Source organism: Anas acuta, chromosome 21 (assembly GCF_963932015.1).
Source record: "Anas acuta chromosome 21, bAnaAcu1.1, whole genome shotgun sequence".
NCBI lineage: Eukaryota > Metazoa > Chordata > Aves > Anseriformes > Anatidae > Anas > Anas acuta.
In genome coordinates, this window is record NC_088999.1 from 5,722,880 (window position 1) to 5,844,775 (window position 121,896).

The 121,896-nt window shown below is 52.0% G+C and overlaps 1 protein-coding gene across 1 annotated transcript; it reads left to right on the forward strand.

The window, feature by feature from the left end:
- Positions 1-19,102: 19,102 nt before the first annotated feature.
- Positions 19,103-121,669, forward strand: GRIK3 (glutamate ionotropic receptor kainate type subunit 3). The gene is made up of 16 exons (XM_068657884.1): positions 19,103-19,507; positions 75,938-76,114; positions 77,375-77,632; positions 78,931-79,112; positions 82,675-82,728; positions 86,725-86,898; positions 89,226-89,369; positions 91,958-92,065; positions 95,562-95,675; positions 99,202-99,405; positions 106,002-106,225; positions 111,832-111,950; positions 114,594-114,811; positions 120,125-120,347; positions 120,582-120,832; positions 121,308-121,669. Exons 1-16 carry the CDS (start codon positions 19,393-19,395, stop codon positions 121,500-121,502), a joined length of 2,760 nt encoding a protein of 919 aa, XP_068513985.1. The 5' UTR covers positions 19,103-19,392; the 3' UTR covers positions 121,503-121,669.
- The last annotated feature ends 227 nt before the right edge of the window (positions 121,670-121,896 follow it).

Genomic DNA, 121,896 nt, shown 5'->3' on the forward strand with positions numbered 1-121,896 from the left:
GAGAGTCCTCGGCCTCCCCCTGCTGCGGTGCAGCTCCAAGGGCAGCCGTGGGATGGGCAGGAAGGGCTTCAAGACACCAGAACCAGCAAATCCTTTGCATACAGCTGCCATATCAGGCCTTTTAGGTCAATTTTGCATGCAATTGGAGGCAGCTACATTTAAAAAACGTGCCCAGAGCTTGGGCGTTCAAGGAGCAGCAGCGAGGCTCCGTGTGCAGCCAGCTCGAGGAACTGCAGGACTTCTGAGGTTCCTTATCAGGCTTTATTAATTCTTTCTAGAAAGTGCTGCCAAAACAGACGGTGTGCAATTATCCGCAGACGTATCCGCCACCAGGATCCGCCACATCTGCAACGAGACCTAGTAAAAAAGCCCTCCTCCCTTTGGAAACGTTCAGTCCTGAGAATTTACAGCAAACGGGAGGAAAAAAGGAAACCAGTGAGGGGGCTGCAGCAGGACGGGCAGAGGCAGGGCTCTGCATCCCGAGCAAGCTGCTGCTGTTTGTGATGGAGCCCCTCCACCAGCAGGCTCCCACCTCCAGTGGCTGCTCCGTTACGCAGGGGAACAAAGCAAAAGGCGAGACTTACAGTGCCAAAACTATGAAAGCAAACAAACTGCATCTTTTCGTGCTTTCCAGCTGGGATTCCAACGGGCACCTCTCCAAAACAAGGCTGAGGGGGTGTACCAACCTGCTGGCCACTCAGCTGCTCCAGAAACTATTTCGCCCTGGATGTTTTCTACCAGGCAACGCAAGCTGTGACTCAGCTTTATGCCTGGTGCACAGGCTGATGAGAGGGACAGGTTCAGTATCCAGAAGCAGAAGGTGACTTGGCCGGCCTGACCCATGGGACCTGGCTGTGGGGCAGCAGTGCCCAGCGGACCCCGTCCCTTCCTCGCTGCAGCCGCACACCCCAATTCTGCTGCTGGAAACCTGGCTACAGGCAGCAGGGATGCTGAGGGCTGGAAATCCTCCTTCAGGGGCTGCAACCCTGCCCCATCCCAACCCCAGAAGCAGCAGCCTCATCTTACCTAGGGGAATGTTTCTGTTTGTGCAAGCCTGGGAAATAAAACAGCTCCGTCCCCCCCCCAACGGGCATTATTCACTGCTTAGCACAGGTGCTCCAGTTCTTCCTCCCCCAAATTAATGCCTGGCTCCTTGGATCTTGTTCAAGGTGTCTCACCCTGCCTCCCTTTGCTCCTCGCGGTGTCTCTGCTCCAGAATATAGCAGCTGAACGTTTTTGCCTTAGGTCTTTAATAAGAGGAGTTTTGCCATAGCTTATTATCGCTAAAATTAAATGTCACCTTGGGTTTTCCTCGCTCACTTTAGCACACTTTGCTGCTGCCTGCTCCATCTATAAAAGGAAATTTTATGGCTCTTTGCTCTCCGCTTCTTAAAAACTGCATGCAAAGAGGAAAATATCACCTTTCTTTCTTTTTTTTTTTTTTAAGATACGCAGAAATTGTTTGTGAAGTTGCGTGTTCATCACACGGTGACCTTCTGGGAAAAGCTGCGCGACCGCGCGCAAGTGATGCAAATGAGGCTCTACAGCAGCAAGGGGAAAACGGGGAGGAAGTAAAGATTCTTCACCGATTTTTCAGGCCTCTGGGACTCCACTAGCTCATAAATGCAGGTAGCATTAACCTATAAAGCACTTCATCCTGACCTGCTTTTACTGCTTTAACCCCGAACTGAAGGAAGGTTTGCCTGCTCCTGGTGGGACGGGGACCGCAGGGGTGCCTGTAAGGAGAGCTCTGGGGTCATCGCTCCTGTAACAACGGGGATGTTGCCAGACAAGCATTTCAGAATGAGATATTTAAACCCAAATCCCTTTACTGCTATCCAGCAACAAGAGCCTCATCCCACAAGACTGCTGAATTAACCCTGTTCCCTTTTACTAAACCACGCAAGAGAAGCCGCTACATAGCGCTCCTGCCCTTGATTAAATCCAGGGAGGGGATGAGGCTTCCTCAGTCCTTCACCACTGAAGGAAAACAAGAACTGGGGCACCAGTAACCTAACACAGAAGTTCATCTTTTATTCTACTCATTCACTGCTCTTTCAAGCCCAAAGAGAGCTGGGGTTGGATGATGTAGCACAGACTCTCCATGCCAGGATTCTCCATCTCTCATCATTTGCATAATTTCTCCAACTTTACTTAGAAAAAGGACAAAGATTGAGCTAAATCGGAGTCCTAGCACTCTGATTTGCTATACAGGCTGGCACGGATGTATGGAGAGTAAAAGGGCCATGTGCAGAGTGACATTCAGGCAGATATTCGGGAATTTCCTGGCTGGTCGGCTCCTCGATGCTATCAGCCACCCCTGGACCCATCCAACAGACTCACACCCTCTGCACTAGCACAGCATCACATTAAGCATCGCTGCTCCCGTCTCTCCTGCCTCAAAGCAACACTCGGCTCTGTGCGAGCTCCAGGGCTACCCCCAGCAGTTATTTACAGGCTCTCCAAAGCCTACAGACAGATTTTTATTCATTTGTTTTCGGGAGGATCCCTAGGCAGCCTTCCTTTCGCCTGTGACCAATCCTTCCTTTAAACTATTCTCAGATGGATTCTTTCATCCGACGAGAACAGAGCTCCTTCCCCCCCAAAATAACCGGGATACTTTTGAAGTTGTTTTGCCAGCATCCAGATCAAGCTGGGTTCATTTTTAATGATATCCTTATGCTCCTGTTACACAGCTACAAAGATTGTTTTGATACTTCAAGAATATTTGACTCACCCATCAAAATAAAGTACTGGAAACGAAATAAAAAAAACCACCCTCGAATGCAGGAATCACTTATCATTACCACGAACACGTTCCGTGCGACGCGATCCGGCCAGACTTCCCAATTAGCTACCATCCCAGAGTCTTCTCTTGGAACCACCGTGCACCAGAACTCGGGCTACTAATTAACTGCAGCGGCTTTCTGCAGCTTTTGTCAGCTCCCTAATTTGTTTTTCCTTGACGAGAGAGCGCACATGGGTACGACGAGCGGGCAGCTGGGGCAGCGCCGCAGCCTCGTGCCTCCAGGTTTGGAGCTGTAGAGGCTCCTCCAGCCCCCAGGTTTGGAGCTGTAGAGGTTCCTCCAGCCGTGGAGCCCTTGGCGAGGCCACCGAGCCAATTCCCTGCCCAGCAGCCAGCTGGGGAGCTCGCTCTGCCCCCGTTCCCATCTCAGGCATGGACGCAGGACCCCTCCATCCCCCATCCCACCCCATCCGCCTCCCACACCCTTAGCCTCCAGCCTAATCCCTTTATTATTGCTGGAACACACACGAACCAGCCCTCCGGGGACCTTGCAAGTTTTTATGATTTTTTTTTTCTTTAATTTCGCTAAGCTGCACTTCCCTTTGCCAGGAACCTTATTTTGATGTAAATCTTGTAAACAGGGGACCGGCTCATTCAGATGCTGAGAAAAAGCAAAACAAAAGCTCTTCCAAAGAAGTAGATCAGAAGTCTGCAGTTGGCTTAAATAAAGGCAGACTGACAATTAGGTTGGGAAATTCGGCATGGATTGAGGGGGGAGAAAAGTGACAAATTTAAGGGCTTTATTAATAGGAAGGACAGGTGCAAAATAGCAAGAAAGGGTAGGGGGGATGAACACATCTTCAGTTTTATTGCCATAAATACCCTCATGTAAAATGTCCATTGTTCAAGCCGGTACAAAATGGCTGCACAAAAAGCTAAGTGCTGAGGCAAACAGAAAATGTAGACCTTCAGAAAAAAAAATTGTTCAATATTTAAAGTGTTTTCTTTGCAATCAGGTGTACCCATTTGGATTTCTTTTCAAGTTGTGTGCCATTCCTGAAATGACTACCAGGGGATAATTACAGTACTTTTCGCAAATGAAGTATAGACGATGCAAGGAGAGAAGCCAAGCTGTCAATATCATGGCAATAACGCACAGACATTGTCTTGCCTCCACACAGAAAGCATCGATCCTCCCTTCGCCGCGACGAGCAACATAAAAGAGAAAGGAGCAGGGGAGGACCCCGCCGCGGCGAGGCACCCCGCTCACACACCGGGGAATAATGCTCTCAGCTGAGGTCTGAGCATCCCCCAAAGCCGTGGTTTGCATGGCTTTGAACTTGGAAGGGCTCAGTCACTTCTTGTGGAGGGAAAATAAAGCCTACCGGACGCGCTCTGTCATTCTGCTGGATGCCAGCACGGTGCCTGTAAGCTAAATTCATCTCCTTAGGGCTGCCACCACGCCAACGGAGGGCAGGAGGCTGACGGCACGTGGTCAGCAGGGAAGTGATGGACTCCTCGGGTCACCTAACCGAGAAGGACGAGGTTTCTGCGATGTGAACAGGACACAAAAAAAGTCCAACCCAAGCACAACCCAACCAGCCGTCTCTTGAAGCCACCCCACCGAAGCCAGGCAGGGAATTATTGCTGCCCAAAAAATTTTGCTAGGAAATTTCTGCACTTTACACCACGACCTGAAGGAGGTGGCTGCTGCAGCACCCACACCAAGCAGCAACCCCCCAAAAAACGCCCATCCCCAGTGAAATCTAGAGCCAGGAGGAGTGCGTTAAGCACCGAGACCTCATCTCTGGGTAAGGAGAAGGAAAACAGTTAATGCTGGAAAGGAGGGAAATGATCCTGCTGTTATCTGATCTTAGCCGGACACAGCAGATTATGCAGAATACCGAGGAAAGTAGCATAAGCAAGATCCTTTGGAACTTGAAATTATCCACGTTATCTTAAAAATAGATCAGGCCCAGTGCCCCTTTGAAGTTCTGTCACTATTTTTAACCGCGGAGTTGCGACTTGGATTTTTAGGTGAATTCATCAGTAATTTATGCTAATGGATCTCTGTGCTAACGCTCCGTGCCTATCTCCAGATCTGTCTAGATGCCAGCGCCACGATAACCACGGGAACAGCAGCTCAGGCCCCTCGAGCTGGAGCACCCCTGCTCTGCCGCGACCGGGACCGCATCCCTGCCATCCCCTACGCATGGCTCACGTTCACCTGTGCTCTTCCCACTGCATCAACACTTGGAAAAACTTGAGTTTTCTTCTTGGCAGGCCCGCACCTTTCCGTTACGGAGTGCTGGAGACTGAGTGTGCTGGGGGGCAGCCGAGGGACCAGGGGTTTTGCTGCTCTCGCTGCCCCCGCGGCACTCAGCAGCCTCGTGTAACTCCAGCACTAGATTTTATTGACACATCAAAGAGCTCCCTGTAAAACGTATTGAAGTTACGGTGCCGAAAGGAGAACGTTTCAGCAAACTTCTTGTAAAATAAAGCCGTAAGGAAGAGGAAGCCCCCAGCTGGCTGCACGCACCCAGCCCTCGCAGCAGCACACACTCACCCAGCTCAGCGCGCTGGAGCTGGCCCAGGAGCTTCCACGCACCCTCTCCTGAGCCACCCCACCAAAAGGCAGCATTTAAATCCCCACCTTGTGCCTCCTGGGAGGGAAACAGAAGGAGGGCTGGAGCCCACGGCTGCTGGTTGCTGGTCTGGGCAGCATTCAGGTGCAGGAATTTGAGAGGGGCTCCTGTGAGTGCAGGCAGGTAACACCAAGCTGCTGTGAGCCCTCCGGATGGGAGCAACCACTCCAAGGAGCGATTCGTTCTGAACAGAGATGGTTTCTTCTGAACACCAAGGGATGCAGGGCTGCAAACACCACTGCTGGTGGAAATCCCACCCAGCTGCCGCCCTTCGGAGCGCGGGGACCCCAAGCAGCCGGGTTTGCTGCCACCGATCCCCTCTCCTGCTTCCCTAAGAGCTGCCAGGAGAGCTTGCTTGTCCTCTGCTGACTCCTGAAATTAAATCAAAACCACAAGAATCCCTCTGCTTTCCCTTTCTTGGCTCATAACATTAATGTCTTGACTTTTTTTTTTTAAATATCTATAAGAGCAACACCTCCAGGTGTTTTTCTGCTTCCATTGCCACTCGAGTGTCACTGCCAGCAAACAAGGATTTTCCCCTCTCCCGTACTCCAGGGTTGTTTTGTCAGGACTGTAACAAGCTGTCTGTTAGCTTGAATTATTCAGCCACACAACATATGTAAATCTGACCAATTTACAGCAGCTGCAGGCCTCGAACCACCTCCAGAGTTGACCCCACAGGTGTTTAACCATTTTGATAAGGGCCCTGGAGGCAGCACCAGGTATCAGCCACCCCGACCCCAAACAATCCGGGGTCTCACATCTCTACAAAGCACAGGCACGACACCCGCCTTGCACCAGAGAGAAGCGAGGAATCATTTCTGTGGTCCCAGTGCTCAGTGACAGGCACATCCACGAGCACCCCAGCACCCGCAGCGTGCTCGTGCCGAAGCAGTGTGATGTCTCGCCCTTCTCACCCGCCTCCTCCTTTTAATACAGGCACTAAAAGTTTAAAATGAACCAGTTTAATGTAGAATTATGTGAAACGAATCCCCACAGAATATCTCACCCGTGAAGGGTGATTACATCCCTGGTGTAAGAAAGACCTTAAATAACATCGGGGCTTACAGCCCTCGCCTTTGGTTTTGGGGAGGACGAACAGATGCGTGACCTTCATGGGTGAGGGGCTGTGTATTTACTGTCGAGCGGCGCAGGGACAGAAGACCAGACCAGATCTGTTTAGAGGAAGGTTTGTGAAATCATTCAGACAGTTGGCAGCAGGGGGACAGCATTATTTAGCACTGGGGAGGGGAAGAGGAGTGTGCACAGAATCCCACATCCCCAAGCCTAAACCCTCTGAGCCCCCGCTCAGCCCCACGAGCAGAGGGACAGAGCGAAACCCACGTGAGCAGGAATTGGTGATAATTAACACATAACCTGCCCAATGCCAGTAGTATCTGCCCTCTACAACTCAGATCGGACTCAGGATTTTTTTTTTTTTCCTTGGCACTCTGGAGAACCCGTGAAGCATCCAGTGTCACAGCAGCTCGTGCCTTTTGGCATAAACTTTCCCCACGTTTCAGTTCAGCTCCACGCTTCCCAACTTGTTCGGCAGTAGCACAGAAGTGGAAGAGAAAGAAAAAGCATTAATAAAACCTAAATTAAAATCAAATCTCAAATTCTACTGGAATTTGCTCAAAAGGAAGGAGAATCAATTGCAGCCCATTCCCAGTTCTTTAAGGCAGTCTCATATTGTTTCTAACGGAACAGAAATCAATGAGAAATGCTTCTGATGGTTCATTTTTTAAGCTCAATACCAGCTATGCAATTTGGTTGACAATTATGAATGATCTGTTATGTCATCCAGCCCTTTTTCTGCTACCCAGCTTGCCAGATCCTGCAATCATGTGTTATTGCTTGCAGGTACATCTTTAAATATTGGTTTGCTTTCCACTTTTCTACAATGATCACTCAGAAATAAACTGAATTCGCTGATCAATTCCATTGACTTGAAAGCAAAAGTTATTAATGCCTTCAGTTTGATGCTGGCTCCTAAACTTTTCTGATCCATTAGTTATGAGAGCCCATTGATTGAAAGCACACATCCTCCTTTCTTTGTTTTTTCAATGAAAAAACAATGCTCTTTTTAGAGCCCCTCTTCCCCAGGAGGCACAGCTTGGTTTTTCAAACCAGCACGAGACGACAACGTAATTCCACCACAATAACCTCCTTTGTGGGTAAAAGTGACAAAGCTATTTTTGAAGCGCTTCATTACGGATGATTTCATTTTACTTCCAAACCATGCATTCTTCTTTCATCTCCTGCGTGCGTTTTCCTGGATCTCTGCGCTCCAGTCTTTGGGAGGATGGATGTGCAGCTACAAAGGCAGGGTGCTCCCCAGCTCCGCTCTGCAATGCCTGCAGGAATTCGTGTTGGCTTCGCCGTGAGCATCAGAGCAATCACGGTGCAGCAAGTTGGGCTTCAGGCCCTGCTCTGGACCCCGATCGATGCAGACCCGGCAGCACCGGGCTGTGCCCCAAGCTGCCCTCGAGCCCTGCTGCACGTGAGGGGCTCCTCCAAGCCTTCCAGACCCAGAGGAGAGCAAGAGCACGCTCATTTCTGAGCAACGTGTAACCAAATGCTGCCCTCGGCGAGCACAACCCTCCTCCCGTACCTGCTCAGGCAGATTTGGCTGCATCAAACAGAGAAGGCAAGAGAAAAAACCTCTTCCTCCTTACCCAGAGGGAGGCCCCAACTAGAAGCCTGTTGCTATTAAAGATGCTTTTCTTCTGAATTTGCCCCCATTTTAAGTTACTGTATTTTTTTCTTCTTACAGGAGAATTACATATGAGCTGAAGCGTGCCTGTTCTGAAAGCTGCTGCTGATCAGTGCATAGACACGGGATGGACTCACCCCGTCTCTGCTCTGAAGGAGGTCGTAGGAACTGCCACAGCCTTCCCTCCAATGTCCTAACCATCTCATCAACCTGAGGAAAAGAAAAAAAAAACACTGAAATACATCTAATTTGAAAACCACGCTGGCTGGGCTCCATTCTGCAAATCATTAAGCACATCCTTAACTCGAAGCTAATGAATCAACTTACTGAAATCAAAGATACTTAAATGACTTTGAAGCTCCAATCTGAAGCGCTCAGCACCTTACAAGCTCAGAGCCCACCAGAGGTCAACAACAACGCCCTGCTCCAACAAACTTGTTCAAAGCTCACCGCAGGCCAATGCAGAAATAACAATTTCTACATCTCCACGCTACAAACTTAGCCGTTTTCAGTGCAATTTACAAGTGTTTCAAGCGGTCATTATGTCTCATTTGGCGATGAAAAAATCACATTTTAATTTTATCAGTCAGCTTCCCTTAATATATTTAATCATGGCACGGAAATCTTGTGCTTGAGCAAGTCTAATATCAGTTGCCTTTCCTTCCAGCTGAAGATATTCCTGAAAATGTCCTATTGATCCTGAGGAGAGAGCCATTCATTCTCCCCTGAAGGCTGAGCTGGAGCCGATCAACGTGCTGACATGAACGTACAGCATTAAATCAGCATCAAGGGAAAGGCAAACCTATAAAAAGTCAAACCCAAACGCCACGCCAGAAGCCTCCATGAAGGCTCTCAGGATTTTCCCTTATTAATGGCTCATGATCTGGAGCACGCCACGTGTGCATTTGCTGGTGGACCAGAGGGGCAGGAATGAGAAAGGAATGGGAAAGAGAGGAAAAAACCTCCCCGAAGCCCTTTCTGCTGCTTCTTTTTTTTTTTTGCTTTTGGAGCATCCTCAGGGATTGCCCTTCTCATGGAGGAGCATGGTTTGGAGGAGAAAGAGGGCGACACGTTCTCAAGGAGGTTATTTACAAGGGCTCTTTCGCTGGAGATCAATGTGTTGAGTCTGGTGAAGAACGATTTCAATTTTGCCTCTAGAACTTGGATCAAACAATGCTGACGAAGCAAACTTCCCTGCCATCCAGAGATTAAACTTGTTCTGCTGTTTTTAATAGGGGGCTGAGTACATCGCTTGCCAGCGGGCACTCAGCGCCGTGCTGCTTGTCTTTAAGCAGGCTCTGGGAGCAGAAATAACTGATGTGCGGCTGCATCCTGCGCGAGATGCTCCCGAGGCATCAGTGTGGTGGGGGGAGTGCCCCACAGGATGGAAAAAAAAAAACATTCCTGAAACCAGCTGCAAAGATGAGACAAAGTTAGGGCGGCCAACCAGCCTGGATGTCATTCTGGGCTCTTCGTACGACCTTGAACAACTCGCAGTGATTGAGGGCAGGATGACAGCGCGAGGACACAAACGTCCTGTGCAGTGCTGGAGTTTATCAGAGGTCTACATTCAACCATCCAAAGCCATTTATAGCACGAGGTACCCTTGGCATGCGGCATCCCCTGGGAACTGACTGCCTCGCTGAGGCTGATCACCCTTGACTTCACCTAGAGCTGGTTCCTCCCTGAGCCAGGCATTAATCCCACTGCCTCCCCATCCCGGCCTCAGCTGTCAGAGGCGCACAGCCAGTGAGTGATGGGCTCCTGCTGATGTGAACGGCAGCTCCTACCTAGCAGGAGCTGCACCTGCTTCTGCAAGATCCTTCATTCCACCAGAGTAACGCAGAGCAATGCAGAAGCCCCAGGTATGTTTCAGTAACCACAGAACCCAATTCTTCTGTTTGGAAGGGCTCCCCAATACACACAGTTCGTTATCCAGGAAGGACAAGGTCAGAACCCCTGCTTGTCCTGCGAGGCATCTCCTGGCCACATCTCCACGGCACTCGAGCACGAGCCAGGTCTGCCAAAGCCTTCTCTTTCTGAAAATAAAGATGTTCCTGCTGTTCTTCTGTGCCTCAAGGACAGATCGTAATCTTCTGCTAGGATTATGTTACGATATTTCGGTTGGCTATAAAACGATAATAAGCGCTGGATTATGCTTTGAAGCACGTTAATATCAGCTCAGCAGGATCTGCGGGCGCTCCACAAAACCCTGGAGAACCTTCAGCCTTCGCAGCCACCCGCGCTAGCAGCAGCCCTCTCCGTGGAACGCTTCCCAAAGGCTTTGATGACTCATTAGCTGCCTTCAGCTAACTAGCAAACAGCAGCAAACACAATAAGGTGCATTTTGGCTTTTTCCAGAACAGCACCATTCCAAAAACGTACTTAGAATTACCCCTAGGAGCAGACGGCAATGCCTCGCTCCCCGTTACTTGTAACAGCCTCAGCTCTATCCACGCCACTTTGAGAGGGGCATGGACTTAATGCCAAGGATCTCAGCTCTCCTTCCCTATCTGTAGGGCAGGACTGCACAAGAATTTTACCTTTTTATCTTTACCTGCACAAGAATTTTGCCCTTACCTTTACCTGAATTTTAGCACAGCCCCCCAGCAGGGAGGACCAAGCCAGGAGAGCACCGCGAGCGCCTGCACGGAGAGGCTCCAGCCTCCTCTCACCATAACCAGCAGCTGAGGCTCCTGCTCATCCCCCATCCCCTCTCCTGCACTGTTCTGGAGCTGGCAGGCGTGCTACTTTTCCCTTCTCTTCCTGCAGCCTCTGCATTGCAAAGCAATATTAAACTTGTCCTTAGCCCCCTCGGCACGGCAGACGAGGCGGCCACGCTTCACCAGCGGCTGATTAGTCAGTCCTGCAAGACTTTAATCTACTCGGAGGGTTTTTTCCTTCTCCTTTCTAATTCATAAATGGCTATCTTTATATTTAATCTCTAGTCAAACCACTCCTTGCTTGATCTTTAAACTGCTAACACGAGGGGATGTAATTGCATCTCTCCAGGGCCGCCTCGCCCAGCGGTGAGCGGCGCTGGCAGGAGAGCCGCAGCGCGCTGCTCTCGCCCACTCCCGGGCTGCATCTTGCTGAGATGTACTGAGATGTGCCAAAATACTGCCTTAAAATTGGGATCGCTTTTCGGGAAAGATGTATTTTATATTCACTTCCAATCTAAACATCAAGGAGCCCGACACCCGCGTTGCCCCCAGGTATGACAGGCAGACAAGTGTTAACTGATGGATTTGGGGTCATTTCATCCCTAATTGATTAAAAGCAGGCGCCCAGCACGGTGTGCCGCCACGCTGGGATGGAGCAGGCAGCACCAGGCACTGGCACGCCTCTGGGACACAAACAAGGGGATAGATTTTGATTCAACAAAAAAAACATCCAGAATGCTTCGTTTTGCTTTATTCCCATCCGAGTCCCCCTCCCCCATATAGAACAGAAATAGTTATGCAGAATTAATCATTTTTTTTTTTACATTTGAAAAAAGCCGACATGAAGTACTCCTCTATATGACATCTTACTTTAAATATCCAATGTTCACTGGTTTACTGGACACGGTTCCGTTTTTTCCTCTTTGCATTTGAAAAAAACCCAAGAGCTTCCCATAGAAAATTATGAAAATAGGCTGTAAAGAGAGGCTCTTTATTTTCCAGTCGGGTTTCAATATGCTGGTCATGTTCCCCACCATGAAATGGAAGCAGTGAGGAGCACAGATACAAAGCAGGGAAGATTCTGCATACTGGCTAAAATAAAGCCTCATCAGCCCTGTTTTATTTGTACTAAGACCCGCTTATAAATATTATTCTTCTGTCCCACCATCAAGCAGAAAGGGTATGTAGAAATAACAGGGGTCAAGTTTAAGCAAGGGATTTCCAAGCCTAAAGACTCCCTGGTTTTTATCCCAGAGCTCCATCACTCCATCCCTCCAGCTCTCACAGCACGAACACGACTGAGTGATTGGAAATTGGGCGAATTCTGAGCCCTCCGTCTGCTGCACGGCCAAAGGAGGTCTCCAGAAATGGTGCAGAAAGAGACACAAAGTGCACGGCACGAGGCACGCTAGGTTTCAGCTCCTCACTCAGGGTGAAGCTGGCAGTCCCCAGAGGAGCTCAGAAAAGGGGTGCTGTGCCGTGCACGTCACCCCAACACGCATCCATCCCTGGACACGTCCACCCACCCACCCCAGCCCCTGGGCGCCTCGGAAGAAGTGGGGAAACCAGAGCGCATCTTACAAGTCCTATTTCAAAACGCAATGCGTTTCCTATCTTTTTTTTTTTTCATTTTCTGTTTTCTTAACACTTCCAAAATACCAAATAAACATCAGATTTGAAGAAGTAACAGCAGAACATTCCTCCCTTCCTGCGAGGAGGGCCGCGGGGTGCGCAGGAAGCCTCCCACGCTCCCCTTTCACTCCACGCACACCACGAGCTCCCTTCCAGCAGGAGAAAACTGGAGACTTTATTGCTTGCTAAGCTGAAAAGCACCAAAATTAACCCTGTGCCCAGGCACTGACGGGCATGAAAGACAAGCATTTAGCTGGTGCAATGGCTCAGCACCAGCTTTATGAGGAGCCCACCTGAAGCCTTTGCTGCAGGGACCGGCGCTGACATCTCCTCGCAGCTGGTGCGCTGAGTTAGGAGCCAAGTGCTGCTGCCAGCAGCTGCTGGAGGTTTTTTTTCCCTCCCTGACTGCCTCCATCTGAGCCATCACGTCCAGAAGAGCATCTTTCCCCATGGCTGATGTTTCTGGGAAAGTTGTCTTCCCCCAAATATCCCGCCCCATGCCCCACATCGGGTTACGATGAGCAGCGATGCCCAGCCCTGCCTCGTTTTGTTCTGTATAGGTAAGGCCAGATGCAGGCACAGATCCCCTGCCCGACATTTAAACTTCCTCCCTTGTTCCAGCACACCCAGAGAAGTTCAGCACGAATTGGAAGCAGGCCTGAGTTTGTCAAGGGCCTGGGAAACACGGACGGGCTGCAGCTGGCCAAATTAATTCCCTGCGTAATTCCACCGACGTCTGATCTGAACAGGCATCTGAAACAACATGCTCTTTCCTTGCCCTTTGCATGCGTGGTGGGGAAAAAAATTAAAAAAAAAGGTACTAACAACTCGTTCTGCATCTTGGCACGGGTAATTAGGCACGTGGGGAGCACAGAGCCCTGGCCACTGGCAGGTCACAAACCTTCTGCTCTGCCACCGTGCGAGGAAGCGAGGAGATCCTTCCCAGCCTTCAGACAAGGGGACACACCTCGATGTTGACAGGCCAAAAATAAACCGCTGGAGAATTTATCAGAAAGCCAAGGAGCATACCAATGTTTTATTTTTTTTTTCTGTAAACTGGTTCCATGTAAAGATAATTGCAAGCAGAGTCTAATTCTGCAGTCTCTAATTTTCTTGTCTGACTAAGCAGGCATAATTTACACCCATCATTCGCAAATGGCTTCTCCCACCAATCCTAAAGATAGGGATTTTTTTTTTTTAAGGAAAAAAAAAAAAAAGATGATTTCCTACCTCTGCAGAAAGAGGACAAAAAATGCATGCGAAGACCATTTGGCATGGGTGTGCATCTCCGCTCAGCCTAGTCCACAAGATTATACTGTAGCGCAGGAAGGGGAGCGCTTGACAGAGCTGACTGGCCAAAACAGCTCCTCCTGTCAGGTGCTGGGATAAAGATAATAATTTGCGCTGGTCTTACTTACTCATTTGTTCCCCGTTGCCCTTTTCAGCCCGTAAGACACGCTACAATTTCACAACCCCGCCTGCTGCTGCGCGGACCCTGGGGTGCTCGGATGCCCAGGCAGCTCCTCCCTCACCCCCAGCACCTCTGTGGCTCCAGGAACACTGAACCCCGAATTTCCCAAATTTCTGCTGCTTCTGATAACTTTGCTAAAGAAAAATACCTGCTGATGGGGGAGCCGGCTCCGTGCTACGTGGCGCTGTGCTGCAGGGCCACCGACCCCACAGGGCTCCTGCCTGGAGCTTTACGCAGGTAGGAGCCACAAGGGCATCTCCAGATGTGTGATTAAAAAAAAACCAAGATCTCTTCCTGCCCCAGTTATTATTTTCTTATTTAAAGAGTGCCTCTCAGGTGTAATTAAGCCAGCCCCAGGTGACAAAGCCCAGCACACATCCCCAGCATTGTGGTTGCCTCAGTGGCTGCTCGCTGGGCTTCCCAGCACCCCTGGAAAGGGCACAGCGAAGCAGCCAGGACAGGAGCAGCACCAAGCAAAGGACACACACATCCCCACCTCCTGCCCACCCAGGAATGGCTCCACCACGGAGAGGAGCCCCCCGGGACCAGGGCAGCCCCAGCCCCAGCTGTGTCACCGAGCAGCAGTGACAAGGTTTTGATCCCCAGAGATGTGCCGGCCACACACCGGGCTCTTGTCGGCGTTTTCGCTGCAGCATCGGCTCCCCGCGAGCACCCATGTAAAATTAACGGAGCACAGCAGCAGGTGTCAACGCCCTTCTCCTTCTCAGCTTCTGATCTCGGGTTTGACAGGAGCTCACATTCTCCCAGTGTTTGCCTGACTTCCACGATAATATATTCAGCAGAACTGGATACATTTCAAACCAGCTATTACACCACAGTGTGTTCCAACACAAATATATGCAGTGTAGCACAGCAACAATTCTGCTAGGAGCATTATTCACTAACACAGATTGGGGGAAAAAACCATTTCCCTCCATTCCGGCATCCACTCCACCTGCCCAGCGGCTGCACGGAGCGGAGCGTGCCACAAAATGTGCTTTCCTGGCAAACTTGCGTGAAGTTATTTACAGAAAATAGACCTGATAAAAAAATCTAAGAAGTCGGAAATCTGCAGACTTTTAAAGCACCCTGGGTTTGAAGTCTGGTCTGGCTGCTTCTGGCATTTTCCTAAGCCCTCCAGGGCAGGAAGGGCAGAGCAGGGCACCAAGAGCCCACGCCACCTGATGCACAGGGACAGGACAAGCTGCCCCATTATGAGTGAGGATTTGGAGGAATAAAATCAGCGCTGCAATTGGTTTGTGGGGGCCAAAGTGATTTTCCTGCTGTCTGTTTTCACAGGAGCCGCACTGGCATGGGTTCTCCCTGGCCGAGGCACCAACACGAGCTGTCCCAGGCAGCTCCCGACTCTCCCCAGCGTGGTCCTCGGCACCTCGCCGCGCATCTACAGCTCCCCAGGGGAGCACTGCAGAAGGAAACCTCACGTACCTGTGCTCAGCACTCAGCAACAGACGCGTTACAGCACGTACAGAGCTGCAGGAGCCAGAACCAGAACCAGAGAGGTCAAAGAAGAGAAGCGAGCGTATGCTAAGACGAGAGGAAGAGGAGCAATTTTTCCCTGATGGGTGAACTTGCCAAGTGCAGGTTTGGGGCTGGTTCAGCAGCCCGTCCATCACGCCGCGAGGTGTCCGAGCTAAGGGATAGCGGAGAAGGTTTCAGTAGAGGGCACCCAAGCCCCAGAAATGTGCGTCTGCCAGCCCCCGTGTTTACTCGCCGGTGTTTTAGGAGACGACTTCGGCACATGAATCTCGGTAATGCGAGCGCTGGGCCTCATAACTCACATTGATTGTAGTTGTATTACACTGGATGCATATAAATCTGAACAAAATACATGTGGATGCAGCTAATTCAAATGAACCCGTTTAGGTGCCATTAAAGAAAAAGAAGCCTCTTTTTCTTCATTAGTATGGAAAATTGTCAGAGCCATAGAAATGCTTACGTCTCTCTCCAAGGCTCGTACGTCCTCTTAAGCACAGATCTGATTTGGAAAAGTCCTTACTCAACCAGTATTTTCCCCTAGATATCAATGAAATTATTTCCACTTCTTTTCCTACTTCTGCAAGCGGTTCCTTTCATACTGAGCAGTGAGAAGCCTCGCATTAAATTCATCTTCTTTAGAACAACCACAAACCTACAGCTTTATTTAGGGGCGAGAGAACCGAGGCTTTATGCATCTAGGAAGCGTAAAGCACACTTGAGTATCCTACACGTGTGGGAAACAGAGCTTTAAATACCACAGGCAGTCACTGCGAAGAAGGCAGCATGAAAATCCCAACGTATCTCAGCACCTCCCTAACTTGGAGTAACCAAACAGTCCTAGAGCATAAGTGGCACCCTACAAAAGGAAGTTGTATTTATAACAAAGACTTCACACTAACTGGTACCAAACACACTACAAAGTGATGAATCACCGCGGTGAAGCCACTTGCGCATCAGCTGGGAGCTGGACAAACACATCGTATTTTTAGCAGCACGACGGGGAGCCATAAGAGAACACCAGAGCCCTTCTGCTGCGTCTGAATGTCCTTCAGCAGGGCGCCAGCACAGACAGCTGCAAACGGCCCCAACTTTATCCTCTACAAACCCACCCCTTGGTGTCCCCCACTCTCTGTAGGGCCAAGGACCACCCTGACCCCACAGCTCACACAAAACCCCAGCAGCAGCACCAAGCTGGAGCCCGGTCCCCAGGAGCTGCTCCGTTCATTTCCCAGACCCCCTGTCCTTTGGCACATCCATTTCGTCATGCTTTAATTACAGGATAACGATGTAACCCCACCAGAGCTGATGGGAAGATATGGCCTAATTGAGAAAGATCATTACTCACAGGGGGGTGACAAAGAAAAGGGAGGGGGGGGAGAGAACAAAAACCCTAAGGCAATTATGGCACATCACCTGGTAGCTTCAAATCGCCCCTTCTCCATCATTTGAGGAGCAGCCCTGGGATCACCCTGGGGGGCAGCTGGGGGCTGCTGAGGCTGGGGGCAGTGCAGGAGCTCAGCACCACAAAGGGGGCAGGATGGGCAGCGCTGCATCAGTGCTCGGCTTCTTAGGGGAAGAAAGGATGTGCAAGTCCCAGGACGGGGCTGAGCGCACCCCTGCCTCGTGTCTGACGGTGTCTGATCCCATACACCCATCAGATGCTAATTGACTAAAACAATATGAAACATATTTCCTATGTTTGTGCTGTTCCTGCAGCAGATTCCAGAAGCTGAAGCAGAAGTCAGAGCCTTATTAGAGCCTGGTGCCAGCAAGCAGCAGCACCTCGGCGCTAATGAGCGGAATGCATCATCCCAGCAACTTCTTAATTTGAAGTTTACAAAATCAGAACTTCTTGTCCTGAGTTGCTGAAAAGCAAACTGTTGTCGATGTACAGCCTCTAAAAAGAGTACAAGAGTAACAGCCCTCTCTACCCTCTTCCTCCCACTGGATTATTTTTTACCTCCAGGTGCAAAGATTTACCAGATTGTGACATTTAATTTTCTAATAATTCCCCTGCAACAGCTGTCCCTCATGTAAGCAATAAGTAAAGAAAATTCCTTGCATGCACTTTTGCCAAATCTTACCCTTTTTGGCGCCCTGACAGATAAGACTGCCCTTAATGCAAGGCTCCCTTTTTGGTAACTCTGATTCCAGCACGGAGATTTCCTGCTGGCAGTCGGAGCCCGGGCTGCCCCCAGGAAAATCAACCCTGGAGCTCCTCGGAGGCTGGACATTTGCACAGGGCTTTGGAGGCGTTAAGCAGTGCCTTTGCCTCTCTGGCTCGGCTCTTAGGGAGGAGCAAGCAAAATCCCCTCAGTGGAAAAATAAAGCGGAGAGCCAAGGTCACGCTGGGGGGTGCCTTCCCCTGCCCCAAAGGAAGCACGAGCAAAGCCCTGGGGAGGATTTTGGAGATTTTGGGACAGTGGGGCCAGCATCCTCCGGAGGGGCTGGCGCTGCCCTGTGCCTGCAGCTCCCCCCCAGCCCCTCGCAGCCTTTCCTTGGGGCTCGTGGTGGCTGCAGCCGCCCTGCCCAAGCTCCCTCCCCAGCGCATGGACCAGGCACCGCGGTGACGGGCGCACCGGGTGTCCCCGCGGCACGGGCGCCTCCTTGGCGTGCTGCGTCTGCTCCCGTCAAATGCAAACCCCAGGAGCTTTGCTCTGGCTTTCAGACCACAGCGATTCGCACGCATCCCCTCCTCCAGCTCATCTGAGGCGCCCCAGCCGGGGTGAGCCGCCCGCAGACAGGACAGAGCTCTGCTTTCCTCACGGTGCGGAGCGCTCCGAGCTTTGCTGCCGAGGAGCGAGAAAGACAAGGGAAATTAAAAGGATGAACAGATACGGACTAATAGTATGTTTGTAAGAGAATTAAAGATTTGCTCTTCAGATGTTCCAGGCGATGTAGTTAGCAGACAGCTGGCAAATGGGAGCGATTGGAAATGATGGAATAGATCAAATTATTTAAATGAGAAAAAATAAATTCGCCCTAGCCTAGCCCAGCAAGTTGACAAAGCAGCCTACTTACCCGGTGCCTTCGCAGCGCTTTGTCTCCGTCACCGAGGTCATTACACTTGGCAGTGACAGCCCACGGGCACCAAACAAAACGGTCCCCAGGCCCCCTGCACCCCCCAGCTTCAGCCCCACTGGTCCAAGCCCCCAGCCCCACCACCTCACCTCGCCCTGCACCTGCTGTCAGGGACACTGGGGACACCGGGAGCTCTGGGGACACAGCAGAGAGGGGCATTCCCAGGACACAGGGGACAGCGGGGACCTCGGGGGACACCGGCACGGTGGGGTAGCCAGGGCTTGGGGGGAGCTGTTGGGGTGGGTTGGAGCCACCCCTGTGTCCATCCTGTGTCCCCCGTGACCTGTGTCCCCTCTGTGTCCTGTGTCCCCTGCGTTCATCCCACATCCCCTGTGTCCGTCCCGTGTCCTTCCCTGTGTCCTGTGTCCCCTGCGTCCGTCCCATGTCCCGTATCCCCTGTGTGTCCCGTGTCCCGTACCCTACATCCCTTCTCGTGTCCCGCATCCCCCGTGTTTATCCCACATCCCCTCTGCGTCCCGTGTCCCCTGCGCCCCCCTCGTGCCCCGTGCCCCCCTGAGCTGCTGCTGCGGTGCGCGCAGAGCGAGTGCGGGGCGCATCGGTGCGGGTGCGCGCGTGTCCGTGTGTGTGTGCACGCCTGTCTGTGCGCGTGTGCTTGTGCTTGTGCTTGTGCTTGTGTGCGTGTGCGTGTGTGTGTGTGTGTGTGTGTGTGTGTGTGTGTGTGTGCCCGCGTGTGCACGCTCCGCGCCGGGGCTTTGTGCGAGCTGCGCGCAGCAGCGGTAGGAGGGGACAGAGCCGCTCCGCACCGCACCGCCAGCCCCGGCTCCGCAGGTGCCTCCCGACCGCCACCGGCACCGGCCCCGGCCCCGGCGGGACGGGAGCCCTACGATGAGCCCCGGGCCGGAGCCCCCTGCCCCGCTGCCCCTGGGGCCGTAGGGCCAAGCCCCCCCCCCCCCCCCTCCGCCCCAGTGCCCCCCCCGACGATGCCCCGGCTCTGGGCGGCTCTGGGCGGCGTGCTCTGGGAGTACTGCGCTGCGCTCCTGCTCGGCGGCTTCTGGGGCCAGGGCTCGCAGGGGATGCCGCATGTCATCCGGATCGGTAAGGGGGGAGATGGGGGGCTGCGACCCCCGGGAGGGGGGGGGACAGGGAGCCGGGGATGGGACCCCAGGATATGGGGGGGGACTGGGAAGGGATGGGGGGAGATATGGGGACACAGGGGGGACGCGGGGGGCAGCAGCACGGTGGCCGGAGTGGAGCGGGGTGGCCCGGGGGGGGTGGCCCCTGGTATGGGGCAAGGGGTGAAAGGCTGGGGAGGGAGCTGGGAACGGGGAGAGGAGGGCTGGGGGCTGCTGGAGAAGGGGTGCGGGGATCCCGGAGATGGGGTGCTGTGCCCAGAATGGGGTGCTGTGCCCCCCCAGGAAGGGGTGCTGTGCTGCTGGACACGGGGGTGCTGTGCTCCCAGGGAAAGGGGTGCTGTGCGCCTGAGAAGGGAGTGCTGTGGGTCTGGACGGGGGGGTGCTGTGCCCATGGAGAAAGGGGTGCTGTGCTTCGGAGAAGGGGGTGTTGTGTCCCTGAGAAAGGGTGCTGTGCCCTCAAGAAGGGGGTGCAGTGCCCCTGGAGAAAGGGGTGCTGTGCGCCTGGACAGGGGGATGCTCCTGGAGAAGGGGGTGATGTGCCCAGGAAAAAGGGGTGCTGTGCCCCCCAGATGGAGATGCTGTGCCCCGGAGAAGGGGGTATTGTGCCCTGAGATGGGGATGCTGTGCCGCAGAGAAGGGGGTGCCACACCACGGAGAAGGGGATGCTGTCTTCTTAACGAAGGGGGTGCTGTGCCCCAGAGATGGGGGTGCTGTGCCCCAGAGACGGGGGTGCTGTGCCCCAGGAGAAGGGGATGCTGTGCCCCCAAGAAGTGGAGTACTGTGCCCTGGAGAAGGGGATGCTGTGCCAGTGCAAGCAGCGTGCTGGGCAAGAGGTGTCAAGGCTGCTGTAGCAGTGGTGCTGAGCAGAGGTGCAGGGCCAGGAGCAGCCCCCGGTTTTGGGGTCCTGCTGTGGGGTCCGTGTGCCCAGCACAGGGCTCGGGCAGTGCTGGGGGCCGAGGCTCGGAGCCCCGCATCAGGAGGGTGCCAGCAGCTGCCTTTGCCGCAGCCGCTGCTGGGGGCCAGGCGTTTTTCATTAAATTGCTGAGGTTCTGGGAAAATTTAATTTTTAATAATGTTACATAAAGTAATTGCACAGATAACAGCTCGGGAAAGAGTCTGCGATCTTTCTTTTCTCTAATTAAAGTAGATTCTTAAGTGTGTCACGTAAAGAAAGTCTGATTTCCAGCTCCAGCCTCTGCACCTCGCCAGCAGCGCGCGTTCCCGGGGATTTGCTGCCTGCCCAGAAACACCAAGGACGGCTTTACCTGCCTGCTCGGGGAGCAAATCCTAAGCCAGGGATGGAAACAAGTGGATAACGGAGAGATGTCTGAGTGTGCTTGAGGGAAAAAACGGATCTGATTTATCCCGGTGCAACTACACGGCAGCCCAGGGGAAGGAAGGAAGAGAAAAGGGAGCGCCCTGCGGGGCAGCTGCTGGCTGCAGAGGTGCCGTCACCCCTAGGAGCACTCCGAGGGGGTCGTGGCCCAGAGCAGCTCATGGACTAGGGCCTGAGCCCCGCAGGGTGACCGTCTGCCCCCCCACGGGCTTCTGTCCGGGGTGCTTTGCCCGCAGCCGTGGTGCTGTGCGCGCTGCAGCACCACCGATCGCAGCCGGAGCTGCTCGGGGGGCCCTCGGGGCTGCCCAGCTTCCCGCAGTGCCCAGCTGCTCACTGTGCTCGGCCAGACGTGGGGGCTGCTGGAAGCGTTTCAGGCGACAGACCCCCCCCAAAAGGCTCCCCAAAAAGCCCCCGCTGCCACGGCCGGGGTGCTGCAGCGGCGCTGTGCAGGCAGGGGACGGAGGCTGAGAGGGGGACAGGGCGAAGTCAAGACTGGCGGTGCCGAGACCCCTGCAAGCACCACCACGGCTCCAGGGGGGCGTTGGGGGCCAGGAGGAGCCCCCGGGGCTCTGTTCAGCCTCCCGTGTCCTGCAGATGGATTCAGGGCAGGTGCAGGGCTCAGCGGGTGCGATCAGGCAGGTGCTGCAGCGCGGCCTCGCTTTGTCCCAGAGAAACGACGGCAAATTCAGCCCCCGAGGACACCGTCCCTCGTCAGGAGGGAGAGCAGGGACCTAAAAGTCAGGGGGAAGCTCTCGGTGGGGCTGCAGGGAGCTCTGTGTTCACCTGTGCTCTCGGCTGCAGCTGGAATAATTCTGACCTCTCTCTCAGTTGGCTGGGAAATTGCTTTGTGTCCCCCCCCCCCCCTTGCATTAATTTGTGCAAAGCTGCCCTGGCTTTCAAGTAATTCGTTTAATTATTAGGTTATGCCAAGACGCGGGAACAATTGCATGAGAATTGTTTTAAAACGGCAAATTAAAGCAGAGGGAAAACAGGTAACTTTTCAAAGCGCCCTTTTTCTCTGTGAAGCTGACTATTAAAATAAATACAGCAGCGTTTTTTATCTACAAGAGATAACTAAGAAAGGAGAGGAAAAGCCAAAAGCGCCCTTTTTCTCAGAAGTAAAATATAAATATTTAATCTGCACATCTAAACATAATCTACACGTACAAAGAAAACCTATGCCTCATTGCTGGATTTTTTTTTTGGCTAATAAGTAGGAGTTTGCGTCTGAAGCTCGCTCAACAGCTGTTTAATTATTATGCAATCTGCTAAATATTTGAGAACGCCGGAGCAGAACGCAGCGCCCAGGTCTGTGCCATGCTCCCGGTGCTCGGTCTGGCACCGCGTTATCCTGGTATAAGGACGGATAAGTAAGGATGAGAGTGCAGTTACTCCGTGTTTACACCGCCGTGGCTGGGAGCATTACTCCGCTTTTACACCTCCGGGAGCGGGCTGAGATGCGCGGATTGTACCCGTTGTAAACACCGCACCGAGCGGCTGGGTATTTGCAGGATCATCCCCTCGGTGAGCGCACGGCGATTGCTCTACCCACGACATCCTGCTCAGCTCTCCTCCCTCCTGCTCAGGGGGTGGCTGTGGGACCCCCCCAGGGACAACCGGGGGCTCGGTGCCGTTCTGAAGGGTCCCAGAGGGGAGGCCTGGGGTTGGCATCACGCTCCCCACCCCATGGTGTTGGATGGCACCGTGATCCCAAGCGCCCAGCTCTGCTGAGGCACCACCAGAAAGGACTCGGCGCCGTGGGGGATGGCCCGCGAGCAAAATGCACGCACGGATCAGACGCGTGCCAGCGGCGTGAGATTAATAAGGGGTTATAAAACCAGACGGCGGGGGCAGCCCGCCCCATTCCACCACTCGTGTGTGTGATCTTTGGGGCTGTTGGCACTCGGGAGCTGACGCCCAGGCGACGCAGCCCGGCTCTTGGTGCTTCCCTCCCCATTGAGGCAGCAGCAGCGGTGGCCCCAGGCAGCCCCCAGCGGGTCCAGCACCGTGGCCCCCCCAGCCCTGCACCCCCTCGCCCTTCCTCTTGCTGGAGAAGCTTGGCCTGGAAGAGATTTCATTTTGCTTTCTACTTTTTTTTAAAAGGAACCACCTGCACCTCTGGCTTTTTGCTTTTTTTCTTTCTATTTTTTTGCCTTTTTTTTTTTTTTTGCTCTTTTGCTTTGGTTGGTTGATTGTTTTTTTCATTTTTTTTTCCTACGATCATATTGCTGCTGATGTTTGTGACAATAATCGTACATCAAGAGGTTCTGAAACTCCCCCTCTCGCCTCACCGAAGTCTCCATGCATGCAGCTGGGTTTTGGCCGAGCTTCACCTGAGCAGCCCGGGTTTGGTTCTGGCTGCCTCCTTCGAAGCTGCATTTGCCTAGGAAAGGGGTCAGGGCATCGATTGTTTGTGTGATTTGCAAGTAACACAGAAAAGACAATCAAATTGGATTGGAGTCTGTGTGGAGAAAAAAAAAAAAAGCATTGATTATTTTGTAGAAATAGGCAGAAAACAAATTCTGCGGGCAGTAATCCTCCTCCGTGCGATTGGCTTTTCTGAGGCTCGTTCTGCCTGCCTGGAATTTTATTTTGCAATCACCTTCCCACACTCTGCAAATGAAGTTTCACGTTAAAAAAAAAAAAAAAAAAAGAAAAAAAGAAAAAGAAAGAAAGAAAAAAAAAGACAAAGCCAGGCTTTCCCAGGCTGAAAAAGGCAGTGGGCAAGGGCTGGTGACCGCAGTGTCCCCGGGCTGGGGAGCCAGGAGCCCCACATGGGATCAGAATTTGGAGCACGAGTGCCCAAAAAGGGAGCTGGGACCGAGCTGCAGAGCATCGGGACCTCTCCTGCCACTTGTGGGGTCAAGTGCTCACATGGGTTTCTTTGGGATTCTGTTTTCTGCGTGTTCACTGCTGCAAGTAAAGTGCTTTTTTTTTTTTTTTTTTTTTCCTATTTTCTTTTCCTCTTCTATTTTTAAATCACTCGATTGCCTTTGTGGCTTCTGTAACATTTTGGTTTGTCCTCCCGTGGCCGTACACCCACTGCTCCGGCACTTGGTGGCTGATGAAGTTATTTCAGGTCACGAGATGCTTTGTGTGTCAGATAACGTATTCGAGTAATTTCAGCAGGATATAAGGACGGCAGTGTAAATTGTTTGGTGGTAAATTAATTCTGAATACATTTGAATAACAATGTTACCTCTTTATCGCAGAATAGTCTAATTATTTGATCTTGGCATCCTCTTGAGAACTTCATGCAGGAAATTAAGATCAAACCACAGAGCAGAAAAAAAAAAAAAAAGAGCCCCTCATTCATCCTGGGGGAAGGAGTGCCGCCAAAACACACAGCCCTGCTTAGTGCTGGGCTGCTTCCTCGGACACAGCGCGTGCTTTCTCCTGGCTGCGTGCCCAAAACCTGCAAATTTCTGCAGAATTTGGGGGCTGGGGGTGGCTCGTGGGGGTGTGCAGGGAGCCTCCCTGCTCTGTCCGTGCCGCCGGGAGCCCCGCACGCAGGCAGCTCCGCGGTGAAGCCGCACGCTCGCCCCGCGCTGCCGCTTTCTGCCTCGTCACCAGCAGGTGCAGATCCTGAAATCCACCGCTCGGCACTTCATTTCTCTGTCTTTTTTTACCAACGGGGCCAAACGGAGGCTGGTAGCACGGGAAGATTTTTTGGTAAAGCCTTCGTGATGCAGTCCTGCACAGGACAATACAAAAGGGATGGGAGCAAAGCTTGTCTCGCCCTGGGAAGCGAAGCGCTCCTCGGGCACGGGTCGGCAGCCTCGCCAACTTCGCAATCCCAATGAAATGCTGCTCTTCCCTCTCCCAGCTCCGGGCCCCGCAGCAGCAGAGGGCACTGTTCCTCGCCGCTCCTGCGGCTGCAGGTGGGAGGCAGCCGCCTCGCCGGCCACCCTGCTGCCAGCTCCCGGGCGCTGCTCGCCTGTGCCAGCAGCCAGCAGCAGCTCCGTGGAGTGGCTCTGCCCGAGGAGCCGCTTCTCCGGGGCGTTTTGGGGAGACACAACACCAAGGAAAGCCCCGGCCCCATGCAGGCTGGCTGTAGCGAGCGTTAAGCCTCCTAATCCGGTGTATTGCATTTCTCCGCCCGTTATGCCGTGCAATCTTCTTTCCCTCTTTCTGGCTGGAGGTTTAATGGGATGCTGTCTAGACTCCTTTTCTTTTTTAATTTTTTTTTTTTCCCTTTGCATAGTTAGAAACCGGAGCGGTTGAAGTCTCTGGGCAAGGCAGGAAACAAGCAGAAAGCATCAGAACTCGATGGGCGTGGGGGGGAGAGCGGCAAACGATGAAGAGGAGCTGGGGGCTGAAGGCGAGGCTAAAAGCTCTGCTACCAGCGATGCCGCCAGCCAGAATACATGAAACGAGCAGTGCTGGCTGGCAGAGCTGCTGAATTTCAGCTGCTGCGGCTCTGCAGAGGCTGCTGTTAGTGGGGGCCGCACGGGCAGCTGCAGTGATCTGCTGCTGAACAGCGCGGGCATGGGGGCCCAACTTGAGGCTGTGTTTTCAGGCAGGGGCTGTATTTTTGGGCAGGGATTGTTTTTTCAGGCAGGGATGGTCTCGTTTCGGATTATGTAGAGGGGATCCAAGCATGACGGGGTGGCACAGTACTACCGATGTTCATTAACAGTAAAAGCAGATAATGTGCTGGTGTTTAGTGCTCCTAATAAAGCCCCAAATAGATTCAGGTCATCGCTGCAAGAAGGAACCACCTTGCCCGTGGCTCCTTGAAGCACAGCCGGGCGATCTTGCTGAAGTCACACCAAGATTAACACCAAAACGAAGAGTATTTGCACCTTGGATTAGGTGTAGTCAGCGCAGGTACCACGTCAGCAAAGCACCCCCAGTTAAAAGTCTTTAGCCATTGACATAAAACCAACTAATATCAAGGGAATAAAGCAAACACCCCAAAATACAGAACTGCCCAGGTGAATTCTTGAATGAGCACCTTGCTCCTGGCTGGAAAATGGGCACCGGGGAGCCCCGTAAGGGGCCCGCAGAGCGCCAGGTGTGCAGTGAGCCCACAGCAAGGCTTTTGAGGCTGATTGTTGAGATTAACCTTCCCCATCCTCGACATCTGCAAACAGCAGCTTCAGGAGCATTCATTAGTGCCGCTGTGGTGGTTCGGGTTATCAGGGTGGTTCGTGATGTCCAATAAGGAGCGGGAAGAGGCCATCGGCTGCTCACACATCGGCCACGGGGTCCTCGTTAGCGGTAATGACGTTTGATTGCTGCAGCACGTCCCTTGTGCAAATCAGGGCCATAGAGGTGAACAGCCCAGATCTTTGAACTCACCAGCGCCCAGGTGAGTAGGAACAGAAGCCATTCTTAAAATAACAAAGCTGGTACTGCGGAAGCCAAATTTGCTTGAAGACGTGGAAACGCGGCGCGAGAACCAGCGCGAGCTGTGGGCGGCTTCTCCCCCACTTTAATGACTAGATGGCTGTCATCTCTTACTGATCTCCGGGATGAAACAGTAAATAAAATCTGGTATAACCCACAAATTTAGCTGAGTTATGACTGTCTATTGGGACTGAAGTGTTAGACTTGGTGGTTAGTTCTGCAGCGAATTCAAAGCACTCCGTAAGTCACGGCAGTGATTTTGCATTCCACCCCCTGCTAGATGCCGGGCTGCCTGGCTGCAGCCTGAGGTAATTTTCCCTGGCTGCAGCAGAAGTTGCATGCTGAAACGGGGCTGGTTTTGTTACCAACAGAGCAAATGGCTACAGCACCTGCTTAGCCCAGGACCCCAGAGCAGATCTGCAGATTTTCGGGTTGTGCTGCCCGCCTGGGTCCTGCCAGGGGATGTGCTGGGGGGAGCACACCTTGCAGACATACACCCGAAATGGTGTGTCCTCATCCCATGGTGCTGGGGGCTGCAGAAGCAGAGGGCTCTGCTCAGAGCCCTATAAATAAAGGGTTTCTGCAAACTGAGCAGGTGCTGCTCGGCCTGAGTGTCTCTGATTCACGTCCTGCTAGAGGTGAATTATTAATCTCATATATTCTGCGCAAAGACGGCTGGTATCTATCTTCTAGTAAAAGCCTGATCGAGACCATTTCCTAATGGTTTCGGTAACTATTTGCTTTCTTACATCCATTTAAAGAGTTCTGACAGCATTACAGGACTGCTGCTGGTTGGCTGACAGCCTGACCACAGCACGGGCAGCGAGAGGTTCTGGGTCCTCCATGGTGGAACGAAGGAAAAGCTCTCCCCAAAGAGCTCAGCATCAGCTCTCACCTCGGTGCCTTCCCTGCCTGCCACCTGGCAGCGTGGCCAGCACAATGACTTAGCCACAGATTCATTTTCCTGCAGTATTTGGTGTTTCAGCCGTCCGGGGTGGTGTCAGACCCCCTGCAGGACGTCCTGCAAAGGTTTCCATCACCACCAGCGCTGCTGCTTTCTGTGCTGACAGTCACAGGCATGTTAAGGCACCAGGATATGATCTAGAGATTTTTAGAAACACCTGAGCTCTGCAAGATCCTAGCCCTGACCTGCAGAAATATCTGTACTCTTTCCTGCAGATTCCTGTTACAGGAAGTTTATCACAGACTGTTTCAAGTGCTTTTCCCTAGGGGAAGCATCCAGCCACCAGGCATTTCCTTTCTAAAGCACGGCTGTTATCTGAGCTTTTGCTGTTGTTTATTAATACTGCTGTAAGGCATTCCGACGACATGCTTTGCCTCAGTTTTTTAGAAGCCTCTCCGTTCACCTGTTTCCTCCTTCTTCCCTTCGAAAGCAGATGTAAGCTCACCACAGAGAAAAAAAACACAAGAAAACCAGCCAAAAACAGACCCCGAAAACCTACCGGCCAGATCCCTAGAGTGACAGAGAGGCAGGTGGTTTTTCCAAGCCACTTTTCATTTTGATTTCCCTTTATCCTCCCTTTCTGCTCCAATTCTTGTGATGCTCCTGCTTCCTCTGCCCGTCCCCTCATTCCACCTGACCCTCTGGCCCTGCATCGGTGCCATGCATCGCGCTGCAGCGCTGAACCCAGCTCGGGGCAGGTACAGCCACGCTCGTCTTCACCAGGCTTTGAACCCAGGCCTCTCTGCAGCCTTGGATTTGATGCTGTGTTTTGGGGCGCTTTCCTCCTCTGCAGTGATCCTCCCTGGCTCCCCAGCCTGGCAGCAGGGCAGTTTGGGGTGCCCAGGGCATCCTGTAGGACTCCCACCTTGTCCTGCTCCGTGCTCAGCACGTTGCTGCCCAAGGGAAGGGCTCGGAGCAGTCCCACGGCCCCACACCGATGGCAGCTGCAGGCGTGGGCACTTCCCAGAGAGCCTGGGCAGGAGAAGTGGGAACAGAGCAGGCAGGAACACAAGGCGCTCTTCCTTCACTGGAGGGGCAGTAAGAGCCACGCATGGTTAACCTTACAAGTGGAGGCTGCTTCTTTGCCTGCACAAGGCAGGTTTATCATGTTTTCCCTTCCTTTTTTTTTTTTTAACACTGGGTCCTTAGTACAGCTGATGATTTATTGATTCAATCAATTTCCCTATTGACAGAATCACAGAATCATAAAATCAGAGCGTGGGTTGGGTTGGGAGGGACCTCGGAGCCCACCCAGTCCCAGCCCCTGCCATGGGCAGGGTCCCCTCCCACCAGCCCAGGCTGGCCCTGAACACCTCCAGGGCTGGGGCATAACGCACTGAAGCGCCCCATCAGCACCAGATCATCAATCCAGATTGAGATTTTAAGTGTGCAAGAGTACACATATGCATACTTGGGTATATATTTCCACCCTGCACCACGCCGTGTCATTGTCAGAGCAAATACAGCCTGCCTCGCTGTGTTCCCTTTCCAGTGGCTTTTGTTTATGGTGTGTAAAAGAAAATCACGCCGTTCCATTACACCTTGTAAGTTTTACGGTACTTGAGAGGTTTATGCTGTATGAATGTAAAGGGCAATGCAATAATGCAAAGGGCAGTGAGACATTTTTAAGCACAGACGGATACACAAGGAGCTGCAGAGATAAATCTGGGTGGATAATCATCCCAAAGTGTCTCTCCTGTTTATGGGATAAAAAGACATTCACTGCAAATCGTGCTCCAGGTCACTTCTGCCCTGGTTTCTGGCTCTGCTTTGCATTATAGGCTGGCTAAATTGTTCTTAATCGTGATCTCTGCCCTGGCGTGCAGCCCGGTCTCTGCTGTGTCCTGCGCCCAGCGCTCACCCCGGGGTGATGCTGCAGCTCCCCATCACGGTGTGGCATGTTGGTCTTGTCCGGTTCAAGGACTTGTGCACAAGGATTGCTTTGTTTGTTGTCCTCTGTGAATTAGGAAGGGCTCATCTAGACAATTAATGACAGGAGGAAGCAAAAGGAGTTGAAATTACCACGACTGATGCTCACAGAGAGTTAAGATGAGAAAGAAGAGCCAGGGTTCAATGTCTCCTCGCTGGCTGGGTGTTCGCTGCTCCGTTTGATATGGGCAGAAAATTGTCCGTGGGCACAGGTCAGGAGTTTTGGCAAAGCGGTGGTCATGCTAAAACATCAACTTCACAGCATCTTGCTGCTCGCAGAATTTTTAAATGGTCGGTCCATGAACCCTGCTCCAATTTGAATGCTCAGAATGAGGCACTTGTAAGTAGAATACGAGACAAAATGTCATTACTTTCACAGGTCACATTGGGTGGTACACACGGGTCACTGTTCCAGGTACTTCATGCAAAATCTCATTTAATGTTTTGTGAGCTCACAACATCAGAACCCCGGATTTTTTATGCTATCTCCACGTGCTCAGCACTTGCTGCTGCGGGTGAGGATTTTCCCTTCATTACATTCAGTTCTACCAGCCTGGCACAGAGACAGGATTTTCCTGGCCACAGCCATCTCACCACAAGTTGGGAACTGAACTGCAGACTGAGGTCCCGAGGTGAGGAGCTCCCGAAGCAGCAGGCGCAGGCTGGCTCCTGGGTCCCCACCCCTGCTGATGGCAGGAGGGTGGCATCGCTTCAAAGACCCCTGCAGTCTGGATGCCATCCCTTCTTTTTCCTCCTGCAGTAATCCCATCACAATTCGAAGCTGTAAAAGGGAGGTTCTCAGTTTAAATTTCTGGTCTATAAATTCTTTAAAATCTTTTCTTCCCTTATAGGGAAAGAAAACCATTTTCGTCCTCATTTTATGCGCTTTTCTTCTTACAAAGTTTTATTTCTGCATGATCAGATTTTGTCGTCTTTACTTTGAAGAAATTCAAAGTGAACCCTTGGACGTTTAGCTTCAGGGTGCTATCTAGGTCTGGCTCCTAATATTTGAATGGAAATTGGCTCTTACATTTCTTTTTCTGTTCACCTCCTACATGGGGAAAGGCTTGTCCAGAAAGCGCGCTGCATGACGTTAGATGAAGCTGGTAACATTTTTTAAAATGTAGAACTTGTCTTTGCGCAGGAATCAACTTCAATTAAGATTTAAGTTATAAATAAAAACATTAAATAAGAACAGTTCTCTGCTCTTCTAGCAGCTACCTTCAGCCCCAGTGATGTGTTTCCGTAGACAAGGCTGGGTTTGTACACACGCCCAGCTGGCTGTAGGCTGCTCAGTAAGGCAGCAGTGATATCCTGAGATCCACTTCTCCTTCATTTACTTCTACATTAATGCAGTGGTGGTGATCTGAGGAAAAACGTGGCACATTTCCATGTCTGCTGCGTAACTTTAGATCTTAAGTGTGGCAATCTGAGGGGCTGGCTCCATCTCCTCCAATTAGTCGGAGAGCAATGGCATACTAAAATCTGAAACCCAGCCTGATTCGCAGACCGTCCTCTCCACATTACAGATTCCCATTTAATTTTCACACTTTTTGGAGGCAATTCCAACCTGACCAGCTCCTCCCCTCATCCCTTCTCATCCCCCTGCCTGCTGCTGGACCACAAAGAAGCCGATGACATTCATTTGGGATTGGCAGAGGGGATTTGTTGCTCAGCCCCGCACAATTAACCCCCGTTTCCCTCCCACCAAAACGCCCCTTCAGTCTGGATGTCCAGCTCCAGCCCTCACCCTCTGGCCTCAAAAGCGGAGGGAAGAAATTCATACAGTTGAAGTCCTGGACAAACTGTGCTTTCTCCTATTTTAGGACAAAATAAATTAAAAATTGCCTTCACAGGCTTCCTTAGCACTGGTTGGGAATTTTGCTTATTGCTAATGGCTGGAAAGAAAGTGCCCACTCGTCCCTGGGTCCCGCTAGATCCAACGGGGTCGGGTACCACAGGGCTGGGGCAAGCTGCTGCCTTCAGGTTGGGTTAGGGTTAGGGTTAGGCTTCGGGTTAGGTTAGAGTTAGGGTTGGGTTAGGGTTAGGGTTGGGTTAGGATTAGGGTTGAACCACATTACTGAGGTCACTCTATGTAGTTACAGACCTTTGTGTGTTCTGCGAATTTTTGTGGGAAAACCTATTTTGGTGTGAGTTATGGAAGTTTACGCCGACAGGATTGTAATTCGTAAATCATTATGACAGCTGCATTTTGAAAAAGGCACAGGGAAACCTGAGTAATAAAACTTGCTATCAAGGGAGCAGACTTGTGGGTCCTGGAAAGAATTCTTGTCCAAGGGTTGTTTATGATTATTGCAAAATAAAATGTGTTTTTGCATTGTTATTGCTAGCACATTACCTGTAACCCCACTAGGGAACTAGTAATTTTTCCTTTGTGGCCATGCTACTTCAATTTAACTTGTTTTGTTGTTGGTGTTTTGTTTTTTTTCTATATACTGTTTTCTGACTAGATAAGCCATCGCTTTTGATTTATAATAACAATAATTATTTCTAAGTGGTCAAGATGCTGAAGGGTTAACCACCCTTTGATTTCAGCTGGCAAAACCCAGGCACTGACAGTGATGGATGTCAAGGGGGGAACGGCTGGTGGCGTACGTGCCGTTTTTTCTCTGGTTTGCTTTAGTGGCGCTAACGGCCTCTAATGGGGAGCACAGATTATTTATGTTCTTCAGCACTTCCTCATTAATCTCACACTGTACTTGGTTTGGAGATTCCTGATTTCTGCGTTTCTTAGTTAGCATTACACACTCAACAACGTCGAGCGGTGGAAATCACTTTGGGAAGTGCAATCCATTTGGATTCCTATTTGGAAGTAAAACGATGCAAGAACGGCCTCTGGAATCATGGCATCAAAGCCTCACCTGAGAGCAACAATCGTGGGGATAATTAACCCTGAGAGGCTAGCGAGGATGCGGGATTGATGCCCAGGGTGGCATCAAGTGGTGACCTCCTCTAAATACCTCTGCATGCCATGGATGGGGATTTACTGGGACTACGACAGAAATTATGGCTGGAGGAGAGCAGGACGGAGCTCCAGCAGCTCTTGCCATCATTTCCCTGTCCAGAACATGCCGGGGATTTTCCTGCAGCCACTGCCCCAGGGGCAGAAGCCTGCGCCCACACTGCGAGCATCTCCTCCAGGGCACCGGGAGGGACCCGCGCACACCCCGCTCCTTCTCCAGGTGCTGGCAGTTGGCTGTAACAACCCTGCCTGCAAAAAGCAGCAGGAAACTCAAGATCAACCTGAATATGAAGGTTAAGCGAGTCCTAAATTATTCATTGCCATGGTTACCGGGATGATTACACCTGTTGTTTCCGATGTGCTACCTCACAAGGTCCCCCCAGTGCAAGGTGGTGGCAGGGGACCACGGCCCCTGGACCCCCCGAGCTGCCCGCAGCCCCCAGACCCACACGCCCTGGGCACGCGCTGCCACGTCCATGAGGTGCTGCCCATGGCAGGGACAAAACCAGCCCGTGACTAATTGCATCTCTGATGGCAACACAGCGATTTGTTAGAGCTGCATTTCCTTTACAGCCTTTCAAAGCCTTATTTTTAGAAAAGTATTTTTTGATCTTTCGCTAGCTCTCGTTGCGCGCTGTACCAGGCTCCCTGCGTGGCTTTGAACAAATGACTTTGCTCTTCTGGGCTTCAATTCCGTGCTTGCAGAAGAGCGCTAAGCCCATTCCCTGCTCCTCTGGGCTGCTGGAACTGGGGGGGTTTAAGGCCTGTGACATGTGCATGCAAATAGCCGAGACTTTGGGGTCTTGGAGGCAGAGCAAGTAGACGGGAGCAGGCACAACCCTATTAAGTGGTGAAATAAGGAGATTACAACCCGGAACTCTCTCAGTTGAGTCGTTTTGGAAAAAATAAAAATAAATAAACATGTATCCTAAATATGCTTTACTGCTTATTTAATGTAGATTTTAAAACTTGTTTATTGAAATTTAACAACTGTTTACTCAATATAGGACTGTAAAGCCTGAAAAACATACTCTTAATAATCCCTTGGTATTTAACTAATGTACAATAGCGTGTGCTATTACATCCCAATTAACTCCCTATTCGAGACACTTCATTAAAAAGGAGGCTGGCTTTAAAGAAAAGTTAAAACATCATTAAAACATCATCGGCTCCCCATCACTTGGCTCCCCCCCAGGATGCAGGGTTCTCCCTGCCGGTGCCGGGGCTGAGTGGTGCTGGGGCAGCCTGGTGGGGGCTGTCCTTGGGCACGGCCAGGAGATCAGCCTCCGAAGGGCTGGGGTGGAGGCTGGCAGCCAAGGCAGTGCCCTCCTGTTGCCCTCGGGCCCTGGAGGCAGCTCCCTGCCCTATAAAGGATGGCTTTGACCCCATGGAGCAGCAGGTCCGAGGTGCGGGTGGCAGGAGGTCACGGCGCGGATATTTTACGCTTTCTGGATGCCAGAGCTCTGCAGGGACTGAATAATCCCACTGGGGTCTGCTAAGGTTAAGAACACCCTGCAGAAACAGCAACAGCAGCTTGGGCTTTATCACTGCCATGGGCCACAGCACGAGGCCACCCCCCTGCAGGACACGGCCACCAGCCTCACGGCCCCTTTTCTGTGCCACGAGCGCTGTGGGGGAGCAATCCTGGAAGCTGCACCAAGGCCACAATATGGAGCAATATTTAAGGGAATCTTGGAAATTCGGCACTGCTGCCGCCCCTGCTGGGTGCCCAAACGGTGCCCTGCCCTGACCTCCCCTGCAGTTGGTAGGAATCAAGCTGGCAAATTCAGCCCCGTATCCTTATCCTGCCCTGTGCCAGGCTTCCCCGGGCAGCCCGTGTTAGCCGGAGCCCTCGGGACATTTCCGTCTGCAGACAGCTGCTTGCCATCCAGCCAAGAGGCTTCTCTTGCCTCTCTGGCAGAAAAAAATCCAGCCCCCCTCTAATTCCAGCGTGTTTGAAATGAGAAGTGACAATAGCTTTGTGCTAGCTCCCCAGCATGATGCGATGTTCATTTGTCTAAGTGCATTTTTTGGTTTTAATTATCAGCCTGAGATTCACAACTGAGGAGTACGGGGGCCCCACAAGGCATGCCTGACTGCTTCAAGGATGAAGTTTGTTTGCTCATTCAAGTGCTTAAATAGAGCTCTTAATTGTGTGGCTGATACTACAGCACAATGCAAAAAAGGGGAAAGATGGGGCAGTGGGATCCAGGAGCCTCAGGTGCAAGTCCCACGTCCCCGTTTCCTCCCGGAGGCAGACGCACTAAGAGATGGGTCTGCCACGTGGCAGCTCGATGGATTTTGCAGGGGATTTTGAGGCCAGCCCCGGTTTATGAGCAGCCCACTGACACATCATGTACAAACCCTCAGAAAAACCCTGCTTTCCCCCATAAAGCCCACAGCTGTATTTCATTCTCAGCCTAAATCTTAGAAGAGGTCAGCAGAGATTTCGGCAGGGGAACCTCTGCTCCCCCTGCAGCGCCAGCAGCAAGGCGCCGGGGATGCCAGAGGGAAAGCCAAAAATGCCCTGCCCTTCTCTGGGATGCTTGGGTCCGGAGGGAAAGCAGCTTCAAAGCGAAAGGAAATGCAAACATCCACTCCTTTTGGGTGTTGTTGCTGTTCCAACCCCTTTAAAATAATGTTTGGATTTCGTGTATTGCTAATTACATACACTGGTGTTCCACGGTATTTAATGCCAGCCCGTGATGGATGCTCTGTAATCTTATATAAGAGAGAGCACATTTGTTTTCTAAGGCTAACTGCACACAATCTGTTATTGTATAATGCTGAATACTTCGAGGGTTGGTGCCTTTCAGCGTGGAGCATAAAAGCCAGGCCTCCCTGACAATAACCTTCATTAATCAGGCCTCCCCAGCCCGTGAGCGCCGGCGACCACGACGTCTCCTTTGTATGGCAAAGCTTCCTAGGATCCCACTTTGAAAAACCTCCCCCCGATCTCCCATTCTTTCATTTTTCTTTATTTGCTTTGGATGGGAAAACATCCTCCCGGTCCCTCCGCCACCGTTTGGGTTGTGTCCCCGACGTGGCAGAATTGCTGCTGCTTTTTGACGACCAGGCAGCTTAAGGGGGGGGGGGGGAGGGCAAAGCAGCTGCAACTTGCTGAGAGGAGCGAACTTCACTTCAAGCGGATTCAGCTTCTTTTGTTTTTCACAAGAGCTGTGGAGTGGTCCAGAGCTTTAAAAAATGTGGCCACTTCTCCAGGCTCCTGAAACATAGGTTGAGGGCAGAGGTGTTCTCAAGGCTTTCAGGAGAGTTCGAGGTGCAAGCGAAGGTGGCACGGAGCTGTGCCAGCCTCCTTGGGGACACCGGGGTAAAATCCTGCAGGAACCTCACCTTTGGTGCCTCACCTCTGGTTTAGGGACAGGGTTTAGGGGGTGATGGTGGTGGTACGAGGATGGCTGGACCTGATGATCTCGCAGGGCTCTTCCAACGTTATTGTGATTCTCCTGCTTGTCTTGGAGTCCACCGCTGTGATTTTAGGTGTAGCTCAAAGTCGCTCTGAGCAGATGAAAATCACAATATTTAGAAACACCTGAAAATGAGCCTGCTTGTATCAAGGTGCCTGAATGTGTAGGGAATATTGAGGTGCCTAATATGTACCGTGAACAGGAGCACTGTGGCTGCAGCTGAACAATTTGGACTTGGGCAGTCTGTAAGCCCAACCTCATCCCAGCAGTATTTTTCTCTGCAAGGCAACCTCAGCGGTCCCTGCCTGTTCTCTATGGGCAGCTCCTCCGTGCAGGCAGAAGGAGCTGCTAGCCAAAATGACGCTAATTATTAGGCTGTGTTGGAGCAACTCAGAAAGTTGCTAGTAACAGCTATCTCGTGCCATTCCCATCAGCAGAGCTTCAGCTTTAACTGCTAACTGTGGCTTCGAAAGAGCAGTTGGCTTCCAGCTCGGAGCCTCAGTCGCTCTCCCAGGTTTCGAGATGCAGGGAAAGTTTTTGGGTGGTTTTTTTTTTTTTTTTTGCACTGTACGTTTCAAATGCTTCATTGTCAAACTGGTTAAAGGCCCTTATTTATAAAATGTGTGCGTCTCTTTCAGCTTAACTGAAAAGGCATTAAAATAACTGCAGCTGTGGAAAGAATAATTACAGCGAGATTTTGTCAAGGACTCTCTTGTCTGATGTTGCCATCTGTGACATGGTGAATGCAAAGATCATTTTAAACATAGGCAGTTAATGTAGAGAATAATTTGAGAGCTTTAGATATTTATGGTAAATTATTTAACTTTATAGTTTGGTTTTATGGCCTCATTATTCCATGTAGGAAGGATCTCTGCATTCTCTGTTGTTCTGCACTTTGATTTTCACTTTGTGACGGAAAAGTACACCGCAGTGCAAGGAACACTTCACGCGTTTCCGAAATGTTTCAAGGAGACCTCGCATTAATCAGATTATTTTCATGCTCTTCACTATCATCCTTGGTGCTTTTTAAAAAAAAAACCTTCAGGGAAGGATGTTGTTATTGACCAGGTGCTAATAGTCAGCCCTTCAAGCATGGCCGGTGACAGGGGCTTGTGAACACCCCATTTTCACATCAATTCTCTCCCGGCTCCTGGAATATTGGTTTTCAGACTCCCACGAGGACATTGCTGCATTATTTCCTTCACCAAGCCCCTAACTGCCAAATTAAGGGCAGGCTGCCCTACTGGCAGAGAGGAACTGGCTGCCAGAAACAAAGCAAAAAGGGAATTTGGCTTTCCTGATACGCGCTGCTCCGTCAGCGGAGCTCAGGCTGGAGGGAAGCCGGCTGTGCTAATTAATCAAATTAGGGCGCGAGCAGCCCGTGGGGGCCGGCTCCTGCACGGGGCGCTGGGCGCTGCTGTGCTCCCAGGGCTCTTCTGTTTCCTGCTGCCACTTCCTGAGAAGTCATCGTGTCCTGAAACGGGGCAGCAGCCCCCAGGGGAGCTCCCCCCTGCCCGTGCACCCTTCGTGCCACTCTCGGGGAGATTTCGGCTGCTGTCCCCAACCGGTTGCCTCTGCCAAGGAGGACGTACAGATGTATAGACACATATCTAAAGTGAATGAGTGGCTCTTATCGTGCGGTTGGGAGGATGTTTCTGCTGACTGAGGACAAGGTTTGCTCCTTCTGGGAGGCTTTAATGTGGCTACATGTGAAAAGCAGCGCTTCCCTCGGTGGTGCTGCACGTCGTGTCCTTAACCTCGCCGTGCCTCCCCCCGAGCTCCTGTGCCAGGCTCCCGCTGCAGCTTCGCAAGCCCAAGGACGTCCAAGAGGGCACAGAAGCCTTTTAGTGGATGTGAACTTCACAGAGGAATTCAGGTTATTTTTCTGGATGCTGAAGTTGTGTGGCTGCAGCCCTCGCCTGACCTCCTTTGGGACTTCCAACCTGTAAATGGAAGGGGAAAGGCAGTGCCCTTTTCCGCCCTGCTGCCTTCAGCGCCGGGTTCAAGCACACACGTGGATAATGGTTATCTCGTGGTAGAGACGGTGGGCAGCTCCAGACACCATCCAAGCACTCGGTGACTGCCAGAGGTAGGCAGGGGAAGGAAGGAAGGTTCCCTGCTTGCCCTTGGCTGTGTTGGTGACACAAGAAAACCTCTGGTGCCTCGCTTTCCTCTCCAGGCTGTAAAGGAGTCGATGTCACACCTGGCTCCGTCCTCCCCATTTCAGCACCAAAAACTAGACAGCCAGCTCCACCCATTATGTACCTAACTTCAGATGCAAATATTTGAGACCACGTGAAGGAAGGTCTGACGAACAGCATTTGTGAAGCCCTGGAAGCCTGGCACTGCCAGGTGTGGGAGCAGAGGTTTGTTTAAAGGAGGAGTGACTTTGTGTGCACAGGTCTCTTGCACTGTTTGGTTAACTTCGGTAATTTGTGCATCGCTGGTAACCTGCCCTGCAAACAAAGCACTCAGCAAGCAGTTCTTGGGCAGCCGCTCACTCCTCGTGCTGCAGCAGGTAAATAAGCGTGGTTTAAACACCAGTTCTCCCAGAGCAGATGTGCCAGCTCCTTATACCCCAGTATTTCACATCCTCCTCTGTGTCACCTTCCCCTGCATGCTGGGCCATGGGAGGTGCTCCCATCCTGCAGCTCATGAGAGGTGCTCCCATCCTGCAGCCCCTGGCACTGGCCAGGGAGCCCCAAATCACCCATGGGACCCACACCCCACTGGAGCTGCCAGACTGGTGCCGGCACTCGTTCCTGAGTTTGAAGGGCTGTCTTCTGCTGCCTCCCAGTTTGGGTACATAAATAGAAAATCTAGGAGGTGTTTGCTCTGGAGGTGGAGCGAGAGGCCCTGGCGATGGATGGAGATGTGCAGAGCTGCCTCCCTCTGCCCGGCTCGCGTGCGCACAGCCCAGGGGGGCGGAAATCTCCCCGCGCCCTCACCCCTGCCTACTGAATCGACGTTTGTTCGCAGCCGGCTCAGCCCGTCAAGTGAAGATACCCTTGGCTCTTTTTAACACAGCGCTGCTTAAAGATGTGTCTTATGGGAAAAGCCCTTCTCTGAAGATCATAGAAGCCTGGCCCCGCGGGGCTCTGCCAGCGGCATAGGCTCCTTTTGTCCATACGTTCCTTTTCTCGGTGCATAAAGGCACAGATGGGCAGTCCCTGGAGGCTGCCATGCGGGGTCTGTGAGGACACGTGTGTGTGTGTGCACGTCAATACACACTTGTCTGAGAGGGAGAAGGGGAGCATGCATGGCTCCGAGCACGGCAGTAAGATGCACAGGGAAGTAACAAAAATTCCCAGCCTTGCTGCAGGCTTTGCTGTAGCCTCCGACAGGAGTTTTCAGCTCAGTACAACTGCAGCATGAAGGTGTGTAAATATCTGTTTGTGCACAGACCAGGCAACGCACAGCTGGCAGTCACCAGGCTCCTTGGTGAATCGGTCTTCCTTGGACCCGACGACCAGACATTAAGACAATTTTTTTGCTCTTCTGTTCCCACTGGTGTCCTACGGCTCCCTGGGGTCTGCCGACAGAGACGCCGGAAGATTTGAGCTACTTTTACCTTCTCTGAATGTGACTTTGTAGCTGAAAATAAGGGAACAGGGGATAATGCAATGGGATCAGGCAGCTCTCAAATACACATCCGCATACCCCCTGGCCAAAGCACGAACTTCCCGCTATGTCCAGCTAAACCTGGGAGACCAGAACAGGGAAATGAACATCTGCAGCCCACGTGGCTGTCTGCAGCACGTGGCTACGCTTTCACGGCCCAGCAGCAGCAGCAGGACCCTCGGTCCCTGGCCCAGTTAGCAGGAGATGACCCAGCGCCCGTTGTCTACAAGTCCTCGTGCTCTTTGGTTTCTTTTCCTCTAGCTATCTTCCTCGTTAACTCAAATTAACATTCATAAAGCAACATCTATAGGAACATGCCTTCCAGACTCGGAGACATTTCTGTTATGGTCAGGATTAATCACAAGGGATAATTAGAGTATTAAATGAAATAATTAAAGCATTATGACTCTAATAACCAAATTCATGGATATTAGCTTCCAAGAAAAGACAAATATCGGAACCAGAGAAGTTTTGATGGATGCCTCTGGCTGCATTTATTTTTCTTTGCATTTTCAATTCAAAAGCTCCCAAGCATCTGCCACAGCAGAAGAGCTCACCTTAATTTGAAAAGGCTGGGTAGCAGACAAGCAGTGGGGCTGATAGAGCAAAGGGCTACCGCAGAAATACTTCGTTAGTGGTGATAACGAGGGGACGGTGGGCACCGAGAGCTGGGTTATGTGGGAGAGCTCCTCCATCTCCCTGCCCCTTGACAGCTACAAAACGCATCCAGGTGCCACCAAGGCAAAATCCCTACCCCGATTCCTTGTCCTCCAGGGTCTCCAGGCTCTGGCAGCTCCACTGAGGAGCTAATGCACGCATGGTCCCCTTCCTGCATCCCGCGTCCTTCTACTGGGGAATAAATGAAGTCTTAAAGTACTGTGCAACTGCAAATATTTAAAAATACTGACTACGGGTATTTATAAATGCCTGCAGAACACAGTGCTGAGAGCACCATGAGCTGCTGTTACGTCTGCCCGCGCATCTTCTCAGCCAAGGGAATGCAAAACGCTGCTGGGAAAGCAGACGCAGGCGCTGGTAGCTATTTGGTGCACAGCTCTCAGCACGGGCAGATAGCGTGCTACAAATGCAGTAACATTTAACATTCCCAGACTAAGCAATTTCATCTTTTCAACAAGAAATATTAATTCTAGATAATAAATTAGGATTTTTATCTTACAATCCCTCAGTGACTTAGAACACAGCCAAATTTATATTAATACTGCATAATTCCTCTATCAGGCAACAAAAGTAGAGTTCCCTTTGGTGTCTAGAAGCGGTTCCTGCGGTCGGTGGCAGGCATCAGCTCAGTGTGAACAACTAATGCGCCGTGCTCCACATGCAACCCCGCATCTCTGTTTGCAGCCTATATATGCTACTGGTTGGTATCGTTCAGTTCCCCAGTAGAGATCTGACTTACTGAGCATTTACACTTCAGAGCGTGCATCCATATGCATTGTTTCCTGTGGACACGCAGCTCTCTTTCTGTGCCCCGAGCCCTAATATTCATGCGCAAGTCCCCCCCGCACAACGCCGAGCAGCAGCTCCCTGCTTTGTATTTGGGTGCCACTCGAGTCCCCTGCCTGCAGAATACATTACGCCACTTCAGGCCCTGAATTCCTTCACAATATTACACGACGAGAAAATTTGTGCAGAGTTCTGACAAAGCAGACAAAATCCAGTTGCAAATGCTGTGCTGTTTATTGATAGCTCCATAATACCGGCGAGGTGGCTTGCCAGACAGCTGCATTTCCTGGCATTTAAAAAGAATTCACTGTAATGTATTGTAATACATTAGCATAATAATTGGTAAGCATTCGCAGATGAATAGTTTACTGACTGATAGATTTTGTACAGAAACTGTGAAGGTTACGTGGAGGGTGAAAACATTTCACTGTGTCAATGAACACACTTAATTTTTCTGGAAGTGCTATTTAAATTGTGCAGTGCTGGGACATTAGCATAACAAAGACATAATGCATTAGTTTGTGCCATAATAGGAACACTGCCCTACAGTGCCTTCACCAGGTGACCCATAAAAGATGGGGGTTCGCAGTGCTCCTGTACCTGGTACTGGAACGTGGAGAGATTCCTCTCAAGCTGCATCCCCGTGGCTGCCTCCTGTCCCTGCACTGCCTTCTGCTGCCGTGCGGCACGGGCAGAGCAGCCTCGGCACACTGCTTCCCTGCCAGATCAGCTCTGGATCCTGCTCTGCTTTCCCATGAGACCAGGTCTGGATCCTGCTTTACTTTCCCCTCAGATCAGGTCTGGATCCTGCTTTGCTTTCCCACGTCATCAAGTCTGGAAGTCCCTGCCACTCTCCTCCCCATCCCCTTCTTGTCCTAATTACTTCCATCTCACACAATCACAGAATCTCACACCCCTCGGGCACGGACTGGGTTTCTCCCTGTGCACATTCATCAAGAACCACCCCGTGGAGGACCCCCGATTCCTCCTGCAGCTCGCAGCGAGGACCCAAGCCCCAGCAGCCGCAGGGCTTGAGGTGCCCAGGGGAAATACAGTCCCCTCTAAGCTCATGTCATCTCCTCCTGGGATAACTTGGCTCCCACGTTTTCTCTGGGTCTCCCACGTTCTTGGACATCCACAGATGTCACCTGCATCCCCTCAAGACACTCCTAACACTGGCGAATGGTTTGCACTCCCTGGCTTCTGCCTCGTTCTTCCTTTCCTTCAGCCCACAGCAGGCTGTCGGAGTGACAACTTGGCAATTACCTTATAGAAACCCAAAAGTGAATCGGAAGGGACAGAGCTGAGTCTTCTGGGCAGAAAGTGTTTGTGAAAACATTCTAAGGCAGGTTTTTGCTTGCCATTATATATGTTAATTCCATTGGCATCTGGAATACATTGGGAAAAATGGATGTGGGGAGGAATGAAATATTCCTGCAAGGAGAAGACGAAGCTTTTATCTCCACTGTGACCAAGCAGAAGATCAGACATACGCAGAGACTTTGCCCGATATGGGATCCCAAATCATTTTACGACGCGGTTACTGCTCATCTCCACATCAGGAATGTGTTTAAAGAAAATAATCAAAGGAGCTTTTTGCCCAGGTGACAAACCATAGATCCTTTCTTTCCGCACAACTATTTGACCTGCGGTTCCTACCAGAAATGTACAAATTTTAAGTGTTTCAAGCTTTCATCTGAAAGCCTCACGAACAGCAAACTCTGGAGTTCAATGCATTTCTTCCAGGAATGATGGAAGGATGAATCAAACCTCATTTGCCAGAGATCTTTAATCTTCAACAGCATTTGTCGCTCTCGCTTTTGCTTTTCAGGATGTTCCTGTGGCATAAAGAGGGAAGGTGCAGCCCGACTTGTATTTACCTTTAGTGCTGCTAAGGAACGAGACATCTTTCTGTAGATTCTTAAAACCACTGTACAACACGAAACACATGGGATATATATTAGAGATTAAAATCCTTCCTAAAGGTAAGGATATCTAATTGCCAGAAGAGATGCCCTATTAAAAATCGAGATGTTTAGGACTACAGGCAAATGAACCCATTGGCAAGGGGGTCCCACGGACAGACAGACAGACAGACAGACAGCCCCCCTTGAGGGTCTCCGTACCCCAGACAGAGCTTTTCCAGCAGCAGTGCTTGAGCACTGACCCGCTCCCTTGTGAAAGGCAGAGTAAACAATTAAACAGCTCTTGCTCTTGTTATTTTAACTGTGAAAGCTGGCTTCTGGCGGCTGTACACAAATATGACCCGGCTGGCTCCCTCCGTCTAATTGGTAATAAGGAAATTGAAATGCAATTTATAGTAACAAATTCCTTCCTGCCTTACAGCCGCAACGTGTTTCATTAACACACAATTCCACAGCAATTTGCACTATTAGGGACACATTTGCTTTCAGTTAGAAGAGATAAAATTGAACGATATGGAGTGTAATTATGGGGTCAACGCCATACGTGTCAGTCCTGTTGCAACATACCGGGTTTCCAGCAGGGAACCGACTCCCGTAAGGCACTGGATCGCCGCTTCCTATTCGTGCCGCTGCATCTCTGGGAGCCACGGTGGTGGGTACAAAGCCTACGAACAGCAGTGTTGCCCTAATGCCCCCAAAATTGGTGCCTGAGAGGGGGTGGCTGGTCCCATGGATGGAGCTGACAGGTTTCAGATTTATGTTTGAAAACTCATCCTGCTTCTGAAAGTGTATCGCTGATTGAATGGCACGGGAATACCGCGTCTCCTGCTCCCTCTTCCCCAAGCCCATTTCTATAACAGCAGTATAACGTCGTCATTCTTTCCCATTCCCCTGTTTCCCCACTTACTGATTTCATCATGGTGAGGGGAGAAAGGGAACAAATCCCCCAGCCCGCCCCAGAGGACCGACTGTGCTGTCCCCTCTCACCCGCTCCAGCCCCCGTCGGGCTCCACCAAAGCCCTTCGGGACCTGTGCGGTATCACAGAGCAGCCTCCCTGTGCTAAATAAAGGCTTCCGAAGAGTTTAGGGCTGTTCAGACAGCGACACGGGAACTGTGCCAGCACCTAGACGATGCTTTTCTACATTACCACCTCTGTGCTGTTTTTAGCTGCTGCATTAGGTGCACGATGCACGTACGTCTGCTTCATTCTGCACACTGTATTTTAAGGGTGTAGCACTAGGCAAGGAAGGGCACCGTATTGCGAGCTGCTTTGTGAACTAAGCATTGCCGTTAATCCTGAATATCCCTTCCCGTGGAGGTGTGAGGCTAGCTTACAAGGAGGAGGAACGACCGAGGAAACTGAGCGTGTCCTGGTTGGGTTTGATGGGGCAGCTCTGCAGCGGGTGCACTGGGTTTGGCAGCCCTAGGAGAAACCCCAAACCCGTCGGGACCAGCCCTGCAGCTCGGTTTGGAAGGGGCTGTCAGTGCCACACAACATGTGTCCGGGCACAAAAGCACTGAGCTGCCAGAGCCAAGGAAGGAAGAAGAAAAACGTGCACAGGGCAGCTGGGGGAGCAGGCAGTGCTGCTCACATCCCATGTCTGCGGGCGCTGGGGGCGAGCACGATGCCTGTAGGGCAGGAGGCAGTAGGGCAGCTTCAAAGGGAAACCCCGCCAAAACAGCAAACACTCATCAATTTTTACTTCTGCTTCTTTAGAAGAGATCTATTATTTATTTCGGCTCTGATGTATTTGATAATTAGCAGCAAAGGAAAGTCTAGTGGCAGATGGGGACATTCCTGGGGAAATTTCAGTGCTGAATATTTCATGGAGTACAAATGTAACTTTCAGCCCTTTGCTTTGGACCGAAAGTGTTTGCAAACAATTTGAGAAACTGAAAATTTAAAAAAAAAAAAAGTTATTTGCTAAACAAATAAATTGTACTTTATTAAAACCACAAGATTTTGTGTTGTCTTGAGGACACTGTTAAAATTCATTTCAACACTTTGATGTTTTACTCCCGATGAGAACAGATCACTCCAGCAAATGGAAATGATGGCAATCCCTTGAGAATGCAAAAAAAAGAAAAAAAATCCTGAGTAATTGAGTGATGAGGAAATCCTGCTGGTAATTGGGATTTTACAGAAAGGGAAGGAGACGTCTGCAGGCACAGGCACCCCGGCACCTTTTCAGGACTGGCGGGGCGTGAGCTGTGCCTGGCTTCAGACAGGGACCGCAGATTACTGCACTTAATTACTTTCTGTCCCAAGGGACGCCAATTGTGAAGTCTCATTCTTGCCTTTGTTGCTCGGGGTGAATCACTCTGTTGCTCAAATCCTCAACTGTCAAGTCGTCATCATGAGACGGTAACGGGGCTGCTCAGCAGCAGCTCTGCAGTGCTCGCTGTGTGTTCGTGGGACAAATGCCGGCTTCTCCCTCCTCTTCTGGCACGGTTTCCCCTTGTCAATGCAGAGGGGGAGCCCACAGAGAGACAGCCAAAGCCTGATCGTTCTTTATTTAGCATGCCTTTCACGTCTTCCACGCTCAATATCTATCACTTTCCTCTCTTCCCTTGCCTTCTTACAAATTCGCAGAAAACTCAACTTTTAAATGTTACATTTTAGTGCAGCAGATACCATTTGCCAAAAATACTGACAGTCTGCCATTGGAGACTCGACAGATGTTAGATATGGCATCAGGACAAGAAGGGTGCTGCCCTGTAGCTCAGCACCAGGACACCGGTGACTCTCAGACCATGTACATTTTCCCGAGTGCTTCCCTGTGGGTTTCATAAGGGCTCAGTGAGCAGCAGTGAACGGAGTAATGCAGGAACAGCGAGAGCATGGGGGGAGCAAATCTGCAGTTACATGGTCAAGGAACCACCGTGAGACTTGGATTTCATTTGAGAAGCCCAAGTAGCAAAGCAAGAGTGCTGAGACAGTTTGGAAACGTCTGTTGCATTCTCCCTTCAACACTGCTGCTTTTCCTGAGCATACTGAGTGCCACGAGTGCTCTTGATTAGGAGATGAGCTTTTGGGGAGGAGAAACAGCCTCAAGTGTCACGGCTGGAACAAGCTGAGTCTGGGCAGCGTGGCGCAGTGGGATGGAGAGGGAAGGAACAGCCGAGCAAGCAGAAACTGGCAGAAACCACGTCTCCATCCAGACCAGGAGCCTCCCGCAGAGCCCTTGGGATCTCCCCATGGGGAGCTGTGTGGGGATGGCACCATCCCCTTGCTGAGGACACAGAGAGTTTGTCACAGCACGGCTGGCACCAGGCAGCAGTGAGTGAGTGCACTCAGTACTGAGAACACCCTAGAAATGAACGGTGCGGTGTCACATCGTAAAGTTGTATCCTGATATTAGATGCTTTGTGTGCGCAACACCAGGCTGCCCCCATATATATCGGGTAATAAATGCCCCTTTGGTAGGAGGAGACCGTATTTCATTGCAAAAGTAAAAAATAATAACGGGGGAAAGTGCTATCTCAGCTTGCTGCATAAACAGCTAAAATAAGCAATATGCAGGCGTATCATTTCGAACACAGATTAATAATTTCTGTTCTGAGTGGTGGTAGCTAGCCTGATTTATCGTGGCGATGGTATTATGGTACCAGACTTTATTGTCCTCTAAATTATACCGCAGTCTATACAGGAGGCAGACAGGGATCTAAATCAAGGATTATTGCCTGTAAATTTGGAAACAAATAGTAGTTTTCCCCTCTTTAAATCACCGAGTTTGTGGCTTTTATAAGGTGAGCGTTACGACTTGTTATGCGACCGCAGCGCTTGCTTCCCTCGGTGCCTTTTTGCGCCCCGTGGAAGCCCCCTCCGCAGGGTGACACCTTCGCTGCTCTCCGTGTGGCTGGAGTGGCCGAGGAGCTCCATTGTTTGAGGATTTTTGAGTACCAGAGACGCCTTTTGACCATCTCACAGCCCCGCATGCAACCCCTGGATGCAGCCCGGCGAGCAGAACAGCCACCGCCTGCTCCCTGCCCTTGTGCAGCCGGCAGGGAAGCGATCTTTGCACGCACATCCATGAGCACGGATCATACAGCAAGCACCACGGGGAAGCCCTTTCGGAGATGCTGGGTGCACAGCAGCACCCGCATCCCCCGTGGTGAGCAGCACAAAGCGAGGGCAGCGCCGGCTCCCTCGGAGCCCCAGCAGAACGATCAGCAGCGCCCGGGGACGGAGAGCTCAGCAGCCCGCTGAGCTGGGCTTTATTCCTCAGCTCTCCGAGGGAAGGGAGGACCAGCTGCTGGTCTTTCAGCCGCTTTCTGTAAGGGCCTGTGACTTTTCTGCTGTCTTTGTGTGGTCCACTTTGCAGCAGGTAATTGAAAAGATGATAAGAGGAGCTGTCATTCTCCCTGTCAGCCCTGCTCGCCTGGCTCCTGAATTGCAATTCATTTACCGGCACTAGCATGCTGTTTATGTTTTTGTCATCTTCTACCTGAATGCCTGGATCAGACTCCTTTATTTCTGCCTTGCCCTTTGTATCTCTCAGTATATTTTCAGTCTCCCCGTCTGTTCTCTGCCTTGATTACACCGCGCTCCGCTCCTGCCCGTGCCAGGAGCGCAGAGCCGAGGGAGGGCTGCCCCTGGCTGCAGCGGTGATGGAAGGGCAGAGACCACCTGCGGCAGCGCCGTGCCCAGTGTGACCCCTGAGCAGATCCAGTCCCAGATTCATGGCACTGCTCCTGCGGGTGCTGTGCTGGGAATGCCAGGAAGGGTCCTGCTGAGAGGGGCTCTGCAGACACGCGGCCAGACAGCAGCAAAAGGGGATGGAGGGGGGGAAGGAGCCTTGTGCCGCAGGTGGAGGAAAGGGTGAAGGGAGTACGGCTGTGGAGAGGATGAGACACAGCGTGGCTACACAGCTAGACTTGGAAAATGGGTGTATGAATCCTTGTCTGAGACTTCCCTAAGCGGAGTATTTTGGCTGTGGGCTCAGTACGGAGGGAACAGGGCAGATCCCCGTGTCCTGCTGTGGCAGGGGGATTGGACTTGATGATCTTTCAAGGTCCCTTCCCATCCCTTAACATTCCGTGATGCTGTGATTCTGTGTCACTTCAGTCCCCTGCTCTGTCCTGCCTGGCACAACTTTGGGCAGCGCAGGGCACAGACCGGGCAGGGCAGAGGTCACCGGGGGCAATAAGAGCAGTCCCCAATCCATGGCAGGAGATGTGGCCGGGCCGCAGCGCTTTCCTCCATCACTTGGTGGCTGTGGTGCTGCTTTCCACAGACCACCACTTCAGGCAAAAAGGAAGCCGGGGGGATTCCACCAGGCGGGTGGGCACCAGCATTTGTTTGCTTGCCGTCTGCGCCGGGCCGTATCGTCTCGCTGCTGTCTGCTCCCCAGTCTATCAGGAGTCTGGGTGCCAAATAGCTCTTGGCAGAGCTGCCAGGCAGAGCCCTGCCAAATTCCCCGTCGGCACCCGTGAATTGCTGTGTTTTGGTGGCGAGGGAGGATGCTCCTGGACTGGGAGGAGGCTGGGACAGGGGCCCTGCACACGATGCTTTGGGTCCCATCCTCTGCCTCTGGTGCAAAGCTGCCAAGGAGCTGCAGTGGTGCCCACCAATGCGCTGGTCACGACCTAACTAAAAGCTACCTGGTAATGCCACCTCAAATGCCAGTAGAGAACAAAGGATTACGTGTCAGTAAACTCAAGACTTACACTATCACATGTGCACCTTTTAGTTGAGCACCAGCTAGAATTACATGCAGCAAGAAATGTCCTTTAAGTGGAACAAGAAGGCTAAAACGCCGAGCAATAACCCCTTCCTGATTTACAAGCGCCCAGTGCCCCCGTAGAGCAGAAACAACTGAATAAATCCAAATACATACAGTTCCTACAGCTCTCCTAGCATTCACTACCCACACCATCAGGCGGTTGGGCTTCCAGCAGCCTCTCAGCTCGTGCAGTGCTGTCACTCACGGAGCCCCCCGGGCAGGACAGGCAGCGCCCCGCTGCTCTGCTCCGTGCTGAAGTGGAGATCTGCACTTGAGAGATGCAAAGAAGCTGTAAAATACTGCTTTTAAGAGGTGTAAGTGTCCTACGCTGCTCTTGCACAGGTAGAAGTGATGATAAGAGGCCCTAGGCCTTGGACAACTGAACGGTGTTTCTCCTACCCTCTTCTGCTGCTTTGTTCAGGCACTCAGAGCGATGACACAGGCGCAATCAAGGCTGAACTTAAGACGACTGAGCTGAGGTTTGAGCCCCTGCTTCTTGAGTGGGCTCATAATTTAGGCGTCACATGATTCTTTTTGTGCTTTTTTTTCCCCTTTGTGATCTATAAAAAGCAGAGTGAAAAGTGCTCCAGCAGGGCATCAACACCAAACGTCATCATTGTGAGAGCAATTTCCCTCTGGCTCCTATTTTTAACCAACCTCCCGGAGTCCCTGCTGCCCACACTCTGGTGAAAGCTCTCCAAAGCTTAACAGGTTTGACATTTTCATTTCTGTTTTCCTTGAAATCCCTAACATCACCGGATTGAGCATTACGGCTTGTTTGTGTCCTGCTGCCTGCAAACATCTATCCCAAGCCCTACTACCGAGGGAGGCCGGGTCGGAGACGTCCCGATGAAGCGAACGACCGCAGTCGAGCTGCTGCCGACCACCCCAGCTTGGACGATCCCTTCTGCAGCTGATTTGCTTTCTGGCTAATGGCTTCTGGCATGCAGCTTGAGAGGCGTGTTTTTATTTCCTAAGTGCCGTGGAGGCTGCTGCCCGGCTCCGTTTTGCTGCTAACACAACTTTGCACTTTCCTTCCATCAGCACTGCCCGCGCTGCCTAATGGTAGCCCTCGGCGCCCCGCTCGTCCGGCACAATCAGCTGGGAAGGAGAAACGCAGCCTCTTTGAAGTCAGCACTGCCCTTGACTGCCTGCCAGTGCTGCTGTGTCAGTAGATGGAGCTCATTTCAACCGCTTTTACTGCTGGGAGCTCTCTAACTAAAGAGCTGTTGTTGGGAACACTGTCCTGTTATTAATACTCCATATAGCTTCGCATCCAGACGCACTCCTCACAATTCTGTGTTCTTGTCTCATGTTTCTGAGGCATCATTTTCCATGGAACCGGGTCTCTTGATGCACCGAGTGCCTCTCGGCGGGGTCGGGTCCCGTGCACAGAGCTGGGGCCACGAATTGCAGCCAGAGGTGCCCCGATGCACTGCACTGCCTCTGAGGAGGCTGGAAGCAGGAGGCGAAGCAGCACCCACCTGGCCCTGCTGCCTCCCGAGCTGCACCACCTGCTGCAGCACTGATCTTCCCCCCACAGCCTGCTTTGCTCCCCCCTCCTCGCCTTCAGCAGATCCATCACAGACAAAGCGAGGGCTGCAGACTCCCCATCCATCCAGAAGCTTGTCCAAGTCCCATCCAGTTCTCAAAGGCACTGAACATCGTAGGAACCCAGTGTCCCTTTCACTGAGCAGCAACCACTCCTGCCAAAATCACAGTGATGACTGTCCTCGTTTCAGTGCTGTGCGCTGCTCCCCTGCAGGGACAGCGTGGCAGAGCTGTGACATCAAGACATGCCCGTGTCCCTTTCCCAGGACACATGCCCTGGGTGTTAGCACATCCCAGGAACTGTTTCACCTTTCATCTCTGTTTTTTAAACATCTCACCTTGTGAACACAGCCCCAGACCTTGGTGTTAGGGCAGCCTCTGCCCAGCAGACACAGCGTGCTCTCGGTGCAGGAGCTTTAGACACGAGCAGCTCTAGCAGAGGTGGCCCTGGTACGGCCGCCCCCACGTCGTCTGTCCTCCATCCGGGGGGCCCAGCGCATTGCAGGGTTCAAAGAACCCCTGGCAGCGTGCTATCATCTCTGGGAGTGAGATTACAGCTAGTACTGAAAATTGCACAAAATGCCTCCCCAATGATGGAGATTGCAGGGAGGCTGGGAAAATTACCTTTTTCATTATGTCTTAAAAACACTGCAATCTCAGCCTGTGCCTGAGATTCTAGGAACTGGTACGGTGTTCAGAATAGCACTGCTGGAGTGGGCTTGCAGAGAGCAGGAAAATGGAGCCTTCTCTTAGACAGATACATCAGGACCCTCAGGACTGCTCCTTTTAAATCCCAGGACTTTGTATATTGGTGGTTGCTGGAGAGCTTTCTGCAGCTCCCAGCAAACAGCAGGAAATGCTGCAGGCATCCGGGAGGAGGTTTGCAAGAGGAGAAACTGGCCCCCAACAGCTGCTTTTGGAGGACCTCAGAGGGTGCTTACCAGCCCTCTGCTAACCCAGGACCGGTCTGGAGAGGACCCAGACACCAGGGACGCCCAGGTGCCAGCACAGAGCTGCTGCATGGGGTGCTCAGGGTCCCTCGGGGTGCTGCATGCCGCTGGGAGCAGGGCAGCGGCTGTCAGCACTGCAGACAGCAGCACTGCTCATCCCCATTAGCAAGAAACAGCTTATGCTAACTGGCAGGGAGACATATGCTGAGGTGTGAGCGCTGAGGTTGCCAGCCAGGGCTCTGCACAGCAGCCTTGTTACCGTAAGCAAAGATGTGACAGCAGTTTTGCCACCTCCATCCTCTGGGACAACTGGGGAGAAGCACGGAGCCAACCTAACCCCAGGCAAACGCAGAACGAGGAGCACCTGCAGGCATGGGTACAGGCTGCCTGGGCTCAGATCCTACCTGGGAAAGGGAAAAAGCTCACGAGGGGAGGGGTCCCTGCAACAAGCAGCAAACGTAGGTGGTGCTCTGCGAGCGACACGTCGCTTCCCCCAGATCTCTGGGAAAATTTACAAGGAGAGCTGTGCGAGAAATGCGGGAGATCCAGAGAATTTACTGGAGCCTGGAAATACATTTTCTTTGGCAAATCAGAGAAGGAGAAAGCTTTGGCTGGGAGCCCATCTTGGTTTATTGCTGAACCGAAGCCAGTAATAAAATTAAAAAACAGGAGAAAAGAGAAAAGACATGAGAAGCATAAAGAAATGGGAAAATATGAAATCGGTAACAATAAAGGTAAATTACGAGTTAGGCAAAGTAGAAAATTTATAAGAAAAGTAAAGACATCCTGGTAAAATATTCATGGTTAGGAAGGTAAAGAATAGGTGAAATGCTATGCAACACTTATAAATCAGGAGGGCATTGTCAGCTGCATTTGGTGTAATTGCTAACTGCAGAAGTAATACACAAATGACTAATAATTATTTTCTAGTTTTTACACAAAAGGAAGGGTGATGTTTATTAGCACTGTGGGATGACGAAATGCATTCCTTCCCATCAGCAACCGAGGGGGAGCCAAGGCTGGGGCTCCACAGAGAGATGTCCCAAAAGAAGTCAGCAAACCCAGAAAACCTCCCCAGGCCCCAAGGTGCTGCCTGCGGGTGGCTCCGGCTGATCGGGGGCTGCTTGGAACAAAACCTGTAGGAACGGGGAACAAAACCCCAAACCTGTAGGAACAGGGAGGTTTTGGGGGCTGGGATTGTTAGCATGAGGAAAGTAGGTAAGGCAGGTAGCACGAGCATTTGCAAGCAGCAATAAACGCCTCTCAACACAGCTTTACAAAAAATGTTTGTCAAACCTAACTTCATTCCTGATGAGATTTGGGATTTGTGCAGTGCAGCCCCTCTCTTATTCTCCGTGGGGTTGTAACATCAGCCTGCATGGGGCAGAGCTGGGTGTGTGGCCCCTAAGGCAGGACTGCCATAAAGCAACAGGAGGAGCCCCCTGGGAGGATGCCCAAGGGGCAGAGTGCCCGGGGAAGGTGCCTCTGGATGGGATGCATGGCACAGGGTATGGTACCAAGGACAATTCTTGCTTTCCTGCCAAATTTTATCAAGAAGTCACCGTAAGATCAACTGAAGCTTCCCTAGAGAAGACGTCACCCTGGAGGGTTAGATGAGTGGAGGCTGCACACAATTTTAAGAGCGAGGGATGAAGGTTTCTGTTTCTTACAGTGGATATCTGAAAACTGAAACATCCCCCTGCTTTGGGGCATCAGAATCAGAAATTTGATTTTGGAAGAAAAGGGACTCGAGGGCTCTTTCCCTCTGCTCATGTTATTTGGTGTAGTCATTCTTTTTGTCCCCTCGCCCTCCCCCCCACGGGCACGTAACACATCCTACATGCTCTTGAATGAAGAGCTGGAAACAATGTGCCATCCCCAGCTAACTGTGAATACAGCAGGAGTCAGCACATTTCTGAAGCAGTTTTGTGTTTCTGCTATAAAAAGTTGTTTAGATAAAATGCACGAGCAGGGCACAGCTGCTCAGGTTGCTGTTGTTGCTCCATCCACACTTCCTCTGCCTGGCTCCATTTTTTCTGTCATTTTTATCAGCCAGTGAATCTTATTTCTCCAAACAGTGTAATAGTAGGGTGCTAAATAATGTCATTAAGGCAGGTGAGAACAGATGCATCCTGTTTGTGAAAGCGTTACTTCCAATTGAATCAGCCGGGCGAATTCACTCCCTGTGCTACGGGGACACTTAATAACGGTGCCTCCTCTCCTTCACTCGCCTTCCTGGGGCACAGACCTGACACACCACTTCCCAGTCTGCTCCCTACTCAATTTGCACAGTTTTCGTGGCTACCAGAAGCAATGAGTGGCTCCACACTTGGGGTTTTGTGGCAATTTGATGGAGCCAAACACCCAGCTCCAAGCCCGCTGCCCCCAGGCACCAAGGAATCACCGGCTGAGCTCGGTGCTTGGTGCAGACCCAAGCAGCACTAAAAAGCGAGGTACAACCTGGTAGCCCTGGGACCAAACAAAAAGGGCAGTGTCATTTCAGAAGGCTGGCGGGTGGGGTGCTTTCCGTGTGATTACTGGGATACCCCAAACCCGCAGGAATTTATAGTCCCCCAGATCCCTCTGTAAGGAGGGGAAGCTCCTTCCTAGACCCGATTTAAACCCGTGAGGTGGGCTCAGTGCTGGCCGACTGCAGCGCCACCCAACTGCTCCTTCCTCTCTTTGAACCAGCCTTAGGGAAAGGCATCGCTGCGTCCCCTGGCACTCACTACCAGCATTTTCCCCAAACAAAATGTACTGCTGCTGCTGTAAATGTTTTCCAGGGGAGACTCAGGATTGTCATTTTTCAGGGAAAGACGTGAAAGCAAATAAAAAAAGAACAAAAGCATTTATCATCAGCATTCACCGCGGCTACGCCTGAACGTTTCAGCCCCTGTCACCACAGCGTTGCTCGAAGATCCCGGGGCAGGTGTCGCACTGTGGAGAACAGAAAGGCATTTCTGCACGGCGGCTCCGCATCTATCACCACCGATTAATTGAAAGGAGTCCTCGCCCCATAAAGCATTCCATTAGGGAAGATGTGCAGAGAGCTCTTTTGTTGCCACTTGACCCTCACGGTCTGTCCTTTTTGCCGCACGCCTCCAGACCTCGTTGCACGCCCGATCGCTCGGCGGATAACCACCAGATAACCGCGCTGAGGCTGCAGGAGCACACTCAGGGAGGTGCACGTGGACCTCGGCTGCTTCCCGAAGCTCGCAGGGCTCCAGGAGGTCCCAGCCCCGCTGCGGAGACACGGCCGGGAGGGCTCCTGCACAATGCAACAGCAGGCAGACCTAACAAAGGAGCTGGGAGGCCTCAGACATCTGCTTTGTAAGGAAAACCTTTGCTGCTCCTGTATTTGCTGCTAATTCAGAAGAAGAGATGAGTGAAACCAAGAGGGTTCGAGCAGCTGCCCGCACCAGCCTCGGTGGCACGTTCAGTGAGCACTGCCCCAGCCCTGTCCCCGTGCAGCCCTGTCCCCAGAGCCCCACGAGCCCTCTCCCTGCTCCCTGCTGGCCCCATACCGCCTCCAGCCCCATCCCTACTGTGGGCAGCGCTGCTGCCATCGGTACAGACAGGTCCAGTGGGACACAGTGACACCTGGAGTGAGGTCACCAAATGCCTGGCACAAGCTGAGACGCAAGCAAAGCTTCCAAAGCACCTCCCGAATCTTATCTGAGCAACCTTTTGTTCAGCCAGACCTTACCTGCCCTGCCCTTCTCCCTTGCTTACCGCATAACACTCGCAAAATAGATTCAAAGCATTCCAGGGCATGACCTTGTCTAACAATTTGCCCCGCTGGGTGTCTGAAGCGCAGTTTAAAATAATGAATAATAAATGTAATCATCAAAATGCAGTAAGGCAGAAAAAGGGAGCAGCAGGTATACGTGACCTAGCAGAGACGGGAGGGCTGGGCTGGCAGGAGGGGTCAGCCTCACCGCACAGCCCCGAGGCAGGATTTGTCCCGTGGGGAGCTGGGCTCAGGCTGGGCTCAGGCTGGGGACGTGGGATGGTGAGCAAAGCCCTACACTGAGATCCACAGATCCCAGGGATCAGAGGATATTCGCCTCTTGTGCTTATCGGGTTCCTGATGGAAAACTGCTTCTGCTCCGGGTCTTTATCCACGTGTGTTATTCCCATGGTTATTTATATCCTGCCACTCACTGCTCTTCCCTTTGCTGCAGCTTGCTGGGACCAGACTGGGTCCTTACGGGGCAAAGTGTCTTCCCTTACTGCCCAAACTAGCCAAGTATCATCCCCCGGCTAAACGCACAAGTGAAGGCGCACATATCAGACCGATATGCATAAAAGGCTTCTTTTAGCTGGGTTTCTGAAGACATTGCGTTTGAAGTTTGCGTCTCCTGTAAGTGCTTGGCAGTAGAATACCAGTGATTACGCATTCTCATTAGATTTTGGTGTTAATTGAAAATGCTGTTGAAAGCTACGGAGTGTTGTTGTGCTGCAGCGTAAGCGACCTCAGCGAGGTACGACAAAAGGAGCCTTTCCTTTGAAGAGCTCGGGGAAGAGATGTCTGTCACTGAGATGCTGAGAAAATGTGCTGCATTATTACTTTAGGAGCAGAACAAACCTGGCTTGGGCACCATCATCGCACAGCGTTGTGCAGGTGCATGTGCTTGGTCCATCCAGAGGGGCTTGAGCCCGCAGCCCTTGCACGAGATTTTGGGATCAGCTCTGACCTGGGAGGGGAGACGTCCTCCTGCACAGCCCCTGTCTGCCCGAGGCAGCCACGCGGGCTGGAAGCCAGCGATGTTTGACTGATGCAAGGCTGAGCCTTTCTCTTCCAAGCACTTTTCATTTCCTTCATATTTAGCCTGACAAATGCAAGAAGTACTCGACTAAGTCAGACAGGGCTTCATGCAGAAATAAAGTAGAAGCTATCGCGTAATTCTGCTCTGACAGGAGGCAAACACAGTAATCTGGGCAGTGTTTTCCTTTAAGTTTCTTCAGACATAAAACCTGAAGTGACAAGGAGCATGGCAAGAAGAAAAATTGCTCTCATGTATCCCCGGAGCTGAAACTGCTGAGTGTGGCAGAGCTTCCCCAAATCCCCTTATTCAGGGCACGCTGCTGTAACGCGGGGATGTGGGGATGAGATCTGCCAGCGCCACGTTCGGCACTGAACGGGCAGGGGCTGTTTTCTGCCCAACGTGTGCACAGTAACCAGGGCTAAGGATGGCGTTTCACAGGCACGGAGGTTTCAAGCAAGCTAATTTTATCATCCCATGAGCTCACACAGTCACAGAAAATTGGTACCTGACCAAACGAGGTCTGTACAGCACCAGCAGAGCAGAGAACATGCGCTGGGCAACTTCTGAAGAGTTCAGCTCTCAGTACCTTGTGCCATGGGGCCATTGAAGCCTTGTGACCAGTACGTCAGCACCCTTTCATGTTGTCTAGAGGAAAACTACCAGGCTCAGGGAGCCAGGGCTCAGCTTCAGCACGATGAAGTTTCTCCTTCCTCGAGATGAATCACTGAGCGCCAGCGAGGGAGGGCTGTGATGCACGCATCGGCTCTCCTCGGATCAGGGTTGGGGTGGGATCTGCCTTCTGATAGGGTTAGTAAACAACGCTCTTCTGGCCCTGGGTCGCTGCTAAATATACCGTCCTGTGGGAGAAGGGCATGCTAACAGACAGCACGCAAGATGCGTCTGTCAGGCAGCTTTAAAAACGAAGATACAAGAGGGTGTCTGCAGATCTGCACCGCCACGCACCACGTACATGGCAGCGGATTTAGAGAACAGGCTCCATAAACAATGGAGCATCTGTTTGCAAAAAGCAGACAAAGCCAATAATCAGGCCTCTGCTTATTTTTATATCATAATTCACTGCTGGAGCGCGAGCGCGTCTGCGGCTCGCCTCCTGATAAGCAGCAGGCAGACAGGGACGTGGCCACCAGCTGCTGCTGCTGGCACCGCTGCCTGTGCTGCAGCACGGCGCGAGCCCCGGCAGCACGGCGCGGGTGGGAGCTGCTGGAGAGCAGAATGATAAAAAAAAAGTGCAATTCTCTTAGAGGTGAAGGAAGGGGGCAGGCAGCTGAATTGCGTCCCTGCTGCACGGATTTGGCAGGGACAGTCCAAGGGCCCTGCGAGACCCATGGTGTGCGGCGTGACCCCCGCCGGCTGCCAGGAGGGAGCTGAAGGCTCACGAGCCGGAGGAGAGAGGTATTGGCAGAGAGAAGAAAAACGACCCAAATATAAGTGACAAGTGGTGTTCGAGTAGGAAACTGCGCCTTGCTGAACTCTGCACATAAAATGAGTGGAGAGAGTGGAAAACGTCTGAAGCAATTTGAGGAAGTTTATTGAATCCCCACAGGGAGCTCCAGATGGTTCGTGTGGCTAGCGCGGCTTTTGTTGCTCACGGAAAAGCTGCCCTGAGTTTTCAAGAGCCTTTGTGATAATACCGGGGCTCCCTTTTCCCCACGAACACACAGATTTTCTCTCTTTACCCCCTGAGGCACTACCAGGGGCCCTCACTCCCCACCCCAGTACCTGAGCCCCCCCAAGGGGAAGGCATCTCCCTGGGCAGCTCGCCGCTGCGGGTCTCCTTCCACGTTCTTGGGAGACTCCTTCTCAGCTCTGCATTTCTGTTTTATGATGCTTAAAGATGTCTTTGTGGCTTCTATAACCAGACAAGCTGTTGCCATCACACTGGGGGTTGTTCCCTGAGGTTTCTCAGCCATCCTAATGCTGTGATGTAGCAGCTCCCCCAGCAGGACAAGCCACGGGGCTGGGGACAGGCTCCTGATGCTTCCCCTGCCGGTGGCCCTACAAGCACAAGTCCCCACTCTGTCCTATCCCCAGCTGGAGGTGCAGAAGCAGCAGGTTTAATGACACCCACACTGCTCCCAGCACCTCACAGCACCACCACCACAGAGTTGGAGTCCCTGCAGAGCCTGTGGAAGGATGCGGGGCAGGTGAGGGGAAGGGAGGGCAGCTCTTCCCTTTGCTCCGCTCCTCATCCCATCCCAGCCTCGTGCTGGAGCAGAGCCAGGCACGTAACTGGTGGAAAGCAAATGAATCATCCAAGTCCAGGGGCATCAGCAGCTCAGGAGCAGCTTGCGACTTTGCAGGCTGTCTCAGAGGCAGGGAGAAGTCTTTAATCAATCGGACACGCACACCGTTATTTCCTTGCACTTTCCCGTGGTCTTTCCCCTTGCCAGAGATGCCGCGTGCTCACTGTGTTCTACCTGAAGTGGGAACAAAAGTATTTGAGGTTGTCTCTTTCCCAGTTGTGCATTTTTAATTGGGCTATAAATTCCACTTTGTTGTGGTTCAGAATGTTATTTTTATTTTCCAATAGAACTGTCTCTTCTTTGATGAGGGCAGAGATTTATTACCCAATTTCCAAGTTTTATGTCTCCCTTTTGGTGTGTTGTTTTAGCTGCTTCCTAGTTATGCACACAACCCCTTTTCCCCATCTTTTTATAGTTGCATTTCCTCAAGCCCTTACTCTGTGCTGCTCCTTAATGCCCGTGCCTTTTAACCAGTCTCCTTAGGATTCATCGTGGACTCATCCACCAGCCTCCGTTCCCCCTTTACAGCTTCTTGAGGATGTCTTTGAGACTTCCACAATTAGGCAGTGTATTGCCATCGAGCTGTGCCATGTTAGGATGATTTTATGGCCGTGTTTATGCTCTGGCCCTGGGCCCTTGCACAGAAATACTGAGAGGACATCTTGCGTGTTTATTTTTATACACCCATGGAGAACATAACGGTGACCTTCAGTCCAGCTCCTGGTCATTAATCAGTAGATAAAGCCGCAGCAAAATACTAGAGGAACCGTTAGAGCCCATGCCGTTACGGGGTGTGCTAAGTTTGTGCAGTGGGAGAAAAACAGAGTCACAGCTAATTGAGGCACAAACACCTCGTAATGCAGTAATTAAACCAAGTCCTCGGGGTGCTGCCCTGGAACGCCTCGCCACTGCTCGGTGCGGGGGGCAGAGCTGTGGGCAGGACATGGGCAAGATGCCAGCAGTGAGAGCAGGGGGAACAGCACCGTGCTGGCCCTGAGGGTGCTTACTGGGACCACGAAGGGGCTCCTCTTCCCCCGAGACCTCTCTGGAGGAACCCTCGGAGAACAGAGCCTCGGGGACTGGGGCTGGAGCACCGAGGAGCATGCAGGTTGGCACAAGTCAGAGGTGCGGCCACGCTCCGGGATGCTAAGCCTGCTGGGGCACAAGAAGCATTTGGACGATGCTCAGATGTAGGGTTTGAGTTTTGGGTAGTCCCACGTGCAGCCAGGAGCTGGCCTCGATGATCCTTGTGGGTCCCTTCCAACTCGGGACAGCCTAGGATTGCCACCACCCATCACAGCCGTGCTCAGCTTTGGAGCAGGCTGGGTTTATCACCAGCCTCTCTCAGTTTGCTGACCTTTCTGCACACATTTGCTGTGTTTGTTTAAGGAAAAGCCCTTTTTTTTTTTGCTACTGAACTGAGGAAAAAAGCAACATCCCTCAATATTATTTCAGTCTATTTATACAAAGTATCTCAGGGCAGACTTCAAAGGTCACAGGAAGACTCCAGGAGCTAATTGGCCCCATTGTCTCTACCACTGCTTTTGACATGGGGAAGTCTCCTCATTATTAAACCCGGAGAAGCCTTGGTTATTAGTACCCGATACTTCTTAACAGAACAATTCACAGCGAGATCCAGTGCGTGCAACTCCTCAGCACAGCTGAGAAAAATGGCTTTTCTCCCCTGTCCTGTGGTTGCATTATTTCCACTAGTGGTAAGTGAGCATCGAGGGGATGAAAGAAGTTAAGAGAGGCATTTGTGTTTATCCCTTTAGCTCCAGACACAGCCATCGTATGTTCTCCCTGTGACCTTTAGCTTACGTTCCTCCCGCAGAAATAGGGCTTTACGGATCTTTGTCTCAGTACTTAACAAGCAAAGATTATTTGAAGAACCCTACAGGAAAAAAAAAAAAAAACACACCAAGTTTTTCACATTCTCGTAGACTTGAACACGTTTCAGATTTGCTAGCAAGTTATATTTGAAATAGATCAAAAATACGTGCTTGTGTGAGTTCCAGAAGGCAAAGCTAAAAATAGAACCAAGAGTAAAATCTGCATGGGTGGAAGAAGCAGCGCCCCGGCACCCGCACGGCCACCCGCGCTCCGGCACGCTCCTCACCCGCAGCCAGCGGGACGTGTCCTCGTGTCCCCACGGGGGAACCAGGAGAGCTGTCGTGTCCCGAGCACCCAAAGGTGTGTCCCCCAAACCCCCAGCACCCAGGGGCTGCATGGTGTGCAGCACTGAGCTGCCCCAGCCCCAGTGGATGTGTGGAGCTGTTGCTGCACCTTGCTTGGTTTGAAATCAGGCAAATCGCTTCGAGTTGCCCTTGATGAGAAATTCACACCGTGTGAACCTGGAAATTAGCAAAATGCTCTTCAGCCCCTTGATTAGGGGAGGGTTACGGCAGCAGGAAGCTGCTCTCGGCGGCGATCATCAGTGCCTACTTGCTTACACGAGGGCGAACGCGTGCAGGAGCGATCCCCAGAGCTGTCAGCCCGAAGGGATCTGTGCCATAGCCCCGGGGGGCAGCACACCCCAAAAACACCCCAAAAGCCCTGCTCCAGCAGCAGCATGGCCTGGGAATACCGGGCACAATGCAGCAGCTGCCCAGCAAGGTGGTCCTCAGCACCGGGTGCTGGTGGTGAGCTGTCCCCTGCAGAATAAAGGCAATGCTGCTGCCCGCCCTGCTGCGTGCGCCCCGCCAAAGGATCCTAGTGACCAGCTTTAATTGCTGGAGATCAACCTGGCTGCTCCCAGGACTCGCATTTGAATTACTCCATAGGAAGAAATTAATATTTGTATGCTTGCTTAGGTGAGGAAAAGACCAAACTCATGTTTCAAACCTACCCAGTTGTTTTAGCAGCACATGAGTGAGTTCAGACAAGCCCTTGTGAGCTCTGAAAACTCAGCTGGAATAAACAGTTCAGCATGCTAATCCAGTTAGGGTTTCTATACTCCTCTCCGAGGGTACTGCAATACCATTACTGCATTAAGGCTCGGTACACGAACCAGAAGGAGCAGAGGTTGAACCAGGGGGATTTGGGGTTTCATCAAGCCTGCTGTCTCCGAGATACCACATCATTTTCATTTCCGTTTGAAAGCACTAATAAAAATCTGTTAGTTCAACATGAATGCTTCAGAAGTGCCTCCTAAATCCCCAAAAAATGAACACATGAGCTTGGATGCACCCAAATTAACTCGTGGGTTTGGGGGAAGCGAGCACTTAATTACTACAGCATGGAGAAGGACTATGGCAATGGGAAGTTCTGCAGCGAGCACAGAAGGGCACTGCCGTGGCTATGGCAGGGGGGGTGCAGCAGAGGATTTGAGATACTTTCGGTGCTGAAGCCTGGCAGGGGGAAGGGGCAGGAGCTCTCCTGGAGGCTGCAGCAGGCCTCCAGGCACAGCAGGACCAGGGGATGGGGCCAGGGAGCTGCTCCGCCAGGCTCAGGCAAGGCTCACCTGGGCAGGGTGGATGTGGATGCGCACGGCATCGAGCCGCGAGCCTTCACGTGGGCTTCCCGTGTGCAAGAAAATCTGATTTCTCCTACTCCGTGCATTTCCCTGGATCTGTGAGTTATGTACTTCACTTTGCATTCAATTCCCGAAGTTTTGATGTACTTGCTGAAGCTTTCAGCTGCACCAACAGCCACTTTCTGGGCTGCCATGCTGCCATCTAGTTACGTCTGGTTACAGGTAACATCCAGTTACCTGCACACGCTTACAAAGCGGCTGTCATTACAAAGCACCCACCTGAAAGGATGCACAGGCGTCTGCAAACACGGCTGGGATGACAAAAGCTGCAAAGCAGCTCGCTATCAAAGCCCTGGCAGCACTGAACGAGAGCACAGCGCTGCCGGTCGGGTGGCTGGGCTCGCTTCTTACCCTTTGCTCAGTGCCTTTAATGCCTGCCTGGAGCCGGGGGGTTAACACCGAGCACAGCTTCTCCTTCCACACGTGGCTCTGTGCTCCTCTAGGGTAAGAAACACCCGCAGAGCAGCAGGCCACTGGCAAAAGCTGCTGTCTAAAAATAAAAGTGCTTGCGAGCTGGAGCCGGGCAGAGCCGAGCCCCCCAGCACAGCAGCTCCCCTGGGGGAGCAGGGAAGCTCCAAGCACCCCCCCGGCCCGGGGAAGCCCCCTGCAACACCCCCAGCTGCATCCCATCAGCAGGAAGGGGCTTGCCCCCAGCTGCCAAACGTGCTAGCACAGCTCCCATTTTATTCCCAGCTCCCATCAGTGTTACTTCTGGGAAAAAAAAAATAATAGCATAGAGTCTGCACAGCGCTGCCCCGTGCCCGTCACGCTGGGGAAAGCTTTGGGGACATGAATTCCCCACTGCACTGCCACAACCTGCTAATGAAGGTGCCTCAAATCCAGCCTGCTGGGAGCTAACACCCTGAGAGGCTCACCCTGCCCGCTGGGCACGTAGATGCTACCCTGGATCTTCAGTTGCTGCTGCCAGGTCGCAAGAAAGGAGAAGGGAGGGAGCTGTAACTGTGGTAATACGGATAACTGGAGCAGGTTTCCACCCCGGGGATATCTGTCCTTCCTGCGGCTGAGGGAAGCTTTCGGTGTCCTCGAGCTCCTTGCAGGAGCTCAGAAGCAACATAAAACCCAGGGCTCCTGCAGAGCAAACCTGGGATTTTTTCCTCTCGGTGAGCTTCCAAGTGCTTTCCTGGGTGGCAGCATCAGGAGGCGTTACAGCACGCCTCGGAGACTGGTTGCTCTACTTCTCTACAACGTACCAGGAGAGCATTTAACAGCAGAGTTTCTTTTAAGACGTAAAAGTGAGGGTTTCTTTTGCTGCGAAGTGAGGGGTTACCTGCTAAAACAGGCAATCCTTTGCTCCCAAACACTCATCTGAGGCCCCGTCCCCCAAAAAGGCTGGGCAGCTGCAGTGATTGAAACTGGAGCGAGGTGTCAGGAGACGGACAGATGTGTGCACAGAAGCAGAGTGGGACAACGAGGACGGGTCGGAGCTGGGTCTCTGAGGGAGCCCAGGCTGCTGGGGACGAGGAGGCAGCTCCCCAGGGCTCGCAGCCAGCCCAGGCTGTGACAGTGCTCGGCACGGCCAGCTTGCCTCTTACGTTAATCCTCTCATGGTCAATTTAGAGCGAGGCAATGGGAAAGCTGATTTACCTAATAGCTGTCAGGCACCTGGTGCTTCTGAAATGATTCCTCCAGAAGCCCCAGATGCTGCCTTGTCTGCACAAGTAGGACAGGCCATCACCAGGGGGTCTTGTTCCTTGCCCTCCCTACACAGCTCTGCCAAAGCAAATACCCGAGTTAGTGCACTGCTTCTGACCCTGCCACAGGTCTCGGTGCACACCCACGGTGATTTGGGGTTGTCTGCCAGCTGACAGCACAGCACGCCTTCCTGGCTGCACTGGGTCCCTGCCTGGTCTCCGCCAGGACACTCCTGAGGACACGGACCAGGACAAAGCAGAAAACAGGGGGACAGCCCCATGGATCCATCTTGACATCACAACAATTTCCATCCTTGGGTTGGGCAGGACCATGGGGAAAAAGGGAAGATGACACCTGCATGAAGGAGCCTTGCATTGCACTTCATGGCTGAATTTCAGAGCTTTTCTGCATTGTTGCTGCATTTGAACAGCAAGGGCTGCAGCACGAGCAGAGATAACGCCACTGGCTTCCCATGCTAACTGATAAGCTTTCATTATCAAGGCCCCAAGACGTTCCTGGTTGATTTTAACCACAGCAACCCCACAGAGCACACAGGCTGAATGCTCACCCTGACAAGTTTCGGTACCAGCTTTCAGAGAGCACGCACAGGACGCGAGCGATGCCGACACTTTGGCTCCCCAGGTTTGGGCGCAGCCACCCAGGCGAGTCCCACTAGAAGGTGCTGGCAGCGACTCCTCCGAGCAGCCTTTCCGTACATCACAGGTAGCAAGGAGAGAGCTGGGGATAAAGCAGATGCTCTGCACGATACCAGATACACCTCTGCAGCATCCTCGCCAAAGCTGCTTTCCGACGGACCCGTTCTCTTTATTCATCTCGTGTTTTCTTGCCTAGCTCTTTGAAACAGAAGGGATTACTTGGATTCTGCACCAGTGATCTGTAAATTAGAGGCTCAGCCAGGACCTTGTCCCAGGGCTAAGCCCCGAGCCCAGGCATGGAGGCAGCAACCCCCTGAGGGTGCCCGGCCCACACGGGAGGAGGAGGAGGAGGAGGAGGATTGTTTTGCCCAACTTCAGGAGGTTTCCACACAATCTGTTGACTGCAGACACACTGGGGAGGAGGAGGAATGCTAACTCATGTTCACTGATTATAAATAGGGTGGGAAAGGGGAAGCCTTCACTCCCCAGCTTTCCTGTCTGTCAGAAATCTCTTCCTTGAAGACTCTTTTTAATTAAAGTCAAACCCAGCTCAGCTGTGTTCTCAGCTCCCTTTGCATCTCCCCCAAGCCTCCCTTCTTCCCCACCTTGCTCAGCTCCCAGCACTCCTTTTTTCCATCGAATTCCTGGTCCTCTGTCCAGAGCTCCCAGTTCGCTTTACGCCAAACAACCCCTACATAGGAGGTTATCACTGATTCACCTAAAATGAAGGAAATGGCAGGAAAAAGCCAGCAGGGACAAGGTTATTCCTTGCCCCACTGGCACAGAGATCCCCACCAGGTGCCGAGGAACAATAATTCCTGCATGCCTACCTGCAGGCTCTGGGCAACAAAAACCAATTCCTGCCTAAATACATTCAAAATTTAAAGCTCTACCTGGTACCTGCTGGCCTGCCTTCCCCTCCCAGTGCTCCCCCACCTCTCTGGGAGGCACCAGCTGCCCTGGGGGAGGCAGAAATCCAGCTAACGAGTGACAGGGGCAGCCTGAACTCAACCTGCAGCCCCCCCACTCTCCCAAGTGCAGTTTGCCCGATGCTGCTCCTCGTTCATCAGCTCTGCGTGAATCCGTGTGGGCCACTGAGTGCAAAATCCTCGGTAATTCATAATGCTGGGTTCTCAGCATTAAATAAGCACTGATCGCTGTGATAAATCCTAGGATTATCACAAAATAGCGAAGCTTTGGTGCGGACGGGTGCGTGGTTGGGTTGTTGCCGAGCACAGGAGTGGGGCAGAGCCGTCCGATGTCACTGCTGACAAGGTGTGAAGCACCAGACAATGCCTAACATCCCTTTTTAATTGGACTTGAATCCATTAGCAAAGTTTCCCTACCCCACCTCCTCTATAATTGGAACGTTCTTGAAATTTCCCCTTTTCTGAGCTACCAAACTAATAATTTACCCACTTTAATTTGAGATTCGCTTAGTTTGTTTAGTCATAATAATGAATATTCAGCTTCATTAGCACATTTTTGGCTCAATTCATACTTAAATGGCTCTGTCAATGCGACACTTGGATCGCTGCAGAGGAGGCTCCCGTGCTGGTAGGGACGTGGTGGTCGCTGGTGTCCCCCCTCCATGAGTGGGAGCAGGGGATGAACAGAGTCCTGGGGCTCCCGATCACCGAGCCCTGGGCTTGTAGGAGATGGGAACGATCTCTAATTGATCTTCTGATCATTTAGGGGATACCAAAGTCTTCTTGCAGTTGTGCTGCTGGGCAGTTTTCAACGCGACCCTTTGTGCTCCCCGCTTGGTGTGTGGCTGTTGGTAAACTGAGGTACAGAAGACAGGAAAATAATGGAAGTATTTTGCAGACCTTTTTGTCATTCCCTTTTCTCTTTCATTCCCCAGAATAAAGTGCTGCTTTTAACCCAGCGAATCTTTCAGCCATTATTACCCTGGACATTCAGAATTAAGAGATGAAGAAATACAGATAGAAAGGAAGGGAAAGCAGCCACTCATAACGTTTTTCAAACAATACAGGTTTATAAAACGCCTCCCCTGGCAGATCTTTCCTGCTGTGAAAGGTGTTGCTGAAGGCAGATTGTGAAGGAATTTCTATGAAATCCCCTGGTGCCCAGTGCCCCCAGTACCCACCTGGAGACACGTCCCATGGAAAACGGGCTCGTTGGGCTGCCCCATCCCCCGGGCACGTAGGACGAGCCCCAGACTCTGGCAAAGCCTCCTTTCTTTTTCTCTGTTTAACTCCATTAAAATGGAAGATAAAAAGGCTGAAGTAGGGATCTAAATCTCCCAGTTACATCTCTCGCCTGCCCCCGAGCACCAGCAGCACAGGGCAGTTTAATCACTCAGTGCCTTACGTTCACTCCTGCAGCACACAGCTCTTGGAAACCTGTTGAAATCTATTACAGACCTTTGATCTTTTCCTACATAAAGGTTTTTCTGTAGGGAGTAGATGGGATTAAGCAGAAACAATTTCGCCAGAGAACTCTGTGCTTTCCCCCCCCCCCCCCCTCTCTGCTTTCTTTTAAGAGAGTGGGGGGAGAAAACAGACAAGATGCTAACAGAAAAGACCCTGACAAGGGCTTGGGATTTTCAGCTCCTGAATGGAATCCATTTTGTCAATCAAATTCAGCATCTATCAGGAGCAAAGTCTCAGCATGTGGCAGAAAAATCTTGCAAACCCGAACTGTTAAATATTTAGGGCAGATGACAAACAATATGTCATAATATTTGCAGAACCGCATTTGCTATTCAATGCATCATCTTCCTTAAAGTGCTGATTTTTGGAGGCATCAACACAAGAATGAGAAACAATCAGTCGACTGCCGGTATTTGGTTACATTGTAAATGAAGTGTAGGATTTAATTGGGATTTCTTAAGTCTAATATTATACGCTACATGCCAGGTGGGTATTAACATTTATTAGCTGGGGCGTAGCAATGAATATTTAAGAAGAATGTAATTAACATGCGGCAATTCTAATTTTAATTGGGTTGAAGTTTTATTTCAGACTTCATGCCATTGCAGGACTCCTTCTACTGCATAGTTCTGTTTCCAGGTAAAACAGGAGCAAGTGACTGGCAGGCAGGGAGGAAAAACGGGGACCCTAAATCCCCCGGCCCACCAACCCGCACCACTCAAGGCTGAGCACTCGGAGGAGCACCGGTGGTCATTGTCACTGCTCTGCCTCCGTGTTCACCCCGACAGCAGGTTGCATGCATAGGAATGAGTCCTGGCTCCTTAATTTCGGGACGAGGTTCAGACTGGGCATGGCTGCTGGTGACAGGGGTGGGTCATCGGTGAGCACCTGCGCTCCTGTAGGGCCGCCGGCCACAGAACTGCCCGCTCCCATTCAAGGAGAAGGCAGCTTTCTGCCAAAATGGAGCGTTTCTGGCTTTCAGCATTCTGTATTCGGTTTGGTTTTCACAAATTAAGCACTCAGAGCCACTTCTGAGAAACTCAGCAGAGGCTCGGGTGCACCGGCACGGGGACAGTCCCGCAGCGAGCTCCGTGGCGCAGGATAAAGACAAATCCCGAGCATTTCATCATCCTGCACTTTCTGCTACAAGCCCGGTCAATCACAGCCACGAGCCTGGATTTATTTCAGCTCTGGCCTTGTTTCTCCGCTTCATATTTCGCTTGAACCGTGCGCCAGATGGACATCACATATAACACCAGATTACACCGCAGGGCAATAAAACACGATAGAAAAATGCACTTACAGCTGTGTTGCCTAAACCCGGCATCGTACATCCTTAATAATTTTAAGCTTTCAAACTTTTTTTTTCCTCCCATACATTACAGTTTAAAATGTGCTCATAGCCCAAAGCATGGCTGTAAAAATGACACCTGAGCGTGCCTGATTTATTCCACCACCAGCCATTTCCAGGACGGCTCTGCCGAGCTCACAGCCACGGTGAGGTTTTGGGGAGGGGATGTCCCGTCTGGACACTTGTGCCCATCAGGGCAGCGACAACGCAGGGGGTGACAGCCCCAGGGAGCACTCCCATGGGCACATTTGGGGGTCAGACCCAACCTGCACCTGCGAGCATGACCAAATCCACCTCTTCTCCCCCGGGAGCAGGGGCTATCATGAGCCAGATGCAGGCACAAACACTGCGATTTAATTCCACGCTGGCAGCAACCCGTGCAAAACGAGAACCAAATGAACCAAAGCGAGCACATGGTGAGGAGTCTGACAGCAGTTTGCACATGGGTAGCCCCGAACTTGCAAGTTTGATTGTTTTGAGAGAGAAGGCAGCTTAAAGCCTAACTGCAGCCCCGGCGGAGCCATTCGGTGCCACCGTGAAGGACACTGGTGGTCGCTGTCACCGGGCACCTTCCGACAGCTCTTCCCCATGGGGATTTCTGGGGGTGACACCCAGAGACTGGAGCCACGCACCCGGTGCTGTGGTGCACGCAATGGGACCAAAAGCTTCTTGGCATTGCCATTGGTGCATCTTGGTAGGAATCTACTCCTCGGAGATTATGGGGACACGTTTTTGTTTTAATTAATTAACTGAGCCCGCTTAAAAAAAATAAAAATGCCCGTTTCATTTTAATCATGTATTATGCAAATTAGAAATGTAAATATCATTAAGAAATCTGCTGCTAACTCAATTTATTTCTGCTGTAGCACTGCTGAAGGCCTTTGATCTCCGATTAGCGCTTTGATCCGCTCGCTTGGTCGGGGTTACGCACTGCTGCTGCGCTGAGCGCGCCGCCCGAGATGTACAACATGCAGCAGGGGCAGCTCGCTCGCAGAGCACGCGATGCCAATCAGGTCGGGTGAGCTGCGAACCAGGAGAAGTTCACTGCCAGAAGCTGCCAACAGCACACGTGTGTGCAGACAGGAGCCTGTCCCCACCCCTCTGTCACCGCTCTGACAGCCCCCGGGGTGGCGAGGACACAAATCCCTGCACGCCCCAGGGAGGCACCGAGTTGGATGCATCCCGTGTGCCGAACGTGCAGGTCCTCTGTGAGGGCACGGCTCTCCACAGCATCCCTATCTGCTTTCCATTACAAAGCAAGGCGCCATATTCCATTAATTTCTCATTTAGGGTGAGTAAAGTGCTGATACATATATTTTAGCTACAGTGCTTGTAATCAGTTAATTTAACCAGAAACATTAATAATGTATTTCTGTGCCACTTGACTGCTCGTCCATTAACAGCTTATACATAGGAGAAGAACGCCACCCCTTGTGCCACAGAGTACCTAATACAGTGCAAACGAAATAAGGTTTTGCATATTTTATATCAAAGTGCAGAAAGAGGGAGGCGCCATCTCTTGGGAACACAGACTTTGGGATGGATCAAACTACTGCCATGGGCTTCCTGTGCTGGCAGGCAGCACAACCCCTCCTTATGGGACACAAATTTTGAAAATTTCATTCATTTTCTGCTTGAATTCATCCCCTTGGCATTACTCAGCAGATACCTGGCTTGGCATCCTGCCGCAGAGTGTGGCTGGGTCCGTGGTGCCGGGGCGCGACTCCCCACCTGCCAGCCAGGGCAGCAGCCTCGGGGCTGCGGTCACAAACCTCAGCTCTCACCTCTGTCCTCTTTATAAAAGAGAAGTGCGATGCACACTGGCAGCCCGGACACAGCAGCTTTGAGGTCGGTGCTTGTCCTGGGGTCTGGGCCCCGGCTTTCCATCGGCAGCCCCGAGGGAGCAGCCTCCATGGTCCGGGGCCGCACCCTGGCACGCGGCGTGTTTATGAGGCCTGAAATTGCTTTGGATACTCGGCGGTGTTGCATCACATTAAGCGGCGCCACGCTGAAGTGACAGGGCTGATGCGTGATCAGGAGCAGTTTAAGGGGACGGGAATTCAGATCCTGCCTCTCTGTCAAAATCAGAAACTGATTGATGGACCTACGGAATTATTTTCAGTTCCTTTGCCAGAAGGTTTGTTTCAATAAGCCTGGAGGGCTGCTCATTGCACGTAGCCGAGGCTGGAGCGCTTCTGCCTTTGCCCCGTATGCTCTGACCTCAGGAGCACGCCACGGGCTGGGGGCAGAGGCTCCACACCAGGCATGGGGAAGGTCCCCGAGTGAGCGGGTGCTGGAGGCTGGGAGCTCCCAGTGCCTCCCCAGCACTGCCCTCCTCGTTTGTCAGCTCAGAGGCTGATTTTGTTCCTATCTGGAGCACAGCAGCTGGCATCAGCCCCCGGCTGAGCGAGGGAGCAGCTCCAGCTTTGGCTGCACTTTGGTTCTGGAGCATTTTGTAGCAGCAGCTCCTTGGGGAAAAGTGGAAGGAGAATCATTTTGAGGGAATAAATCATTTGTTGCTTTTTTTCTTCTTCTTTTGTGTTGTTGTTTTTGTGCGCTGGTTTTGTTTGCGTGTGCTATTTATTGCCTTCTGGATTCTGCTGTTCTCACTGCATCAGTGCCGCTGTGCGTGAGACTGTCACATGCTGAACGGGCAGCTCTGGGGAGCTCCAACTCCGTTCCCAGTGCCCAGCCTCGTGCTTCTGAGATCTTTCCTTTACCTCCCACCAGTGTGGTCTCATTTCCCTCTATCAGCACCAACAGCAGCCCTGGAGGAGATGTGGGGCAGCTCAGCAGGATCTCTTCTCTGGCTCGTCCTGCAGGAGGAGGCTCCGGTACCGGTCCCGTGTGCTAACACTGCCCCTAAACCAAGCACATCAGAGAGGACAAATTGCCACGGCCCCGCTGCTCGAGAAGACAGGCATTTCGTGGCCTTGGAGAGCAGACACAGCAAACAGAGCTCTCTGGGCACAAGAGCTCGGTAAGAGGAGGCAGGAGCTCTCGAGTCTCTGGAGGAGCCGAGGCTGGCTGCATCCTCACTACGAGCTATTTCAAAACAAGTATTTCTTCCAGGATGTCACATGGAAAGAGACTGTCAGAAAGCTGTCTAAATGTGTTAACAACACTGTCAGCGGGGGAGAGAAAAGTGTTATCAGAAATAGTTGTTCTTCAAAGCTAAATAACTCCGTGATTTTATAAGGAGTAAAAGATAAGAGATCACACCACACACCGAGGGCTGGAGGAATTTTCTTTCTGAGAAGGAAGCCGTTTGTTTTGTTAAAGAGAAGGAGAGGGGACGAAGTGAAAACCCCCAATACTAAAATACTTCGACTTTCTTGACTTGGCTTTCTACGGAGCTAAAAATAACCAGCTGCACTCAGCCCATGTGGTTGCAGCTACAGGTAAGGGAAATCACGAGAAAAGGATTTCCAGCCCGCTGGCCGAGGCTCCCTCCTGGCTCCCTCAAAGCTCGTCCAGCCAAAGACGGGAGGAGGACGGCAGATCTGTGCTCGATGCAGATCACTTGGGCCTGTTCTGATGGCCATCAGACGCAATTTTGGTGGGATTCGGGTTTTACCCTGGGCAGAGGGGTTCACCCGGTGCTGCTCAGCCCCTGCAGGACTCCCATCCCGGCGGCTGCCCCTCTGCTCGGCGCCCAAGGGGCCATCTCGACCATCTCCTTTGGATCTGCTGTTTGAATTTTGTAAAGTCCCCACCTCAGCACCACTGTCAGTGGTCATCAAATCGAATCAAATCGAATCAAATCATACAAAATAATAAGACGTGCAGTTGATTCTAATTAGTGTGTTTTCTCGTTTGTGGATTGACGTTCTCTGGAGAGCAATTAGCCTACTTTAAAGGTAGAAGACAAACACTTTTTAAACGTGCCTGGCGACTGACGTCTAAAACCCAAGAAGCCAGAAGTAACAACGGCGAACCCGCACAGTTTCCCACTGTGAGGATGGCCTCAGCTTGTCCTCCCCATGCCTTTTCCCATCTATTTTCCAAAACACCAGAGCTGCACCGCTTTGGGATCGCAGTTGGAGGAACGCAGAACAGATGACACTCACCACAGATGTGCAGGAAAACCAGTATGGTTCCCCATCTGATAACGCCAGAGCCTTTGTTTTCCCCCAGGCTTGCTAACGACTGTCCCAGGTCCTTGGTTTCCCAGTTCTCCCAGTTCTCCCAGCAGGGACCACGACGTGCTGTCCACCTGCGACCTGCAGCAGCACAGCCTTTCTTTGCTGTGGGAGCAGGAGATGCGTTGCAGTGCAGCGCAGGACATGAAACACACAGCCTTCGGGTTGCTGTGCAGTCCCAGGCTTCAGATCTTCAATGAAGAAAACTTCAAACGCCTCCTTTTGCCTTTTTTTTCCCCCCATTAAAGCACTGGGCGCTGAAGCCTGCGGCAGACGTCTGTTGAAGTGGGGGACTTGTACCCTTGGCTGCCGTCCCCAGGAGGGATGAAGGGCTCTGGGCACCCTGCCCTGCTGGGAGATGTCCCTGCCCGTGGCAGGGGGTGCAGTCGGATGATCCTGAAGGTCCCTCCCAACCCAAAGCACTTTCTGATTCCGTGGAGCTCACCAGCACGTGTCCTGCCTCATGGCTTCACGCCTGTCCCACCAGCTGGGCTTTGGGGTGCCAGGGGGATGCTTTGAAATGCATGGCTCTGCTGGCTTTCCAGTGCCAAAACAAGGAGGATGGATGGCTTCAGCACCAGAAATGTAACAGCAGTAAGAACTGGTAGCATGTGATGGTATTCTGCCTGGGAAAATACCTACAGGCTGGACTGAAGCATCTTCCAGAAGGCTGATTCCCAGATCTGGTTCCCGTCGTACTGACTGCTGCACAAACATGGCAGAGAAACGAGGTTTTCAGGAAGAAACACGCATGCAAACAAACCCAACCCTAAACTGCTAAACCTCAGCGTGTGTCCAACAACCCGTGGCATTGCAGGATGGGGTCTGTGGGCTTCCCTGCCTGGGGAAGGGAGCAGCACGGTCCCTGCCTGCACCAACTACGCAGGCAGTGCTCTGACGGGCGCTGGGGGGACGTGGCAGTGCTGGGAGCTGTCGGTGTGTCAGACCTCGCAGCCACCTCTTATCTGCCCGCAGAGCTGGGGAGGCGAGGCAAGGAGGACGAGGGAGCTGTGATGTGAATAGACAAAGAGGCAATGCCGAGGAGAGGTCGTTAGCACCAGCCCAAGTGAGCAGCAGCAATTCATCTCCCCGGCCTCGGAAATAACTTCCCAAGCTGGGCGGGGGCAGAAACGGTTTCAAGAGACAGCAACAGCAGAGACCCTTCAGTTTTACTATCTCTGATGAAACTTGTTTATAGGTATATAAAAGTGGGAACAGTTTTGTTGTTGACTTTTTATAGCCCGTTGCCTTTCTGTATCTCACCAGAGTGAAGCCCCGGGGAAGGTCCTGGTGCAGCCCCAAAGGCAATGGTGCTCCCTGGGGAGCACAGGGAGGGCCGCAGGCATTTTGCAGCCCCCCCAGACTTTCCCCTGCTGTCACGCCGGCTGCTACAGCTCCTTTCCCCTTTCCTGGCACCAGCGGTGCTGGGGAGAGACAAGGAGAGAGCAGCACAAGGGGAGGTGGCTGGGCCAGTGGTGGGGCACCGTGCCCAGGGCAGCTCCTTATCTCTTGGGGAGCGTTCGTCTGCCTCGACTGTGTGACTGCCTCCCTCCCAGCAGCGTCTCACCGTTTTCACTGCCGATGGATTTTTGTGATTAGAAGTGGTGAATTCGGCGAGAATTGCCTCATGTTGTTTGCTGCAAAAAAAATAGCAGGTGTCCAATGTCTTTTGTTTCAATGGAAAAATGGGTTTCTGCCTGGAAGTGTAAAGGCCTTTTTATGGACTTTAAAAGAATCCAAAGTGAGGACAGAGAGAGAAAAGGCTTGGCTTTCCTGCGAGCTGGTGGGAGCCTGAGCTCCCTCTGCTTTCACCATGGGCAAGGAGAATCCTTGTGTGTAAATACAACCGGGGGAAATATTTCCTGTAAATATGCGCAGTGACCATTTTGAGGGTGAATGTACAATTTTCAGAACTGGAGATGACTTCACCGTGTTGCTAACCGAAGGGCAAGGGAGGTGCCTTTGCCCCGACACCTTGCAGTAGATTGCCTAGCTTAGTTTTAACCGTGGTTGGTTGTGGGGCACACACGGGGTCCCCAAAACCCTGTGATCCACAAACTGATGCCACGTCCCTCATCCTCTCCGCAGCACGAGCTGCTATTCTCCATTTTGCTAAAATGGAAGAGCTGCAACAATTATTTTCGTAATTAGCTGGCTTTTCAAATTAATGCCAGTTATGCTATGTAATCATGATGAAGATTATGCATTAATCAGCTGTTTCAAGCCGGTTATTAGGCTCTTTAAATAATGATTGCAATGAGCAGCTCTGAAGGAGAGAGGCAGGAGCCAGCGAGGAAGGGAGGCTGCTCACGGCGCGGCGGCTGCAGCGCGAGATCTGCCATCAGATGCTCCCCTTCCCGCCGCGCCTCCGAGAAAAAGAGCAGTCTGTTGCATGCGGTGGCTGCTTTTAACACCTTAGCAAATGCCAGAGATTTCACATTGTCCCGCTATTTTCAGCACCCAGCAGTGTAGCCAGAAATATATTGCTTGTGCCTGTCTGCTCGCTCGCTGCCTGGTGCTAAATTCAAGCTATTGGGTGGCTGCACAGAAAATCCTTCTCTGTCGAGAAGCCTATTACATCCAATTGCATGTCTGGGAGGTGAATTTATTTGGGCTCAAGCACCAGTAACCCCCATACCCAGCCCTCCTGTATCCATCATCACAAGGCGTGCTGCACAGCAGCCCTGCGAGCTCGGGGCTGGGAGGCTGCCCAACGCCAGCTGCTTGGGAATCAGCACAACACAACCCCGTTAGCGCTTCAGGATGATGCTGGAAAACAAAAAATGCTTTGCTAAAATGTTCTGGACAGCAAGGCTTTGTACAGGAAGGATGAATCTCATGCTCACTTTATTTCTGTTTATTGTTTCTGGTGTAATATAGAGCACGAACCTTCCCTACCTTATGAAACTTGGATGAGCTACCAGCATACACAAACACTGACGTGGATGAATCATTTCCTGTGCACCAGTCAATACCCAAAGGTTTCAGCGTGATACAGTGAGAATGAGGCACCTGGACAATTTTTCCAGGCTCCTGTCTATATTGCTCGGCATTCTGGATTAAAAATGTGGTCAGAAGGGATTTGTTGAAGATCACATGGGATTGAAAGGAGGCTCCAGAACAAGCACCCAGCCCCTTTTTCTCTACTCTTTCCCTATTGCCCATGTTAGTACTGAGATCAAAAACATTTCTTCCCATCAGAGACATGCAGTGAACACCTCAATCGTTTCTGCACGTTTATCAGTGGAGATTAAGCACCATGTGCTACAGCTGGGGACACAGACACACAAAATGTGCAGGGAAGAGGAGGGAAGCAACTTGCTGTGATCACAGCGGGTGCTTCCTCCAACCTCCCTCGTGTCCTCGCTGTGCAAAGTGCCGTTGGTGCTGAGGCTCCTTCAGCCCCGGCTTCGGGTGGGCTCCTGCAGGGGGTGCCGAGTTTGGCTGCTGACAGGATCATCAGCTTGCCTCTCAGCACAGCGGCAGCCTTGGCTAACGCCAAATTGCCACAAGAAGTATGGCTCACGCCTTCTGGCTCCTGGAGGAGGATTCCTGCAGTTGCCTGAAAACTAGGAGGGCTGACTAGACATCTGTTGTCTATAACAAAACATTTTAGGACTACCTTAAATTGAAGAGGAAGATTTTCTTTCTGCTAATGAACCCAGAGACCATCTGTTACCAATTGCACTTGCTTATCTCGCTCATCCATTAATTATTTTGGTTTACTTTTTAATAAGACAGAGTGAGGTTTATGTGTCTTTCTGTGGTTCTGGAAGGGGCACGGGACTGTGCCGAGGCAGAGACAAGGACGTCCAATTACATAATTTACGCCTGCACTGAGTCACTTCAATTAGACCGGCTGTCTGTGGGGAATTGAGGATGAGACTTAGAGCCACGGAGCCGAGAAGCGCAGCAATCCTCCGACATGAGCTTGTTGCCCTTGGGGAGGTGCAGTGGCATTAACAGCTCCCGAACACTGGGAAGCGTGCATCCAGGATGTGCATTACCGAGCAGAGAAGCTGTAGGGTTGGCAAATTCAGAAGTCTCTGCTGGTCTGAGTTACAAACCTGGATTAGCCGGCAGGAGGAAGGGCAGAAGATGCGAAGGGCACTAAAAAGGGCCCCAGAGCAGCCAGCAGGGACAGGGGCAGCTCTAAACACAGGGGCCCTGAGCACGGCCCCGCAGTGCCCTCACAGCAAAGCTGGCAGTCCAAACACTGCCATGAACCAGCACATAACAAAACCCCAAATGTTTTCATGTCCTTACTCAGAGGGGGACATGTTCTTGTTCAGCTTGCAAATGTCACGGGTCCAGCCAGGGCTTTTCTTGTCCTTGTGACACCAGGGGATGAATCCGGCTTCCCCCAGCTCACTCCTGCCTCTCTTTTGTCTTCCAGGAGGAATCTTCGAGTACACAGATGGCCCCAACACCCAGGTTATGAGTGCGGAGGAGCAAGCCTTCCGATTTTCCGCCAATATCATCAACAGGAACAGAACCTTGCTGCCTAACACGACGCTGACCTACGACATTCAGCGGATACACTTCCACGACAGCTTTGAGGCAACCAAGAAAGGTAAGAGCACGGCACACGCCTTGCAGCTTGGTGGTGTTTGTTCAGCCCAAACCCACGTGGCTTGGCTCCACCCCAGCGCCGTCCTGCTCCGCTCAGCACTCCCGGTTAGAAGTCTGCCTGGAGCTGACCTTCCCCAGGCATTTTAGTACAAGGAACAACCATTTTTTCCTTTTTCCTCTGCAAACCTCACACAGCTCCTTTCAGCGTTTGCTTCTCATCCCGAGCAAAGGTCTGCAGGCCATGCCCATGTTTATTTTATTGTATCCCCAGCAATTTGCACACCCCGGGGCAGGAGGTACCGGAGAGGAGGGCAGGAGCAGGACCACACAGCACCAGCACGACCTGGGGGCCTGGAGAGCATTCTTCTGCTCTGGCAGCACCCAAAGGTGCTGTGGGAAAGCTCCGTGGTAGCTCCCAGTTCGGAGGGAGGCTGCAGAGGGAATGGAGAAATTGTGCTCCTGTGAAAAATTTGCACATTTTTTTTTCCCCTAAAAATGCCTCCAGCCCTAACTGCGGTTGTTCTGCTTTAATTTCTCAGTGAGAGCCACAGAAAGCATTATTCTGCAAAAAGCAAATTCTATTAAATGTGATGTGAAGACGCATTTGTCAGGGCGACGCCGATCGCCTCTGTGTTCACACCAGGCAGGGCCCCGCTGGCTGCACTCCCCGGGCAGCCCCTGCCCTGCTGGCGCTGAGCTCTAATCGCTCCCCAGAGCACACTCAGCTAAGATCGATGGCAATACTTGCCTAAACGTGGCTCAGGACGGGCGGTGTCAGTCCCCCGAGGATGGTTTCATCCCCGCAGAGCGGATGAATGGCCCCGGTCGTGGCTCAGCCCCATGCTGCTGAGGAGCGCAGCGGTGCCGGTGGCCTTGGCCCAGCTTCTGCTGGCTGGGAGCATGGGAGGGAGGGGGACACCAGAGGTTTGGGAGCTTGATGATAAATCAGGAGCTGCTGGGGAGCTGCAGGAAGAGGCTGAGGAAGGAAGAAAGGGCAGGCAGCCTTCTGAACACGTGCAGGAGGACGGAGATGTAGGAGATGTACCTTGGTCATGTTTCTGGAGGCTCAGCCACCTCCAGCACCATCCTGATGTCCACGGGTCCAGAGCCTGCCCTCCTCCCTCTTCCTGCTTCTCTTCACTGCTGTCATCACCTGGTATCTGCACTGATAGAGCCCAGGAGCTCGTCTGTCCGTCTGTCAGTGCCCCCGTGTCCCCCAGAGCTGCCTTGTGCTTCTCTGACCTCCTCTTCCCTCCTCCAGCCTGTGACCAGCTCGCCCTCGGGGTCGTAGCGATATTCGGCCCGTCCCAAGGCTCCTGCACCAACGCCGTCCAGTCCATCTGCAATGCCCTGGAGGTCCCCCACATCCAGCTGCGGTGGAAGCACCACCCGCTGGACAACAAGGACACGTTCTACGTCAACCTGTACCCCGACTACTCCTCGCTCAGCCACGCCATCCTGGACCTGGTGCAGTACCTGAAGTGGAGGTCAGCCACCGTGGTGTACGACGACAGCACAGGTAGGCAGAGGGGGAGCTTTTAAAGGGGGGAGCCAGGGTTTTGTTGTTGTTGTGGGTCCCATTTAGGAATTTTTCTAAGGAACCCTTTAAGGGGCAAAATGACATCATGTGCACTAATCCCTGGGACCCTTTCTGAAGCATTTTATTCACAGCCCACTTGAGAAATGGGTAAAGCCTCAGCACCAGCTCCACCAACAAAGGGTCAAGGGGAGGATTAAGTGTCTGGGGCACGCTGCCCCCACCCTATTGTACAGGGCACCCCCGTGCCAGCAAGGAACCCGCTCCGTGCCTGCCACTGAGGATGCAGTTTCCCAGCTAAAAGCACAAGTGGTTCTGGAAAGTTTTTTTTTGTTTTCTGGCTAATTCTCTAAAACACAGCTGACAAAGTTTTTCACATGAAGAATGCTGTTGATGCTTAAACAAAGCAAAGTGCTGCACAGCACTGCAGATAAAAAGAAAGGGGGAGAAAAAAAAAACAGAAACAAAAGACACATTGGGTAGCCTGTCCAACCTAATTCCACTAAACCAAATGGTTTCTTTAGGGGAGGGCTGATGAGAACACAGTTTGACATTCCTGTTTTGCAAATGTGGGTCACAGTATGTTCCCTTCATGGCATATTCTAATGCATTTCTTCTACTATGCACAGGGACATGCTTCTATTTTCCTCCCTGCAATAGGCATCTGCTGAATTTCTTCTTGCAACATTAGATACCAATAATTCCTGTGCAGCTGCATCCAGCCTGGCTTTGTACCTTCTGCATAAAATAGAAATGAATTCCGAGGGCAGCAAGACAGTTACAAGTTGTGATTAAGTGACCGTTATGAACTATGCTATTCATAAATCTAAGTGCTTTTTCTTTTTTTCCCCCCTTTCCTGTTGTGTACGGTAAATAATGTGGATTTTAATTTGTTGTGTAGATGATTATCACAGCTTGTCCTTTCTCAAGGGCATATCGCTAAACAAAAAACCAGCGCGATGACAGAGATGGCAAAGGTTAGGATGGATCTGCTGCCCTCCTCTTCCTACCCAGTGCAAGGACCCCAGCTCTGCATCAGCTGGGTGCAGAGGCAGCAGGAAAATACCAGGAAAAGCCAATCTGTCCCAGGATAACCATTCTGGAAATCTGCATGTGTGTTTTTTAATGATTGATGCACACCTTTACCTTGCTATGTCTTTAGCAATGGCCATTTGGGCAAGGGAGCAAAGTCTTGATGGTTTCCATACAACAACCAGAAGAAAACCCTGTGCCCTGCTGTCCCATAACGCTGTCCCTTTGTCTTTGTGCCATGCCCAAAGGCCTGATTCGGCTGCAGGAGCTGATCATGGCCCCGTCAAGGTACAACATCCGCCTGAAAATCCGCCAGCTGCCGCTGGATACGGACGACGCGCGGCCGCTGCTGAAGGAGATGAAACGGGGCCGGGAGTTCCGCATCATCTTCGACTGCAGCCACCTGATGGCAGCTCAGATCCTCAAGCAGGTGAGCGGGGCCGGTGGGGGTGGTGGTGGCTGCTGGAACGGGGCAGGGGACAGCCCCACGGGTGGGTGTGCGGACCTACAGCTTTCCTTTTGGGTACGACGGGTGATTTTACTCCTAGACCCCGCAGCGCAGCCTTTGAAACCAAGGGCTGTCTTATTGCAGTTGGGAAGGAGGCACCAGTGAGAGCTCAAAAAGCAGCAAAGTCAAGGTTAGGGTTACGTCTCGGCATTCCCAGCATGATACAACCCCAGCCCCATCCTGGTTAAGACAAACACCTCAGTATTTCCTTTTTTAAGAGCGTGAGCCGGAGCACAGGTAACGGGCTGCTAATAGAGGTGGTGAACAAAACCAGCCCACGCCTTTTTGATCAAAACCTGCCATTTTCACCCAGTGTAGTTTTACAAGGATATGACTGGATTCTATAAAAAAAATAATATGTAGATTTCAATGAAAAAACACATCGCAGAGAGACAGACCCCTGGTAAGAAGGAGCAAATGCCAGCGTGCCAGCCCCGCGCCCCCAGCCTGTCCATTGGGCCCCCTCTGTGGCTGCTCATTTAGCCTGACACGAGCTGTTTATGCTCACTGATTTTAAATTTCTTCTCTCCTTTCTGTGCTGCCGCATGCCCCGGGGCTGTGACTGCACGCAGAGGGGCAGGGTGTGACGGCTTCGTGTTGGTGCTGTGCGGAGCTGTGCTCGTGGTCCTGCGCCTGGCTGCAGCAGGAGCGGGGCAGCACAAGGAGCGGCTGCGTGCCCCGAGTGCTTCCCAGCACCGCGTGCAATTCTTGCACTTTAAGCCAGATGTCAGTGATTTTCCGTTCGCTGGCCTCCCGTCCGCCTTTCCCTTCTGCCACCGGCGTTTCTCGCAGACCGGGAGGTTTGCTGCTCGCCCTGACCCCTCGGACCCGAATGCCAGCACACTGTGGGGTCACTGCGAGACAGGAAAATGGTCCCAAAAAAGGCTGAAAAGCAGCCAGCGGAAGAGCTGCTCTGAGCAGCTCAGCAAGACGCTGCCACACAGATTAAATAAATCCCCTGAAGGGCTGAGAAAGCAAGCGCGTAGAAAGAGACTTCTCCTGCAACCTGCTTGATGCAAAATGAAGAGAAATCAGAAAGCCTAGGAGGGATTATTAAAGAAAGCAATAGAAGGGACTCATTGTCTCCTGCCTATTATTTTAACATGCTGGCTGTGTTTGGTGCTGTTCACTTATTATGCGGTTTATTATAGTTTATTGTGCCATCTGCTCTGCTCAGCCTTGCGAGCACAGAGTGAGGAAGATGGAGGAGAGGGGGGACTGGAGGGAAGGAACTTCTCCCAAGTCCTTCTGGCTGGTTTTGGGGGGCAGTTTCAGGACCCACAGCCATGCATTTCTGCTTAGCAGTATTATACAGTGTGTACAGGAAAAAAAGTAAAAAAAAAATAAAAAAAAAAAAGTCAAATATTTTCAGAGGTTGGCAAGCTGTACAAACCCAAATCACGCCCCGACTGCCCTCTGCCCATATCCATGCAGTGTCGAGGCTCCAAGCAGCACACGACACAGACCCCTCGTCTCTGTCATCATCATTTGATGAAGAATTAGGAAGCTCAGGAACCTGATCTCCTAACTTTTCTACCCAAATGAGAAATGCACACCTGGAGCTGACAGCTTCCCTTGCAGAACAGCAGGAGGGGGCAGGAAAAGGCACTTCCAGCCCCGACCTCCGCTGCCTCCTCCTGCTGAGCCTCGCACACAGCCCGAGCCTCCTCCCTGCGGCACAGCAGCCAGCGCTTGCTTTGTGCTGGTGGAGGAACAACGACACACAGACAAAAACTGAACGGCAAAAATGTCAGGGAAAAATGGCCCAGCACTCTGTTTGTCCCAGCAGCAGCAGCGCTTACACGCCAGGGTTATCACCTGCTTTTTGTAGCCTCAGTTAGCTCTGCTTCACTCAGCCTCTGGTGTCGGCTTCTCCCATGGAGGTTTTCTGCTGCCTGCCCCCGTGCAGTGCTGACGGATGGCAAAAAAGGCTTGTGCTGAAATTCCCAATGCTCAGTACTGGTTTTAACTTCAGATGGCATAAAATGGGCAGCTACAATTTGAGCAGCTACAGCCACCACTCGCAAGGGCAGCTCTGGCTGAGCACACAGCACCAAGCCCGTCCAGGTCTTGCTCCCAAGTAATTCAGTGGCAAACCCTCCCAGAACACAGTGGCAAGCAGTTTGCTGGTGATGTGGATGGACAGTGCTTTGAAACGTTACGAGTCCAAGAATCACAACCTGAGAGCTGGCACAAAGATGTGCAGACACTGCCACGTTCAGCCTGGGTTCCTTGGAGACACCAGACAACTTCACCCTCTTGGATTCACAAATCATTACAGAAACCCATCAGAGAGCTACACCCACTCATGAGGCCCTTCCAAGTTACCTGTGTTTCTCTAGCCTAGCTCATTTTTGGTCCCTTTTTAACGCTTTACACCTGTTTTCCAGCTTCCCAGCTTCTCCACTCTCCTTGGCAGCTGTTTCCGAGCAGTTGCCGCACTCTGCAGCGCACAGATGTGCCTGTCTTAACTTTAATGGAGCTCCTGTTCCCATCCCGGGGCTCGCCCGTAGCTCATCCACAGGTTTATCATTTATTTATCCCCCCCCAAACCCAGCTGTCTGCTGCACTGCCAGCACAGGGAGCTGGGGCTTGCTTCTCCCAGCAGCACCGGAGCGCACGTCTTCCTCCAAAAGGGCTCCGCTGGGGAACCACCGGAGTCCCTGGGGGGTTTCACGGCACCTCCCCGATGGCTCCTGTGCTGAGCTGCCAGCGAGCCCCAGGTTTCTGCACCCAGCTGTGCAGGGCAGACACAGTCCCATAGATCCACAGGCACCAGGTTTTCTAAAAGGTATTTCCAGGCCAGGAAACAAGGGGTAAAGACCCGCTCCAGCCTTACAGTTTCGAGGCTTGTAATCTCGATCCTTTCCCTTCCCCATGTTTTTGACATCCTACTTCTTTGCAAACTGTCACTTCCTTCCTCGGAGCTAAATTCTGCCCTAGTAATTTTAGCAAAAAAACAAGGGAAGCAAACATTTCCTGGGGGACTTGAAGTTGCTTTCCCATCAGTGGAGATTTTAAAGTGGTCTCGCATGCGTTTTCTCCAGAAAACAAGCTCACAGAGCTGGCATCGCAGTGCAGACCTAGAGCATCTCCCGCTGCAGCCACCAGCCTCAAGGTGACCTGCTCCTGGGCACGAACCTGTGCCCGATGTGCTCTGGAGGGTCTGCACGAGGTGACCCCGCCTTGGACCCTCTGGGCCGTAACAATTTGTGACAAACCCCACAGATCTCGGCGTGCTTATGCAAATCCCAGCAATCTGCGTGAGCAGAGCCGTGTCGGGCTGGCACACGTGGGGCTTGGAGGGGATGCAGAGCACCAGAAATACAAGAACTAAAAAGCCTTTTACTTTGCTTCTAGCCTGGAACCCAGCTGCTGGGTGTCTGGGTCTGCCTCCTGCCAGACTCTCGAGCTTTATTTTGCATGGCTGGTGTTATATTCTTGTGCCCACTCTTACTAACCTCCTTTCCCTGCTCTCCCCAAGGCCATGGCGATGGGAATGATGACAGAGTACTACCACTTCATCTTCACCACTCTGGTAAAGTATCTCAGTGACTCAAAGCCCTTTTGCCCTTGCTGCTGAGCCTGTGGGGAACGAGGAGGGGCCTGGAGGGGCTGGGGAGCAGGCTGGGCGCCCATCCTCTGCGTGCACTGCACGGCTGCAGGGCATTACTGCGGGGAGGGGAGAAGCAAGGGGAACAGGACCAGCACCCCAAGAGAGGTGAGAGCAGGGCCAGACTCAGCTTTGGGTTAAAACCAGACAATTTGGTTATCCCAACTCCGCCACTGCAGCCCTGCCTGAGCACTTACTGTGAGAGGCTTCAGTCTCTGCTTCGCTGCTCTTGGACAGCCGCAGCCCTTTGGAGCTGCACAGATTTGCACAGATGCAGGCTTTGGTTTTATTTCCCTTCTCGCTCATTTGATTTCAGTGCAGCTACCCGCACACTGAAAGATGAGCAGACGGGTGAGTCTGTGAGGTTGTTGGGATGGGATGAGACCACGTTTCAGTAAGACCTGGGTGTGTGTTTCTCTGTGCTCATCTTGGGCTCCCTTAAAACCCAGCCCCAGCCCCACCATGGTCAGAAGTTCAGTGCTGCGGGTTTATTTTGCATGAGAACTCAGCTTGAGATTAACTCCACTCTCATTAAACACGGGCCAGTTCTTCTCTGACACCAGGAGGCATTTTGGTTTGGGTTTTTTGGCATGCCACTTTTGTTTCCATTTAGGATGCTATTGTCTGGTATACTGTTGAATTTTGTGTGATTTCAAAAATCCAATTTATCTTTTTGCCTTTAGGAAAGAAACAGAATAAACTAACCCTTAAAAACTGCAAAATTTATTTTTCAAATGCAAAAGACATGTTAATTACCCCTGCTGCCATTATCTATTCCAGGCAGCTTTAAGCATTTCCCAGATAACCTCCTATTAATCAGCCCCAGCTGAGCCTAGAGTACATTTCATGTGTAGGTACAGCCTGGAGGTGGGGAAAAAAAAAAGAATTATAATAAATTAATAGATAAGCAATCACAATTAATGCCACTTTCCTGAAATAACAGTTATATCATGGGAAAGATATTTTAATCTGTCATTCCTTAAGGCAATGTTTTCCTAGCTTGCAATGCATGTGCTGCAGCGTCTACAGTACTAGACCCATGGGGTGCTAATGAATTAGTCTATTATGTTATACTGAATGTTTCTAAAAGGTCCCTAGTCAATACTGAGTACAGTGTATCAACACTTGGCATGAAATGCTTCAACATTTTGCTAGGCAGCAAGACTACAGTTCACTGACTTCAACGTGATGAGCCCTACCGCAGCCTCTCTGCCACAGCAACCCTCCTGCGCCCGCGCCTAACGCACGGGAGGCATTAATGTCCTACAGCCCTGAGCAGGGACAACCCCTTGGAGCTCCACGCTTCTGGGAATTTCCCAGCAGCTTGTGCAAACGAGTCCTTGCGAACCCAGGAGCCTCCCTAATGCCTGCTGTCACTTCTGCTGCGAGTTAGGGAGGTGGAAGGGGGAAGCAGGAATCGCCTCCCAAGCCTCGGGCTGCCGCAAGCAGAAACCACAAGCCCAGCCCTGCTTCGGAGCAGGCACCGAGCTGGGAGGGCCTGGTTCCCACTGGCACTGGTAGTCTGGCGTTCCTGCAAAGCTCCTGAGGCTCACGACATGCTTCCTGCTTCGGATGCTCAGGCACGATGAACTTCGGCTTGGGATTGTAACTGGGGAGTTGGGAGAGCACAGGAGAGGGGAAGACCTGGCAGAAACGTTGAGCAGAGAGCTTGAGAATAGATGGAGGGGAGAATTATCTGTGGTACAAAAAATAGCAGAAGAGAACGTAGATGAGGTGGAAAATAGAACCAGATGTTTCAATTTGTGGCTGTGCAGGAGCAGAAAATGCAGAAGAAACTGATACGGCAATTCCCCCCCACCTCTGCACGTTCCACCACGCAGCCCGTGTTCATCACCCTGCTAATGCCAGGAGATGCTAACATGGGTTTTCAGCTGGGATTTGAACTGGCATCACGAAGGGAGCTGGGAGAAAACTGAAATGGAGCTCAGTGGCAAGCAGCAGGAGGAGGGCACCCCAAACACTGGTCCCATTGGGCAGGCGGCAGTGCTATGGCACCACGCTCTCTGGAGCTCGGTGGATTCCCCTTGTCATGGCTGGCCAGGGGGGAACAACCAACTTTCTGCAACCAAAAATGATTTGCCCGCAGCAATTTCCAGAATATTGACAGAAGTATCCAACAAAAAGATCCAAATCCTGATAAAATAACCCATTCCACTGGGTCTGGCACAGTTCCGCTGCGCCCCACGTCCGGATGCCACCAGCACGCTGAGGTCAGGCAACCGCGTTCGCCCTCAGCTACCAGAAGTCATCTGAAAGTCAACATTACGGCCTGGCCTTCACGATGCCCTTTAACAAGACGTGGAGCTTTATACTTGCGATTTTTCAGGAAAAAAAAAAACAACCAACAGCCGGGTTAAACCACAGCAACCCTGCGCTCTTTGGTGGGTGTGATTAATGGCTCGGGCCCGGGCTGCAGCTGCGGACCGCACCACGGCATCCATCAGCAGCCTGCCTCGAGGGTGCGAAGTCAGAGGGCAGCACTTAAGGAATGATCAAACCCCCAAAGCTTATTAAAGCAAAACAGCTGTACCAATTCCTAGCTCTCCCACTGAGAGTGAAGTCTCGGCTGCTGGCAAGTGCGGATTTTGCTACGCTTTGCTCAGGGCAGTGCATTTTAGGGCCAGGGCTTTCGCAGCCCCTGTGGGCTGAACAGAGCTTGCTGCCGTGTCTGGGTGAAGCCACAGCCTGCTGCGTCCTACTGGTACGGTCGTATTGTACAAAGCAGCAACAGCCCCACATCTCCTGCTGCATTTCAACTCTTGGGCTTCATCCCTTGTGATCAATGAACACCGTGACCGCATTCAGCCCCCAGCCTCCATCACAGAAGACAGTGGCGTTGCTTTTCCATCTCCCTCCAATTTTACTAGAAGACATTGTTCTGGATAAATTCTGGTTAAGCTCCATCCACCAACGACTCCCAGACTCAGAGCCCCTCCAGCCTGCCGTTCATCTCACACGCCCCTCGCCCTGCTCCATCCCCCAGGCAGCTCTCACTGCTCCGGCTTTTCGGGGCAGGCCAGCTGCTCCTGGCACCTCGTCTAAACCAAAACTACTCCAGCTAGCGACTAGGCATTGAAGCCAACCCCTGAACTGAGCTGACTGTGTAGATGTGCAGCGGAGCCAAGAGATGCATTAAGAAGCGCGCTCGCAGAGGGCTCCGAGCGCCCCGTCTCTCGCTGCCTGCCAAGCCGTGTCTGTGGGCTGGCTGCCAGCAGGGCTGAGGGCTGCCTGGCTGGGGGGGGGTTTAAATAGCATAAAGGGCACCCTCATTCATTTGCAGACTGCGTAGGCTGGTCGTAATGTCAAGAAATGCGTCTTAGTTCCTCTTTGAGAGCTGTCTGCAAATTGGCATGCTGAATCCGGAGTTGCTCTGCCCTCCCCAGCACGCTGCGGGCCTCAGCACCGACGGCAAATTCTCACGGAGGAGCCCGAGGGAGCTTCCAGCACAGGAGCTCTGCCTCCCCCCCACCCCAGGGTACCAGCCTAGTTCCTTGTGGTATCAGCTAGTTCAGTGCCTTGGGGTTGGGACTGAATTGTCCCAGCCCCAGGGAGCTGACGTGGAACTGCAGCCACTGCCACAGCCCCGCGGCAGAGCTTTCGGCTCGTGTCCTGGTGCTCGCACGCTGCACCCGGAGCGCTGCTGTCACTGCTCTTACTGCTCCTGCCCTTACTAATGTCGAGGGACTGGTTCAGAGCATCAGGGATGTAGGATCAGCTCCTGGCCCCTCTGCAGTCACCCCAAGGGGGTCGTTTCACCTCCCCTAGGCTCAGGGAGGCAGAGCTGCCGACCCTGGCTTCCCCCCCCCACTCATCCATCCCCCTTACCAGACAGCGAGCTCACAGAAAAGACAAGCACAACAGAGCTAAACAACATGTTTAAACTGGTTTCTCTCTTTTAAGGATCTTTATGCATTAGACCTAGAACCATACCGCTACTCTGGGGTGAACCTGACCGGCTTCCGGATCCTCAACGTGGAGAACCCGCACGTGGCGTCCATCATCGAGAAGTGGTCCATGGAGCGGCTGCAGTCGGCGCCCAAGGCGGAGCTGGGGCTGCTCGACGGCGTGATGATGGTACGAGGGGCTTAAAGGACGCGTGGCGATGCCTGGGGAGCGAGCCCGAGGGGCAGGGAGCCTTTGCTAACGCCTGTTGTATTTATCCATATGTATAGATTTATGTATGTAACACCCAAATGTTATATAAATGTCCTGTACTGGTCCCAGCTCACTGCGGGTGTCTTCCCCAGGCAGTTACTGGCACTCCAACTTCTGTCCCTCGAGTGCAGCGAGTTCTGCTGGTGAAACCCCTGCCCCACACACCCAGCTGCTGACTGATGTGCCAGTTTGGGAAACCAGGACTCCTTCCCTCCTTTCCTCCTTCCTTCCCTCCCTCCTTGCCAGCACAAAGCTGCCTCCAGGACCCGCAGATTTCAAAGCTTTCCCTTCCAGCAAAGCCATAGCACAGCGGGGAAGTGCCCAGGCTGTTTCATGCTGGGAGCAAGAGGGAGGGAGCTGCAATCAACTGCCCTTTGTGCCCCTTGCTGGAGCTCAGCAGGGTTTCCCCGGGCTAGGAGTGCCTGGCAGGAGCTGTGTGTGCCCCAGGCCCCAGCACACCGAGCTGGCTGGGGAAGCCCCTCTGCAGTCACTCCCTGGGGAAGGGCAGGCTGTGCAAGTCCCTGGAGCAGCACTGGGAAGCAGAAATGCTCCAGCAGCCAGGGCCTGCCCGCTAGCAGGTGCCAAGGCTTGCGTGGGTCCAGCCCAGGCGGGATTACCTCCCCAGGCAGGCCCCAAAAGGAGCCAGACGCCAAGCTCTCCGGGGCTGGGAGCACAGCACGAGGCTGGACTGGGCCAGGCAATTCACTGAGATGGATGAATGGAAGAACAAGGCAAAGCTGTGCCCAGAGATGGGCTCTGCTGCAGCTCCGATGCCTCCTTTTAGGGCCCGATGGCAGCTCTGCTCCACCGAGCTGCTGCTCGCAAGGTGCAGCACCTGCTCGCCCATCTGGCTTCCCGGCAAGGCTGTCTCCGACCCGTAACTGCCGGCTGGCTGCCTCCTTTCCTCCCCTCCTGCTCTGCCAGAGCCTTCCCCCCGTAGCAAAGCCTCCCAGACCTTCACCTCACATCCCTCCTGTCCCTTTTTGTTTTCCCTTAGCGGACAGTCCCACCACTCTCCTTCTCCCTTCCACGTCTCCGCAGCACTGTGTGCAGTATCCTACCTCCACCAGCTCCTGATCTTCCCCAGCTGCCCCTGGTTCCTCTCATCCTTGTCCTGCCTGCTCCCTTCTGCACGGGGTTCTCCTTTGGCTGTGTTTTCCTCAGCTGGACACTACAGCATCCACTTCCCCATGAAATTGCATAGCGAGCCCCTTGTCCCCCTGTCCCCCAGCCCCAAACTCCCCAGATCCGTCCCTGCAGCCCTACAAACGACCCCACAGGAGGCAGGTCTGGTGCCTGCTCTTCGTGCTCGGGCTCTGCAGGAAGGGAAGGTCACAGGGATGGCTGCCAGTGCTGGAGGCTTTTCTCCACGGCCACGTCCTGACAGATATTTGCCCAGTTGTTTGCTGTGTTATTTGGTTTTGTTGTGGTTTATTGCTTTGCTGCTGTACTCACATCTGTTTTGTAGCCTTGTGAAGCCAGCAAACAATGTATTTTTTCATTAGCAAGACTGACCACAGCGGGGGGGGGACAATAAACGTGGTCAGTGTTTGGAGGGGGCATCTCAAATGCAGTCTAAACCCATTGTGTTAAATAGAACAGGGAAAAAAAGGAAAGTTCTCCCTAGTTCAAACCACTGAAATGTGGGAAGATGTTACACACTGTGATGCTCTGATTTCAGTGCCAGTTTGGGGCATTCTGGAAAACTTTGAATGCCCAGAGACAAGCCACTTAACTTTCCTGATTCCTGTTTCCCCACACATGAAATAGCTTGGCTAAGATGTTCCCATGTAAGTTGCTTTTTGCACTGCCTTGGACAAAGCAGACTAAGTAAGAAAACCTTGTATCTGCGTTTAGGAACGGCTAGCTTCTTTGTTTGGCCACACAACAGCACTAAAACAACCAGAATAGCTGCAGATGGACAGATGACATTTTCCCAATCTCTGCCTAAAGAGCTGCATAACACAGAAACACGCTCGTGGGGCTTTGTCATGTGTCTGAGAATGAGTTTTGCATGAGAGGTCAGCCCAGAGCCTTACAGAAGTCCTATTTTGTGTTAAAGCTTACGCACGTATGGCAATCTCTTGAGATCCCAGCCCTGCCTCTGGTGGGGACTGCACCAGGACCCCTCTGCTGGTGGTTCCTGCGGCTTCTCAAGGAGATGCCACGAATTCCCTGTGTTGCTGTGTGAATGCCTCCTCGCTGCGGAACCACGACCAACACAAATGCTGTTCCCTTTACTTTAGACAGACGCTGCCCTGTTGTACGACGCGGTCCACGTGGTGTCCGTGTGCTACCAGCGAGCCCCCCAGATGACCGTCAACTCCCTGCAGTGCCACCGGCACAAAGCCTGGAGGTTCGGCGGCCGCTTCATGAATTTTATAAAAGAGGTAAAAGCACCATTTGCAACCATGATTGCTTCCCACTGCTGCAAAAGCTCCCCAGCAGGAGCAGTGCAGCTGCTCGGAGCGCTGAGGCCTGTGGCAGAGGGGTTGGCAGTTACAGGGCTATAAAAAATCCTCCCCTGCCTGAGTAGGTACAAAGGGATGGAAGTGTGGGTACACATCAGACTGCTGCGTGTCCAGAGAGACAAAATCCTGTCTTTGCCTTCAGAGTAACGCTCACACTGCCACAGCAAAACATCCAAAACAAGCCGAGCACTTCCATGGTGTCACCGAGACTGGTCCTTGCCTCCTCTTGTGTCAAGAGCAGCCAGACCCCTCTCTCTGCAGCCACCCCTGCCCCGAGCCGTTTACCTTTTCTTTTCCAGCACCATTTGCTTGGTGCCCACCAAAGGCTGTCGGAGCAGCCCCCTCCCGGTGGCTCAGCACACCGCTGCCTGCGTGCTGAGGAACGGCTCTGGCAGCGCGCAGCACTGAGCAAGGGGGAGCCAGGGGAGCGAGGAGGCAGCCCCGTTCCCTCTCTGTTTTCAGTCATTATGATTTCTCGCCGTTCAGCCCACGTATGGTTTGTTTGCACCTGGCTTAAGCACGCAGGCAGACTCAAGTGGCGGCTGTCTGGGTGCTGAGTGCTGACCGAGGGAGGGGAACAAGAGGCAGCCAGCCCTCCCGCAAGCCCCAAGCACCCAGCCCAGCATGCAGCCCCAAGTCCCCACGCTCACACCCCAGGCTTTGCCTTGTCTGCAAAAAGCAGCCATCGCCTGAGGAAAAAATAAAGTCAGAGCTGCAGGGAGATACCGCAAACCCTTCCAGATATGTCTACGTGAGCAGTAACACCCTGTTTACCCCGAGGCCTTTTGAAACTTCTGTGGCTGCGGCTCTTCACGTGGGAAGCTGTGATACCAGCAGCAGTATGGGATACAAGACGGGGCCACACTTAAAAGGCTGGGGATGAAATCCCCTGAAGTTTTTAAACATAAAGGAGCAGAAGCACACTGTTAACGGTTGTTAGGACTGGTGCTGCAGCATCACCTGCAGACCACGCTGGCGCTGAGGCCGGCACACAGCAGCAGTGACAGGGCGCCCACCCAGGGGCTGCCGGGTGCACGGAGCGCACGGGCGTGGGGAGGAGAGGGAAGAATCGTTCCCATTGCAGAGAGAGAATGAACTTCTTCTTAATAGGCTCTGAAGACTGTATCTCCTCTCTCTCTCTGCCTCTCTCTCTCCTTTTTCATGTTTTGTTCCCTTCTGCGGAAAGCTGCTCCAGCTGGCTGCCAAAAGAGAGTGTAAATAATTTGTTTGGTTGGCTCCTTTTGCAAATTACCCTGAGCTCACACTCCGGTGCCTGCCTGTTGTTTCCCTTCCTGGCACCGTGTCAGCCGGTTGCAGGGCCGAGCCCCCCCCCCAGCAATCAGAACACACCATAATTGCTCCCTCTAAACTCCTGCCCAGACAAAGCAGGGCACGTAGCAGGGTGCCTCACTGCGGCCACCGGCCCTGTGCTCCTCACAGCTACAGCAGTGACTCGGGCTGGATGAAGTCACGCACAGAGGGGCCCCCGGCCACCCCCATTGCTGCAGTGTCGGTGCCCCGTGTGCCCTTGGGGTTCCCAAGAAGTATGGGGTGGGCAGGCAGAGCAGGGTGCAGCCCCATCTAGGTGTGTTCCCCCCAGCTGCTGGTGCATCCCCTGGGAAAAACCTGCGTGCTGAAATGAGCAACAGAGCACAATCTTCCCCAAAACCCAGGGGTGGCGAAGAAGCTGTCATTACTCCTTAGGAATTAATGAGAACGAGCCAGAGGAGAGTATTTATGGGAAAATATGCCAGTGGTTCCCCCCTGAGAATGAGTTATGCCACCTCTATCACAGCAAGTTATTTCGAGGTGCCCTGCCCACGAAGGAGGCAGCTCCATCAGAGGCACGTCCAGCGCCCGAGCAGCAGTGGGAGCCTCCCCGAGGGGCCACGAGCACCCCTTGGTGGAGCAGCCTCCACACACCCCACTGTGCCGTGGTGCTGGTCTGCTGGCACAGCTCCTGCCCAGTCTGGGGGCTCTCCCCAATGTTCCTATGCCTGTTTCAGAGCACAGAGCCTGCCAGAAGGACGGGCTCCTGGCCTCTTGTGCTCCGCTTTCCATCTGAAGGGAGGGAGAGAGGAAGTGTTCGGGACATTTGAGCTTCCGTGCCCCTCTTTTGCTGCGAGAAAGGATTCTTTATTCATGAGCTTGGCTGGAGTTGTCCCAAACCCAGGCTCCCTGCAGCCCGGCATTTATCAGGACTACAAGGATAAATGCAGCCCACAAGGATGCCGTGATAAATGCAAGGAGTTTTCTCCTGAGTCATCATGTCCTGCAACAGCTGTTGAACACAAAAGGTGCGAACGGAGACGGTAGCAAGGACTGCAGAGAGTTGTGAAATCTCCAGCCCCGTCTGCAGTCTGCACAGCGACGTTGGTGATTATTAATTAATCATGCTCTTTGGGGAGAAAGAACTAGTAAAAGGACTAATTAAAAGAACACACGGTAGAGGGCAAAAGATTATTCATGATCCCAACTAACGGCCCGGCTACTTCTTCCTTCTGCAGGCCCAATGGGAAGGATTAACTGGACGAATTGTCTTTAACAAAAGTAGTGGCTTACGGACAGATTTTGACTTGGACATCATCAGCCTCAAAGAAGACGGACTTGAAAAGGTAAGCGGGGTTTGTCTTACCTGCGGGATGCGGCACGGCACAGCTCTGACAGCCACATAGAAGGGGAGATGGCTGCTGGTTGTGTTGTTTCTGTGTTTTCTGGTTTTTGTATGAAACGAGATCTGTTCTGTGGGATTGCTCTGATCCTTTTCCATGCCTCATCAGTGACTCACTAGCCCCGAAGCGACGTGCAGCGGATTAGAGTTCCCAGCTGCAGAAGCTTGGGGTACCTCCCTGGGACACGGCACAGCAGCGGGAGCACAACCTTGCAGCTCAGCCTCAGCCTCTGTGGGCCCAGGCCAAAGGGGATGGAATAAAACCTCTCCCACCCTCCGCCTCGCTGGGCTTGCTTACAAAACCTTGAACAACTCCTGAGAGCATCAGCTGGGGGTGATTTCCACCAGGAAAGCTGCCCAAGGCTTGGAAATAGGGGGATGGTTGGACCTGATACCGGGCATTCATGGGGATTTCATCCCCTTTGCTTCAGGTATTTTTGAAAAAAAAAAAGAGCAGCACACAAAGCTCTAAAGCTCCTAAACCACTGGTTTCAAGGCGAGGTCTGTTCATTTCAGACAAAACAGAGCAGCAAGGGCTGCACTGCAGCCAGCTGGGCCCCGCAGCCACCTCTACCATGGATCGGGCTCCAAATCACGGCCATCGAGGCTGCTGAGGGTCCCGGAGCCCGACCCCTTTTTGAGAGTGGCTCTGAGCCCATGTCCTGCTGACGGACATCCTGCAGACTTAGAGGAAAAAGCTGCCTGCAGGGCAGCAATTCCCTGCCCAGAGCACAGTCTGCTTTTAGACACGCACAAGGTGCCTGGCTGGCAGCGAGGGACGAAGTGCTGAGCTTGTAACCTCTGGGCACGGAGACAGGTTCGGAATCCCGCAGGAAACGCCAGCTGGGAGCGGAGAGGAGCAGTTTTCAATTAGCCATGCAGCAAGCGGCCCGAGATGCACAGATGACTTCTCCAGTTAAGGCTGGGGAATTAATCACAGAGTGCTCGCAGGCAGCCCTGGGAGGCTGGAGGCTCGCTCAGCCCCGCCGGAGCGGGCAGATCCGCGCCGCGGCTCCCTGGGACCCAACAGCCCCGCTCCCCATCCCCCTTCTGACAGCCTGGTTTTCCTCCTCCTTAAAATAAATTGTCACCGTGCTTTCACACCACTGCGGTAGGTCTCTGCTTCACGTACAAAATCTCAAGGTCACCACAGCACTCTCCTAGCGGGTATTTTGGGTGTCAGAATACAGACAGCGTCATCCCAAATAAACTCGGCCAGCTTCAGGCTGCAGCCAGCCGAGCCTGGGCAGGAGGGAGGCAGGCAGAGGGGCAGGGGAAGATCCCATCTTTTCACACAAACCAAGCACCAAATGATTTTTGTAGCTTTGTTTTCCCAGAAAACATTTTGTATAGAGTCTAAACCCCCCAAAAAAAACATTATGGCTTTTTGGAGCACGGTGCTCAGAGCACCAACAGAGTGCCTGAGAGCGGCGTCAGCAGGGTAACAGAAAAATGTGCAGGTATCTGGATACCGGGCAAATCTAAATGTTTAAGTACAACTGCAATATCTGTCTGTCAACCTAATCCTCCTCAGGTGTACCGGAGAATAGCTGGCACTAGCTGCATTTATTACTGTTGTGTGTCACATAAAGCCCGCAGGAAGCCACCAAGGCTTGATGCATATTCCGTGCACTCGTTCAACTTTTGTCTCCGACGACTCCGAGACTTCACAGCTCCCACTATTATTTGCCGAAAGCTTCTTGTCAGCTCTAGAGGGGGTTTAAAGTATCGATGTCAAATCTCTGTTGATGCTACGGTTCTGTCAATAGTTAATCTGAAATAACAAAATGCCAAACTACAAACAAATCCCAGACGGATTCTGCATTATGTATAATAGCTTATGTTTGTTGAGCTTTAGGATTGAACTCCTGATCCTTATACCTCCTGGATGTTCCAGGGATTACAGCAGTATTAACTAAACCTAATTACATGTAGTTTGACTATCTGAGTTGCACAGTTCTCTTAATGCACTTTTCTCTTTTTCTTCCTTTTTTTTTTTTCTTCTTCTAATATTTTAAACTGATTAGTTCAGTCTTAAGTCCCGTGTATTTCCTTTTCTTAAAGAAAGAAGTCTGCAGAGCTGCTAGCAGGAGACTCTTAGCCTCTTGCTTCTCGCTGCCCATGCGCAGTACAATCCTTCTGACATTGCAGCTGTTGTGTGATTGAAAGGAGACGCAGGGGATTGCTTGGGTTTTACCTGAAATATTTAGAGCCTTTCACAAAGTTCATGGAAACTCTTTTAGAATTTATGAGGTGGTTGGCTGGTTGTGGGTTTTTTTTGCCAGGCAGCATTGCTCATTACAAAGTCTCTTTTTTGGGATAGAGAAAACCAAGTCGTCTCCTTGGACTGATGAAGAAGTTGGAGAATCTTAAAAATAGCAATAAATAAAATATGGGAAGTTCCTGGCTCCCCACGGGTTCAAGCTGTCTGCCTTTGGTTTCTCTCTAAGCCCCATCTCCCAGCATGACCCCACAGATGGGTCGTTCTGTTCCCGTTTCCACCTGCCCTTGTGTTTCTTCTCACTGCCAGGCTGGCTTTGTGGCATATTCCTCCAGCTCTCCTGACACTTTATCTCACCGTCACAGTCCTTTAGCCAGCCCTGCCTTCGAAGATTGTTCTAAAGCCTCCCCTGCACTGCGGAGATCAGGTTAACAGGCTTAGAGTTGCCCAGATGACTTCTCTTAAATAGAGACATGTTCTGCTGTTTCTGGGTCAACAGGCATCTTCAGAGTCTAATGATACATTAAAATTGACAGCTTGAGAAAGGCCGAGCACCTCCAAGAGACGAGGACTGTGGCTGCGTGTGCCGGTGCCGGGGCCAGCCCAGGGCCCTTCCCTCCATGGGGCTCACCACCAACGCAGAGACCTCTCGCTGCGGAGGGGTCGCTGGGGGGCTGCGCCTGTCAGGCTGCCCCCAGGTGGGGTCCTGCTCTCAGATGAACCCAGATCCAGGCTCTGACCTATCAGTGGGTGTGCACTTACCCTGTGTGCTTCAGAAGCTCCAAGCTCCTTCCTTGGGAAAGGCCCCGCCGGCTCAGGGTTGATGGGGGATTGAAAAATATTTTCTGTTTTCTCTCGTTCTGCTTTGGCCTTGCCCAGAGTTGACTTTTCAGCGTGTTTTGATTGATTGCCTGCTCTATGCAGTACCGTTCTGGATTGTTCCTTCAGCTCCTAATTCCAGCCATCATGGTCCTTCTTCAGTGCACCTGCATCTCTCAGAGGGCAGCACAAGGGTTGCTAATTGTACACGTGCAGCTGGAGTGCCCTGCAGCAGAAGAGCTAATGTAAACCTTCTGTTTAGGTGAAACGGGATGGGAATTCCAACTCTGCTTCTGTTTCCTGCAATGCAGGAAGCAAGCTCCCTTTTCCCAGGCCAGCAGGATCCTGAGAGCACTGAAGGGACGCAGGGCAGGTGTTGATGCACTTTGTTTCGTTTCAGGTTGGCACGTGGAACCCTGCCAACGGTCTGAACATCACCGAAATTGCCAAGGGACGAGGGCCCAACGTCACGGACTCGCTCAGCAACAGATCTCTCATTGTCACCACTGTCCTGGTAGGAGACCACAAGCCCGTATTCCCCCCCTACCCACAGCCCCCAGGGTTAGCTGATCCCTCCAAAAGCTGGGCAGGGGCACGGAGAAGCCCTGAGCCCTGGGGCGAGCTGAGCCCCAGACGAGTTGTGGACCAGAGCCGGGCTTGTGTTGGGCTCGTGCCAGGCTCTGGGTGGCCAACAGCCGGGCACCAGGCGCTGCCTGCCGTGGGTGGAAGCATTCATGGTATGCCAGGCAGCACCAGAACACGCAGGGACCTTGGCTTAGCTGTGACAATCCTGTTTCTTCCCCTCTCCTAAGTACGTATTTGATAAGCTGGCTAAGAGTAATGCCATTATCCAGCAAAGCACGGGTGCTTAACAGGGCTCCTGCGCTTCCAGCTGTCACGTTGCATTTTGCTCTCACGTTCGCTATTGGATTTGATGGCAGGCATCAGATCAGAATGAATTTTTATTTTATATCTAATGAATTATGACTAGTGGCATTGGTTTCTATACAGCTGTATTACACAGTGCAGGCTCGTGGCGTGCTACCAGAAGGGAACAAAAAAGATCAGCCCCTGCACAGCCAGCTCACAACTGGGTCTGAATGATGGCTCTGCCTACCCGAATTTCCTGGCCCTTTTGTATTCCGTATTTTTGGGGACTGAGGGTAAGGAGCTGCCCGCTGGGAGATGTGTTCCCCAGCCCCAAGCACCGTGACCCCTCCTGGTATCCTCACCATCCCAAAAGGACTAAAAGGTCTGTAACACAACGTGAGGGGCTTGGTGCTAGGGAAGGAATTGGGGCCAGGAGGTGCCAGACAGTGCCACCCTTTCTAATGAACTCCCCGCTCATCACACAACAGTTATTCCCCTGAAAGGCTTTCACATGCCAACATGCAGGGGAGACTGGAAAACAAAATCCACCCCCGGCTGAAAGTTTCAGACCGTGCCACTGGGTGAGGCCGTGGGTCCCACGCACGGGGCTGCCCGCCCGAGGCGGTGCTTGGTGCCATGTGTGTGGGCACAACCAGTGCCAGCAGCAGCTCCCCACCGGCTGCAGACACAGAAATGAATCAGGACTCACATCAGGAGTTCCCGCACAGGCATCAGAGAAATGACAAAGCAAAAGGCACCGAAACAACTCAGCGTGCATCAGATCAGGAGCGTGCTCCTGCTCAGAGCCCTGCAGCAGCGGGTGCAGGCAGACACAACACACACCCGCCTGCTCTCACCGTGTTCCTTTGCATTTATCGGGGTCTGTTCAGAAAGCAGAGGCTCAGGTCGTGTTTAAACTCCAGAAGCTTTAAAATGACTTCCCTTCTGCCCACGCTCACCTTTCACTGGCAATTACTGGGCCACGATGGCTGGTGGTACAGGGAGGGCTGGAGAGGCAGCAGCAGAGGGGCGCTGGGAGGTGGAGGAGCACCCGACAGCGCGGTGAGGCTGAGTGATAGCAGGTGAGGACGAGAACACAAGAGGGAATTGTACAGTCAGGGCTACGGAAAGCAGGGAGGGCACATCTTGCCAGGGATAAAACCATGGCCGGAGCTGGGGACATGTTGGGGTTAGAGCGCTACCATCACTGCACCTCAAAGACCTCAGCGCGATGCCAGGTGATGGACCAGAAGGAGACCTGCCAGCCACCTGCCTGTGACGGGCTCCTGCTGGGCAGGATTTGCATCTCGTGGTCCAGGAGCGAGCACAAATCACATGAAGCACAGGGGTGGTACCAGTTCCTACAAACTGTGCCGTTCCTTGGGCCTGCACGCGTGCTGTGGGGCATCCTCCTGCAAGCCAGCACTGCCCCGCAGCCCTGCAGCCCGCAGGAGCAGGCAGTGTGCTCGGACCCGAGCTCTGCACTAACTGCATTTCGTATCCTGGCTTCCAAAACATAAAACACAGCCCTACACTTCATTTGCATTTGCGACATCCCTTTGTCCCTTCGCATTGGTGTAACCGGTTGTAGAAAAGCCAGAGGAGGAACCTTTAAAAGGGAAAGCAGGAAAGGTTATTTCTTCCCCTTTTGCTCATATTGCAGTGACTTGTTGGAAGAGAAATATTACCCCAGCAGCCAGCGCCACTCTCCCCAAGCAATATGGGAACTGTGAAGTTATGAAATTGAGGGCACCTTCACTGAGAAATCGATTAGCAAACCGAGAGAGCTTGTGAATTGGATGTCTGGCCATTTTCAGTAATAAATTGTGAAATAGTCCGTGAATAAGTGGTTCACAGAGTTCAGAATTACCCCCTAGGAAATGTTTGAGACCTGCAGATACATTACTGAAGCGAGTGGCGTCCTAATGTTCAGCGCTTCGGCTGTTAAATATGTATGTAATCCCTACAGCGCTTCCCAAAATTAATAGTGCTTTATGGCTGCTCTGGAGCTGCTGTATTTATAGCGAGATCCATAGATTCAGCTGATTCACAAACAAAGCGCTAATTCCAAAGGAAAAAAAAAAAAAAGAAGAAAAAGCTGAGGTGGTGGCCAGGGAGAGCAGGGTTTAACAGAGCTGCGAGTGCCAAACCAAACTCTGTGGGCGTGATGTTTCCCACTTTGCTTTGTAATTCTGCAGTTCCAGTCTCCGTGAAGCTCTCTGGTCACTCCCCGAGGCAGAGCCACTGCTCTGCAGCACAGCAGGACCTCGGTGCCACCTTACGGGGGCTCCGGCCGCCTTGCAGATAATTTTAATTCCAGCCATTCATTCGCTGCCTCCCCCTATCTCAGCCTCCCCCTGCCGTCCAGCTTCTGCCTGCTGCTTGCCATTTTTTGCCACTTCCATCTGTGCTCTGCACATTGCCTCCCCCCGGCTGCCCCTGTGTCCCTTGTCCTCAGCCCCCGGTGGCTGCCCAAGCCTGACAGCCACCAAAGGGTTGTGCCGCTTGCTGCGCGTTCCTGCCTTCACCTGCAGAGAGGCAGCAATCCGTAGGGCAGAGCCGGTTGGAAAGCACTTTTTAAGTTATTTTCACATGTGCTGGTGCTTGGGGTTGCTGTGACCAGAGACATCCCCACTGCGGATACAGAGCCCAAGGCAGCGCCTCTCGGGGCAGCAGCAGGGCCCTGCACCCCTTCAGCTAGAGCTGGCAGAGAGGAAACACAGCTTATCTCGGGGACATTTGGGGCTGGCCAGCAGCCGAGCACAGTCCTGCAGCTGGTATTTAATCCACCAGCCTCGTAAGGGCCAGTACCGCTGCGTGTCGGCTGCGCGGGGCTCGCGGTTCAGTTTGTCCCCCCCCAAGCCTTTTGCTGCTTCTCAACACTCTTCATTTGCAGAGCATGAAATGGTTATTTTTCTCCCTGAAATTCCACCAAATGGAAAACAGTTGGCTGCTCAGAAGAGACAAAATTAAATTTTGTGGGGTAAACAAGGTTGCTAATTAGCTGATGCGCTGTGCAAAGCTAATTTATTCCCAGCGTGTCACCGTGCCAGCCCAGCCTGCAGAGCTGGTGCTCGCGGCTCAGGTTGGCCGCAGGGGTGGCCCTACCTGGGATGGGAGCTGGGACCACGGCCAAGCCCTTGACGGGGTTTTTGCTTTGTGGTGTCCAGGAGGAGCCCTTTGTCATGTTCCGCAAGTCCGACACCGCCCTCTTTGGGAACGACCGCTTTGAGGGCTACTGCATCGACCTGCTGAAGGAGCTGGCCATCATCCTGGGCTTCACCTACGAGATCCGGCTGGTGGAGGACGGGAAATACGGCGCGCAGGACGACAAGGGGCAGTGGAACGGCATGATCAAGGAGCTCATCGATCATGTGAGTGAGACCGAGATGCACAGAGGGGCCTGGGCAGCCCCAGGCTTTCTGCCAGGGGTGGGATGGGGGCTGCAAACGGGGGCCAGGGCACAGCAATGAGGTGGCTCAGGGGCACCAAACACAGCCCAGGCACAGCTTGGCTGAATTCAAATCATGTATCCAGAGAGCAGGTGTGCAGGGCACAGGTCTCTGTATATATATTTATAAATGCAGTTTGTTTTCCTAAAATCTCCTAAAACACAGAACTCCCCTGCAGCAGAGCAGCTGTGCCCTTCTACGCTCACTTCTAAAACCCCATTACAAACCAGTGAAGCTCCAGTGGCAGCTTTCCCCTCGCAGCTGCCAGAAGTCACCTGGACTCACGGCCAGCGGACGCTCAGCCTCCTAATGAAGTATTTTGCCTCCAGCACACCCCGTGATCCCCGAAGCCCACTTAGGGAGGTGAGGAGAGCTGGTATATTTCTGAAGCTCCTATTCCAGGAAAAGGTCTCTGAAAAGAAGAGAGACAAGACTCCTCTCTGATCCCCACCCCCAGGGAGCGGTATCAGCCTCCCTGGAGGTGCCGCATTCCCTCTCCTCCTTCACGTCCTGGCCCCGTGGCGCAGCCACTGCACCACCTCTCAGGTTCCTGGCTTCATTTTAAAAACATTGCCCGAACGGAAAGGGACAAAAATAAGCCCAGATACGTAGCAGCTGTGATGCTCTTACAGCTGATGTGAGAGGAACGTGTGTGCTGGGTGAGTCACTCCAGCAAATGAGCGTCGCTGCGAGCGGCTAAGCGAGCGGTGTCTCGCGGTGAGATGGCAGAGCTGGGGCTCCGAGATCGAGGTTGTGTTTCCAGATTTGGCTCGTCTGCCTGAAATGACATTGGACAAGTCGCTTCTGTGCAGTATTTCCTCCATCTGCAAAATGCAGATGATCATGATTATGCCCCTTCTAGGGACAGTGACGCTCAATCAGCTGGTGAAGCAGGCGGTAGTCCTGAGATGGCTCGCCCTGGAGAAGCACGAAGGGCAGGCAAGGACAGCCCGGGGTGCTTTTGCTCCCAGAAAAGCCCATGCAGCCCTCAGTACGGGTCTGGTGGTCTCCTACATAAAGGCCTCGCTAAATCGGACAAGAGACTCTCAGCTCCCAGCAGAAGATGCTGCCGTGGTGCCCTCCCCATGCTGAACGTGCTGCGACCCTGCTCTGGGGGCCGGCCTCCCGCAGCCCCCAGGCTCGCTGCTGGCAGCAGAGTCCGTGGCTCTTACCGCAGGGCATCCACCCCAGGGGGCTCTGGAGAAGTAAACAGCTCTGACGGAAATTAGACAAGGGGAATAGCAGCCAGGCTGTCATTTTGTCTGACCCATGTCACTTCCAATGTCCTGCAAGATGTTAGAGGCCTCCCAGGAGGTTTTCTGAGCTCCCCAAGGCTGTGGTCAGCTTAAAGAGACAGAGCAAGAAGGAGATATGGGGATCAGCCTCATTCAATGATGCCCTAAATTCATGGCCAGCCTGCACAGAAGTATTTCTTGGCTACCTATGCAAACAGCAAATTAACATACAGCAACAGGAAAAGACTGAATGCCCTCTTGCAGGTTTTACTCACAAACAAGCATCAAGTTCAAATTCTGCCTTCAAACAGGTGCAGCTGGGTACGTGCCTTGCAGTGATTTACAACCATTGCCCAAACCCTGTATGAAGCCATTATTTTATCTGCATGTCATTGCTTTTTATAGCAGTGTTTATGTAAAGCATTAAAAAGTGAAACTGCAACCAGATGGGGCCCTTCTTCAACAGCAAAGCATCTTCACGTGACGTGGGGAAAGGAACAACTGACTGGCATTCGCAATGGGAAAGTTCAACCTTATTTCACACCTTGGAGGAAAAGTGTTGGAGACACCACTCAAACAAAGTGGTAATGATGAAAACAGGACTGCCTACACTGCGAGTGTGTCTGGGCTGGCTTCCCTCCAGCATCTCCTCCTCGTAATGGAGTTTGGATCCTTCAGGTGCAAGCCTAAAGCCGTAGGACTTTGTGAGGTCCGAACCCCCAGGCCAAGATTAGCTCCATGCCCAAAGTCTGTGCCTTGCTGAAGATCCCCTTACCTCTTGTGCAGCTGAGACTGAGCCCCCAGGGCGCTGTGAAGCACCTTCTTGGGGGGCTGAGCTGAAGCACAGGCTTGGTCCCACGCCATGTAGGTAGGTGAGGTGTTCCCAAGGTGAAAAGAGAGGCTAAAATGGAGGTCGTTATCACATGGAAGGGCTGAGAACCCTGGGAGCAGCAGATACTGTACCAGGAGCATACAATTAGGATATATAATTAGTGTTTGGGGGTGATGGTGCCCACCACAACCCCCAGGGTACCTCCCAGAGCACATGACGGAGGACTGGCTGTTTACGCTGCAAGCTCCCACTGCTTCTTTTGGAGTCACGCATCCTCCTCCTGCCGTCCCTTCTGATCCAGACATGCCTGGCCACAGGCAGTAACGCCTTGGGCTACAATCCTTTGTAAAATTGCTTTGTTTCTAGTCTGGCCTTAAGCATAAACAGGAAAAGCAACAGCAGTCAGAGCAGCTCCCAGCATGACCCCATCTTGCAGGTCCCCAGCAGCAGAGCTGGAGAAGACAGCTTTGCGCAGTACGATGCAAGAAGTCCTGCCCTGCTGCCTTTCATCTTCTGCTTGTCCTTCATCACAAAAAATATCTGCTTTGGTGTTCAGTCTGCTCCCTGGAGAGCCGGACACTTTCCTCAGCACAGTTTGTTGCTTGTTGTCACTCTGCCTGGCCACTTCTGCAGAGGGGCTGTAAGCAGAAGGGGCTGTGAAAGCTCACCTCGCTCACATCACCAGTGTTTCGGGCAGGTTTGGGGCACCAGGCGATGCAGAGAAGTCACTGTGCTGTGCATCGGTAATAAACAGGGAAGCTGGCAACTGTCAGATCTCCTCCTTTCATCTGTAGTGAACTGTTCCTGCTATTTATTCATAGGAATTGTTATTGATACAGGCACAACTACACCGTGCATTGTGGCCCATCCATTCTGATTTTTAAATTTTAGCTGTCTGGCACCATAGTGGCTGCAAATCTCCCCCGTTGTTTGTGGGCAGAGCCACATAAAACCAGCAGAATGAGTTGTTCTGCACATTTCGCACAAACTTGTTCACAAATAAAACTTGTCTTCTGCCAAGACAGTACATATCAAATTTCCATTCAGTCTGAAACTTCACGTGGGAATAAAAAAGGCATGAAAAATAATAGGGTTTCTAATGGAAATCCCTGCCAATGGTAACTATAGAGAAGATGTAATATCTATCCTTAGGGATGATTTATGACAGTTGATTTAACACTCTCACAATAAACGGGCATTTATTGACAGTAAATTCTGGCAGAAACACATATTACACCACATTGCCACATTCCCAGTAATGCTCCTGCACTGGTGGGTGTTTATTTCAAGTGCCAGGGAGCTGGGGATGCATTTGGAAGCCACTGGGCCAGGAAGAGGAAAAAAACATTGCTGTTGGATGAAGTGCATGTCATCCCTTGCTTACACCCTTCAGAAACTCAGCACCAGAAAGGAGACGGAAGGAAGCTGGCTGCGCTTTCTCCTTTTGGGCTCAGCATCATTAATTTGGTGAATTCACATTTATCACCGCCAGAGAAGCAGCCGACAGCAGCACACTGATGTGCAAGTTGGGAGCCCCAAGTCTTCTGCTTGCTGCTGCAGGTCTTGGAGCTGCTGTTCCCTCCCCTGGCTCGCTCACCTGCCAGGCACACGGCCTGTCCCTAAAGCTCCGTCTGCTGTCACTGTGATCCCACAGCCTGGACGCTATCTCTAAGGAACTTCTTGAATAAAAAAGATGAGAAGAGGCCCAGCCAGACTTCACGCTCCTCCTTTCTCCCCTTCAGCTTACAGCTAGGTTTTCCCAGCTGACACCCATTCTGAATTCACCACTGACGTTAAATAAATTCATTGACAAAAATGATGTCTGAACGAGGGCTGAGATCCTAAGAGCAGCCATTAAGAGCTGGAGGCAGCCAATTAGCGCTGACCCTGCTGCTCATGGTGCCAGACGAGGAGCGTTTGGGGTGGTTCCCACGCTGGCCTCGCTCCTCCTGGAGCATCACTTCGTGTGTGGGGTGCTGCCTGCTGCTGGCTGCAGGGCCCAGCAGGATGCTCAGCCGCCTGCTGAGGCTGCAGGCAGACCGTGCCTGCCCTCACCACCTCCTCCTGTGGCCGTGCTGGGACAGGGTGGGCCAGGAAGGGAGCTGCTGGCCTTGCTGTGCCCCAGGATGCTCTGGAGCAAACAAGACTGAAGGATGCAAGCGTTGGTGCTGCCAGACAGACAGCTGAATAACAATTAAATGAGTAAAATATGCACTATTTACCTGTCTCTCAGGCAACACACACATAATTAGTTTATGTAAACACCTAACTCAGATTGGCAAAATAAGCGCCGAGGCAGCTTACTTTCTTGAATAAATATGTATCTTGGTGCTTATGCTGTTTGCTGGCGCTGCTGCGAGAGGCTGTCACACCCAGCCCCACTCTGGGTGCTGCACAACTCCAGGGACCGTGCCCGAGCTGTTCTGACCCGCAGCCACATTCCTGTGATAACTGAGAACTTGCAGATAAGACCTAGCAGCTGGTGCCAACGCCAAACCCCTCTGCAGAGAACACAATTCTTCCTCCACTGAACGCCTGGCGAACTCGCATCGGTTCCACCCGAGTGTGAAGGCTGCAGCCTGCTGTGAGAAAGGAGAGCCAGGCCTGCGAGGGGTGCTGGGGAAGTGCCTGCACTTGGTGTGTTGTTGCCTTGGCAAAATTCAGCTTTTTGGCCTCAATTCAGCACCACACTTAAGATACGCAACACTTGGAGTGTGTGCGAGCTCCGGGAAGAGAGAAGCACGTGCTTAAGTGGCTTTGCTGGATAAGGGCCTTTAAGCCGCTGGCACTTGCCGTAATTCCTCATTTTTAATAAAACCCATCTTACCGTGCAACGGCATAAAAGCTGGGGCTGAGTGAAGGAAGCCATCAGGGCTCACTACCCGACTGCCTGCTTGGGGACGGCGGAGCACGACGAAATGAAAGCTTCACCCTTGGAGGGTTTTGATTCCAATCCTCCCATTCAGCAAATCCCTAATTAGAGGCCACCTTCCAAAAAATCTGCATCGATAAAAAGGATATCAAAGTGCAGCCCTATAATGCCTTTCAGAGCGGAGGACACAACGCCAGATTGGGCTCCCTAATACCTGCTTCATCCTGCTTGTGTGTGACATTTACTGCCAAGGACGTGGGGCTGTGATCAAATCGCAGGAGCTGCTGAAATGACACAGTAAAATTTTATCTCTGCACTAAAAGCGTTTTGATCCTTGAGCATCCATGCAGACTTTTCTCTCTTCATTTTCCGTGGTAAAGCATAAACTCCTGGCTGTTATTTAGCTCGCTAGATCATTTTGACAAATCTGGCTTTGGAGGATCTCTCAGACAGGCAGCTGCTTGCTAGTGCTGACCTCAGAGCTGCCCGTTTCCTTCTTCTGGAAGAAAAATCAGTAGCCAAATTCTTCAACATCTCCTTCAGTTTCCCTGTTACAGCAGGACATGCACACAGACGTGATGCAAGAGCTGAACATGACTGCAAAGTGACGAGGAAAAGGAACCAACCAGGGCTCAGGCTGAAGGAAAGACCTAGTTCTGTGCCTCCTAGAGAATCCCTGCACCTCCTCTGCTCAGGACCTGTTCTTACCAGCTTCTGCAGCGAGCCCCCGGTTTCTGTTGGAGCAAAGCAAATTCTAGCAAGAGCGCTAACATTGATGTAAAGGTTGCAAGTCACAACGAAGCCACTGTACCTCTAGGAAATGATCAGTAGGATAAGTGATGATGCGAGAGGAGCTGCATCCCGTGGGGGCTCCCTCCAAGCTCCCCGCACAGCACCGCTCCTCCCACACACCCGGTGTCCCCAGAATGGGAATTACAAGTTTTGCCATGAGGTCAGCCCATGTGCGGTGCCCAAACTTTGGGGCCGAGCAGCCAGCACAGCAAAGCCCCCTTGGTACCCTGGGTGCCTCGCTCACACCCCCACACCTCCAGCTTCTGCTCTGGGCTCTGGTGAGCTGTGCCCTGCTTACAGGGGGAATGGGAGCAGGGAGGAAAGGATGGTGCTAATGCAGAGAAACACAGCTGCTGCCCTTGTGGGCTGGCTGGGCCGGGTTTCAGAGCTCCCAGGTGAAGGCAGTGAGGATGAAACCTTTGAATATTTGCAGTACCGTCTCTGCTGGGGCTTTGGAGCCAGCTCCAGCAGGTGCACGTGGAGCCTTTGGGTTTTGGGGCAAGGCACTGCCTTTCAGCAGCCAGAACAACCCAAACCCAGCCAGTCCTCCTGTCTGGGGGGCTCTGCAGAGGCCAGAGCAGCTGTGCTGCCCTCTGACCATCGCAGCAGCAGCAGAGCAACCCGGCAGCTGTCAGCTCTTCCCAGTACGGTTCCTCGTGCCAGGAACAAGACTGACCCCACAGCGGGGTGTGCTGGGGAGACAGAGGGCTTCTGAGGGATGGCAACAGCTTTCTAATGGCTTCTTTTTTTCTCCCTTTGTGTCTCTCTCCCTCCATGTCACGCACAGAAAGCTGACCTGGCCGTCGCTCCTCTCACCATCACCCACGTCCGGGAGAAAGCGATCGACTTCTCCAAGCCCTTCATGACCCTGGGGGTCAGCATTTTGTACCGCAAGCCCAACGGGACCAACCCCAGCGTGTTCTCCTTCCTCAACCCCTTGTCTCCCGACATCTGGATGTACATCCTCCTCGCCTACCTGGGGGTCAGCTGCGTGCTCTTTGTCATAGCCAGGTAAGGGGACGCCAACGCCGCGCCACCCGGCTGCCACCACGCGATGCTTTCCCCGTGCTCCGAATCGTTTCGCTGCCGGCACGTCGCGGGGATCTAAGCACGCAGCGGGAGCCGCGGCATTAAACCTGTTTCATTAATGAAATTACTTCTGGCCCATTACCCAGAGGCAGGCTAGTCTGCTAGCGTGGGCTTGCTCACGACTCGCAGGCTCCCCTGTTCTGTTCCATTTCGCTGCCACCCTTCCCGTGGAGGGATAATCAGAGCATCAGCCGAAGCACGGTTTATGGTTTTTCACGGCTTCAAAAACAGAGCACAAATGGCTTTTTGCTCAACTGTGGCGTTGCTCTGTAAGTGTTAAACTAAAATGGGCCTGGCTTTTACCTCCCCGAGGCTGGCTGCACACATTCAGACCAACGCCTCTCCTCCTGCTCGGTCCATTTTCAGCGAGGGCACAGCACGGCTTGCTGCTGGAGGCCCAGCGTCAGCACAGGGGCTCAGTGCTGGCAGTTCGCTGGACACAAGGGGCTCAATTTGAAGGCCCTTTCAAAATGGAAACAAAGAAATTTAGGAACAGGACTTGCCAGAGGGCAGCAGGCTGCAGGCTGTGGGATTTCTATCTCCGAGTGGCTGGAGAGGGGACACAGAGCCAGTGGAGAAAATTAAAGATGGGCTATGCACAGGGGAAATCTGGTTCCTTCTTTGCCAGCTCGAGTCTGTTACATCCTTTGTGCTGCTCCAGCACACTAAATGCAGTTATTTGTTTTATTACCATAAATCCGTAAGCCTCTTGTGCTGTGTCAGGGCAGGCAGCTCCACCGGTTAGCAGACCTTGAGCACAAAAGAATTTTAAAATGCTCGTTCTTTTGTGATTTTAGAAATTCACCTGCCTTTCTGTTTGGTTGGCACCAGCCTGGTGCAACGAGGGGTGACGGGATGTGGTTTTCCTGCTCGTGCTCCCATTAGGTGACCTCTCAGGCAGCCCCCCCAGAAGAAGCTCGGCCTCCCACTGCCCCCTGGCTCAGCTCCTGCTTCTGACCCCCCCCCAGCAGCAAAGCTCCCTGCAAGCCCTCCCCTGTACCAAAAGGATGCAGAGCGCAGGGCGACGATCTGACAGCGTCTGTTTACAGAAATTAATATGCATCTAATTAGCATGTTTAAAACCTCTATATTTAAAAGCAGCAGAATTTGCATCTATTTGCATGAGTTATTAATTTCACAGAGTCTTTGATGCGATTCGCAGTCCAGGGCTGCTCTCAATGTGCAGTGCTGCCTTTCCAAACCCCAAAAAAAAGCACTTGCTGCTTCCCTGGCCGTGTCCCTGGCCATGCCCAGCTTCCCGGGTGTTTAAATATTTTGGGTAAGAGCTGTGCCCAGGGAAGTTTCCCAAACACACCCTGCAGTTAGACGCTCATTTCTCAGTCCTTCCAGTCCCAGCCATGGCAGTGGAGCCTCAGCAGCCTCCCCACTGCCCCCCCCAGCCGTGGCTCTGTGCGGGCCCCTCCGAGGAAGGGCTGGTGGGCTGCGTTTTCCTTGGAGCCTCCTTCAGAAACCAGCCCCTACCTAAACCACTGACATCAATCAGACAGTCAGAGTGAAGATTAAACATGAAACCGCAGCAACCAGAACGCATTAACCCTCATGTTACAACAAATCTGCAATTTCCAACATCCCTCAGGTCCTCGGAGGCATTTAGAGATGATTTCCTGAGTTTACTATGTAATATCCTAATTACACATAACAGCAGTTGTCAAAGTAAACTCCGCTTAGCAGACAGCATTAGTGTTCTCCAGACCATCTGGGACGGTGAAGCAGCCACAGCTCTGATCCTTCCCCTGCAGAGGTGCAGGGCAGGAGGGGCCACACGTCCCTCCTGTAGACACAGAGGGTCCCCAGGTGTCTCCTTCCTACTCTGTGCAACGCAGCTCTCCCAAAGGGGGCCGCTACACCGAGCCACGTGCCAGGCTTCCAGGCACTGTCCTGGGGTCAAACAGAAGCCCTCTGAGCAGGGACGTGAGCAGGCTGCCACTGCCCAGGGCCCACGGGGAGCCCAGCACAAAGCAAGCCACCAAGGTAACCTCACAGCTCAATTCAACCTGCGGGCAGTGTACCACACAGGAAAGGCACCCGACTTGAGGAGGGGATCAGAGTGGTGTTGCCATCACCACCCCGCACTTCTGCCAGCTCAGAGCCAGCCAGAGCCAGCGGGGCTGGCTGGGGAAGCAGCTGGGGGGACAGAAAAAGGGGGCAACTCGGCTAAACTGTGCTGCCCGCGTTGTCGGGGCTGCAGGATGAGGGCCTCAGTGGTTCTGCTTTGTGTTGGAGAGAGAAGGCACCAGATGCTCTCAGCAGGGAAAGATGCTCATCTGGGAAAGTGAACCCAAGGTAATTACAAAAGGGAAAAAATATTGTGGTGATTAATAGGATCTCTTCACTCTGTGCCTCTGTTAGCCATGCAGAACGTAGCCGGATGGACTCTGCTGCCCTAACTCTGGGGCTCCAGTGCCAGAATGATTACACTGCTCAGGCAGCTTGGGATCAGAGCTCACAGTTTTACTTTTATGGCTTTATTTTTCTCTACTCGCCTGAGGCCAAATCCAACCCAAATTATCCAGACCCCACTCTCAAAGCGTGTTAAATGTGCAAATTCCATCTACGCAAGAAACGCCCTGCACTAAATACTGAGAAAAGGCTGAAGGAGATGCTGGGCCAGGCTCCCAACGTGGAAGCACCTTTGAAGCCCCCTTCTGCAGCCAGGAAGTCCAGAGGGGCTGTGTGGATCGCAGAGGGGCTGCTCAGCCCCCAGCAGCCCCTCCACACTGTGAGCAGTGGCCAAGAGACGGGGACCTGGGCTTGCAGTGACCCAGCACGTGGTGGCCACACTCCCGAGCCCTCGGAGTCCCCTTTAGCTGCTCGCCATCTGTGCCTTCCTCCTTTCGTTTCTGTTGTTCTCTCCTCCTACTTTTTCATCCAGAGTCTCTCATGCTAGTTTATACTGCCACAATGAGCCGTCCTGCAGCACGATTCATGTCTTTCTTACATCGCAGCAGTTACGAGGTAATATAACATTTTTTTCCCATCAGGCTGCTTTGGGGCTGAAATAGAGTCTCTAAAACACTGCCGTTACAGTTTCTTTTTCACGTGCTTTGCTCCTGACATTTCTTCTGTCTTCATATTCTCCTAAAGAACATCAAGTATTTGGTGTAATTAAGGTTCTGCAGGAATCTCTCTTAACACACGGAGATGGAGAGCAGGAGATTTCACAGGGAAGATACGGGGCATATTTATTACATCCAGAAGTAATTGAAACAATATCTGCTCTGACCCCAGCGAGGCCTCTCAAATCCAACCCTCAGGAGAAAACCACAGCCAAAATAGCAAAGCCATAATTCAGAGACGTGAGTCTCCTGAACTAGGCACCGGAGTCCTCTGCTGATGCTATAATCATAGGTCAACGCCACTTAAAACCAACTTAGGGACTATTTAGAGGCAGGCAAAGGATGTGTTTGATCCATCTCTCCTTTTAATCAGCCTTCTTGCTTATCCTCTCTGCTCCAGCCACCGGGGCACTGCAAGCACCCATGTCAGTGGTTTCATGGGGTCTGTCTGGTGGCTCTGCCTGTCGTGAATTATCACCTGGTCTCGGACTCACAGGGCCTTCAAATCACAGCCGAACCCCTCCTGGTGCTCACCAGGGCTGGGGCGTTGCCGTTCCTCTTAATTGAAACAAGGACTGGGTCGTCCATAGCAGATTTCTCCGGGGATGCAATTTAGGCTCAGAAGTGTTTTGTGTTAGATCTCATCTTTAACTAAACCTTCTTTGAAATGCTCCCGTTTCCCTGCCAAAAGGAGACAGGAAAATAATCGCACTTTTTGATGAAATATTTCTCAGCCCCTGTTTGCACCTGCGGAAGAGGGAAGCCAGCCCAAGGTGAATCCTGAACAGCCCCCATTTATTATGGCTCCAGCTGCATGGGGTCATCGAGCTCTGCTCACTTCTTCCTTCATTACCCCTCTGTTTCCTTTAATGGTCCCACCAGCTTTTCAAGCACTGACGACTGTTGCTGCTTTGCAGTTTTCTGAATATTTCTCTATAATTTGAGCAGCACCAGTAGGTTCTCACTCAGAGACCTTGAAGTTCTTCAGTGTGTCATCTTGTCAGGCTCATTTGATCTTACCAATTCCCTTTCCATCTCACACTCTTTCACTGGCAGCCCGATAAAGTTTTCATCTAATTCTTGAACTCTGCCTTTATTCAATAGACAGGGCTTAGGCGCCATCCTTTATACACCTCCGGCATAAATTTACAGCAGGTTTAAAGGACTAAGCAGCACATAAGGCAAGGTCTCAAAACAGCCTAATTTTTGTTTTCCTCTCCAATTTTCCCTTACTTTAAGAAGCACGGGGAGGCAGGCGGTCTGGATGGTGAACAAGTGAGGCTGTTAGGGTGCAGCCCGAGTCCATCCAAACCTCTCTGGGGATACATGAGCTCCGTGCCATGATGGCTGATTGCTCATTCACCATTTTGTGGGTTCTGTAAGAAAGTCCACAGCGTGAGTGTGCGTGGAAAGCAGAGATTAGGGGTAACTGTTTGTTTGGGGGAGTTCCAGGAGGAGCGTCTGAGAGCTGTTCTGTTCTCCCAATGCTTCCAACCGGCTGCCAGAGGACACCTGGGAAGTTAAGTGACAAGACATCCCCTTGAGCAGCAGCACGCCTGGCAGAGGATTGCACAGAGCAATGGCTCCTAACACAAACTGGGGGTTGGGCTTGGAGAAAGGGCTGTTGTGAAGCTACAGGGATTTCAAAAGGAAGCGGAGATGATAATTAATGCCTGGTTCAAAAGCAATTATGCCAATTATGTTTTTAATTTAATCTGCGCAAAATTTGGGACTCTAAGAAAATGCAAACAAACAGCTCTAAAAACATCAGCATCTATCCTGATGAGCATCCTCCCCGGATCCTGGCTAAGAGCTGTATTCCAGGCGGTGCTCACATGCCCGTCACAGGCAGGATTCACAGGGAGATGAGCAGAGAAAATTCCCTCTGTTTTGCTCAAGAACCGCCGGGCTGTCCGTGAAAACATGCCCCCTGATGAATGCCTGCTCTTCCAGGGTCCGAGCATTGCAGCAGCCCACGGTGAACCCACACCAATTCCCACTGTGCTGATGCCTCAACACGCAGAATTCGTGCTGGTCAGGCTGGTGGCGAGCTCGTCTTCTCGCCTAGTGAAATCTCACACAGATGCCCACGTGCCCTGAACACATCCTGCCCACCACTGCATGCACTGGTTGCTGTTGGGTGGTGTGGTGCTGAGCAGGACATCAGCAGAGACCAAAGGCTTTGGAGAAGCATCCCGAAACACCTCAAAGAAAGACCCGGCTCCCCCCAGGTTTCCTTACTGTCTGCAGTGTGGAACATGGGGCTTCCAGCCACGCTGGGCACTTCCTAAAACCGTGGCTGAATTTACCTTTCCTTAACAAGCCACACAACTGAAGGGTCAGCGTGCCCTGTGCAGCAGCACCAGATGTATTCCAGTTTTTCTCCTGGCCCTTTAGGGTCTGATGCCACATCCTGACTAATGAGCTCTCTCTTTCCTTGTGCCACCACAGGTTCAGCCCGTATGAGTGGTACGACGCTCATCCCTGCAACCCCGGGTCGGACATCGTGGAGAATAACTTCACCCTGCTCAACAGCTTCTGGTTCGGGATGGGCGCACTGATGCAGCAAGGTATGGTGGGCGGCTCCTCCCCGCACGCCCTGCTGCCACTTCACCACCACCGGCCTGTTGTTGTGGCTTTTTGAATGCAAAATTTAATTTATTGGTGACAGGAACAAGATAAAACATCTTTGTGCCTGTCAAAACCAAGCAGCGGCTGCAAAAAGAATACCGGTGGCACCCGCCTCGTGCAGTTATCACGGTGCAGGGCAGCGGGGCTGGCTCTAAGCAGGCACGGTCAGCACCGAGCTGTGCGAGAGGGGGCGGCTGCCACAGGCAGCCCTGGGGTGCTGGCACCCCTGGTGCCCACGGGCTCCAAGAACTGACCTCACCAGGGGGAACCCACGGTGGTCTGCAGCTCAGGAGGGCCCAGGGGCTCTGTCTGCTGCTATCTGCTCACCTGGAGCTGCTTCTCCTCTGCTGGGATGGAGGAACAGAGGGACATGTGTGGGGCTGAGCCCTGCCTGCAGCCCCCCAGGAGAAGCATCCGAAGCATCCGAGGTTTTCTGTGCCAGGAACACCATCGGATTTCTTCTGTGGGAGAGCAGGCTGGAGCATCTCACCCTTTTTTTTTAATTTTTATTTTTAGCACCTGCCTCTCTTTGTGCTTTCCGTGGGTCAAAGCCTCAGCCCAGCACCTCGCCCCATGTCTGTAGGCACAGGCTCATCGCTCACCCAGCTGCAGCTGGCTGCCCGCACACAGGTGCCCCACTACCAATAATTACTATTAATGATGTGTGCACGCTCTGGCAGGTGTCAGAAGGAGCAGCTCCAGAGTCTGCCATCTGGAACACGCTGCTAGATGATGGAGAGGCAGCATGTCTGCACGTGCACTGCTGCTGTGTGCAGAGCAGCACCCGCGCTCCATGCCCTGCAGAGGAACGCTGGCTGAGCCCCCCTCGGCTGTCTGAATCCCCCAAATAGCCACATCCCACAGGCTCTGTGCATTTCTGCTCCCGTTAATTCAAGCAATTTGCTCTAATTCAGGATCTCTGTCCTGACTGGCTCTGCTTTAAAGCCACTTTACAGAAGACAGGGCTTCTTGCCCTCTGATCTGTCCCTGTTTTTATCCTCTTCTGGTCAGTCTGGCCATTTTGGTCATTCTGGTCATTTTATCCTTTTCTGGTCATTCTGCACACTGGGAAATGACCCCCAGACAAGGCGGGTCACAAGGAGATTCTCCAGACAGCTCTGCCTGGCCCTCACTGCAGGCAAGACCAAATGCTTCTCGTGCTGCTGGTATAGGACATCACCACGGCAGGGACCTCCAGAACGGGACAGGGATAGGATGGTGGCCGTGTACACGGATGGGACAGAGCACATGGAGAGGTGCAAGGAGCAGCATAAATCCGTGGGGAAGACAGCACAGGGTGAGCTTGAGAGCGGTGCTGAACGAGGAGCAAAACTCTGCTGTGATCTAACTGCAGAAAATCCAGGAACGGAAATAAGTGGAAAATGAGCAACGCTTGTCACACTTTGATTTATCGTGTCTGGGCAGTCACGGCCAAGGAGTAAAGGACCCACAGCGCTGGTTTGGCGGCGTGCACAGCGCCGGGGCTCCGTGCTCCTCCTGCTGCAGTGTGGCACAGGCTTCCCAGATCTGCTGCCCTGATGGACAGTGACAGCTCCCAGCAGGGTGGTTTAGCGCGATGAATCATCCTCTTATCAGATGCTTAGAAATGAAAAGAGACGCATTCTTTTTAAGTCTATTCTGCATCTAAGAAGAAAAATATTTCAAAGCCAGACTGATGTCACACCTTGCAATGCATCAAAGGGCAAGAGATGGAATGGGAAAGGAGCAGGATCTTGAGAAGAACTAAAGCAGCGCTGAGACCCAAGGCTCCTCTGCTTCCTGGTGCCTCCTTGCTGCACTAAGATGGGAGAAAAGCTGTGCTCCACACTAAGCTTTAATGCCACACTGCCTGAAATTGCTTTGCCAAGCCTTATCTTTGTTGCAAATTCCAGGTTGGATATATCCTCTGAATGCAGTTGTTTTAAACCCAGAGCTCTTTTCTGGCTTTAAAAGGTGTCTTGGGTGATTACAAAAATAGCACAACCCATTTAGTCCTTCATGTCTGCTCAATAAAAGTCACTCCAGACCTGTTATACACCTTTTATGCTGCAACATCTCCAGCTTCCCTACTTCTAACCACTATTCAAAGCACTGGACCCTGATAGTTCCTTTCTCTCACTGTTTGATTTTTTTTTAAATCATGTGTATTTGAACACACTCCCTAGAGCGAGTCCTTTGAAAAGTAATCCATATAAAAGCAAAGCACTTTTTAAATGGCTGGACAAAACACTCATAAAAGTTCATAAATGGCTTGCTATTTAAATCTCATAAAAGCTGCCTAGTTAATTACTTCAGTTTGAATGTTTCCTGTAAATTGTGCACTGTACCCAAGGTCAGCATTAAAGGGAGAGGGTTTTTCTGTGAATGCTACAAAAAAAAAACAACCACTGATTTCCTTGCATGCAAGATGTCTGGATAATTTGCCTCGAAAACAGTTGGCTTTAATTGCGTCGCTGTTGCAGTCTGACAGTGAAACCTAATCCTTCATCTGTACATATGTATATAATGTACCCACATACGTATAAAACGCGTCCTTTCTCGCTTTTGTTTCCTCTTCCCTCCCACTCCCTCTCCCACCCCAGGCTCGGAGCTGATGCCCAAAGCTCTGTCTACACGGATCATTGGTGGCATATGGTGGTTCTTCACCCTAATTATCATCTCGTCCTACACGGCCAACCTTGCTGCCTTCCTGACGGTGGAGAGGATGGAATCCCCCATCGACTCGGCAGACGACTTGGCAAAGCAGACCAAAATAGAGTACGGAGCAGTGAAGGATGGAGCTACCATGACCTTCTTCAAGGTGAGCCCCGGCACAGGCTTTCCACCACCCTGGCAGAGACGCAGCCCTGCCTGGCCAACAGGAGCGAGAACAAGACCAGAGACAAAAAGCCTCTTAAGGCACCACTGCAGAAGCAGGTTGCTTCTGTCTCCCATCTCTCTTAAGACCTCGACCCATCAGCTTAGCTTGCCTAGATTCGTATCACAGCTAAATCCCCCTCTCCCAGTAGCTAACTGAGGTCACAGTTATAAAATCACGGTGATTTTGCAGCTCTGGGGACTGTACCCAGCAATCACTCAGACACCCAAAATGAAGCACGCATTAGGCAGAACAGGACAGGTGAATCTTACATCAAAGCCCTACAGAAAACTCTTCCATTCCTTATGCATCGCCCCTATTTTTGCATCCCACCCACTGCCATTTCTATCCTGTGTCTGCACTAAAAAATGCATGGAGCCCCCGAGGGCTCTCTGTCTGCAGGGGCAGAGAGCAAACAAAACCAGCCTGGACACATGCTGCAAAGGGCTCGGGGCGTTTTAGAGCTGAAGTATCTTGTCTGTCCTTTTAGGTATTCACATTAACATAGCCAGGTTTTATTTATCTCTGAAACCAATGTGAGCTAACACCACCAATGCATCACACTCAGACTACATTTATTTCTTCTGCTTAAAGCGAGGTTTCCCAAGTTAGTCAACAGAGCGGAGGAAGGTGCTAAGGACACTCATTATTTCACTACTGCCTGAAAAACTGAAAGAAACTGGGAAAGTTAAAGACACCTTTGGAACCACAGCTGGCCTGTAAAAACACACTTCTCAAAAAGAGACAAAAAAGGACTAGAATTGAGGGGTGGTTAACCTAGCAATGAGCACGCTGGCTCTGAGGGGAATTTAGGTTTAAAGCAATGCCGTGGTGCACGGTGCAGGCTGGGGGGGGCTGAGCAGCCCCTGGGGAACTCTCCTTGGCCATGACTCGGTGAAGGAGCCACGCTCCCCTCCATGCTTATTGTGATAGGCAGCAACACAGCCCGGTAAAGATGCATGGAGGGGTTTGTTTGGTTTGATCTTTAATTAATCCGGGAAATGCAAATATTGCAGGGAAGAGCAGGCTGCTGCTTGCTCACTGCAGAGCTGGGGCACCACGTTTGTCTGCGGCAGGGCCAGCTGCCTCATGCTGCCATCCAAACCCACAGCAGCTGTAGGAGGAGGCTGACTTTTACTGGTGTGCTTTAAGTACCCTTTCCAATAAGAGTTTTATATGGAAATAAAAGGAAACTCTATCTTTTTCTTTTTTTTTTAAGTCATCAAGGCCGTAGCATCTTTATTGCTTCCTATCATTATCCATCAGAATCATTCCTCGGGCTCCTAACGGGCATTTGGCAGGGTTTATTGACACAGCGTATTTTCCTTTTGCTGTTTTATTATTATTGCTGTTTGGAGATGAATTATCAGGGATGTCCCCTCTGACAAGCGTTCCATTACCGGTACAGTGGGAGCACTTGTGTGGGATGCCATGCTCACTTGTCCCTTGTGCACAGGAAATAGGGGAGAGTGATTTAAGGCTCCCCTAAGCATACCCCCGCCCCACATCGAGTCCTTGGTGATATCACCGGACAAATCCTGCGGCAGGTTCGGGCGTCACACTGTCAGAGATGCCCCCCCAGAGCACGAAGGTCCCAGAGGGTGCAGGGCAGTGACCGACCTCATGCTCAGTGTTGGAGAAACTCCGGTGGAAAGCACGGTCCCAAAACACTGAATGGTTCTGCTGCCTGGTAGAGGGCTCGTGCTGAGCCCATTGTGTCCCTACAGAAGTTCTCCCGTGGGCCAAGCCAGGGCCATGTCTGTAGGTGTGCCAACGCGGCCCCATGGGCTCGCCCGTGCGGCCCCACCACCTACGGCAAAGGGGAAGCAGAAGCCAGCCTTTTCCTAGCTGCACTGGCAGACTTCGACTTCATGAAAAGAACTTTTGAGAAGCTATTTATTCTCTGGCAATGCAGATTGAGTTACAGGAATAAACAGATCAATTAATTTAGGAGCAGCATCTAGCTTTCATGGCAAATCATGCCAGGAATCCTTCATATCTTGCAGAAGATGCTCTCTCGCTCTGAACAAATGCTGGGTTTAATGTGTCGTTTGGCGTACGGGTGTGAGAGTGTGTGGATGTGTGTACATATATATTCACTTGTACAGAAATGTTAAATCCTCAAGAGTAAGTATCTTCAGTCGGTGCAAATCAATTTATTTTTTCATACAGGCTGGAATTGAAAATCGTAAGCCTGAAAGTTACTTTCTTGCCAATTTCACTGATAAAAAAGCATATATGTCTTGGCAAGATGCCTTATATTGGCTCCTCTAAACTATTCCATTAATTTATTTGGGTGACTGGTCTTGAAGCATTGGTTATTAAAGACAGCTTCTGAGCTGTGACTCTAAAGAATGAGCTTGGAGGCGTTCTCGGTGCCTTTGCTGCATTCCGAGGGGCTGGTGCTCAGCCTTCCCTACACGCGTTTCACTTGGCACCAGGGCAGGGGCTGATTCAGATGCTGTCTCAAGGCCCAGATTCGGACGTTATTTTACCCTGGCCAAAACTCGGACGAGTCAGTGGGCGAGGTGCAAGCAGGAGACACAACCCCCTGGTGTGAACCCCGGCAGTGATTAACAGCTTTCAGCCACCGCCCCCGCTTATTAGCAATGATCTGCGCTATTCCCAGCGCTGGGGAGCTGCCGATGGAACTGCTCTCGGGGGATTCATCTCAGAGGCACCCTGCGGGTTCTCTTCATCTGCCCTGGGCAGCAAAGCAAGGTTCCCATGGGGCAGGGGAGCCAGGGCATCCCACAAGGGCTCGCTGCCTTGCACCACCTCACCTCCTTGTATACAGCTCACAGCAGCACGCGTTGCTTCCATCGAGATGAAATGTGCCCCTAGGCACCACACCGCAAATACCAGTTCACACCAGTAACAAACCCCAGAGAGGATTTTTTTTTCGGGTAGACAACGAGCCATAAAAACAGAGGTCCTGCAAAATAAAACGTCCAAAAAGAGCCCAGCGACATCAACACAATTTATGTGCATTCCTTACTGGCAATTAATTTACTACTAATGAGTTGTTATGCCTAATGAAGATGGTTTTGCCTATCTGAGCGGTATGTTCCCAGGTGCCATCATCCCCGTTCCCATAAATAAACAGCCACCTCTGAAGTACGGCCGAGGAGCTGAGGAGGGAAGGGAGGAAGGAGCAACTTTGCTCCCTGATAAGCACAAAACGGATCGTGGCTGCAGCTCGCAGGAAGGAGCTGGGAGCTGGAGCACCACACGCTCCCCAGAGTTGCTCTTGCAATTTTTGACTGATGACTGCTCTCCCGATGACTGGCAATTGCTCCTAAATTGGACTTTTAACAAATAGCCACGTCCATCAACCTGCTAGTCCCGCGCTGAGAATTACAGCTGGCGGATTTGTACTTGGGAAAGAAGCGCTCTTATCTCCCAGTAGCCAAGTTAAAGAAATGAATGGGAAATAAATTCTGAGGAGGTGGTGGCAGGTTTCAGACAACAGAGAGAGCCTGCATCACCTCACCTTCTCTGTGGGTTCGACCTGCCCTTGCCAACACAAGTGACCACATCCTTCTCTCTGGGGAAGACGAGGCCAAAGCAAGCAGCGGCACCCACTGCGGGGAGACACAAGGCCATGAGGAGGATTGGGATGGGCACTGCTAGGGCAGGGTGTGCTCACCGCTGGCTCCATGGTCCTGCAAGCAGCTCTCGCTGCAGGGAGGCTCCTGCCCCAGCCCACGCACCCCAAGCAGTGGCGGAGCTACGAAAGCAGCGCTCATCCTGGCATCCCAGAACACAATTAAGTCCTTGGAGCAGGTCAAAGGGAGTGAGTTAAGAAGAGAAAAGTGTTTTTTCTGTTCCAGGGAGCCCTGTCTCATGTAATTTAAGTTGCCTGAAGAGCTACAATGCCTCATGCAAGTCCTATTAGCTTCACTAAATGCAGCCTATTGATTTTTTGCCAGTTTATTTTGCTCTGTGCTTTAAACTGGGAGAACACTGATGTTGTTTAAGAGCCCTGTGTCAACACCCGAGGAGCATTAAATGCAGGAAGAGAAAGAGCAAAAGGGAGAGCCAGTGAACCCAGAGGCCTCTGATCCAAACTATATAAATGTTAAACAAGTCGTTATCAGCAAGTCGAGTATGCTATTCATTTCAATTACCCATCGTAATGCACAGATATTTAATAATCCTTTTGGAGGCTACATTTCTTGCTGCTCTTTGAGGCTTGATAGATGCCACAAATCTACCTTACAGGCACTGGACCGGATTTTCGAGTGAAGGAGATTATCCTGCCTCTTGAATGCAGTTTGCTCCAGAGCTGCAGGTTCATCAAGTGGATTATAGCAAGTATGAATTTTAACCAGCAAGAAACGGGTCCATAATAGTACGTTTGTTAGACACACTGAGAGAAGGAGGTGGCTAGGCAAAGCATTTGGAATATATCAAGCATGATGAGGGACTACACAGCAACAGCCTACACAGGGACAATTCAGAATGTGGCCGTAGATAAATGCTACATTCAAAGTGTTGTGGAAAGATATAAAATATCCATATTCTCACCCAACACATTTCTAGAAGAAAAAAACATTCATATGAGCAGCAAGCTAGACAACACATCCCCCCTTTTCTAACACAATGCCTACTGATAGTGGAAGAATATCCATGTTTATTTTTAGCCGTAAGACAATCTTCTTGAATATTTCTAAGCCTCTGTTTACGTGGATATGTTAAATTTGTTTGGCAGTTGCACATATCTCAGAGGAGACATGTTTCCTTGTGATGCTTGGGGAAAGACAAAAATATAATAGAGTGTGTGAGAGGGAGAAAAACATGCCCTCTGAAATGTTGCCTGTCTTCTCTCATTGTGCAGAAACATTACAGGGTAAGCAAAATTCTGGTTAGGAAACTAATACATTCAAGCAGATATACTGATAGCCTGTCACACCAGCAGGTCTGCAGGGCATCACAGCAGGGCCTTGCTGAAGCGGAGGAATAGTTCAGTTCCACCTACAGCTCCTGGTCTGCAGAGCTGTGACTCTTTTTGCTGAGCATTTATTTGCATAAGGTGAAGTGTGCTGGAATCTGTCTCTTTTAATGGCAATTTGATGCCACACATTAGTGGGCAGTGAAAGCAGAGAGGTATTTAAGACACGGCACACTGGTAACAGTCCCATTAAGGAGCCTGTTCTCAAACTGGAATTTATCTATTTATTATAAAAAGACCATCTTTTGCAGCAAATAGGCTATTAATTTGTATTTTGGGGATGGGGGGTATTGTTTTTCCAGAAATCCAAAATTTCCACGTTTGAAAAAATGTGGGCCTTCATGAGCAGCAAACCCACAGCACTGGTGAAAAGCAACGAGGAGGGCATCCAGCGAACGCTCACGGCCGACTACGCCCTGCTGATGGAGTCGACCACCATCGAGTACATCACCCAGAGGAACTGCAACCTGACTCAGATCGGGGGGCTCATCGACTCCAAAGGCTATGGGATTGGGACTCCCATGGGTAAGGGGCACTGGGGGGGTCTGTAGGTAGCCCAGGAGGGGGGCTGCTCAGCAGACATACAATGGGTGGGATCACATAACCCACTCCCAATTCTCCATTTCCAAATACCCAAGGCTCACACTGTCTGCCTGTTGCAGGGATGTCTGAGCAGCCCTCCCAACAGACAAAGTCCCTACTTGGTGCGATTTTTGTCTGACTTTCCCATCTGTGTGTGCTGGTGTCCCCCCTCCGCAGGCTCCCCGTACAGGGACAAGATCACCATCGCCATCCTCCAGCTGCAGGAGGAGGACAAGCTGCACGTGATGAAGGAGAAGTGGTGGCGGGGCAACGGCTGCCCTGAGGATGAGAACAAGGAGGCCAGCGCTCTGGGCATCCAGAACATCGGTGGGATTTTCATCGTTTTGGCAGCAGGCCTGGTGCTCTCAGTCTTCGTGGCCATGGTGGAGTTCATCTACAAGCTGCGCAAGACGGCGGAGCGCGAGCAGGTACCGATCCCCTCCGCCTCCCTGCACCACCACAAAGCAAAGCAAACTGGAATTAGATAGGTAAAGGAAACCTGCCCCCAGCAAGCCCACAGGATTCACTACCCCTGACTCACAAACCCAGCAGACCCCAGCAGCCAGCCAGCAGGGAGCACCCAGAGCAGCGGCACTCCAACAGGCACCCCCAGCTCTGCCTTTTGGCACGGTTTAGCATGTCAAAGGCACAGCTCTTCCCAAAGCAGAGGGTCAGCCAGAGGCCCGCTGAAGTCCCACCAAGCACAGCCGATGCCTTAAACGCAGCCCAAACCTTGTGATTGCCCTTTGCAGAGCCTAGCTTCAGCGGCCTCCTGCTCAAGCAGAAGCCAGTGGCACATTCTGGGGTGATAACGCTGCTTTTTGGGGTGATAATGGTGCTTTTTGGGGTGATAACAGTGCTTTTTGTCCGGTAACAGTGTTTTCTGTCCCCATTTCTCCCCAGCGCTCCTTCTGCAGTGCCATGGCTGATGAGATCCGGCTGTCGCTCACCTGCCAGCGGCGGGTCAAGCACAAGCCCCAGCCCCCCGTCATGGTGAAGACGGACGCCGTGATCAACATGCACACCTTCAACGACCGCCGGCTGCCAGGAAAGGACAACATGACCTGCAACACCGGATTGACGCCCGTGTTTCCCTAGGGAATGGGACCTGGGGGGCGGGAGGGAAGGAATCGCGTCAGTCAAAGCTGGATGCACTCTTAACTAGGGAAGAAAGGATTAAAAAAAAAAAAAAGAAAAAAAAAAAAAAGAGAAAAAAAAAGCTTGGTTTGGTTCATTTCAAGATCAAGGCCTTTAAAACACAGCTGCATCAATCACCGGCACAGAAGCACCAACTGCAAAGCACGGACTGTAACATGGGTCTTGGGGCTTTTCCGTTTCATTTTTGTTATTTTCCGTTCTTTATTTTTTTACAGCTTAGATCCTCCAGGCCTCATGGAGTCCAAACACACTACCATCCAGGAGTCTGATGTTTACATACCGAACACACGGAGGCAAAAACGAATTGAGCCAAACTGACCCTCGGTGGGTAACG

Excerpts from the sequence above, each read along its gene's own strand:
- GRIK3 (XM_068657884.1), top strand. The coding sequence starts at position 19,393 with ATGCCCCGGCTCTGGGCGGCTCTGGGCGGCGTGCTCTGGGAGTACTGC. Across the intron at positions 86,899-89,225 it reads TGCTCGACGGCGTGATGATG|ACAGACGCTGCCCTGTTGTA; the intron begins GTACGAGGGGCT and ends CCTTTACTTTAG. Across the intron at positions 92,066-95,561 it reads AAGAAGACGGACTTGAAAAG|GTTGGCACGTGGAACCCTGC; the intron begins GTAAGCGGGGTT and ends GTTTCGTTTCAG.